General features: G+C 40.0%; 4 protein-coding genes, 1 long non-coding RNA gene and 1 other non-coding gene across 6 annotated transcripts; 3 read left to right on the top strand and 3 right to left on the bottom strand.

The window, feature by feature from the left end:
- Positions 1-763: 763 nt before the first annotated feature.
- aph-1 (gamma-secretase subunit Aph-1) lies at positions 764-1744 on the top strand. Its single transcript, XM_065225155.1, has 2 exons — positions 764-1052; positions 1123-1744. Exons 1-2 carry the CDS (start codon positions 831-833, stop codon positions 1618-1620), a joined length of 720 nt encoding a protein of 239 aa, XP_065081227.1. The 5' UTR covers positions 764-830; the 3' UTR covers positions 1621-1744.
- A 10344-nt stretch (positions 1745-12088) lies between these two features.
- On the bottom strand, positions 12089-12912 carry LOC135703829 (uncharacterized). The gene is made up of 3 exons (XR_010517760.1): positions 12677-12912; positions 12406-12481; positions 12089-12183 (listed from the first exon to the last, which is right to left on the bottom strand). It is a non-coding gene; the product is annotated as an uncharacterized LOC135703829 (long non-coding RNA).
- Positions 12543-12641, bottom strand: LOC135703925 (small nucleolar RNA snR60/Z15/Z230/Z193/J17). Its single transcript, XR_010517763.1, has one exon. It is a non-coding gene; the product is annotated as a small nucleolar RNA snR60/Z15/Z230/Z193/J17 (small nucleolar RNA).
- A 240-nt stretch (positions 12913-13152) lies between the features above and the next one.
- On the bottom strand, positions 13153-14163 carry LOC135703828 (tRNA N(3)-methylcytidine methyltransferase METTL6). The gene has a single exon (XM_065225154.1). The coding sequence runs from the start codon at positions 14030-14032 to the stop codon at positions 13154-13156; it is 879 nt and encodes a 292-aa protein (XP_065081226.1). The 5' UTR covers positions 14033-14163; the 3' UTR covers position 13153.
- Positions 14164-54216: 40053 nt separating this feature from the next.
- On the top strand, positions 54217-118104 carry LOC135703850 (uncharacterized). The gene is made up of 14 exons (XM_065225193.1): positions 54217-54444; positions 82167-82223; positions 82319-82479; positions 82551-82862; positions 90064-90216; positions 90302-90471; positions 90651-90834; positions 99878-101143; positions 101678-102052; positions 102454-102600; positions 114724-114877; positions 115547-115704; positions 116229-116352; positions 116708-118104. The coding sequence occupies exons 1-14, from the start codon at positions 54324-54326 to the stop codon at positions 118102-118104; spliced, it is 4779 nt and encodes a 1592-aa protein (XP_065081265.1). The 5' UTR covers positions 54217-54323.
- LOC135703882 (uncharacterized) lies at positions 116276-135797 on the top strand. The gene is made up of 8 exons (XM_065225244.1): positions 116276-116352; positions 118931-118996; positions 134354-134721; positions 134790-134874; positions 134936-135207; positions 135275-135386; positions 135444-135541; positions 135603-135797. Exons 1-8 carry the CDS (start codon positions 116337-116339, stop codon positions 135777-135779), a joined length of 1194 nt encoding a protein of 397 aa, XP_065081316.1. The 5' UTR covers positions 116276-116336; the 3' UTR covers positions 135780-135797.
- Positions 135798-144179: the final 8382 nt, after the last annotated feature.

Raw genomic sequence — 144179 nt, 5'->3', positions numbered from 1 at the left:
AAAACTGGGGGCCGAGCCGAAATAAATAATTGTTATTCCTTTTGTTGTTGAATGTGGATGTGTGCTTTCTGAAAACAACATTTTGTTTTAATTAAAATTATTTTGAAAATATATTAGACACAAATTCTTACGTTTCTCCAACTTCGGTACGATCGGTACCCAGCTCAAGATATCTGCGGGTAGGATCATGTAAGAAAACGTTGGTTGTGTACTTCGTGGAATTCATTTCTGGATTGAATTTGCGTATGACACACTAAAGGAAGTTATACCAACAATCACGTCGATTTATTTGATGCGTACTGTGCGCAATCTTAAATTCCTGTTAAAAATGATACTAGCAAAAATCAAAATACACATCCCGATAGACATTTCTCGCACATAAATATAATAGTAAACTTGAAAACCTAACCGACTTATCCGCGGGTGAAGTAATGGATAATGGAAATGCGGCTGGATCAAAAACTGGATCATAGTTGTTTCGTGTTCGCTTAGGATCTGGCCACCCTGCCTTTCATAATAAAAATCTAGTAGGAAAAAAGCTTGCAAAAGCTTTTAATGGTTATCTTTTTCACAAACAGGTGGCGCCAAGTGCAGCTCGAAAAAAAATTTCTTGCTCGACTTTTTTTTCTTGCTCGTTTAGCAGCAGTAACATTTTCTATTCGATCCGTAGATTTACATTTAACCGTGTATCAAACAATCTTTTCTGACAGATTAGTCATTCCGCAGTTCAGTTTTTGCAGTTGCAGTCAATCAAAACATTCTACTTTCTAATATAAAATACACCATAAAATTTAATAGTTTAGTTCCGTAATAACCCACAATAATCAACCATGACCGTAGTGGAATTCTTCGGTTGTTCATTCCTGGCCTTTGGGCCACCGTTGGCGATGTTCTCGCTGACCATCGCACACGACCCGATCCGGATCATCATACTGATAGCAGCTTCCTTCTTCTGGCTGGTCTCGCTACTGTTTTCCTCGACCATCTGGTTCACGGTTTACCCCCTGCGGGATAAGATCGTATTCGGACTGATATGCTCCGTGTTTATCCAGGTAGGTTGCCACCTCTTCCCCATCATTCTGGTGTAGTGAGTTGATGGTCGAATTACCGTTTCCATTGCAGGAAGCATTCCGCTATCTCATGTACAAGCTGCTGCGGAAGACCGAAAGAGGACTGCAGGAAGTGACCGAAATCGTGCGAATCTCCGACTACAAGCACATCCTGTCGTACGTCTGCGGGTTGGGTTTCGGCATGATCAGCGGAGCCTTTTCGCTGGTCAACATTCTGGCCGATTCGGTGGGACCGGCTACGGTTGGGTTGAAGGCAGGGACGAACATTTTCATTGTGATCAGTGCAGCCCAATCGCTCTGTATGATTCTGCTGCACACGTTTTGGAGTGTGATATTTTTCAATGCTTGTGATCTGAAGAATTACTATCACATCGGATATGTCGTCATCAGTCATCTGTTTGTGTCCTGCATTACACTGCTCAATGGCCAGGAGCTGTTCGCCGTGTCGCTGACGGCTTCCTACATCGTGATGCTGGTTACGAGTGTGCTGGCATTCCGAGTGGTTGGTGGAAATCTGGCTTCGTTTAAGAAGTTCATTACCTGCAAGTAACTTAGTTAGGTGAACTTAATTTATACATTAATACTACTAGCACTCATAATTTTAACAACACGCATATAAAACGTATTTCATATTCGACTAGGAATGAATAAACTTTGATAATATGATAAATCCTTTTTTACGAGTTCAGACAATTACATTCTGTGAACAGTTCAGGGATCAACAGTCTCCGGGTTGGAAAAATTTACTTTTTGTTTTGGGTGGAGGATGATCATAGGCAAACAGATATAACGCTCGCAAACTTTTCATCGAATAAGCAATTAACGGTAAATTAGAAGTTTTGTCGGTTGGTAGCATCGCGACAGTGTTTTTCAACGATACATATTCTATGTGTTATGTCTGTATCTTGTCAAAATCGAGATGCGATAAAAATTAGACGAGTGCGTCATCATTAGGGACGCGTCAAATATGGTGCTGGCACGGTAATGGCGAATGCTAGGGGCACGCAATAACCTTTAACTCCGACGCAGGCAACGGCTGTAATTAAATGTATTCCATTAACTATTTTTTAAGTCCATTAGTTACAGCTGAAATTTCATGATAAAAGTATAATACAATGTAATTGGTGGGCGTTGGCCAAATTTGGATTTTTCAGATATAATCCTAAATAGGCCCTAGATTATTTAATACTCTAGTAACCTCAAGTCCGTGCTCTGTCACAATGTTTCATTGTGATTAATCAACACTCAAAGGGGTAAAATATCAAATTTGGGGTGAATTTGAAAGAAAGGGAACTTGGAGTGTAGAGCGCACTGCCCACTGGACGATTCTGAAGCCTGACCAAGTGAGTGGGGTATGGGTTTATTTGATTGAACGTCATTTCCAATGTATATATTGATACATTCAAAGCATTGGCATTTGAGATAAGACAGAGATAGGATGCGGAGGGCCCGCTTAGGGGAAGCGTAACCCATGTTATGGTTTCCATTTATTAAATAGTTCAGATAGGCTGGAAATGACAGGTTCATAGTGAGAAAATGTACCATATGGGGCCCGTTCACTGATCAAAAATCAGATTCATATCGTCAGACCCTGCTCAAGAATAAGGGGATTGACGATGTCTTGTCAAGTTTTATTTTGAATTTGCGTTTTGCATTTAATACTCTAGTAAATCTCGCGTCCGTGCTCATTCACAACAGTGTTAGGTGTCAATACTCACTGGGTCATATGTCTTAGACCAGTTCCAGATTAGTTTGCTATTAATATCTTCTGCATCGCAGTTCGCGATAGATTACTAAATATGGGTTCTCTTTTCCGACCATAATAGTGTGAGGGAAGGGGGTGAGTTCTGGATCAACAATGGAGGGGGGCACATCGGCATTTGTGGACAGACCGTCCAGGGCCCGTTCCTCACGGATCGGGGGCTGCTCGCGCGGGCCAACACCATCTTCGTGTAGGTGGAAGTTTCCCCTATCCGATGATGGTGTTGGTTTGCGTGGGTGGCCTTCGCTTTGTGAGTGGGGGGCTTTGGAGCGGTTTGTTTACGAGTGCTGGTGGGCCCTTTTCTATTGTTGATCCAGAGTTAAACGTTGCGATATGAGAGCGAATAGAGGCAAATAAATAGGGAAGACAACACCATGACCCAAATAAGTAACCAATGCATGCGGCTCACACTTAACTTGTTCTATTTCTTTCTTTCTTCCTATCATGTACTAATATTAACTGCCTGAGGACAAATGGGAACACGACCAGAAGATCAATAGGAGAAAAAGAAAATTTGAACAAGAAAAGAAGAATTAAACTTGCACCGGCAAGAGGAAGCAGACAGAAAGGATCATGCCGGTTGGAGACAGCCAATGTATACTGGACGAAGCTTGTATCTAGGAAAAGTCGTATGTGCAGGAAACCGTAAGTAGGATAAGAATCGTAAAAGGTGTGTGCTTGCTTGATAAGATCCTAACTTTACTTTAAATACACGGTAGGAATCGAATATCCATTTATGATTAAGGTTTTGCCCATTTTTCAGTGGGAGTGGCAATACTCATTGATGAGTGATTTATCGTACCCATTTATTAGTAACTGTTAGTAGCTAATGATTAATTGATTTACCTATTTTAGAATTACCTATACTTCACATCAGAACCTCATTTCCTTCAATTACTACTCCGTCGCAGCACACACCTTATATGGATCGCTAACCTTTATTTAGTTTCAGCATTTTCGACATTATAATCAAAAGGTGAGTTTTTAAAGTATAATTACCATGCATATAGATAAGTTAATGTACCAGAACCTGGACGGACACGAGCCTACCCAGGGGAGGACCCGGATACGACCACCCATGTGTGTCTAGAGTATCGCACGAGCTGACGAGTGCAACGGGAAGGACAGTAGGTGTATAGACTAGGGGGTTGGTCCCTAGATAAGCCCTCTTAGCGGAAGGCACAGCCTATGCACTGAACAATTACAACAATTACAATTACAATTACAAAAGTATAATACAATGTAATTATTAAGTACAGATAGTTAATTCTAACTATCGTCAGTAGTACTTCAATACGCATTAATTACTTTAAGTACATTTGATTGCATTTTAACTTCAACGCACCGGTTCTTTGTATTGCGTGCCCCTCGGGCAAATGTCTCAATGGTGAAAAATAAATTCCCTGATGATGAAAATGTTTCTTAGTTTATTTGTTATGTTTGCATCAACAGACAGAAATAGTACCAATGATGTGTTGTAAAAATAAAGAAGCACATATTATACAGACTACTTATTATACTACAGTTACAAACGAAAATAACAAGGAAAGCATTGTCAAGTTACTAAAAATGTATAAATCTAAAAGCGAACATCGACGCTACTCGGTTGAACACTCGCTGCAAACCGTAAATGGCGCTCCCTAAGCTATAATTAGTTCTAAGAAGTGGAAGTGGAAGATTGTTGCGTAGTGATCGAGGTTGAACATTAATGTTCACTTGTTGCAGAATTGCTTCGCAGTCGATTCTTCCTTGCAGTGTATCGGCGACGGTTAAGGCTCTAAAAACATCACTTCAGATACGTAAGGGCTCGACTTTGATCAATTGACAGCGATTCTCGTAGCTTGGAAGACGAAGTGGGTATCTATAAGGCAGCTTACGGAGCGCGAAGCGAAGAAAACGTCGTTTCACAGATTCAATTCGCTCGACCCTATTATTGTAAGTCGGCCTCCAGACTGCAGTGCAGTATTCCAACGTAGATGGTACGAGAGAGCAATAGAGCGATTTCAAGCAGTACATGTATGTGAAGTTCTTAGTAATCTTGAAGACAAAGCCAAAAGTTCTGGACGCTTTGTCGACGACATACGATATATGGTGTGAGTATGTCAGCTTTGAGTCCAGAAAAACGGCTAAGTTTGTAGTTGAAAATAATCGGTTGTTTCTTGCGTGAGAAAGTTGGTGATCACTTAAGGTGATACTCTAAGGAAGCCTTAGCGTGAAACTTCAAAGGCACAAATGTCAGCTTCCACAAAACATACAAATTTGAAATTGCTACTCTCTGTTTGTAGTAGCACAGCATTTATTTATATATTCTTCGAAATAGCGGCTGTTCATAAACTGCGTAGTCGCAGACGCTTTTTGAGGGATTTTATTTTACAGCTTGATTTGCTAACAAATTTGTGTAAGAAAGATTCATTCAAAATCCGTGTGTTAATTGTGACTGACATGAAGAGTTGCAAACAGACGGAAACGTTAACTGTCCAATTGATGTTGACGGAATAAATAATATTTTGATTTTTTTTTGTCTCGAAATTGGGTTGTTTAACTTTAAAAAATATACCGATTTTTATACATTATCTGATAGAGCTTTGTTTTCTGAGCACAACGATATTTTTATCGATCCCGTAGACATTCATCTCGATGTTTAAATCATGATTTAATTTTTGATCGTTGACACTAAATCTATTCGTTGACAGCTCGCTCCCAAACGGCGCCGGTGGTGTAGTGGTAAGCGTGATTACCTCTCACCCTAGTAGGTCTGGGTTCAATCCCAAACGGCGCCGCCGGAATGTTCTGAGGCATAACATCTCTGATCACGCCTTCCTTCGGATGGGAAGTAAAGCCGTTGGTCCCCGGTTCATGAGTTGATGGGTCGATAGGTAGGGTCCAGGTGTGGGAGCTGCCTTCCTGGCGTCGGTAGCATTGGTGCTCAGCACGGAAAACAAGATCGACGGAAAAAAACAAACCAAAGGAAAAAAAAAAGCTCGCACCCATACAAAGTCCCACCAAGGGGCGCTAAGATGGTTACTTTTGCCAATGTAATCGTACTTAATTAAAATAGTTCCAGTGCACCAAAATTAATGAAATTTTGGATTTTGGTTTTATTTTTAATGCAGATCACGAATATGTGTTTACCTCAATACCCCTAAACAATCCAATTGTCATAGTCAGAGGTTTCGATTAGATTAGATTTCCGGGTTGGGAATTCCAGAAGGGAATTACCCAAATTAGAGTTTAATGTAGGGGGTCTCCAGTGGGTTCCTTTAACACTCCGAATACGATGCCTCCGAAAAACGTGTAACGGCAAGTTTGCAATGGCATAACTTAGGCTCTGAACCATTTGGAGGATTATTAACATTTGAAAACGGCGCAAAAGCCATTTGTAAACAAATGGTTTGTGGGCCCTTTACTCGCTACCCGAAGAACGCCCACGCAAACCAACAGCATCGTCAGGAAGGGGAAAATTTCCCCTACCCGATGTTGCTGTTGTGTCGCGTGGGTGTACTTCAAGTAGTGAGTAAAGGGCCCACAAACCATTTGTTTACAAATGGCTTTTGTGCCGTTTTCAAATGTTAGCACTGAATTTTAACTTTTGGTTAAAATTTGACACATGGAAATTTATCGATTAACTCTGCTATCTGAGCGTGGTTACTTCTGACAGACAAGAAGTTACCGGTCGATCGACAGCACGGGGATTTTCGAACATAAGAAATAACTTTCGAAATGTCATCTTTAACCACGAGTTAAATTTAACTCGGCAAATGGTTCACAGCCTTAGCCATTTCTTAATGAATTTCAAAAATTGTGGTACCTTTAGGCTCTGAACCATTTGGCGAATTATTTTAACTTTTGGTTAAAATTTGACAGATGGAAAGTTATCGATTAACCCTGCTATCCGAGCGTGGTTACTTCTGACAGACAAGAAGTTAAATTTTGACAACTGTGGCTCGAAAACCGGTCGATCGACAGCACGGGGATTTTCGAACATAGAAAATAACTTTAGAAATGTCATTTTTAACCACGAGTTAAATTTAACTAGGCAAGTGGTTCACAGCCTTAGAATTCCTAGGGTCTGCAGATTATTTTCATTGTAAAAATATTGCAAATAGAGTCGTCTACTTTTTCAAAAAGCAAAAAGAGTTGTTACACGTTTTTTTGAAAGGTGTGTTTGTAGGGTTTTGCAAGTGGCGCAAGATATGTAATTTAGATTAATGGGCACAAGTGTTCACAATTAGCCAGAATATAGTCATGGTTTCTATATATGGATCCTGGAGGCAACGGAACGGTCCTCGAAAAATCCGTAAAGTGGTCATTCCATGAACCTGATCCTAGTCTGCGGTTTTTTGAAAACATTAGAAACTGTGATGTAAAAAATATTTGAGTCGTGACATAAACATGTACATGGATGGCCATGGGACCGTCCTCCGGAACATCCGTAAAAGTGGATGTTATAATCATATTTTGTACTTGTTAGATACAAGAAGAGGTTGAAAGGCAAGTGTTTGACACATGAAACCTGTCAAATTTGCTTTCAGATAGTCACAATCAGCGATTTTACGACTCGCGAGCGCTCACTCTGAGTGTACGCTCACGAATCATAAGATCGCTGATTGTAACACTCTGGTAGCGAAATTGACAGATTTTATGAGTCAAACACTTGCCTATTAACCTCTTCTTGTATCTAACAAGTACAAATTATCATTATAACATCTAATGATTTCAGGAAATCATTTTTTATAGCAAGTGAGTGGAAGCAACCCTGGTTTCTTTTATCACATTGTTTAAAAAAGAACTGCAGAGCTCTAGGATCAGTTTCACAGTATGACAAATTTACGGATTGCAGATCTTTCGGAGGACAGCCCCATGGCCCTCCGGATTCATGTTTATGTCAAGACCCAAAATTCTATCTTAAATCGCGGTTTTTTTTTGCAGTTTCATGGATGATCCACTTTTACGCATGATCCGGATCTTCTGGTGGACGGTCCAATGGCCATTTAAGGTTCATGTTGATGTCTCGACCCTAAATTCTTTCATATATCACAGTTCGAAGTGTTTTCGGCAAAACTACGGAGCTCTAGAAACAGTATCAAGGATGGACCACTTTTACGGATCTTCCGGAGGACTGTCCCATGGTCATTCATTCTAATATCACAGTTCCACGGTTTTTTTCGTTCTTGGATCAATTTTATGGCTTGCTTGCTTGTAATCGGGCTAAGGCCTTGTTGTCTTCTTCTGTCCGAAGAAGTCGTCTCCACTCTACTCGATCCATGGCCACATTTCGCCAGCCTCGTAGTCTGCGAAGGATCCGCAGGTCGCCTTCTATTTGGTCGATCCACCTTGCCCGCTGCGCGCTTCTTCTACTTGTTCCTGTTGGGGCGGGGGAGGGGGGGGGGCACCCCTCACCAAAAGGAGGAGTTTGGTAAAGAGAGATGATAAAACTGATTAGTACCTTCCTAAAAGTTGTCTAGCTGCTTTCTACTTCTATGTGAAATTTTCACACTGCCGTACTCTAAACGGAACTATCAATTCTATACTTTCATCTGCTCATCTATCGTATAAAAAATACCACTGTCTGTTATTTGAAATTAGCATCTTTAACTATGTAAATCGTTGACTTCACGCAGAAGTAATACCACGTAATACTAAACAAATAGTCAAAGTACTTTTTATTGTTTTAACAGCCACTTTTTGGTCACTAAAGTCACTACTATTACATCGCCCTCCCCATGGACATGGAGGTTGACGGTACTGAAGCAAAGGGTTATGTTTAATTTCTTTATATTTGCAACGATGATGATTTCCTATAGTGACACATATCACCTTCTTAATGCTTCAGTATGCCTCAAACGATTAATTCTTGGATGTTAATAGAACTTCCTTGATGAAATCGGCTGCTTCATGCAGACTGAGCAATTCTGATTATAGTATCAGATTTGTTCTGTATACAGAGGAACTGGGAGGGCTTATTAGAAACTTCTCACCAATAAAGTAATGATCTTCTAATAAATTTTGCATATAATCTTATTAATATTTTATTTTATTTAAGCATATTATTTTTGTAACAGTCAATTAGCATTAGCATACGATACAAGATATTTAATATTACTTGCTCGTTTTTGCGTAAAATAATCAATATTTATTTTACTTGTAATTTAATTACCTTTGAAAGTTTTCCTCAATTTTTTTTTTGTGGTCTGAAAATTTTCCCAGTTTGGTCAGAAGTTTCGAAGCTAACGCATGTCCACAGGCTTAATAGAAAGATAGGTAGAAAAAGTGTATCATGAAGAATGGTTGCATGCAGGGTTGCTTCCACTCACTTGCTATAGATGAGTGATTTTCGGAGTTTTGAATTCGTTAGATGTTGTAATGAAGATTTGTGTTGTTGGATGCGGGAGGAGATTAAAGGGCGGGTGTTTGACGCATAGAGCCTGTCAATTTCGCTTTCAGAGTGCCGCAGTCGGCGGTTTTATGATTCGTGAGCGCTCGCGATTCGTAGAATCGTTGATTGTGACTGCCAGTGGATTAGGCGGGTTTTGTGTGTCGGACGCTTGCTTTTTGGCCTCTTCTTGTGTCTAACATGTGCAGTATTATTATAGCGTCTAATGGTCTGGTTGCGTGATATATATTTGTAAGAATATCTTTTTGAGATTTTAGTAGTCACGTTTTGTTTGTAGTATATTTTTTATTTCTTTCATGTAATTCTCGTAAATAATAGATAGTGCATCCATATATTCGTACTATGACGCGAAGCGCAGTGGATTTTGAGATGCTCGATGACCCTGTAGGGATCGATTTTGCTTACTGAGCAGAAAATCATGGATTTAACCCCAAGCTCTTCCACAGCACAATAAATCGCCACCATCATTTGTATATTTGATATTGAACATTAACCTCGGAAACTATTTGCATAACAAGCGAAAACGTAGTCCTGTATTGTCGCGAAGCGTTATGGTTCTGAGATGCTCGATGACCCTGGAGGGATCGTTTTGCTTACTGAGTAGAAAATCATGGGTTTAATCCCAAGCTCTCCGTCATGACTCTTAAAATTCATGATCACTAAACAAAATGAATATGTTCTTTCGATAGCCAGCTATCGAGAGATGAAATAAACAACAAATAAACAATACATACTTTTGGTTGCATCGCCAACTTGAGGTGAATCCTAACCGAATACCCTACTCAACCTTTCAACTCCGTAGCACTTATGAGGGTGTCGCTAAGTCGGTGGCCTCTCGTTAAGTAAGTACTACATCAACATTTCCTTCCCTATCCCTAGTTATGGTAAAGATGGGCGTGGCCGGGAATAGCGACAGTCATGCTTCTGTTACTGTTGTTTAGATTGGAACCAATGTTTACTCCCCAGCATTATTCCTGAAAGTAGTCTAACTGAGAATTTCAGAAGAGACGTGAGTGTCGCTAGTATCCAATCTACGAAGTATATCATAACAACGCTAACGCTAACTAAAGTCACTACTATTACATCGCATGCCCACTACCAGCCTTGAAAAGATCAGTCGATAGTTTCTGTGTATACGAAGAAATTGTATAAGGGACATGGATGTAATGTCGGCCTAAATGCCCCTAAATTCAGCAATCGACTAAATTTTCAATAGCAACCAAAAATATCCATTAGTACCGTCCAAATGACGCGTTCATCTAAATAAAATTCAGAGTTGTGTTGCTCCTCTCGTCATGACCAACGTGATCATCTCAGAGAGAAAGCAGTAGGGTGGTTGTTGCGTGCTGTACCATCATCAGCATTGTTGACGGCTACTCCCGCCTTGAGTTGTTACATTCAAAGTGTTTTTTTTTTTTTACCCAACAATAGTTGGGTAAAGAAGAACTGCATTATAACACACCATCGACTGGAAATGCTCTCGCAAACGTGGGGCTTTAGGTAGTGATGAAAACGTCGCTAGAACTATTCCACAGCCGCAGTCAGTTTATGAGCAACAAGAGGGACGCACATTTTTGCCTGTGGACTTGGAGACATACTTCAAGTCCCCGCGTACATCGTACGGGCTAGGCAAAAATGTGCGTCTATCTTGTAAACTGTCGCTTTAATGGCCCTTCGCTCATTTTCAACTTCTATTCAATTTTCATACTGCCGTACTCTAACGGAACTATCCACCTACCCTCTTCTAAAGATCATTCTCTGGCTAATAAATCATCACACTAAAGCTTCATGTTAGCATTTCCAACCAACTCTGAAAATCGTTAACTTCGCGTATGAAGTAACATAAAAAAAAAAACACTTTGAATGTAAATAAAATTGATAAATAGCAGATTTTTAGCGATGGGCCCAACAATCTTAGATCCATAGGCCAACATTAGAGCCATTTCTTCTACGTATTCCGGAATACTTGATGAGCATCGATGTTCAATAGTGGTAGCGGTGGTTGAAAAATTTCAACATCGTACAATGAATCTACAAACACCAAATCGACCAGCCTGTCATTGAAGTTTGTCATGGAGTTCCTTTGCACCAGACCACAAGCGTAGATGGACTCTGCAAGTACAAGTTCATGTTCACTGGCAGCATTCGACGGCAGGTAGGTATCGGTTAACGTCTTCGCCAAAGATCCAGACGATGCCGTTTTCTGATGTTCGATCCCTAATGGTCTGAACGGCCGAAGCATAAGCAGCGTATAATCATTTATCAGAATTTGGTCAGAGGTAGATACCGAAGATGTATATCGATTGATGTGAAAGCTTCAAACATACGGAAACTTGTTCAATTTAATTTCCGTTTACTACAGAGACCGCTGTACATTGCAGACTAGTTTTTACAGCAATTAACACACCAACACCGGACCTTCCGTAAGAATGCTGGTGGACTAACTATGATCACAGCGAAGTAACGAGTGATCTGACGTCAGTTCAGCATTGCTTATATCGGGACGCAACTATGTCTCAGTGAGAACGTCACAACTGGATAATTCTAGCTTGAGTTCGGTCGTTTTAGATGGTTTTAGTGCGCAGTCCTCTGACGTTCTGGTAGTAAACGGACAGGAAACGCTATGGCTCCGACGCTCCACAGTTGCTGGTCGAAATCGTAGAAGCTTCAACCAGCCATTTGACAGTCCGAACAAGAAACAAAGATAGTGGCGACAGTCCGAACAAGAAACAAAGATAGTGCAGATCGTAACCTCAAATAATAGCATCGACAATACCCCAATTTCCTCGGATTTTTCGGACTGTTAATAGAGAAGTTAAGATTGAAAGATTTCAATTATTCAATTGTACAAAAACTGGATCATCCGTTTCAGTCAAGTTTATTTCAAAAAGCATGATTTACTACGACCTATGAAACTGTTTTCCTAACATTGGTAGAACCGCGATCCTCATAGTTCCCTGAAATACAACGAGAAACAAGAACAGATTAATGTCGGATTCAACGTTGCTGGTGCAGAACGCATTTGAAATCGAGCATTCAGATAGGGGTGAAAGACCAGTTTCAATGCATTAGTAATGCTAGTTGTAGTTATCATTCAACTTATGTCAAATGAACTATGCGTCATCAGGGCAGATGTTTATTGAAAATTTAAAAAAAATACAGGGCGAACTTCACCTTACCTTTTCAAAGAGTCCTTAGTAGCCTCTACCCCGAGTCTAGTTCCAAGTAGGAAGATGGCACCAGCAAATGATCCAACTGAAAATAAGAACGAAATATTAATTATTCAGTTATTCTGGTTGATTTAGATATTGATAAGGCAACGTGTCAGATAGGGGTGAAAGACCAATTTCAAAGATAGTAAGTTAGTTATCATTCTATACAAGTCAAATGAACTATGCCTCATCATAGAAGACCGTTATTGGAGTTTAGTTGTTGTTAATCCATGTTTACCTTTCTGTTGTCTGCCAACCGGAGATGCTACACGATTCCGACTTCGTGTGGACAACTGAAATAGAAAATGGAGGCTGTTACAATGTGTTGCGGAAAACATTCAAATTGTAAAATGTTTCTTAATGTGTCAGAATCCTTTTGGTTTAATATTTGAAATGGGTGTAATCGATCATCGATTCTCAGAAACATTTTTTCATCATGAAAAATTAAATCGCATTTGAATCATTCAAGTTGATGCTTACCTGATTTTGTCTCCAATTCATGGATTTCAAAAAGATATCTGTAAAGAGAACAATCAGACGCATTAGATATGATAATAATACGAATAAACCATGTAGACAGCTTCCAAATTACTGTCAGCTGGCCGTTCTTATACCTTAATCACTAATTTATAATTTCGTTTCGAAAAGAACAATCATCATGTTAAAAAAGATCAAAATTAATAACAGATCTACTATCAATCAAAATTACCTCTCTTCATCCGCATGGCTTCCGGAACTTGCTCTGCACGAAGATTCTCGGTACGTCAATCTTCTCCTTCGGGTTGATCGTCCGCCGGTGAATATAACTGTTGACGACCACTTCGAATCCAGCGCTCCGAAACAGATCGCTGACTTCATCCTCCGCAAAGTAGTAACTTCTGGTACCGTCTTGTCTCATGTAGAAATTCTCCGCAATTTTATGCCCCGGTTTGAACCGCAACTGAGCCATATCGTACAAGCCGTAGTCCCGGAAGAGAAGCATCCCTCCGGGTTTCAGCAACCGGAAGATGTTTTTCACGACCAACTCGAACTTGTCCGGATGTATAGCCGAAAGAACGAATATTAGCGTCGCGATGTCCAGGCTAGCCTCTTGGATCGTTTCAAAAACCTCCGCGGTGGTGATATCGCATGGGAACGCTTTCATGTACTGTTCGTCGTACAGGTTATGTTGCTTCACTAATTCAACGGCACGTGGCGACAGATCGCAAGCGTAGATGAAATAACCTCGATGTCCGTCTTCTATTAATGGGAACACTAGATTTCCCACACCGCAGCCGATCTCGAGCATGGTTTTTACGTTGGCGCTCTGTTCACCGCCGGAAGTGTCACCTGCCAGCAATTCATCAAACTCACGCGTCGTCCAGTGGCGGTCCTTGAAAAACCGAGTTTCGTTCCGCTTATAGAACAGATCCCAATGTTTACGTGCTTCCAGCTCCAGTTTTCGGGCTTGGAAGTCCGTGACCATTCGTTTGTTCTGCTCCTCGAGGCGAATCTTTTCTTCATCAGTAAGGACTTTAGCACGGCGGGTGACCACGTCTCCCAAATTGAAGGAGCCATGTTTAGCCTGGGTTGGCGAATCGTCGTTGGCAGACATGCTGGTGTTCAGAATAACCACATTGCAATTACAGTTAACTGGTCACAAAGACCTAATGGCAATAATCAACTTTTCATCACTAAAATATATCTGTACGGCAACCACTAGATGCTCCAATTAAGTAAACTTTTCCCGAAGACTTCCGCAAATGAAATGAACGATTCGGACGCACTCTCCCTCGCTTGTTTGTTCGCCAAATAATAAGGTTGCAGCGGTACGCTTCGACAGCTTCGATGACAGCTTGCCGGAAACGTGGACGAGGGATGCGACAAATGTGAAATGTTAACCTAATGCACTGAAATAAAAACATACCGGAATATAGACAGGTTTCGCAATAGATGTCGCTACTGTGTTACATGACCTCATTCAGCTAACTGTTATCAATCGACCTGGTATTTTTCAATGCAATTAAATGATTAAATTGCATTTGTGCAACGAAGAATAGCCGATTGTAGTGGAATGACAAAATGCATGAGCTGAGAATGCAATAATTGAAGAACGCCTAAAGATCTAGCAACCAGTACAACCAACCGGTGGAAACTAACGATTTTAAATTGTCTCACTACTTAACTAGTCTATTGGTCCAAAGCAAATCGATTAACGTACCCCATTCCAGTTGAAATTCTAGTACTACACTGTTTGTTTTGATTCGCTATGAAAATTTGACCTATAAAACGAGGGGTTCGTGGATTTTCCTATGTTTCGAGGGGTGCATCGATTAGCCTGGGGCCAAAGAAAGTACCCGAGCTGAGCCGAAAAGTTGGGCACGTTTCTTCGGGATCTTCTGGTTTTAGAGTAACCTCCTCAAAAAAGTCAGCAAATAAATACTGACATTGCACAATGGTCCCAAAGCCGTATTTAAGAAGACAAAAATGTTTGCGCTAAAACCGTTGGTTTTAGGCATATGGCGTCTTCCAAAAAACTTCTTCATATTTTTTGGCCAATTTTTTCATGTTAGTAAAATTGGTGAATTGCAAATGTGAACTTTTTTATTATTTAAGATAGACCAATGCAATTAGTTTTCTATAAATATCTTTTTATGCGTTCATTTTTCGTAAAACAAACGATCTAGACACTTTTAGCACAAACGAAGTGACAGACGACTAACTGACGAAGAAATCCATTAAAATAATGTGGTTCACTGTAATAGAATTTTCTTGGAAGCTTGTGCCATCATCCACCAGATGGGTTAGTTTTTTTGTTTTGATTTGAACAAAGTTGATTTTGTGTACAATGATTATTTGACAGTGTGCAAAGAGTGTATCATTTTGTCATTTTTTATGCATTTCAGTTTTGAGTAGAGTGAAAGAGATAGAACCAAAACATTCTAATACATTTGGTGAAAATGCTAATACAATCCAGTAGTAGTGTTGCCATGTGGTACAATCCAGTAGTAGTGGTGTTGCCATGTGGTACACTGAAAAATTGAAATAGCAGGTTAGTCACCAAAGTTTTCGAGCCGCTCCGTCTGTCACTTCGTTTGTGCTTTTAGAATGATTGATATTTTTGCTGAAGCAACCAAGTTGCTATCTTTTTTATTGGAAAGTTAAAGGCGATTTTCTTTTAAAAAACTGACAATTTTTTAATTGTCAATATCTCTAAAAGGAGCAAACCGATTTTCAAGTTTTTAATTTCATTCGAAATATCATTATTTTGTTCATTTACGGTGGGAAAACTGCGAGAGTAATTTTTGTTTAAAGCATTTAATTTAATTTTTAGAAATTCGTATTTTTATGCAAAAAACTGCTATAACTCTTCAAATGAAGGAGATAGTATCTTAATTGCTTGCACTCGAATTATTCGCGAAAGAGAAAATCGATGAAGAGAATCGATCAACAATGATAGGCCCTTTTCTCATGTTGCGCAAGAGTTCATCATATTTATTATGGCGATTTATGTCAATCAACCATCTGACGACAACAGGAGAGAAATTCATGCGCAATTTGTATTAACGCATGGTGCATCGGACAGCAACACGAGTAAGAAGAGCAAAAAGAATCTTAAAGTAGAGTTACAAGAGTTAAAAGAATGCTAAAGCAAGTAACAGTCAATATAAGCACCAAGAGTAGGAAGCAACTTAAAGTAGAGTAACACGAGTAAGAAGAAAAGTTAAAAACAATAAACGTGTATTCAACAACGAAAGAATAAAAATAAAGTATATTCTACGCAATATCCAAAATATACATATTTTAATCAAAAACAATTCGAAGCAATGGTTACATCATATTAAAAAAACTGATTAGGTCGGTAAATTTCAAAAAAATAACTATTCGATTTTTTAACTGTATATGTTGCCGAAAAAGTTGTATTACTAAATACTGACACCCTGCACTTTTTGACATGTCACGTTCAATTTGATATAACTGGGCATTCGGTAACAAAAAAAAAAATACTGGGTTGGTTACCGAGTATTCAGCTGGTCAAAAATCCGGTAAATTTTTACTGACTGATCTGAATTAACTGTGTACTATTTTAGGTCCTAAGCTAATCGATGCACCGCTCGAAACTAAAGCCCTACAGTAAAAGTATGGACGACTGTCACCACAAAACTGAAAAAAAGCTGTTCCAATCGAGCAAAGCGGTGCATTTTGACGGTTCGATTGGAACAACTTTTGACAGACGTCGATACTTCATACTTTTACTGTAGGGCTTTACTCGAAACATAGGAAAATCCCAGAGGGGTGACACATCTAAATCTCAAGTTTAGATGCTCAACAAATCTCACACTAGCGAAACAATCTTCGAAAAATCTTCTTTCATTTGTCGCATCTACTTGCATCGCGCATCATCTTTTTGCAAGAAATCTTCAGAATCGTCATCAATCTTCTTTCTATCTACTCAGCGTGCGCGCAGCTAGCCACAGCAAAACACAATCTTTTCTGCATCGTAGATAGAGTCGTCCCCCTCGGGAAAATCCTCGGGAGAATCCACGAACCCCTCATTTTATCTGTCAAATTTTCATAGCGAATCAAAACAAACATAGTGTAGTACTAGAATTTCAACTAGAATGGGGTACGCTTATAGATGTACTTGGGACCAATAGGCTAGTCAAGTAGTGAGCCAATTTAAAATGGTTAGTTTCCACCAGTTGGCAATAGGCTGTCTTACAATTAACACTCATAATATTATATAGGATTTCCAGTGAAAATAAGATGTATGAGGGTATGAACAACAATCAATACGAAACTAACAATTTAAAATTGGCTCACTACTTGACTAGCCTATTGACCCCAAGCAAATCGATTAAAGCAACCCATTCTAGTCGAAATTCCAGTGCTACACTATATTTGTTTTGATTCGCTATGAAAGTTTGACAGATAAAATGAGGGGTTCGTGGATTTTCCTATGTTTCGAGGGGTGCATCGATTAGCTTGGGACCGAAGATAGTACCAGAGCTGAGCCATTTCCCCTATCTAGTTACAAACAGAGGCACAATCATACAAGTTTGGAGTTCATTCCTTTCGATTAGAATTGAAGTTAAATTTGGGACTTTAATCTTAATTTTAAATCTATCTACGTGATCTTAAAAGTTAGTTAGCCCGAGGTATCGAAAAAAAATACAGACAAATGCTCTATTTTTTTTTAATCAAACATTAGAATGTGGAAATTCGAAAACCATCCAGTGTCATCCATCTTAAAAATTATAACCTGATTTTTCTATGACTGCGATTCCTGATTTTTCGAAGTTTTAAAATCTTAATTTTGTTGTAATTCTCATCTCGAACAATTTTCCTCTGGAAAAACTATGTAGGGGAAATGGATATAATGTCGGTCTAAATGCCCCTAATTGAGGCCCATACACACTTAATCTAGCTCGGTAAAATCTCCAACAGCCGATTACCTCGGCATTTACTTTTGCTGATATCTCTGCAAAATATCTGTTTGCTAGCTGATATCTCAGCAAAATGTTATTTGTTAGCTGAGTCTCGGCAATTGTTTTACTGAGTCTCAGCAATATAAATTGCAGAACTACTCGGCTGTTGAAATCTCGGCGAAAAAATTTAAGTGTGTACATAAATTCAGCAATCGACTAAATTTTCAATAGCGACCAAAATATCCATTAGTACCATCCCAATGACGCATTCATCTACATTAAATTGATAAATAGCAGATTTTTAGCGATGGGCCCAATCTTAGATCCATTTCCCCTAGTCTTAGAATCTAGGTAAGTTTCCCAGAATCTTTAATTACGATTTTATTCTGAAGTCCAGGAGGCTGGTCCATGAGCTTCAAACTTTTGGTTATTTGATATTTTTGTATATTGAAAAAAAAAAAGAATTGAATGGATATTTTTCAGGCACTTTTATTTTCTGGAATTTTAATGAAACTTGAATGTTTGATTAGGTGAAACAAAGTATAATTATTAAAATTCTTAGTTTTTTTTAAATATTTATGAACTAGAATTTAGTCCCCCCTAGGCCCCCTTTAGTAAACTTTTCTAGCTATGCCAATGCAGTCTAAGCTAGGCATATAGAATATTCTTTATAGGGTTAATGTCCCTAATGCCGGCCTAAGGGTACGGCCAGGGTAGACGCGATTCGCGTCGCGACGCGACCAATTCAATAGAATCTTATCATTTATTTATATATCTCGCGTGAGTCGCATCGCGTCGCGTCGCGTGTCGCGTCTACCCTGGCAGCCACCTAAGTGTCCCCAACTTAGGGCCTATACATAAATTTCGAAGGAAAGCATTTTTTGCCAATTTTTCACTAACAACCAAAAAAATAAACTTGTATTGTCCAGATGACGCATTGTTCTAAATAAGAAAAAATTAAGAACAGCAGATTGTTATCGATGGACCCAATCTTTTAATCCACATAAGAGCCGTTTCCCCTAGTTCAAAAAATATCCTTTATTTTTTTTTAACTCTTTATTTGTTCCAAATTCAAAATAAATTACATTTCATTGTAACCTAGGTGCTCCAGTTACTACAGTAACTTACCAGCCTTAATTGTTATGATATATATCTAAGTGTTTTTACATTGTTCCTGCCTTGGCAATTCAGTATTTTAAACAGGTTTTTTCAAACCTGTATGTCAGTATAACAATTGAAATCTTAAAACTAAAAACTAAAACTAAATCTTATCTAAGGGAATTCTAAAGTCTCAACATTCGAAATTCTATGTACCTCAGTAGTACTGTACCAGGGAGGCAACTTCAAAATCATCTTCAGAACTTTGTTCTGAATCCTTTATTTGAAGTGCTTTTTTCCTGGTAGTGCAACAACTAGACCATATTGGCACAGCGTAAAGCATGGTCGGTCTAAAAACTTGTTTAAATATTAGAAGTTGATTCGTCAGGCAAAGTTTGGATTTCCTGTTTATAAGAGGATACAAACATTTTATATATTTGTTACATTCCCGCATAAACGCGAACCATCACATGACCTTACCGATAATGGTTATAAATTGTTTATAATCTCTGCTAAACTTCAACTGAAATGGTTATGGAACTTTACATGAACGTTTGTGTGATAAAGTTTTAACCTTATGTATTATAGTTTTTTGGAAGCGGACCTTACAAATAATGGGTTGTTAAGAACCATTACCATTCCAAATTCTTGTTTTCTCCATACATTTTCGGAAAGAGAACTATATTAGAACGTTTCTACTTATGGTTTGAGAACATTAATGGTTATGGTTATGGTAGTCAGTAAGGTCCATTAATGGTTTTGTATTATCGCTCAACTTTACGTGAAATATATCGTGAATTGGTAATCAGTAATTTACAGGCAACCAATTCGCGATATATTCCACATAAAGTTGATCGATGTTACAAAACCATTCATGGACCTTACTGGTTACCATAACCATTACCACTAATGTTCTCAAACCATAAGTTAAAAGGTTTTAGTATAGTTTTCTTTCCGAAAATGTATGGAGAAAACAAGAATTTTGAATGGTAATGGTTCTTAACAACCCATTATTTGTAAGGTCCATTTCCAAAAAAACTATAATACTTAAGGTTAAAACTTTATCATTAAACGTTCATGTAAAGTTCCATAACCATTTCAGTTGAAGTTTAGCAGGGATTATAAACAATTTATAACCATTATCGGTAAGGTCATGTGATGGTTCGCGTTTATGCGGGTTTGGCTTGAATGCCCTCAACATGCTTGGCATACACAGTTTTGGTCACGAACTGCTCATTTGCTAATAACTTTGCACACAGTTGAATAAACATAGTTCTGTTTGAAGCAGTAGATAGAATAATGTTTAAGCTTGTAATAGGTACGTAAGAAAAAAAATAGATTTTAATTCTAGTAATAATCTGTATTTGTTTTTGCGTTGTAAAAATCAAGTGAGAAATGCTCGCTGCACATCTCGGACTTTAAGAGTAAAAATTCATTGGTGTTGATTCAAATGTTAAGGTTTACCTACACTTTGCATATCTATAGTAAGCTATGATCCTAATCTATCAATTACTTTAAAGAAAATCAATTTCCAATAACAGAGTGAAAAGTTATTAACAAATTTGCAGTTGGTGTGTACAACTGTGTATGCCAAGCATATGTGATATTTAAAAGTTAATTTTTGGTCAAGTATTAATCCAAGATATTTCACTTGGTTTGACCAGGAAATTGGAACTCCGTTCATAGTGACTATCTAACTACTAATAGGTTTCAAAAAGGAAGGTCTAGGCTTATGTGGAAATATTATAAGTTGAGTTTTGGAAGCGTTGGGAGAAATCTTCCATTTTTGTAAATAAGAAGAGAAAATATCTAAACTTTTCTCTGCTGAAAGTCTCGTTAATAAAGAAAACTAAACTAAACTAAACTTTTCTGCAGTCTGCTCCAAATAACACGAAGATTTCTTCCTTTAGCGGAAATGCCTGTGTTATCAGCGACCAAAGAGTTGTGGCAACCCTGAGGCAAATCAGGAAGGTCCGAAGTGAAAATGTTATACAATATAGGCCCAAGAATGCTACCCTGAGGAACTCCTGCTCTAACAGGTAGTCGATTAGATTTGGAATTTTGATGATTTACCTGCAGAGTTCTGCCAGTTAAATAATTTTGAACTAATTTCATAATATAAAGTGAAAAATTAAACTTTTTCAATTCAGCAATCAAACCTTCATACCAAACACTGTCGAATGCTTTTTCTATGTCTGTCTAGAAGAGCAACTCCAGTTGAGTGGCCTTCAGATTTGTTTGAACGAATTAAATTGGTAACTCTTAAGAGTTGATGAGTAGTTGAATGCCCATGGCGAAATCCAAACTGCTCATCTGCAAAAATTGAGTTCGTATTGATGTGAAGCATCATTCTATTTAAAATTATCCTTTCAAAAAATTGACTTATTGAAGAAAGCAAACTTATTGGACGGTAGCTAGAAGCTTCAGCTGGATTTTTATCCGGCTTTAAAATTGGAACAACTTTTGCATTTTTCCATTTATCAGGAAAGTATGCCAAATGAGAACATCTGTGAAATAATTTTACCAAGAATGATAAGGTACTCTTTGGGAGTTTTTCGATGAGGATATAGAAAATTCCATCATCACCTGGAGCTTTCATATTATGAAACTTTTTAGTTATAGACCTTACTTCGTCCAAATCAGTCCCCCAGGAATCATCAAAAATATTTTCCCGAGAGAAAATATTCAGATAATCCCGAGCAACTTGGTTCTCAATAAGACTAGTAAGACCCAAACTGAAATTATGGGAACTCTCGAATTGCTTAGCAAGATTCTGAGGTTTTTCCAAATTTGTGATCAAAATTTTACCACCTTCTTTAAGTGCTGGAATAGGCTTTTGAGGTTTTTTTTTAAAATTTTTGTGAGTTTCCAAAAGGGTTTGGAACTTGGGTCTAATTTATAAACATTATTTTCAAAAGTTTTGTTCCTCAGGGCAGAGAATCGCTTTTTAATTTGTTTTTGCAAATCCCGCCAGATAACTTTCATGGCAGGATCGCATGTTCTTTGATATTGTCTCCTACGGACATTTTTTAAGACGGATCAAGAGCTGAAGATCGTCGTCTATTATAATTGAATCGAATTTAACATCGCATTTTGGTACTGAGGCAGCTCTTGCTTCAACTATAGAAGTAGCATAGAGGTAACTCTAAGACCAGAAGGTCCCGAAGAAACGAGCTCAACTTTTTGGCTCAGCTCTGGTACTATCTTCGGTCCCAAGCTAATCGATTCACCCCTCGAAACCTAGGAAAATCCACTAACCCTTCATTTTATCTGTCAAACTTTCATAGCGAATCAAAACAAACATATTGTAGTACTGGAATTAATACTAGAATGGGATTCGTTAATCGTTTGCTTGGGACCAATAGGCTTGTCAAGTAGTGAGCCAATTTCAAATCGATAGCTTCGTATTGATTGTTGGAAGTAGTCAGAGATTCAAGAGCATAATTAATTTCATCTTTGATTTGCAAAGGAATGTTTGGATCAAAGTTATATTCCATAAATGTTCGATATTGCTCCCAATCAGCTGTTGGGATTATAAATTATTTCTTGGGATATTTCAAAAGTTACTGGAAGGTGGCCAGAACCGAAGTCAGCATGGGTAACCAATTGGCTAGAAAGTTGACACAAATCAGTTAAGACCAAATCAATAGTTGAGGGATTTCTTGCTGAAGAAAAGCATGTTGGGCTGTTTGGATATTGAATAGTGTAATAACCTGCAGAACAATCATCAAACAGAATATTACCATTGGAATTGCTTTGAGCATAATTCCATGAACGATGTTTTGCATTAAAATCACCAATAATGGAGAATTTAGACCTATGATGGGTAAGTTTCTGAAGGTCACCCTTGAGAAAATTCTTTTGCTGGCCTAGGCAGCTATAAACGTAAGTTGTCCAAATTTTGTTTCAACAGAAACTCCCAAAGTTTCAAAAACTTTGGTTTCAAATGAAGAAAGAATTTTATGTTTGATTCGTCTATGAACAACGATGGCAACGCCACCACAGGGTCCATCAAGACGATCATTTCTATAAATGAAATAATTTGCGTCCCTTATGGTCAGGTTTATGGAACGTTTCAGTTATAATGGCAATATGCACGTTATGAACTCTCAAAAAGTTAAATAGCTCGTCTTCATTATCTTTAAGAGATCGAGCATTCAAATTTAAAATATTTAATGCTTTAAAATCCATTACTGAATTTTAAAGTCATGACAATATTGTTTGCAAATTTTACTCCAGTTTGAATAGCATCAAACATGGAGTTAGATTTAAGCATATCAGAAATCATGTCTGTTGCCGGAATGAAACCCCTCGCACTAACTTTCGATAGCAGTATATTATATCAGCTTCAAAGCTGTAAATCATAGGATTAGTTAGAAATTATAGTCATAAAGGGTGTCCACGATGAAATTGCCACACTATGAAATTGCTCTAACTTTTTAACCGTTGGGTAGAATTTAATGAAAATTTGGGTGGATTTAGCTCATAGTGCATTATTTACATCCTGCAAGTTTTAAAGTCCTGTGATCAAAACTCGCGGAAATGGAGTCAAAAGAACAGCTCGTGCGTGATAAAATCTTGCGCATTCATCACGAGAACAAGGATCTCTCGCATCGTTCTATCGCTAAAACGTTGGGAATCGCGAATTCCACGGTGTCGCGAGTGATTAAGCGGTTCGATGAACGGTTGACCACCGATCGGAAGCCCAGAAGTGAAGGAAAAAGTATTCCGTACAACACCAAAAATCACAACCGCGTAGTTGGGGCCTTCAACCGAAATCCGAACGCCTCCGTTAGGGATGTGGCTAAGAAGCTGCACCTAAGCCGAAGTTTTGTCCAGAAGGCCAAAACTAAGGTTGGGCTTCGAACGTTCAAGGTACAAAAGGCCCCTAATCGTGACGAGAAGCAGAACAAGTCCGCCAAAACCCGTGCCAGGAAGTTGTACCTCAACATGCTGACGAAAGTTGAATGCTGCATCATGGACGACGAAACATATGTGAAGGCCGACTTCAAACAGATCCCCGGCCAAGGATAAGTTCAGCGTTCCGGAGCATGTCCGCACTCAGAAGATGTTCAAATTTGCGAAGAAATTCCTGGTTTGGCAAGCCATCTGCACGTGCGGGAAGCGAAGTGCACCTTTCGTGACCCAGGACACGATGAACGGACAGGTGTACATAAAAGAGTGCCTCCAGAAGCGGCTGCTTCCTCTCCTGAAGGCCCACAACGTCCCAACAATCTTCTGGCCGGATTTGGCCTCATGCCACTACTCCAAGGACGTGCTGAAGTGGTATGCAGACAATAAGGTCAATTTCGTGCCGAAAATATTCAACCCTCCCAACACTCCGGAGCTCCGCCCCATCGAGAAGTACTGGGCGATTATGAAGCAGCACCTTCTTAAACGACCTAAGGTAGTGAAGACAGTCGAGGAACTGAAGAAAGTATGGGTTTACATGCAAAAAACGGTTGATTCACAGGTTGTGCAGAATCTTATGGCTGGGGTTAAGGCCAAGGTGCGGGCATTTGCGTATGGACTGTAAATAAAATACGAGTAAAATGGTAAAATGAAGTTTAATAGTTATTTCTCAATCCCTGAAAATTTGATGGCAATCGGATGAAAACTCGAATTTTGCGAATCAATTTTGTGTGTGGCAATTTCATCGTGGACACCCTTTACATTGCGGATAATTCAATCTTACAATTTAGTGCATTACTTCAATTTTAAGGTTAGTAACCTTCACAACATTAGCTTTGTCCACGAACAGTGTGTTTCAAATTCTAGAATAACAAATTATAGTTAGTTCACTACACTTTTATAGTTTAATACTAGGCAATCATATGCATTCTTACAATGTTCAGTACTCTTAGGTAGAAATCAATTAATTTAATAAATTTACAGTCACTCCACTATATATCAAGTCACGGTGGATGCTCATATAAGTTGTGGTGATGTGTCCGTTTGACAGATCGATCGTCCCTCAGCCTGGCTGATCATCGGTGACAGCGCATGACGTTTTTGTTGGACGCGTCGCCTCGAGCCATCGGGTTACCAGTATCACCATCCCTGTGGTAGATCGGTAGACTTGCGGCAACATCCTCCGCCGGGTGCATCTTGCCATCGACCAAGACTGCACGGATCTCTCCAACATCCAGCAAGGCAATCTTTGTTACCGGTCTCCGCATAATACCTCCTTTGGTCCGCACGATAGCTTGACGTACTCTTCCATCAGTTCCTCGAATAGCTTGCTCCACTCGTCCCCTGGTCCACTCGCTTCGTCTTCCATCATCGGTGATGAGGACCAAATCACCAATCCTGATCTCCCTCGCTACTTCTTCGAACCACTTCGGCTGCCGACGAATGACTGGCAGATATTCTTTCAGCCATCGTTTCCAGAAGATATCCAGTTGCTGTTGGATATTCACCCACGTTTTCTGTAGATTCTGCTGCTGATAGCGAATGTTCCGGCTTGGTTCCGTGACTCCGCTTGAACTCCCGAGCAAGAAATGGTTCGGAGTCAGGGCTTCGGATTCATCCGAGTCTAACGGCAAGTACGTCAAAGGCCTAGAATTCACTACGCTCTCAGCCTCCACAACCAAAGTCCCAAGTCCTTCCTCGTCAAGTTTCCCATCCCCGTAAGCTTCACCCATCGCGGCCTTCACTGACTGTACCATCCTTTCCCAGGCGCCGCCCATGTGTGGGGCACCTGGCGGTATGAAGATACATTTACACTTCGAGCTGGTGAATGTTGCGGATAGCCCCTGCTCGATTTGTTCCCGCAGAAGTCGTTCGGCGCCTTGAAAGTTGGTCCCATTATCGCTGTGTATCTCTACTGGTGCTCCTCGACGGCCGATGAACCTTCGTACGGCGGAAACGCATGACGAAGTAGTCAGGCTGTGCACGACTTCAAGATGGACTGCGCGCACGGTGAGACAAGTGAAAAGTGCGATCCACCTCTTCACGCTCGCTCTTCCTTGCTTCACCAACAACGGACCGAAATAGTCCAATCCGACGAAACTGAATGGACGGCTGCAGACTGCAAGACGAGCTGCTGGAAGTGGAGCCATCGGAGGAATGTACGGCCGAGCTCTGCGAAGTTTACAGTACCAACACTCAAGGCTGCATTTTCGCACTATGGTTCGCAGTTGAGGAATTTCAAAATGCTGACGGATCTCATTGACTACGGTTTCCGGGTTAACATGCTTATACTTCCGGTGGTACATATCTACCACGAGTGTAGTCACTTCACTCCTTCTGGGAAGAATCACAGGATGCCGGAGATTGTACGACGCATGTTTGGCTGCTCCAATGCGCCCACTCTGTCGCATAACTCCGTATTCATCCAGCGTAGGTACCAGTTGATACACCGAACTGCTTTTTGGAATCGGTTGCGCATCACCTTCCCCAGCAGACTTGTTCTTCGTGAGAATCGACATCTCGTCCGGAAACGTTTTCCACTGCACCTGCTTTATGATTACCACTTCCGCCGCCTGCAGCTCTTCCTGATGCAACTCGCCAGAAATGTTGCGTCGCTTTCTGTTGATGTTGTTAGTGAAACGCAGCAAATAAGCTACTGTGCGATGTAGCCTTTCCCATTTCGCGAACCTTTCGAATTGAATAACAGACTCATACGGAATGTGGAATAGAACAGAAGGTCGTATTTCCTCCGTCTCGACGGTAGATAACTCTGGAGGAGTCGGCCAGTGGTATTCCGGGTTCTTCAGAAACTCTGGTCCAGAAAACCAGTGGCTATCGGTACTAAAATAGGGTCCTTTACCCCACTTGGTCCCTTCATCGGCCGGGTTATACAACGATGGCACGTATCTCCACTCATCTACACTGGTAGTTTCCAGGATCTCTCCTACTCTGTGGGCTACGAACGGTCGGTAGTTGCGTGGATCTGACCTGATCCATGAAAGCGCCGTAGTATTGTCTGTCCAAAGATAGCGTTTCGTGATTGGAATGGTATGGTTTTCCTGAACAAATTTCAGCATCCGTGTGCCGAGTACGCACCCTTGTAGCTCAAGCCTGGGAATGGACATTGGCTTCAGAGGAGCCACCTTTGCCTTTGCTGCAAGCAAAGAACACTGTCCATTACCTGCGGAATCCATCACGCGTAGATAGACGACGCAACAATACGCCGCAGGACTTGCGTCGACAAAAACGTGCAGCTGTGCATGTTCATAGGTGGAGCTGGTCGCTGCCTCGAAGTAGCATCTCGGAATACGAACTGTTGATATAAACTGGATCATTTTCACCCAGTCCCGCCAGCGATTTAGCTCATCGTCCTTGATGTTTTCATCCCAGTTGATTCCGGTTCGCCAGAGTTCCTGTATGAGTACCTTTCCGTGAATTTTTTTTTTTTTTTTTTTGTAAAATTTTTATTGGTCTTAAAAGTATAAAATGAATTACTCGCATAATTGATTCATGCTTCATTATCTAACGCAAATTCTAGTCCTGTTACATCGATTCTATCATTAATTGAGTTAACATAGAAGATGTAAGTTGCAAATAACTTCATTATTCTAATTCTAGTGTTTAATCCAATGTTTTGTAGACAAGGTTGGATAAGGTCATCAAAGGTAAGTCGACGCCAGCTATTCAAAATAGCGGATAGTTTCCTCTGTAGTAGTGTCCATGCTTCCGCTACACGTCTACACTCGCTGAATTTATGTTTGAGGGTTTCAATTGCAGCACCACAATGAGTACAGTCTTCGCCATTCGATCGACGGATTTGGTAGTACAGCTTCCTGTGTTCCACTTTCCGGTTAATGATCATATACAAATCACTCCGCGTACTGCTTGGTATTTTACGAGAAGAGATGCAACGCCATGCTCGCCTCCAGTTAAGATTTTGGTTCTCACGCTCCACTTTTGGTACTTCTGTTTGGTCAACATAAAACCTGTGAATGAGATCGGAGGACGGATTTTGTTGGATGATTGGGGAGAGCTGCCTGTATTGCTGGCAAAGCAATCTGAGGTCAGGAAGATCTGCAGGAATAGTTTGACGGTCGACGATTTGGTTGTAGAGGTAGGATTTGTAGTATGGCAACGAATTGATCTCATGAAGATGGCGATTAATCATGAGAGTCTTACATTTTAGAGCTGGGATTTGCAGCTTCAATCCGCCGTCTGCATGATCACGTGCTAGCTGTTGGATTGGAACTCGTGCTGGGACTCTACTCCACAGAAACGTCCCCATAGTCGCTGTGATTTTTGCCGTATGCACACTGTATGGTGAGAGTGTAGACGATAAATACCAGATTTTCGATGTTATGAATGCGTTCAAGAGAGTCACTTTCTGGTATAATGTGAGTGAGCGTAAGGAGTGCAGCCAAATTTGTCGACTGAATTTTCCCACCATCTCATCCCAATTCAAGGTGATCATTAAACGGATGGAATTAGCGAATATTATTCCCAGGACTTTCACAGTGTTGACTGATTGTAGCCATGGTATTGATATTGGGTTCCCTTCAACACAGCCAACGTCGATTGATTGAGTCTTTTGCCAATTTAGCTTTGCACCAGCAGCCCATTCGTATCGTGTGAAGAGAGTTCTCATTGCTTCAATTTTCTGCACAGACGTACAGACCACGGTGACGTCATCGGCGTAGGCAACAACGAGATCCTCTCCGCATATTTGTTCCAGCCTACTCAACAGAGGATGTAGATATAGCACGAACAGTAACATGCTCAAGGGGCAACCTTGGCGAACGGAGCACTGGATGGGGAAAGACGGCGATAGATGTCCATTTACGAGCAGTCGTGACGATGATAGAGCTGAGATTTGGGAGAGCAAATTCACCAATTCCCGATTTATTCCGAGCGAGCACATGGTTCGATACAAAAACGATTGCCGTACACGATCGAAGGCATGATCTAGATCAAAGGAAATTAATTTCCCCTTCTGTTTACGTTGGATCATTCTTGCCACTCTATCTTTCAGGGAGAGAGTGGCTTGAAAGATGTTACGACCCGGGTTTGCACATTTCTGTCCATCACTGAGAATCCGGTGGACTCTCACTACGTTTTCGAGCCTTGCTTTCAGGATGCGGGAGAGCATTTTGTAGTCATAGTTGAGCAGAGATATTGGCCTGTACGATCTAGATGTATCATCGGTTCCTTTCTTTTTAACCAGAACGACCACGCCGTCAACAAATTCAGGGGGGAATCGGCCCGATATCGCTTCGTTTAGGATGAGATTCAACTCACGATGGATGACGTCGAAGGTCCGAGAGTAAAATTCTTTCGGGATGCCATCCGCTCCCGGTGATTTTCGGGATGCGCTAGTTCTGATCGCTGTGAAGATTTCAGTTGTGGTTATCTCGCTCATACAAGCCGCATTTATCTCGTCGTTTTCCGGAATAACTCTCTCACACTCGAATGTACTTTCGGCAACCTCGGGTTCCTCTTCGGCTGTGTACAGCTGTTGGAAATATTGGAGCAAGTGTTGCTCTATGTCATCAGACCGATTTAAAGTTTCCCCTCTCTCATTCTTCAGCTGAGTTATCGTCGTACGTTTCCTCCGTCTTTCACCAAGTTGGAAACTAGAGAGTGCCTCTCCTGCAATATAGGTTTCGTTGATGTGCATAAACATTTTGGTGAAATTTCGTTGCAGCGTCAGCATTTGTCCCTTGATTTGGTTGATAGTCGCCAACATTGTAGAATCCGTGTAGTACCTGTCGTATGCTTGTTGTAGTTTCCCGTAGAGTCGTTGATGTTCTCTGTGAAAATCATCATGAGCTATTTTGGATTTCCACCGATAGAATGATTTTATTTTAGGTTTCGCATATGACAACCACCATGCCATCCATGATGGGTAGACTCGGCGTTGACGAGTCCAGTACTGCCAGCGATACTGGAATTCTTCGATGTTTTCCATCGTTAGCAGATGCGGACGTAGGCACCAGAATCCACGACCGCGTTCTCTGCCAAGGTGGGGAAGGCAGATCCGTGCTGTGACTGCTTTATGATCCGAGAAAGAGCACACGTGAGTGCCGGCGGTACGTAGATGATCGCAGAGTCCAGCACTGACGTAGATGCGATCCAACCGGGAAGTCGAATTTGCTGTAATAAACGTGTGTCCAGGTACGCCGGGACACAATTTTTCCCACACATCCCGCAGCTGCAGCTGTTGCACTGTTGATTTTAGGGCCGTGCTACCATTAAAACTCGTGGCATCGCATTGACGCAGTACACAGTTAAAGTCTCCTGCAAGAATCACATTCGGAGTGTTGTGGCGGAGGTAATAAGCGACGGTATTATTGAGGAAACGTTCTCTCTCAGCCCTGTATTGTGTCCCGCTTGGTGCGTAGATGCTAGCAATTGTGGTGTTGTTGATGCGGAGAGTTACCAGTCGACCGTCCAGGCTCTTCTCTACATGGGAGAAGTGGATGTACTCTTTCAGAGCGATTGCTGTTCCTCGTTTTGCTTGATCGACATTACAGATAACGTTGTACCCAGGGAGCAAAAGTTGGTTATTCTCCACCTCTTGGAGAAAAACGATATCAATATCTAGAGTGCGGAGGAAAGTCCGGAGGGCGTCAAGTTTGGTCTCGTTGGAGATTGTGTTAATATTTATTGTAGCGATATTGTAGCTGACGTGCTCCATTGTTTACAAATGAGGGTTTTCATCTAACGTAACAACGTCACTGTCATGACGCAGTTTTTTGGCCAGAGGACGTTTGGATCTCCTACTGTTGTTTGATGAGGTAGACTCGTCGGTTTCGTTTCCATCGTTGCGTGAATTCTCTCCCGCTTTCGCTTGACTCGATTGTGTTGTCTCAGATCGTGGAGCTTGCTGTGGCTTTTTGAAGTATACCTTATCACAATTTGTCGGCTGGATGTTTGGAGGGGCTGGCATTTCAGCAATCGGTTGCTCAGTTCGTTTTAGTGGTATTGTTACACTGGGCATTATTTTTTTAGGCGGTTGTTCGCTTGGCGCTCTCGATCTGGTCCCAAAGGACGTTGAACTTCCCGGTTTTGATTGTACGGGGTTATTCAACTTTGCAGCAGCCGCTTGTTTGGCAACGTTTGCATATGACGGCTTTGTCTGATCAGCGGCCAGTTTCTGGATAAGAAGTTTTTTATTTTGGATACAGGAGATCCCGATATGGATGAGCTCATTGCAGTGACGGCATGTTTGTTGTTGGCCAGTGTATGAAACGGCTGTTGATTCTCCGTCGATGGTGACGTCAGAGGGGATATTCTTCTTCACCACCATGCGTGCAATACGGACACCCGTGCCAATGTTGTCAAACATATATTTCGAGTCCCACATCACTTCTCGAATTGACAGAACATCACCGTATTCTGATAGAAAATGTGTAATCTCTTGGTCTGTTACGTCCTCCGATAGATCGTACAGTTTCACGTCGACACCTCCGTCCTCCATCCACATCCGGAGATTGTAACTAATGTTGTCCACGACGATTTCGTGCTTGCCGTTATGTTCATCGACTACTCTCTGTGCCACGGCGAGATCACTAGCCTTCACGAAAGCGCAGCCGTGAGTTCTGCTGCACTGAATCCGCTTGACTTCTTCTCGTTTCATACCGAGTTGGGTACCAATGAAGAGATGAAGCTCTTCATACGTTGGTTTTTTAGGCACCTTCGCATAATCGATGCGAAAAGTGTTTTCGCGTCGATTCATGGCGAAGCCGGTACCGTGTTGACGAAAAAGAATAAACACGATAGGCCCGACGGTGCCTGTATAACTACTTCGACCGAGAGAAAGGAAAAAAAACTAGAAAAGTAATCTGTGTTCGACTTCCGCTGTCAAGCTCTAGCGAGAACGCGTCTGCTTTGCTCAGAAGTTGAGCGCTAACTGAATCAGGAAAGTCGCAAGTAGTCCTAGCGGGTCGAACAGCGTCATCACACAGCGCAACACTTGCCGTTTCGTAGGTCGAGTAGATGTCTCGATAAGCGTGCGTACCTCCTCGCTCATGTGCGTTGAGAAGCATAATTCGTCGGTTGCGGGCATCCACAGCATTCCGAGCACCCTCTCAGTGTGCTCCTTGTCAACCAGGTTGATGTTCTTGTTTCTATCGGTCCCTGGCTCTCCCAGAAACTCTAGCACTGCATCGCTGTTGGCATTCCAATTCCTCAGAACGAAGCCACCATTGCGATGAACTAAGCGCACTTCTGCAGCAATCTGCTTGGCTTCCTCTTCATCCCCGAAGCTGTCGAGATAGTCGTCGACGTAGTGGTTGTCTACTATCCGTTGAGCTGCACGGGGATACTGCTGCGAGTGCTCCTTGGCGTTTAAGTTCTTTACGAACTGCGCTGAAGCCGGTGAGCAGGTTGCTCCAAACGTAGCTACGTCCATAACGTAGACTACGGGAGGCAGTGTGGGATCGAAGCGAAATATAAACCGTAACGACTGCTTATCGCTTGCTGTCACCAAGATTTGATGGAACATCTCTTGGATGTCTGCGCTGACTGCAATGTGGAACTGCCGGAATCGGAATAGAACGGCAGGAAGAGCGGTCAATTGGTCGGGTCCCTTCAGTAGATGACTGTTCAACGACGATCCATCAACCTTTGCAGCAGCGTCCCAGATGATGCGCACCTTTTCTGGTTTCCTCGGGTTCGTGACTGCTCCCAACGGAAGATACCACACTCTTCTTGGATCTGCACTCTCCAGCTCTTCGTCTGTCGCTACGTGCGCGTAGCCCTTCGTCACGTAATCCCGAACTTGCTGTTGAACTTTCTGCTTCAAAATCGAATCTCGCTCCATACGACGTTCCAAACATTTCATGCGGCTCAGCGCCATAGGGTAGCTTTCCGGTAGCTCGACGTAATCCTTCCGCCACAGCAGTCCGGTTTCGTATCGGTCTCCAACTCGCCTGGTCGTTTGTTCCAGCAGCTCCTGTGCACGTTGATCCTCGACCGAAAGAATAGGATTGGTCGTTCCTACTTCTTCCACAGCAAAAAATTGCTTCACTGTTTCGTGGAGTTCTTCGTTTAGCGTGCAGTCGCACATGTGAAAACTGTATGCTCTCTGCTCCGCCTGCTGCTGCTGGCCGTAGATGCACCAACCAAGCCTGGTTTTAGCTGCAACTGGTCCGGATCCATCTCCTTCTCTAATCTTCAGTGGTAGGGCCAAACGCAGGTTGTCGAGCCCAATAAGAATCCTAGGAGTAGCGTCCTGGTAGCTCTTCAAAGGTAGATACTTCAAGTAATCAAAGCGCTTTGCTGTATCCTCCAGATGAAAGCTTTGAGTCGGTAGATTCAAACTCTCAACCGTTCGCGCACCAACTATTCTGTACTTCCGATCTTTACCTTCACCAGAGATCGAAATGGAAACACTCTGGGAAGATTTCTCTGTACGGGAAGTGTTTGCCGTCCATCTCAGGCAGAGAGGTTGTGGACTACCGGATATTCCCAACTGGTTCATCAATCCCCTTTCGACTAGCGTTAATGAGGACCCTTCATCTAGAAAGGCGAAAGTATTCACCTGACCGCTATTCCCATAAAGAGTCACGGGAACTATCCTGAAGAGAACGCTCGAACTCATTAGGCGATGAGTGTGATTATCAGCTACCTGCGTGACGCCATTCGATGATCTTGGCGTTGAATGTAAGAGAGAATGGTGCCTATACTGACAACCGTCGATGCCACAGCGTGTAATGACTCGGCATGATCGCCTGCCATGCCTAAACAGGCAGTTTTGGCAGACACCCAGTGAACGAATTTTCCTCCAACGATTCTCGATGCTGAGAGCTTTGAATTCCCCACAGTCTCTGATGCGATGTCCAGCCTTGCTGCAGTTAATGCATTCGATCTTGTCAACCCGGTTTTGTAAAGGTACTTCGGATGATCCTTCGCCGGTGGACGCGTGTTGGTTGATGAATCCTTTTTGCCTCACTTTGTCCTTTCCCTGCTCTCTTCCATGGTATTTTTTCCCGTCCGACTCGAATGAAAGTACACTTGTAGCATCTTCGACGACCTGCTGCATATAAGCACAGAACGTTCTCAGGTCTACGAGGCCGACACCTCGTCTGTACCCAGCCCACATCATCTTCTGGTCCGCTGGAAGTTTAGTTACCAGTTCCTGCAACAGTGTAGGATTAGACAGGTGACTGAGTTCGTTCGCTGCCTCGATGTGATCGCACAGTGACTGTATCGCGGTCCCATAATCGATTAACCCCTCTAGCCGATCCGACTTTGGGGCTGGAATCGATCGAACTTTCTGGAGAAGAGTGTTGATTAGGAGTTCCGGACGTCCGTAGCGCATTTGTAGTGCCTCGATGACCTGTGGGACAGTGGAAGGTATCACAAGTCGACTCCTTACACTCTCGAGTGCACTGCCCTTCAGACAACGTTGTAGCCGGATCATGTTTTCCCCATTCGTATAACCGCAAGCTTCAGTCGTGTAGTTGTAGCTGGAGATGAATATGGGCCATTCTGCTGGGTCCCCGGTGAAAGCAGGGAGATCTCTAGCTAAGGACTGTCGGGCTACAAGCTGCTGCGATGTTGGACCTAATTGCGAACTTGCGGAGGGAACTATAGGGGGATTTCTTGACGGGAAAGCTTGACTGTCGAACTGAGACCGATTCACATCAGGAAAGTGGTTGTTAATGTTCGAGCGTGAGTTTGTGTTTAGCAATGGCACAAACTGATAAAGTGGGTGGTTGTTTTGGTTGATTGTGGGAGGACTTATATCAAATAAACCGGGTTTGTTTTTATTTTGAGCGGGCCTGACGCTTACCTGTTTGTTCTGGGTTAGGATACATTTTAGGAATAGCACCCATATCACGGCATTCATCACCTGTCGTTCTTTCTGGTTGAGGTGCCCACAACGGGGGCACTTGCGGTACCGTGTTCGCTGGCTGATGACGAAAAACTTCTTCCATTCGCTGGACGCAGAGCTCCAACTTCGCTCGTAATTCAGCCACTTCATCGCGAGATTTCGCTTTCGCAGGTGTTTGCTTCTGGGCACTGGTATCGGAGTGTGGTAGTTGAACGCCGGAAACGAGTGGCGAGGCAGCTGGTGCTGGATTTCCTCCCACCGCGCCTTCTTCCGTACCGTCACGGGACTCTTCTAACCATTGCCGCACCCGTCGATTATGTGCATGACGACTAACCTGACTTCGGTTCTCTTCAGCTGCTCTAGCCTTATCGAGCAGCTTTTGTTGCTGCTCCAAAAACTTTATCTGCAACTTCAAATTTGCCTGCTGCTGTTCAATGTCCTGCTGCCGTTTCAGTCGTTCAAGATCGCGAGCGACAGTCGATCCACTTTTACTCGATTTACTGCTTTTTGCCGACACACTGGGAGCGGCTTCGCACTTGGTACACATCCATGCTCGTTCACTAACCGATGAATCGACGCCGGCACACGCAAAGTGCCACCAGGAATCACAAGCGTCACATTGAACGAAGTTACCCGGCAAATCAGACTTGTTGCACGCCACACAACTAACCTCATTTTCTCTCGGCGTTGGCGGAGGGTCCGGGGGGTTTGGCATCGTTAAAGATAAATTCTTTGAAGAATTGTTGCCGGAATGAAACCCCTCGCACTAACTTTCGATAGCAGTATATTATATCAGCTTCAAAGCTGTAAATCATAGGATTAGTTAGAAATTATAGTCATACATTGCGGATAATTCAATCTTACAATTTAGTGCATTACTTCAATTTTAAGGTTAGTAACCTTCACAACATTAGCTTTGTCCACGAACAGTGTGTTTCAAATTCTAGAATAACAAATTATAGTTAGTTCACTACACTTTTATAGTTTAATACTAGGCAATCATATGCATTCTTACAATGTTCAGTACTCTTAGGTAGAAATCAATTAATTTAATAAATTTACAGTCACTCCACTATATATCAAGTCACGGTGGATGCTCATATAAGTTGTGGTGATGTGTCCGTTTGACAGATCGATCGTCCCTCAGCCTGGTTGATCATCGGTGACAGCGCATGACGTTTTTGTTGGACGCGTCGCCTCGAGCCATCGGGTTACCAGTATCACCATCCCTGTGGTAGATCGGTAGACTTGCGGCAATTAATTTTTTTTTCCTTTGGTTTGTTTTTTCCGTCGATCTTGTTTTCCGTGCTGAGCACCAATGCTACCGACGTGCCAGGAAGGCAGCTCCTACACCTGGACCCTACCTATCGACCCATCAACTCATGAACCGGGGACCAACGGCTTTACTTCCCATCCGAAGGAAGGCGTGATCAGAGATGTTATGCCTCAGAACATCCCGGCGGCGCCGACTGGGATTGAACCCAGGCCTTCTGGGGTGAGAGGTAATCACGCTTACCACTACACCACCGGCGCCGTTGACATGTCAATTAATGATTTCTTTAAAAATTTCATTTTAGGGACAGTAATGCTTCCTAAGTCAAAATTGTCAAAATTTCCGTTAGAATTACATTCCCAAAATATCCTCACAATCTTGTCTGTTTGTTCACATTGATTTTGGAGTTGTCCAATGCCGAATGTGTTCTACGGTTGATGCACGTGGGCTTTATTTGTGCTCTTTTATGCACATCGCACAATTCGCAAAGCTTTTGTGTGCTCTATCTGGTCTCTCACTCACGAAAAAATAGTAAATTATAGGTAATCAATTGCCCTTTACACACGAGACAAGTGTATGGAACAACATTTATTGACGCACTTTCGTTCCACACCGAAGAAGAAAAATCTTGATTTTAGGTTACTAGGAACGTTCATTTTGGATCGATAACCAATATTGCTTATTCCATTATTGCTTGCTCATTGCCAATCATAATGATGTCCCATGGAAGCAAGCAGTACATAAACAGCATTTTTTTTTCAAAAGTTCTTAATTCAACTGCGCTTCACATTACATTCCATGAGTCATGATTATCGGACATTATTGTCCATTCAAAGAACATGGTGCCTTCTGCTACTGCCTTCCTCCGGAAAAGCAGGTAGGTAATCATCAAACGCTTACACACCTCGCATCGCAATAGCACTTAGGTACATTCATCGTCTTCTCTTAAGTAGTAGTAGTAGAAGGAAGTTTTCCAAAAGACCATTCTCCTCCTTCGAATGGTTAAAGAGTAGGTATAAGTTTCGAGTAGCGTTTCTTTCCATGAGCAGTTGCTCACTTTTGCCGCTTTCCATGGTACATAAGTAGGTATCCGTTGTTGTTTGTTCATTTCGAGCACCGCCCGCTTCCACAAGGAACGATCGCGTGTTGCGTGATGCACCGGCACTGACCACGTGCTCGCTCGCGTATACAATCCCGTGTTGCATCTCCCTCATTGAATGTTAGGCAGTCTGGTCCGAAACCTCCGGCATTCCCAGTAGAAAGAGACAGCACGCTAGAGAAACCCGTTCAGGCGGGCTCCTATCCAGCCCGGTGAGTTCAGTAGCAGTTTACACCTGACCACGTGCACTTGTGTTTTAAATTTACTCCTCTCCACTATCCAAGCAGACGCCCGCCGTAAGGACATTGAGGCTTCTGTGAGGTGCAAATGCAGGGAGCAATCAAGTTTGTTCAAAAATTCATTACAACGGTGTTATTTCTGAATCGAGCGTGTCACACGATGGCAAGGAGGGAAGGGTGTTTTATTCGGAAAACAGCACATATCTGTGTGTTCTATTGAACTTTTTTTTTCCAGTGAAGAAACTTTTCCAAAAGTGCAAATGGGCAGAGGGAAGTGATTTCCAATTGAGAACTAGTTTGTTAGTAAACCAGTGCGGATCTGGTCCATTTTTTTGGTGCAAGCGGCAATAGTAGCCGAACAGCCTGAAACAAGTGCAATGAAAGTGAAATCGTTGCTACTGTTTGAATTTGGCGCGAAAAATTCAAATCACGAGATTTCGCCGACGGTGCAGGCAGTAAAATACGGACGCCGTGGTGAAGGAAAAGTTACAATTATCAAGGTGGCAAGTGCAAGTTTGAGGGGTGTGTGTATGTGAAGTGAAGTGGTGCATGTTTCAATTGGCTGCAGCCCATCGTTTCGTGTAACCTTCTGACATCATTTAAGGTAAAATGTGTGCAGATCCTGAAATTGAATAAACCGGTGCTCAGTCAGTCTGCATATTTTCCCATAGTTAGAGGAATAGGAAGGTGGTAGCGAGGTGAACGTGGGGAAATTGCTTTTTTTTGAGAGGCTCACTTGCGATGAAGTTGACTTTTCGAAGTCAAGGCCGATAGGTATTGGGTTAATATGTTTGGAGGAGTTTTGATCGCAAGGTAGAGCGAGTCATCGAAACATACGTGCTTGAGCTTGAAGGGAACTGAGAATGGCAGTGAGCAAGTGTTAAAGTAAGACATGATTTTGGAGGTGTACTATTGTGAACATGAAGGGTAGTTCTTAGGGTTCAAGCATTTAAATTCCAACCATGCGTTTCCATAAATAAATCAAGTGGAAAATTCTCCAGCGAAACATTTGGCAACATAACTCGTTTTTATACAAATTGAAGAGTGTCAAGTATGATCCGTCAGGAAAAGGACTAATATCACTGTTTTGATCGGGCACCACTTGTTGCTATCTTATTTGATGATAATCGGAATTTAGTGATTTATATGATGTAGAAAGGGACAAACAATGTCAAACCATCTTGATAACGCGTTCTGATTTACATAGTACAATGTCGAACTTAAGGATTTTGCAAGCAAAAAGTGTAAAAAATGTAGTAGCCGTTACTAATTTTCATAAATGTTAACCTTCAGCAATAAATTCTCATCTTCAGATGTTAAGAATTGGAGTAAATTTATCCAATTGAGAACAGTTAAAACATATGCAGACCGATGGGGTAAAATATATGTAGGTGAGGCAGGAACATGGGAAACAAGTCTCGTAAATTGTTAACCACTAACTGTAACTTCAAGTTTCTGGTTTTCATATGAGGATCATTCATACATAACTAACAAGCTGACATATTACGACATTTGTGAGTTAAACGCTGTCCAGACTGGAGAGTTATAACATGTTATAACGGTTGTCAAATAATTGCAACACAGAAACCACCATCAAAATAGCGCTATAACATGTTATAACTCTTTAGTCCGAACGTACTAATCGTGCAGAATAATGCATGACTTTCGTAGAAATTATGGGATCTTTTATCTTGAGGCTTTTTTCAAATGTAATGCATGTGTTTCAAACATGCTATTCAACTCCTAAGACATCACTTTAAGCTACTGCACTACACAATAATTACCGTAAAAGCTTTTACTAGCCTTACGATTGAATGTCCATTTTACCCCAACGCTTGTCCATTTCCCACCCTCAAAAGAAAATTCAATAAGAAAGTGTGTCTGGATTCAATTTAAAAATGTAGAAAATTAAATTTCTAAATTTAAATCTGTATTTGGCATCAAAAAACTTAAGTTAAAATAGCATTATGTCTAACTAGATCCTCAGAAAACACTTATTTTCACCATAAATAACATCAATCTCCTTAGGGTGCCCATCTTACCCCCACCACCACTACGTCTTGCGGGAGTAATATTTCCAACCAGTGATGGATCGCTGTTTTGGGGCTACTTCATGATGAAAATCCAGATAAAAGATAGTAAAGATAGTTTAATGCTATTAATCCATTTATAAAAATGCAAAAGATCCGCACAGTAGAGTCCCACTCTGTGTTTTCACTGAAGGTGCAGTAAAAACACAGCTTGTAGCTCTGCGATGAGGAAGTTTTGAATGTTTATAGGGAGATAAATAGCGCTAAACTATCTATTTTAAGATGGGATTTAAAATTCAATTGGATTTAACGTAAGCATTCCATATTAAAAAAGTAAAAAGTTCCAAAAGAGCGATCCATCATATAACATATTAATGCAAATGTTAATAACAGAATCGATCTAATTGAACTAAAACCTTGACTAGAACTCATGTTGAATTTGAAAAGTAGTTATTTCTACAATTTGAATGTTATATATATTAGCTAAAACTATATAAAATACATTTTTCCAAAACAAAGCCTAGTCTAAATTATCTAAATTCCGAGATGTCAGCTAAAAAGATCTGCCCTCAGTTTGTTGCTTCGACTTACAACAGTTAATCATTAAATCATTAAAATATAAAAAAAATCACCATGAATTTCACAGAACTCTAAAGTACACTTCAATAAAAGACCGGAGCCAAGGGAGTTGATTAACTCTGCACACTGTGCCGAAATACAGCATGGCACACTATTCGGCACGTTAGGGCACTCGTTGACAAGTAGGACACAACCAATATTATGTAAAACGTCATCACTGTCGAGTGTTGACGTTTTTACAAACGTTGCCAAGGTTGACTAGTGTGTTTACTCCATTGGGCTTCACAATGGGATCGAAAAGTTCCAAGGAAAAATCTGTAAGTATTTTCTAAACCATGAATCTCGTCAGAACCAACAAATCTCATCCGATTTGTAGTGAAACTCCCAGTGGCTAGTGGTTTCGTCCATAACAGCTTCTATTCAGGCCTCACACCTACAGAGTTTTTTTCACATTAGACGTCACGGCAGTCAAGACGGCCGAAATAGGTTACCTCCACCGACGGTTGGACAAATGACTGGAAGATGTGGTCATCCAATACGCCGGTGCGGTATAGAATGCGAACTGTATGGACGAAAATCCTCTGATTCTGAACGACGACAAAATTGTGGCGATTTGTTTTACAAATTTGTTATGCAGAATAAACAATAAAGAAAAAAGCTGAGCATAGAGGCTGGGGGAGGTGTCGTGCAAGTTCAAATCCCAGTCTTGCCAAGGGTCTTCCGGGATGGCAATTTTCTAAATTTCCTCTGCATTGTGCCTCATATATTCTTGGGTAAAGGGTGTCCACGATGAAATTGCCACACACAAAATTGATTCGCATAATTCGAGTTTTTATCCGATTGCCATCAAATTTTCAGGGATTGAGAAATAACTATTAAACTTCATTTTACCATTTTACTCGTATTTTATTTACAGTCCATACGCAAATGCCCGCACCTTGGCCTTAACCCAGGCCATAAGATTCTGCACAACCTGTGAATCAACCGATTTTTGCATGTAAACCCATACTTTCTTCAGTTCCTCGACTGTCTTCACTACCTTAGGTCGTTTAAGAAGGTGCTGCTTCATAATCGCCCAGTACTTCTCGATGGGGCGGAGCTCCGGAGTGTTGGGAGGGTTGAACATTTTCGGCACGAAATTGACCTTATTGTCCGCATACCACTTCAGCACGTCCTTGGAGTAGTGGCATGAGGCCAAATCCGGCCAGAAGATTGTTGGGACGTTGTGGGCCTTCAGGAGAGGAAGCAGCCGCTTCTGGAGGCACTCTTTTATGTACACCTGTCCGTTCATCGTGTCCTGGGTCACGAAAGGTGCACTCCGCTTCCCGCACGTGCAGATGGCTTGCCAAACCAGGATTTTTTTTCGCAAATTTGGACATCTTCTGAGTGCGGACATGCTCCGGAACGCTGAACTTATCCTTGGCCGTGAAAAACAGGTTGCCGGGGATCTGTTTGAAGTCGGCCTTCACATATGTTTCGTCGTCCATGATGCAGCATTCAACTTTCGTCAGCATGTTGAGGTACAACTTCCTGGCACGGGTTTTGGCGGACTTGTTCTGCTTCTCGTCGCGATTAGGGGCCTTTTGTACCTTGAACGTTCGAAGCCCAGCCTTAGTTTTGGCCTTCTGGACAAAACTTCGGCTTAGGTGCAGCTTCTTAGCCACATCCCTAACGGAGGCGTTCGGATTTCGGTTGAAGGCCCCAACTACGCGGTTGTGATTTTTGGTGTTGTACGGAATACTTTTTCCTTCACTTCTGGGCTTCCGATCGGTGGTCAACCGTTCCTCGAACCGCTTAATCACTCGCGACACCGTGGAATTCGCGATTCCCAACGTTTTAGCGATGGAACGATGCGAGAGATCCTTGTTCTCGTGATGAATGCGCAAGATTTTATCACGCACGAGCTGTTCTTTCGACTCCATTTCCGCGAGTTTTGATCACAGGACTTTAAAACTTTCAGGATGTAAATAATGCACTATGAACTAAATCCACCCAAATTTTCATTAAATTCTACCCAACGGTTAAAAAGTTAGAGCAATTTCATAGTGTGGCAATTTCATCGTGGACACCCTTTATGGACTTCGATGGGAAATCCACAGGATTTTATAAGGATGTCCATAGTCTCCGTACTGCCTGTATAGCTGGGGAATGTCGATACGTAACTTAAAATATTCCATCAGTTCTGGACTTATGTACGGTTGCCTTAACGTAATAGTATAGGAATAATAGGAACAGGTCAATGCAATTACATTCCATTCTATGAGTCCGACATAAATAACATACCCATCATAATCGATCTGGTCATTTTGCAGATGCATCTCTGTAATCATCCTTGTGTTGAACTAGTTTGTATCACGAGGCCCCGATGCGATGGGTGGCCTACCGATCAGTTCTTGTAAGACCAGTAAGGCTTAGGTCAATCTCTAAAATTTGATTCGTGGTAGAGGGGGTTTCGATAGGGTCAACGGTTCTCGCATGACGACACTAAGCAACTTGCAACTTGTTCGGCAAGAGCCCATGGGCATGCTTGATGATCAACAACAACCGCAGGATCGTTCCTGCAGCAGAACTACAAATGTGAAGCTTATCTGGATCATAAACCATTTCCGAAGTATGACTGATCTGGAGTGGGGGGATTTCTAGACCAACAATTGAAATAGGCGGAACAACCAAACGTAAACAATGGCTTTAAACGCAAATTCCTCGATAATCAAAACACATCGAAGCAATCTAACACCACCATCTGATAGAGCAAACTTCCTTTATTCTTCGATACAATCGATTCATTCATATTGTTTTCAATAATCAAACGTCATGATAACCTGGGTTTTGTCAAAAAAGTAACGTTGTTTGTACCAAAGAATTGAATGGCATGGTTTGCGTTGGAGTGGTTTGATTCTCGAGGAATTTGCGTTTAAAGCCACGTTTGGTTGTTCCGCCTATTTCAAATGTTGGTCTAGATTTGATGGTTTTCATCGGTGGTACATTGGCCATTGGTTTTCAATGGTAGTACATTGCGGAAGGCACCACATCTACATAAGATCGTGAACTTGGTAGCCTGTGTGATTGGGTGGTGGCAAGAGACATCATAATCAGTGACACGATTGGCTTGGGTGATGTCTTCGAGGTTACGTACTTCTGAGCCGATCAGATGAACTGGTTCGAGAGTGTTGTTTGTGGGATTGAACTTTCGCCCGTTAGAGTTCTGGTTTTACTTTTGTTGGGAAGCTTTAAACAGGTAGTTGGAGGAAATTTTTCCACCATTAATCAGGTTAGACATTCGTTTCTGTTCACGTATCTTTTGGACGGGTCGAATTTGCTAGAACACCGTATAGTTTGGATGGCTTTCAGTTTCTCTTCCACTACCCGCTCTGCTCACGTTCAAATGAGAATGAAACTTAATGTTTGTCATAAACCATCAAAGAAATTAAAAAAGTAAACACAATCACAAAAGTCATTATAACTTCAGGGTTGCCAAACTTATGGGTTATTGACACCTTGATTGGTTCACTTCGGCCTACTTCGGCACGTTTTGACGCAGCACTTGGCACAGCTATCGGCACTGCAAAATCTCATGGCACAGAGTAGGGTGTGCAGAGTTGAATACCCCTTGACCGGAGCTTTTGATCAGGGTCCTAAGTTTTGCATCGCTACTACTTGTAATACTTGCATTGATAAATTTTCAGTTTTCAGATTTTATCGTTCTTAACTTCAAAATGAAATAGTATTAAAATTGCTAATAATGTGCTGCGTTCCTAAAGCAAGGGGAACCCAGTTTTTATCAATAAATTATAACGACCCCGATGATTGCCTTCAGATATGAATTAATTACAACGTGATTTTGTAATGGAAAACATTGGTTTGCTGGCCTTTTAGCTATTTGAGCACCATAATGAGAATTCATTTTCTAATGTTTTTATTCCGTTGAAAAGGTTCTGCGTCATTTGACCAAATAGGTGGAATGCCGATTGGCGGAGTTATCGTTATTTTCGAAAGAATTAAAAAAATTGCAATCACAAATTTATAAACTTCTCATCAAAAGTTTTCAATTTGTCAAAAATTACCAAATTGCGTTAAAAGTTTCGTAACTGGCTCCTAAAACAGAAAACTCCAACTGCTTATGATTACAAGAAGCAAAAATCTCCTAAAATGACCAAATTCTATTTTGTCTTCATACTTTTGAAACATCAATTCCCAGTTTTTTTTCAAAAAAATTAGCTTGTCAAAATGATAACAGTAGCCGGCGCCGGTGGTGTAGTGGTATACCAAGACAATACCATGTTGATAAATCACCAGAAATCAATGACATGATTAAAAAGAACATCTCATATTTGAAAGAATAGTTCAACTATTCCAAATACACGATTTTAAAAGTTGAACACGCAAAAATACGGACACGAAAATCCTGTTGGGGCTTAAAAATGTGTTTTATTTTTCATAGTTCAATGGTACTGCTATACATTAGTAGGTATTATGCTTATTGTAAGACCATTGTTTCAGTCTTCCTTCTTACCATAGGCCATTGCTCGAACTTTTATTCGTACACGGCCCATCATCTTTTGCACGAGCCCTGTTCCATCTTGTTTGGCTCCCAAATTCCATTTCTTGAAATCCTTCAAGTTAGTTGCAGTTCCACCCTTTTTTCAGTATGTGCTACACAATTGACCAGTATTCCTCAATGGGCCTTTGTTCCGGATTGGCTGGATTCATCTCCTGTGACGCCATTTTCGCTGTACCACTGTTTGGTGGAATTTGAGTAGTGGCAGCTTGCCAAGTCCGTCCAGAATAGGCAATCCACCTCATGCTGCTCCAGAAAAGGCAGTAGTCTCTTCCGTAGGCTGGTAAATTTGCTGGATCACGGTCCCAGAAGTAACGAAAGTTTCGTTTTTCAGTCCATAACTGCAGCTTGCTTCCCAGACAAGGAACTTCTAACTTCGACTTCTATTTGATTTTACATTCTTCCGGAATACTCTTCTGGTCCGAGGTATAAAATTCCTGCCCAGAAATTTGATCGAAAACTGCTAGGAGCGGATAGACCACGATTTCCGTTTCGAGAGTGCAGGATCTAATCGCGACGTGCTTGCTCCGGTGAAGCCATGATGTAAACGAATCAACTGCCAAACAAGGATGCCAAACGACAGACGCATTTTGCAAAATTGGATGGACAACTGCAGAGTACAATGACTTCCAACAATGTGGGTCCGAAAAATCCTTCGCAACTTTGGAAGTAAAGCCCAACAGTCGCGATGCTTTCGATATGATCGCTGAACGGTGTAAATTAAGTTGAACCCCTAGATCAGTCACACTGGTAACTCTGGTAAGAGTATCGCCGTCGATATGGATGCACCATGTGGTGAAACGTGATTATCTGACATTTTTGCACGCTAATAATCAATTTCCTTCTCTGGCACCAATCGAACAAAAATCCTCTTGCGTGCGCACCACAATGCACAGCTTTAAATCATAGAGTAAAGGGTGATACGGTCAAAATTTGGTCAAGGGAAAACGCGTGTAAATCGGTGAAATCGTTTATTTAAAAAATCAAATTAAATTTCTTTTTCAAGTTCAATTAGTATAAAATTCAGGAAAAATATTCAGTTAGGCTTCCGCTCTTCCAAATCCGAATTGCCGGGCCTTACGCTTGACCCCTGCCATCAGATTTTGTACAGCCACCTTGTCCACCTTCTTCGCCGCAGAAAGCCAGTTTGCCTTGAACTGCTGCTCGCCCTTAGCAGTTTTTTTGGTCTTCTTTAGGTTCCGCTTGACAATAGCCCAGTATTTCTCAATTGGGCGGAGCTCTGGCGTGTTGGGAGGGTTCTTGTCCTTGGGAACCACCTGCACGTTGTTGGCGGCGTACCACTCCATGGCCTTTTTACCGTAATGGCAAGATGCCAAATCCGGCCAAAACAGTACGAAACAACCGTGTTTCTTCAGGAAAGGCAGCAGACGTTTATTCAAACATTTCTTGGTTGACAGTCCCGGAAGCTATGAAAATGCTGCTTTTCAAGCCACAGGTACAGATGGCTTGCCAAACCAGATATTTCTTTGCGAACTTTGACAGTTTCATGTGCTTGAAAACATCTGCTACCTTTCCCCTTCCTTTTGCCGTATAAAACTCCTGTCCCGGAAGCTGCTTGTAGTCGGCTTTGACGTAGGTTTCGTCGTCCATTACCACGCAGTCAAACTTCGTCAGCATCGTCGTGTACAGCCTCCGGGATCGCGCTTTGGCCATCGTATTTTGTTTATCATCGCGATTTGGAGTCACTACCCTTCTTGTAAGTCGATAGTCCGGCTCGTTTTTTGGCTCGATGCACGGTTGTAGACGATACACCCAGCTTATTTGCAGCATCTCGGAGAGAGAGGTTAGGGTTTCGCTTGAAACTACCGGCAACTCTCTTTGTCGTCTCAGCGGCTTCCGGTTTTCGATTTCCCCCCGATCCAGACTTCCTGGCTGTCGACAAACGTTCCCCAAACACTTTAATTACATTTGTAACGGTTGATTTGGCAACTTTAAGCGATTTTGCCAACTTTGCGTGCGAGTAGCTCGGATTTTCGCGATGCGCGAGCAAAATTTTGATACGCTGCTCTTCTTGCTTGGACGGCATTTTGACAACTGAAGAGTAAATTCCAAAATCAAAATAGGAGCAACATTCTACACACACACACCTTCAAAATGAGGGGTGTTCAGGGTTTTTTAAATGCAAAATTGAAAGAAATACGTCAAGTTGATATTGACCAAATTTTGACCGTATCACCCTTTATAGACCAGTTTGAATCCTTCGCCCTGAACCAAAGCAGCATCGTTGAAGAACAGAATAAACAGCAACGGTCCGAGATTGCTACCTTGTGGACCTCCAGACTGAAAATGGCGAATATACACAACCCTCAATCTTTACTCGAAGTACACGCTCTGTGAGGTAGGATTCCAACCAAAAAACCAATTGAATAGAAACTCTAAAACGAGATAACTTGTGTAGCATAAAGAGCCTGAATTTATAAAGAGACGACATCTTATCCATTTGACAGGTCTTCTGCTCGATTGGAATGACTTTTCCTATGACATTGACAGACAATCGATTGTTCCAATTTTGACATGTCGCCTCTTTATAAATTTAGGCTCTTTAGTGTAGCAGTATGTTATGATTAATTTTATCGAACGTCGCCATCAGGTCGGTATAAATCAATGAGGTACAGAGAGAGGTGAAGCAGATCGTGAAATATGGTTGTATTAGTAAACCAAAAAATCAACCTAAACGCAATTAGTGGCGTCACTAATTGCTAGTATCGTACAGTGGTTTCACTCACACAATTTAATAGATTGCTTCACCTCGGTAATCCAGCTCATTGCGTATAAATTACATCCACTTTCGCTTTTTTCCTCCATCTTCGACGTAAAATTCAACAAAAAATGGTGGTAGCCGATCGTCTGAGCATGAATCCGTGTTGATCAGTGGATATGTAGCTGTTTGTGGCATCGAGAATAAATCTACCCACTATAATCTCAAACAATTTCGAGCCAGCTGAGAGACTCGTGATTTCCCGATAGTTAACAGCATTGATTGCTGAAGTGAGCGATTGAAGATATCACACAACGGTTGTACTAAAGCGGTAATACAACGACATATTATAACCATAGAGGTAACTCTAAGACCACTGGGTCCCGAAGAAAATCATTATTATTTTTGGCTCACTCAGTACCAGAACAACGGTCTCAAGCAGTCCCAAGCTATTTCACTCACCCCTGCATGTTCAGCATGAATCCACACACCCCTGATGTTATCTGTCAAACTTTCATAGCGAATCAAAACAAACATAGTGTAGTAATAGAATTTCAACTAGAATAGGGTACGTTAATCGTTTGCTTGGGACCAATAGGCTACTAAAGTGGTGAGCCAATTTAAAATCGTTAGTTTCGTATTGATTGTTGTTATAACTGCAGGCGAACCGTGGCTTCATCGATTTCTAAGTTTGAGGCGGGATTCGTCGCGAATACGGATGCAATATGTAGCTGACATGTAGTCGTTTCGTTCAGATAGAAATTCGTTGGGATCATTGCACTTTTCCGTTTGGAGTTAAAAAGCGCTAAAAACCACGGGGATTTCTTCTCAGACCCATTTGCACACGGAATACGTAAGATTTGAATTAGCTAGTCACTGCTTAGTGTTGCCGTCACGCAGAAAAATACAGGACAGATTAGAAAAAAAACCGGGGATACACTAGGGTGCTCTATTATAAAAAAGTGATGAATTTTTGACAGGTCGCTTCTGTTCAATTTATAATCCCAAAATATGAGGCGGTGCAAAAAATGGTAAAGATTGATGAAGGTTTAGAGGTCGCGCCAATGATTTGAATTTTGTATAGAGATTTCGGGGAATTAGTTTGGGAAATTATTGAATATCACTCACATTGCTCTAACTTTGGTTTAAGTTGTCCGAACGTAAAAAATAATATGTGGTTGTCATGACAATGAACAACAAGCTTGTTGTTATTGTGATGAAATTGGCGATATTTTCTTAAACATATGCATCTGTAAATTGTTGCGGTGCTTGTAAATTGTTTTAAGTTCGTTCGGTTTTGACGCCTAGAGCACAAATCTCGGATACTGTTGTGACATCTGATTTTTTTTTACAAATCTCAGGTAATCATAACATATCCTGACGCAGTAGGTCTATTTTTTTCATTCACGTTGTTTTCAAAGATCAAAATGTCATGATTACCTGAGAATTGTCAATGATGTAAAGATATACACGTCGTGCAAGGTGGAATAGTACAGGCATAGAGGTAACTCTAAGACCAGAAGGCCCCGAAGAAACGTGCTCAAATGTTTGGCTCAGCTCTAGTACACTCTTCGGTTCCATGTGCCAATCGATGCACCCCTCGAAACATAGGAAAATCCACGAACCCCTCATTTTATCTGTCAAACTTTCATAGCGAATTAAAAACAAACATAGTGTAGTACTAGAATTTCGACTAGAATGGGGTACGTTAATCGATTAGCTTGAAACCAATAGGCTAATCAAGTAGTGAGTAGTGGTAATATAAAATCGTTTGTTTCCACCGGTTGGTACAGGTGTCACGTCTGTTTGCTGCACCGTTGTAATCGAGGAGTCCCAGTTTCATTGTTGTATGGATTGTGGGAACTGATTTTAAACTTGTACTCTTGAAATTCCGATGTTATAGTGAGATAGTAATGCCGCGGACACACTTGGATGACAAACTATGAGCATGAGTATTATTTGTATAATAAATTATAAGCACATCCATGGCCACACTTGTATAGTTTGTGTATAGTTGTTGTATAGTTCTCATGATTATTACACAAATAATGCTCATGCTAATAGTAGGCCATACAAGTGTATCCGTGGCATAAGAATCAAAATGAAAGTTTCCACAGCGATTCACCTTAAATAACTTGGCTCCTGTTTGCATAAGGCTTATCTATATGTACGCCCGAAAATCCTACAGTGACACAGAACCGTACGTGGATGGCCTGACTAGTTTCATCACAACAGAGTCGTGATGAACTAGTCAGACACTGTATGTCACTGCTTCCTTCATATGAGAAATAGCAGCACGACACAACAAAAACAGATTATATCAGATTGAGGCACTCGCCACGTGGACGATATCACGACGGACGGCGAAAGCACGAAAGCATGATAAAAGGACGTTTTACTGAGCAGAGGCTCGCGCGCTTTTCGTGTTTGCTTTTTTATCGCCTTTAAAGGAACACTGATTGTGTTATAATAATTCCCACAATGGATGGCGAACGAGTGTGGAAAGTAATTTAAATTCACTGGTGGAAGCAGTCAGAACAGATTGTTTGAACGAATTCTTAATGTTGACCATGAACTGAATAATTCGGCCGGTTTGTGGAGCTAACATAAATACTGTGACTAGATACAAAAACAAATATTAATGGCCAGCAATCAGGCAGCTGCTAGTGTCTAAAGGGATAATATTTTAGTCTTGGTTGTTTAAAGTTGTGCTTGGTTGGTGTCCCCATTAGGGAACAAAAAAGTGTTACAAGAAAATACATGCTCTGATGATGTAGGTTTAGTAAGCGTTTATGGTCTATAGTGCTTCCATAGATGAATTCTAATTATTGTGAAGAAATCAATAGGTACTGGCTAGTCGTAGTTTCGACATAAAATGTTGTGATCGGTACACTACAAATAAAATTTAGTTTATACAGCGAAATCGATCGTTGGATTCACGAATGAATTCGTTGTTTTCTGCGACGAAATAGATGCGTACTTCATACGAAGCTAGATAAGGTTGTATTCCCAAATCATTCACTTCGAAATATTCCTGGATTTTACGAATGTTTAATAAAATAAATACTAACTATTAATCTGAAAAAAAAAACCATGGATTAATAAAGGGTGGCCACACCCTAGTCCACAGTTAAATTACATCACTTAGAAGTACTCGCCAAAAATAAGGCTATCAACCGATTGTCATGAAATTTTTAGGGAATGTAATACTATATAAAGGGCGAACACGAAATTATTGCGACACCGAAAATGTCATGCCAATTTTCTTATAATGTTTAGAATCAAACCAAAATTTTAGGGTAGTTTTATACATATATTTACTTCAAAAATCAAAAGAAAAGTTAATCGATGGAGCCTTGAGTGTAAAATTGAACGCATTTTCGCTTGATGCTCTCCATCAAAGTCTTTACAGTGTCATCCGGTACCAGTTTCTCAGTTATTTTTTCATTTTCTTAACATGTCCTTCTCGTCCTTGACTGTCTTCTTGCTCTTCCGAAGTTCCCGCTTCATTATTGCCCAGTACTGCTCCAGCGGGCGCAGCTCCGGACAGTTTGGCGGATTCATGTCCTTTGGAACAAAATGGACAGAATTGGCCTCACTCCAGGACACTTTTAGAATAGTGGCATGATGCCAAATCTGGCCAAAATAGCGGAGCTTCGTCGTGCTGCTGCAAGAACGGCAAAAGGCGCTTCTCGAGGCACTCAGATTTGTAGATCTCGTCATTTACTGTGCCCTTTGTCACGAAAGGCTCACTCCTCAGTCCGCAAGAGCAGATAACCTGTCAAATGAGATATTTGGAGGCGAACTTCGACATTTTCTTCTTCTTAAATTTGTCGTCCACATCGAACTTGCTCTTGCCGGTGAAAAACTGCAACCCCGGAATTTGCTTAAAATCGGCTTTTATATACGTTTCGTCGTCCATCACACAGCAGCCATATTTTGTCAACATCTTCTCGTAGAGCTTCCGTGCCCGAGTTTTAGCCGTCGATTGTTGCCGCTCATCGCGGTTTGGGAAGTTCTGTACCTTGTATGTATGTAGTCCAGCTCTCTTCTTTGCATTCTGGACGTAGCTCTGCGACATGCCGATCTTTTTAGCCAAATCACGGCTTGAGACGTTGGGATTTGCTTTAATCATCCGCTTCACCTTTCCCTCCGTCTTTTTGTTCTCCGGTCCCGGTTTTCTTCCAGCTCCTTTGCCGTGGTCCAACGTCAACCGCTCCTGGAACCGCTTCAACACTCTGGAGACGGTTGAATGGTGAATGTTCAACATTTTCCCCAACTGCCGGTGCGACAGGTCAGGAAATTCCAGGTGTTTGGAAAGAATTTGTTCTCTCAACTCGCGTTGGTTCACCTCCATTTTCGTTGAATCGAAAAACACGACTTCGAGTTTGACATCATGTACACAATACACATCAATGAGAAAGTGTGCAAAATTTGGTTGATTTTTACCCAATGGTAAAAAAGTTTTGCCCTGTTGAATGTGTCGCAATAATTTCGTGTTCGCCCTTTATAAGCTTGGTTTACGTATCTTTATTTCACTCTATTTCTTCACCAAATCCAACTGCCCGAACTTTCTTCTTAATTCCACCCATAAGGTTCTATACAACGGTTAACTCGGAATTTTTCTGTTTTCAACCATGATTGCAACATTTCTCGATTACTTTTTCAAAGGGACGTATCAGTTTTTGTAAGCAATGCATTTGATCGTCGATTAGGTGTAACTGGTAGCTCGCACACGCTTACTAACACCACTAGCAGGTAGGGGAAAATTTCCCCTATTTGATGCAAATGTATTGTTTACAAAAGCTGATACGTCCCTTTGAAAAAGTTATCGAGATTTCCTGCTCCGTAGTGACAACTTTTGGATGCTTACGGTGTTCGTGCTTTATTATAGCCTAGTATGTTTCGATTAGCCGCAACTCCGGTGTGTTTGTGGGATTGAGATCCTTCGGCACGAAATTGATTCCATTCGTCTTGTACCACTCTAAAACGTCCTTGGAGTAGTGAAAAGAGGCTAGATTCGACCAAACAATTGTAGGAGAGTTGTGTGATTTGAGTAGTTGTAGTTGTTATGAAAGGCTTATTCCGTTTTCCGCACGAACAAATTGCCAAATCATGAATTTCTTGGGGAGCTTCGACACTTGCTGTTTCCTGAGGGACTCTTAAACATCGAACTTGTCTAGTAAGCAGTCACTTACTTGTCAGTAAGCAGTCACTTACTGGTTTCCCGGAATTTTTCTGAAGTCCTTTTTTTACGTATGTTTCATCGTCCATGATACAGCAGTGTGGTTTTGTCAACATTTGGGTGTACAGTTTACGTGCCCGCGATCTAGCTGTCCTATTCTGTCTTTCATTGCGGTTTGGTGTTTGCTGAACCTTGAATTAACGTAGTCCTGCTCGTTTCTTGGCTTTCTGCACGAAAATTTTTGTCAGGTGCAGTTTTTTTTGCGACATCCCGAACGAAATAGTTGGGTTTGCGTTTGAAGGCAGCAACCACTTGCTTGTGATCATCAATGCAGTACGAAATATTTTTTCTTGCACTGACTTGCTTCCGATGGACAGTTAAACGTTCTCCAAAACGTTTTTTGACATGATAAATAGTAGATTGTTGGATTCCCAACATTTCTCCGATCGCTCGGTGTGAAAGATGTTGGTTGCTGAGGTGAGTGTGCAAAGTTCCTGTAGTTGTTCCTTTGACACAATGTCATTAAAATTAACACAAAAGGGCAAAATATTACACCTTTTTGAAAGTGATACAATTTAACTGTGGACACCCTTTAAATAGAAGTACGAAGTATCGGTAAACCCATAAAATAGCATGCATACATTGTTCGAAACTAACGCGAAAGTATATGAAAAGATCTTTGAACAATAATATCGTTTTTGTGCTATCATTTTAGTACAGACAAACATACGTAACACTTCATTGTGTACCTTCGTTCACGCATTTAACGGTTGATTTGAATATTATCAGTTCCACGAACTACTCGCCGCAGCGCTGGCATCGGATCACTTTGACGTTTCTATACATTCTAGAGAACTTTTATGCAATATTGTTTGGGAGTTAGCGTGCAAGCTTGTTTTCCGCGAGATGCCCGAGAGATGTCGTTACCCCAGCGGCGCCGGTGGTGTATTGGTGAGCGTGATTACCTCTCATCCCAGCAGGCCTTGGTTCAATCCCAGTTGGCGCCGCCGGGATTTTCTGAGGCATAACATCTCTGATCACGGAAGGAAAGCCGTTGGTCTCCGGTTCATGAGTTGATTTTTTTTTGTTAGGGGGAGTTGAACCACTGCGTCCATTATTTGAACTATTGTGGTGTTTTGTGGTGTGAGTTGATTAGTCGATAGGTAAGGTCCAGGTGTGGGAGCTGTCTTCCTGGCGTCGGTAGCATTGGTGCTCAGCACGGAAAACAAAGTCGACGGAAAACAAAATCAATCAAAAATGACCTCTTTTAACTGGTTCAACCATTTGTATTTTTGTTGACCTAACCATAACTTTATTAAGGGCAAGTTAAATCATGAGAAACAATGCAAATGTATGACACCGTATTGTTAATGTGAGTTAGCGTTACAATCATAGCACCATAGCGTTGTTTTAATGGACTATCATTATGTGTTTGAATTTTTTATGCCACCTTCACCTACTATATCGGTATTTCAAGGAGAAAGTCTCAAAACGATGTTCTCATTATTTTCTACCTTCCAGAAAATTTGTCCATCTTATTGATTGTGGCACCAATTGGATGGACACCACTTGACACCATCATACGTGTCGCTAATGATAAAAACTCCCAGATTGTGTACCATATATACATACGCCTCCCATTTGAAAATCCTTCGCCATAGAACCTTTCAGCTACCTATGTAGATAATAAATAACATTTCCATTTCGTTTCGTTTCCACAGAACTCAGTCGTCAATCTGCCGTAAACCATTGAGACACGCATCGAATCAGAATTCCCCAAAGGGAGTACCAAATCTTAGCGATAATTCAATTGTCACCCACGCGACGGAAACCATATTAGCGGAACCTATTGCGACAATCTGGCATCTGGATAGAATGATATACAGCGCGTGTCGAACCGCGACTAGTGACAACTGTCTGAGAATTGCGAGCAACAAAATCGAACACTAATGGTGGTGCCGAAGATAGCTCCTGCACCCATACAACCCGCCAAGATGGCTCCCCCTGGTCCTCCCAGGGACCGTAGGAGGAAAACTCACGGCTTGTACTTCCATTCATCACCACCAAAAGGTAAGTGACGGTTCGGTAGGCAATAAATAAAGTTGTGCATTGTGCCAACCTATCGGGTACCTACCAGGTTAAAGGGGAAATCGTTTTGTTACGATGGCGACGCATGGTGCTAGGTTATTTGACCTTCATAACGCGTTGGCTGTTTATGAACAATTTCTCTCGACGTGTCAATAACTTCATTGACGTGCAAGTACGCACTTTTCCCAGGCTATGTTTGATACACATGATCCTGGTGCGGTGGTATATTATATTATAAATGACGGGTGTATAATCCGCCACAAAGAATGCAACGACTTTCGGTTAAGAGTTTTACGTGGATGAAAGTTTTGCCGCTGATTGATTGTAACATTCAGTTTGAAGGGCATGGCGAAAAAATGAGCGATGTGCAATTGTTTCAGGGCATTTATACTGAAATGAATTATGGGAATTATTTCAGAATTTCATTGAATATGGAAAATATCCCAATGGGAGTTAATGTGTTTCAAATGAATACCTGGTATCAACCGTTCATTGTAAACTTTCAGCACGGAAAGAGAAGCATTTTAACTAATGAACACAACACACTTAGAAATAACTACATTTACACCAGACTTAAACCATATTGGACGTAAATCATGGAACGTAAACAAATATTTCATGTAAAATTAAGTGTTCTCAAACCAAAACATTAGCAGCTCGACGAAGAGAACGTTCGATTGAATTGATTTTCCCGTTTCTTTCAACTGATTATTATGCCAAAAAGGGTCGCTTACATGTGTCGGTCTCAGGGAACCACTATTTACATGACTTTTTCGTAGCGTGTAGCACACCTAGTGGTGGAAATAATGCTGTTTTCTGGAGTTAAGATAGCCACCATGCCGTGATGATGTGGATGCGCATGGAAAGCTCACGTGGTTCGCATCGTTTGCTGAGAAGATGAAAAAATCATTTGGCCAATTCCATGAAGTTCTTCACCGCGACTTTTCAACTTAATTTCTTATGTTCCGTGTTGTTATTACTTTAAATTGAGGTTCACCTGTCTAAAGGTTTGAAATTATCGGAGTAATATCAAAAAATATTTATTTAACAGAAAATTTCTACTAAAACTGAGTTGAAGTTGATAAAACGTTATTTTTAGGTCGCGTTGTTACGTCACGAAGTTGTTTACTTCTAGATTCTAGTAGCATTTATTAGTGAAGACTATATTCATATTGTTTGAAAAACAAAGGTTATCATATCTACTTTCATGAGCAGTCGTCTGATGCTAAGGTTTCTTCAATCCAATGAATTTGTTGGGCTCCAACGACTTGGATCCCATGATAAATCCTGATGAATGTGGCCGTCTTAGTGGAATACCTGTATAAAGAAAGTTATAAGGATTTGTAATTTCCATTTAATTCCACTACCTTATTTGTTTATCCTTGACAGATACGCGTATTTCGTCTACAAATAAGGTAGTGAAATTAAATGGAAATTATTAATCCTTCTCTCTTTCTATATACAGGTATTCCACTAAGACGCCCACATTCATTAGGATTCATATAAATTAATTTTCATCAGTTCGCAAACGTCAACAACTGAGTAAACGTTACCCAATTTTCTCCACCTCCTCCTTGTTTAGTCAGATTTTAGAAAATACATGAACCAGAACCCCGGTGAAGGAAGCTCGGATGTGCCAACATCGAACAGATTTGCTGTTCTTCCCATCGATGGGCATACCCAACCAGCTGTAACAGGAAAGCACTACAAAAAGAGGAAGAAGAATCGGGGCCAGTCCGATTGCACGATTTCTCGCAACGATGCCACTGCGACGAACGGCAGTGATGTAGTAAAGCTACCTCCGTCGGTAATAAAAAATGCCCATCTTAACGATCTCATCGCAGATCTGGCGTCGCTGGGCTTTAAAGCCGAATTCAAGTTGGGCAGAGTCGGCACCAAGGTGATGCTCCGTACGAAAGCGGAGTATGACTTGGTCGTCGCCCACCAGAGGACTTCCAAGGTGGAATTCTTCACGCACGACATTCCCGGTGAGAAACCATTCAAGGTCGTCATCAAGGGTCCGAACTTTGACCCGAAGTTGATCGAAGCGGAAAACAAGAACCGCTACAAGTTGGCCCCAACTGCCGTCTTCCGGATGACAAGGAGGGACGAGAACGTCAATAAGTTTCCGGATTTCCTTTTCCTGGTGCATTTCCAGAAGGGAACGGTTACACTCAATGCGTTGAAGACCATCCGCTCCATCAATTCCATCACTGTCCTATGGGAGCCATACCGTGGCGGCCGTCACGACATCACCCAGTGCGTCAGCGTTGCCTGAATTTCGGGCACGACACCTGAAACTGCTTCGTCAAGCCGCGCTGTGGCAAATGTGCCCAAAACCATGTCTCCTCCGAGTGTGTTGTCGACGAATCGGAAACGCCCAAATGCGCCAACTGTGACTGTGATGGCGCTCATCAAGGGTCCGACAAACAGTGCCCCAAACGCAAAGATTTCAAGCGGATCCGAAAGCAGGCGTCAACAAGAAATCAACCAGGACGAACGAAGGACAATACGCCGGCATTCAGAGTGGAGGATTTCCCACCTCTTCCTGCTACGCAACACGGTCAAGTAAATCCACGGGTGCAATCCGGCCCCCGACAAGAAACGTCTGGTGCTTCTGCTGGACAAGGCTCCCCATCCCCCTCTTTATTCTGGAGACAAGTATCAGCACAAAACGTCAATCCCGATCTCTTTTCTGCGGATGAGCTGATGAAGATTTTCGTCGACATATAGATAGAGCTGGAATAAGGGCCTAATAGCTTTTGTAAACAATGACTTCTCTCGATGATTTATAGAAATTCAAGGCGCGCCCACGCAAGCCAACATAACCAACGGGTAGGGGAAGTCTTCCCCTACCTGATGGTGATATTGATTTGTTTGAGCGAGCCTTGAGTTTCTAGAAATCATCGACAGAAGTCATTGTTTACAAAAGCTGTTACGCCCTAATTCCAGCTCTATCTAGACATGACCAGCGCTCTTCGTCAGTGCCACAGCAACAGATCTAAGTGCTCGGTAAGTTTATTATTCAGTATGGTGCGAGGTATGGTGTCTAAACCGATAACTATCGTCACATGGAACGCATGCTCTTTAAGAGCAAAAAGACTCGAGCTTGCTGACTGCCTCCGCAAGCATAATATCGACGTGAGCCTCCTAATAGAGACCCATCTTAAATCCGGTGACAGCTTTTGGTTGCCTGATCACCACATTATCCGGCTTGATCGTATCGACTTCGGGGGGGAAAGGAATCAAGTTCTGCACGCTGCCGTATATCCGCACTTCTATCATCGAAGCCCTTAGTGTGGAGGTGGAATCACCAACCGGAAACGTCCGGTTTATCGCCGTATACTGCCCTCGTTAGTGTGGTGCTAGCAACGGACTAAGGATGAAATTCAAGAACGACCTCACCGCTATCACCCGCACGAGGAGCTCCCGATTCATTGTTGGGGGGATCTGAATGCTCGTCATGAAGCATGGCGCAACTACCAACGGAACCAGAACGGTAACCTACTATTCGACCACTCGCAGCATGGGCTGTATACGGTGCAATTTCCGGATGAACCGACATTCATCTCTCCGGCGGGAAACCCTTCCACGCTGGACTTCTTTCTGACGAACTTCGGGCTATCCAAGCCGGTGGCAATCAACGATTTAAGCTCCGACCACCAACCGACCATCAACGAAAATCAGCCGCTTGACACCGTAGAGGACATCGACCGGACTCTGGAAGGCCTCCACCAGGCCATATCCGTGGCTGACGAGACGTGTGTTCGACAAGTTCCTGTGAGGGGTAAGTTTGTTGCCATTGATTCCCACACCCAGTTACTGATTCGCTTGAGAAATGTGCGTAGACGCCGCTTTCGTCCATTCTGGAAGGTAGCCAAGGTGCTGAAAATCATCCAAAACCGGTTCCACCTCTCAGAGTCGAAAATGATGACGATCGGCAATCATATTGCTGCATCGCATTTGCTTGGCTCAACTATTCAAAGTCCGCTTGAAAATCAGGTTGCACAATGTGTACAAAACTTGGATGCCTTCGTTTGTGTCGTCCCTCCGCCAGAAAATATTACAGTGGAGCTACCTTCATGCTTTGATAATCAATTTGTATATAGTAGGTTAGGTGTAGGTATATAGTAGTTGTAGATTAGTTGTAGTTGTAAATAGTAGTTTTAAGTAATTTAAATCCAATTTAAAAAAAAACCAATCCCACCAAGGTGGTCATACTTTAACAGGCCTGATAGGACTAGGAACAGTAAATAATAATTAAAATTTCCAAATAACTAAAGTTGAAAAAACGCATCTGTGTCACTTGAAAATTCATACATGTAAACCAAACAAATACAAGAAATAAAGATCATTAAAAGTAAAAAAAATGTAAACAGGGCATCAGCGTCTATCAGCCTGAGATTTCAGGAGCAACTGAAATTCGTGCTAGTTGGCTAGTACACTACACAGCAAAAAAATAATTTTGATATCACGTCAAAGTGGATGCACTACAATCATGTCGAAAATATGGTGTAATATTACTTGCTAAAAAGGACAAAATTATCATTAATACAATGCATGAACTGACATTACGCTGCTTTTACTGCATTTGTTTATTTATGTGGTCATAAAAATTACATGAAATTTTCGACATGATTGTAGTGCATCCACTTTGATGTGATAACAAAATTATTTTTTTGCTGTGTAGCGCTAGCAAATTTGCACAGATGTAAACACCCCATGAGCGTCGCGGAACCGTGACAAGTACGCGAACGATTCGTCAAACGGTGCAACGAATAGCGACATAACGAAGCCAAAACCGAAGGAAAGGATGGAGAAGATAGCAGCAACTGTGGTAGCGGAACGAAGAAGGGGCCCCAAGACAGTAGAAAGTGAAGAAAGCAGGTCAGATTAGCTTAAGAAAGTGAGTGGAGAATATAAGAGAATATATATCCCATATGTCAATTGGAACACACCATAACAGGAGCGTATAGCCATAACTGGTACATCTACCCTAGCGCCATAACTAATACACCTGGGCTGTCTATTTTAATCGTTTATTTTTTTAAACCCTACTGGCAGCTAAAAAAGGTTTTGGTCAGATGGAATCCATTCGTTATTTTCTGCAACGAAATAGGTTCGTACTTTATATGAAGCTAGTTTCGTTTATATTCTAAAAATTATTTACCACTTCGGAATTTGCTTGTATTTTACGAATGCGTCATAAAATAAATATGAATTTATCGTGTGTAAATTTTCATAGATTGAAAATAATTCGACAAATTCGAGAGCCCAAAAACAACATGAGCATTCATAGTACAAATAACGAACATTTCGATCGAAGGGGCACGAAAATTTCGCTAAATATTAAAATTTCCTTCCTGTGGCTATCGTTACATTTACGAATGCAGATTTCTTACAAAAATAAACCAATTGAAACGTAAAAAGACATAAAAATTTGCGTTGAAACCTATAAAAATAAAAAATCTACGCACTAACGCAATGTCTGGTCTAATTTGGTCTGAATAACACTGGACATTTATCATCACTCCCGCTTACATTACCTAACCAAAGATAGAATTTTATTCGGGAAATTGATAAAATTTGGCTTATCATCTACGGCCATGAGACCTGGACTATGCTCGTCGAGAACCAACGCGCCCTTTGTGTTTTCGAACGGAAGGAGTTGCGGACCATCTACGGTGGAGTGCAGATGGAATACGGATCGTGGAGGAGCTGCTGGGGCAATCATCATTCGTCCACAGTACAAATATGGGGCGACAATGGTGGGCTGGGCACGTCGTAAGAACGCCGGACGACGACCCAGCGAAAATAGTTCTCGATTGCAACCCAACTGGAACAAGAAGACGTTATCTTTTAGTAGAAGTGACTCTCTCTATTATTCTCAGTGGCCGTTTATATCAAATAGTGTAAATCACACCTGATGAGTATGAGAAAAGTTTGCGAAAAAATCGATAATTGATTTGAAGATTTGTCAAACGTTTGTTTAAGATCGTATTGATTACCATCGACGTCGACGTCAAAGCATCCCGAACTTCGTGATCTAGATTGAATCTGAGGATAATACCGGTTGGATCTTACTGTTGCATCAGTGGATTTTTAACTGTTTTCGGCGACCAAAATTTAAACTTTAATTTCATTGTAATGAGCTTCAATCTGATCACATTTTTACGACTGAGCAATTCTGTTATGCCTGATTTTTCTTTAAATGAAACACATGCACTACAAAATGTGGTTGCTTTAGAGTTGCCGGTAATAAATCAGCTGGGCTACACGCAGTTCAAATGGAAAGGTTACCGAAGAAAAAGAAGCTGCCGCCAATAGTCATACTCACCTGAGTAGTTTAGAGCATTGTAAAAGCGCTTTCATTCAGTTTTGAACAAATCTGTCGATAGGATTGGATAGCGAAGCAAGCAGCAGATAAATGTAAACAAGCAAACACGTCATATGTGTACGTGACGCTGGGAAAATGCTAATAGAAGTGCGGACGCTGGTTAGATCGATGAGAATACGTAATTCCCCCTACATAAACTAATTTAGATTTTTTGTAGTTTTGTGTGAAAATTCATAACAAGGCCTTCTCTTTTTACGTTCTTATCTTGAACTGCATCACTCTGAATGTACATTGCTTTCTGGTTTTTCCCCTTTTTCAATCGTGGTTCTCCTAACGTGCACAACAGATATGATTAATTCCAAAAACTCCACCTCCAATCACCCAATGAGTACAAAATTTGTATCGAATTCAATAATTTACACTGCCCATCAGGAGTGGGAAAAATACCCCGACAGTACTCTGTAACCCCGTTTAGTGACAGTAACGCAAGGAACGTCATGAAACGTGTGTGTACTTTAATCAACTATTGTCACGTTCTAACGGGGTCTGTTTAACGTATCGATGAGAAGTAATAAATTAGATATTGAAACGCCATCGCGTTCGTTCAGTGCCATATAGCGTGTCGCCATCATTTCCACCAAGGCGCCCTCGGCACATCTGCTGTTGACTTAAGCTTTTTCTGTGCGGGAGGTGCTCCGTTTGTCCTTTCGAATAATGGAGTATCTTAATTTAGGACAAACAACCCTCTCTAATTATGTCTAGTTATACATGAAGTACCGCGGACAGTAATGTGATGGACATTTTGAGGTTAGGAAAAGGCTAATAAACTTTTACAATTGAGTTCGTGTGTACAAACGGATGGAAACGCATGGTAGCCGGTTGGGTCGATCGGTTCAATTATACTACATTCTTGCTATAGAAAAAGCGGCTTACGGCGCAAAGACATACCACCAACGACATGGTGGGGTACAGCAGAGCTCGAGCACTGACTGGAGTGTCATGATTAACGTCATTCTGCTGTGGAATGGCCGCCTCTATATATGGTTGGAGGTTCATTGTATCTTGCATGCCAACAAGAAATTGCACCGCGTTTGACGAGGAAAACAACACTAATTTGCCACATTGGATCTACTTCTGCTGTTGTGATTTGCCACCGTTACAAAGGTGCGGTAGGCGTACAACTCTATTTTGACGCAGAACTTTTCATTTCATGCCATGAAGGTATATTCCGTCGTAATGGTGTCCTTGAAATAAATGACTGTGGCAGGATTCACAGCTGGAGCGATCCTTGATTACTGTCAGTATCATTAACAAATTATGAAACCATGAACTTCTGAATTGGTTATTCTCAAAATTAGCACCTAATGATCTGAATGGCTGTTTGATTTCAAATTACTGTCGATGGAATATAACTGGCATTAAAAAAAAATGAATTCGTCGCCTCTAGGAAGTTCTATTGACAAATGTAGTTGAAGTAATGAATTCAGAGCTTCATGATTTAAGTATTGATTCCTCAACCTCCGCTACTTAGCTAGCACAATTATTGTCCGAACTGTCTACCTCTGTAATGGCCGCGCTCGTGTCCTTATATATATGAAAAGATAATAATTACATACACATATGTCCGTTGATTGCGACCATGGACAGGCATGTTATTTGTAGATCATATATACTATACATATTACAATTACTTGGTCACCGGTTTTCCCATGGCCTATGGCTGTGTGCAGGTTTGCTTGGGTGCCTTCTGTCCCGATGAATTGATTTGACATGACACTGTTTATAGGTCACATAGGTAGATGTGATTTCATGTCTACCCGATACGATGTATTTTTTTTTTCAACCATATGATGAGTGAATGAACTGTTTCTGTTGTTAACCTCTAATCAGGTCACGAGAATAAGTTCAATTTGATGACGTACATCAAAAGGGAGTTGATTAATTGTTCAATTCGAATGAATAACATAGGAAAGTATGTCAACAACAATAGCCTCCATCATTAACTGTTTGCGTTGACATTTCGAGCTCATCGGAAAGATGTCATCGGAAAGATTATCATAACAGTTTTCGTATCGAAGAAATATGTCCGAATTGTGTCAATCTTTTTCATGATATTGCTATGTACCGTGGAGGTACCATATTTGACGCAGGTCCAAACGTGACGCACTTTTGTGCTATGCCCACACTCAGACAAGTATTTCACGAAATAGCTCCCAATAATCAACCACTAGTGTTTTATTAACACTCAACGTTTACATTCACCACGAAAACTGTTTGTGGATAGCCTTGTTTGGCCAATAGGGTTTTTGATCTAATTTCCGTCCTACTAAGCACATCCCTCACTTTACCTCTCTTTTTTTAAAGGGTTTGAACAAAACATGGAATGTTTTCATCAAAAACAACTTCTAAATTTCTTCAGCTTGGATTTGATAAAGAATCAAACATTGTTGAGATATTATTAAAAATGTAACACTGCTTCTTGATTGTAAATTCGTCCTAGGAGTTTCAATTCCGTCCTAACGCATTGAAACGTCATTACATTTTCTTCGTCGACGCTAGGAGTGCTTTTTTGTTTTGAGAACAAAATTCATACCATACAATGTAAATATTCATACAATGCGCTGTAATAGGCTTCATGTTGTGGTTTATGAACTAACGGATCGGAACAAGCGTATTATTGTTTTGTGTATGGTGAAATCATTGATATTTTTGATGATTTCTGATCGTTAGAACGGAAATGAGCGATTACGACGAAGTAGCGCCCTTCCCTATATGAGTGAAAGAAAAATTGTATCCCTTAAATGAGTCAACATTCGAAGCTAAGAACTTCTGCTTGGTCCCAGTTTTATCGGTTTTCGTGTTAATTGCAATTTTGTCATGGTTTGGCACGGTTATATCAGAAATGATGTTTGCGTCAAATTAGGTTCATAGTGTTCCTAATTATTTTCTGTTCAAAATATGATATCCGAAAGGAAGAAAAATCTTCAGAAAATCAATTAGCAACTGGATTAGCTGTATGGCAACCGTTGTTTATCATGTTCCAATTCCTAAAAGTTGTGTTATTTCTTTGGACAGCCAGGCAAACCTGTCCCTTTCACTGAACGGTCAAACTCAAACCAGGTGTGTGAGGGTCCAGATATCGGAGCTGCCTCCCTGGCATGATAGCACATTACTATATTTAAGAATCGATAGATAGAACTGAGTTGATAAAATAGTTCTTTCATTGATAAAGCAAAGCTTCTGACATATTCTCGAAAAACCAAAATGCAAGTTTAAAAGTGCTAAATTGGATGATAAATTTATGCCTATGACAGAGTCTAAGTCTATTCCGCAAAGGCCAAAATCATTAATTAAATAATATAACGAAATCTTCAACAATCCATCATTATTGGAAAACCTCGTTGAATAAACTACGACTCGTGCTGAAAAATCGTCTTTTTGCAACTTGTTGCATAAATAGCTTGCAAAATTGTTTTCTGCACAAAAGTTTATAAATAGTTGTTTGAACAAAAAGTTTAAAAATTTGATCAAAAGTTGTTGTTCTATGATTTTTGTCATTTTTTAAGTGTCCAACTTGAAAATTTCACAGAAGTTAGCATATTTTAATTCAAATAATGTTTAATAATACGTTCAGACTACAGAGTTATAACATGTTATAGCGCTATCTTGATGATGGTTTCTGTGTTGCAATTATTTGACAACCGTTATAACATGTTATAACTCTCCAGTCTGGACAGCGTTTAAGAAGGTAATTTTTTGTTATTGAAGTTTTAAACCTACACGCAAACGAGAAATGTATTACATTGAATGTTAGATGCATTTCCTTCGCAGCGAATATCGCAGCGAATGATATAAGTTGACCTTACAGGCGATGTTATGGTTTTTGTTTTATATTTTTTTATTTCCAGTTCTGTCTACGCTTTCGACTATGCCAGCAAACATTTTATTTATAACATCGTAGAACGACGCACATACTTGACATGATTATCTTCAATCCCCGTTCAGCAGAAAAAGCATTAGAGGAAATGAACGTGCTTTATGCCAATCTATATTCCGAAATATGGTGAGAGCAGTGGAGAGAGCACAGATCTGATAATCGCAACGTTCATGGTTCGAGTCCAGTCGGAAACTATTTTTCTATTTTTTTTTTGACATAATTAATTTCACTCACTTGTACACTCCACATTTTTCGGTCTCCATATTCTTGCATTGGATATCAAAATCGTAAGCATTTCTTACATCCTCCGGTTGGGTGTAGGAATGGGACATCTTGGCTGAATATATCAAAATATTTGTTGATATTTTCATTTCCCTGGAGTAGCCTCAAAAGCAAAAATATCCGTAGAACAAACGTTGTTTTGCACGAAAACCTCTATCTGTGACATGGTTTTTGAAAATACTTTGATTTTTTCGTTAATATTTTGAGATATTTACAAATAGAGGAGATCCACGCCGTAATTGTTTGTTATGGGCATTGATTCACATTATGGGAATTGATCACTAAAATTCGGCCATTTTAAATCTTCTAAAAATTTTAAAATGGCGCGATTGGAATTTTTCAAAAAAATGTAGCACGGAAACGACACTTCTGAACGCAGTGTGAGGCAAAGTCGCAGAGAAAAATAATGTTTTTCTGGGAGTGGCTGCATGCTCTGTTTTATCGACATAAAATGCAGCAAATGAAAACATTGGCTGTTATTCCGTCTCTTTCTCTCATACGCTTGCTGTTTGATTAATTTAGATTTTTTTGTTTCATTGATTTTAAGATTTGAACAAAGTTAAGTGATTATTTTTGCCCGCCTTAGCTGAATGACCTAAATGAAACCACTGTCTATGGTCGAACTAAATAATATTAAAGATTATAAGTTGTTTACTTATTGACACTCAAATACATGGAATGGGGGAAGATGCGATGAAGGCTGTTTTAATGATGCATGATGATGATGATGATGATGATGATGATGATGATTATGATGATGATGATTATGATGATGATGATGATGATGATGATGATGATGATGATGATGATGATGATGATGATGCATGATAGTGGTCTAAGTTCGATAGCAATGGACGCTCTTCCCTGTTTCTCTTGATCAAGCTTAATAACCTTTGATTGTCCTCAACTTGTCGCTGTATGAAGGACCATCTATACGCATCTACCGGACAGTAAAGAATCTCGTTCGACGAGCCCCCAAACAGGAAGATGCCCCAATGAATGCCCTTTATGCACGAAATGTTATAAGCAGGGAGTTTACATTCCCATTCTCCCCATCCAAATCTCTTCAATTGGATGCCCTAATGGTCACTCCCAATCTCAGCATTATTTTGTTTGTATATAGGGTATTTTCTTAACGAGCATTTCTCCATTGTCGTATCGTAAGTGCTCCATTTTGCAGCTCTTCTTTCACTTCTACTTTGTTGACTCCATGGTACCGGAAAAGATATAGATATATACATTATTACCAATGATGTGATATAACTACAACAAGATGGCCGTTAAGAATGGTTTAATGGATGTGAAATGAGGGAATATTTAAATTTAACACGATTTAAAGTATTCAATGCAAGATTAAATTTCTTGACTTAAAATTAACACATTTTTCAATATGTTATCTTGGCTCTTTGGAACTACATGCGGTGAAATATGAAATGCACCTTTTAAAGTGAATTGTACATAACAATGTCCAGTGTCATCACTTACTCACACATTAAATCTGCCTCGACCAACCTGGTAGAACGCGCCCTAACCCTCACTGAACCAAAGTGCTGCTTTAGATTAAAAAAAAACATATATGTACCTATCAGGTTTGATTGCACTTGAGGCGGCTGGCAATGATGGAATTGAGCTAAAAAAAAATGAAGAAGGACCGATGCTGTTAAATTCTTCTTCTGGCAAACCGCAAAACTCCTACAGTGACGAGTTGTCAAATCCGAAACCATCAGTGAAATACTGAGGTACTGTCGATGGCGAACATCAACATAATTCAGATCCTCCGGCTCCGTTACCGTTAAACTTTTATCCAGGGTAGTTTTCGAAATTTACGCTGCTGTACTTGTACTGCTCATAGTTAAAATCTTATCAGAGATTCCGCAGTATACAGTGATTCCAAGGTTGCAAATAATTAGATGCCATGATCATATTTTGAATTGGTAGGATACAAGAAAAGGTTGCAAAGAATGTGTTTGACATATTAAACCTGTTTATTTCACTTCATGAGAGTCAAAATCAGCGATTTTTCACACAATAACTCACTCACTCACTCACTCACTCACTCACTCAGCGATCAGCAAATCGCTCATTGTGAATCATAGAAAGCAAAATTTACAGGTTTTATGTTTCAAACGCATACTGTGTAACCTCTTCTTGTAAGTTATAAGTAAAACATGTCATCATACCATCTTTTGGTTTTATTATTCCGAAATACATTATTTTAGCTGAAATGAGTATTTGCAACCTTGTGATTACTTTCTTTGGAACTGTACAAGAGATGTTCAAATATTCTAATAGTTCAACTAGCCGACGCCGATGGTGTAGTGGTAAGTGTGACTGATTTCTCAGCGCAATGGGTCTGGGTTCAATCCCAGCCGAGGTCGGTGGGATTTTACTGAGACATACAAATCTCTGGTCATGTCTTCCTTCCGAAGGGTCCCGGCCCATGTGTGTTTGAATGGGTGCGATATCCTACACAGCAAAAAAAAATAATTTTGATAATCATATAAAAGTGGATGCACTTCAATCGTGTCCAAAAATATGGTTTAATATTACTTGCCAAAAAGGACAACTATCATTAATACAGTGCATGAACTATGACATTACACTGCTTTTACTGCATTTGTTTATTTTCGTGATCATAAAAATTACATGAGATTTTCGACATGATTGAAGTGCATCGTCTTGGATGTAATGTTAAAATTTTTTTTTGCTGTGTACGCAGGTGTGGAAGCTGCCTTCCTGCACATTCGATTGCCGTCAATGCCGTCAAAATATATTTGGGAGTAATGACATATCGATACAAAATGACCGTAAAAACGACAAGTAGTTCCAGCTCTAAAAAGATAAATTCTTCCTTCTTGCTCATTTAACAGATCTGACAACTTTTAATAGTGTCAAGGTATATGGGAATCAAGTTTTATTAAAACATATTGATTTTAAATTTCCTTGTCTGCTCGATCTATGCGAGAGAAACCTCAATAAAATTAACAAAGTAAACGAATCTTTGCAATCAAGAATCATTACCATAGACATGACAATTATACTTATCAGAAGCTAGTAATCATCTGTGAAGAAATGAAAATGGATGGAGCTGATCATGCTATCAACAATCAATACGAAACTAAAGATTTTAAATTGGCTCACTACTTGACTAGCCTATTGGTCCCAAGCAAACGATTAACGTACCCTATTCTAGTCGAAATTCTAGTACTACACAATGTTTGTTTTGATTAGCTATGAAAGTTTGACAGATAAACTGAGGGGTTAGTGGATTTTCCTATGTTTCGAGGTGTTACTCGATTAGCTTGGGACCGAAGAGAGTACCAGAGCTGAGCCAAAAAGTTGAGCACGTTTCTTCGGGACCTTCTAGTCTTAGAGTTACCTCTATGATTCTATCCAGTACACAAATGAAAAATCCATAGCGTCAACGTAAACAACAACTCAAAGCCAGCGAAAAATGAAAATGATCGAGCTCTCCATATTTGACAACATTTTATAACAGATGGAACAGCGTAAAGAAACAATCGTTTATTTTTTTTACAGGAAACGGACTGACAGTTATTCCCATGTATCAATTGATGAAGGTCGTGCTAAACTTCGGGCTTAAGTGTTATTCTGATATTGATGTAGTGGAGCATGTATCAGAAATAAAATTATTTAAACACAGATGAAAGAGCTATTACCTGACCTAAGCTCTTTAACTCCTTTATTTAGACACTTTGAATTGTATCCTTGAAAACTGTCGAAACTACGATTTTTGTGTTGTCGCTTCCTGTTACAGTGACATCGTTTGAAAGCAGCTTCAGCTATTTAAAAATTATAAAAAGTTATATAGGGGAAATGGCTAAATGCCCCTAATTTGGGCCCATTCATAAATTCAGCAATCGACTAAATTTTCATTAGCGACCAAAAATATCCATTAGTACCGTCCCAATGACGCGTTCATCTAGATAAAATTGATAAATAGCAGATTTTTAGCGATGGGCCCAATCTTAGATCCATAGGCCAACATTAGGGCCATTTCCCCTACGTTCCCAAATGAGGTACTACGTTCTGACCAGAGACGATGTTTTATAAGAGACGCACGGAGAGAATATAAGTAAATCTAGTTGCACGGCCAACTAAGTTAATTTGTTTGCAAATTTTGGCAACCCGTAATTTTGTGTTTACTTCGAGTGACTTTTAATTTGAGCGACTGTCGTCTGCTTCAGCGTCCCAATTAAACGAAGCGGTAGTAATTATTTGAATTTTTTTTTATTGAAATGCACGGTATACTTCTGTAACAATACACCGTATGAAACGTTACAAAATTATAGTTTCTTCTGGTTTCCCAAAGACAGCGTCGTTAGAGAAAAATGGTTTCAATTCTGTTGGCTTCATTCCGATCGAAACGTGACGGAAAGGCCTTGATTATGTAGCGTAAGGAATCTACCATATTGATAATTGAATTATCGTTTAGATAAAAGTAATTTTAAAGCTGATTTATTATATTTCAGCTACATTTACAGAAATTGTAGCGAATTTGTACGAGGAAACAGATAATGAAATTTATGATGATTTAAAAGATTATAATAGGCCTGATTTGATTGAATACTTTTACTTGTCATACACTCATAAAATTCGACACATTTTTATTAGCTAATTTCCATGTAAAATTCCACATGATTTTCATGTGTCCCCAAAATAACAAAGAATAATAACAAAAAATTTCATGCAAAATACTTTGTCAATAACAAAATTTGATATTTGGATACTAAAAAAATACCTGGGTGATATTGTTATGGTATTGCATTATCATAATTTGGTATTGAAATGGTATTGTGGGAACATTTTTTTGGTACCTATTATTTTTGTTATTTTACCTCTTATGCCAGACTCATCCATACCAATTTTAGGTATCGAGATATTCGTTCCTGCTCGGGTATTTACATTGCTCGATTGGAACCACATTTGACGGTACGATTGGAACTTTTGGCTTCAGTCTTCGCACGTCTCTTATTTAACATCGTCTCTGGTTCTGGCGTGGCTATTCTTGCAACAGAAAAGGAATCGCTTCAGAACTTGATCTGAATCAGTTTTCTGTAGCTAAGGCTCGTAAGGCAAAGTTTTGAATTTATTTTAAGTGATGTTAGGGATATTCAACTGGATTGATGATTGGATAATTTTGTAACAGTCTTCAAGAAAAAACGCTGATTACAGGTTTATTGCACCAACCAAGGATCAAAACCAGGGGTTGGGATCATCATCAGGGCTCGATATTAATCAGTTTGTGTGGTTTGTGTGATTACCGTACTGATGGATGTCAGTTTAGAGAGGGGTATAATGATCCCAACCTCTGGATCGAAACGTTAGCGATGATAATATTGTAATCAGCGCTTTTTCTTGAAGACTGAAAAGCCGAAGCAGAATTATCCATGATAAGACGTTCTTGCTTAGTACACCGAAAAATATGAATAAGTGTTACTTAACTGATAAAAACGAATTGTATTGCTGTATGTATGCGACATATCATAAACTTGTATGTGTAATGATGTAAATTCATTGATGTACCTATAGATCAAATATTTTAAATGTGAAATACAAACAATGCAAATAGGGGAAATGGATGTAATGTCGGCCTAAATGCCCATAATTTGGGCCCATACATAAATTCAGCACTCGACTAAATTTTCAATAGCTACCAAAAATATCCATTAGTACCGCCCCAATGACGCGTTCATCTAGATAAAATTGATAAATAGCAGATTTTTAGCGATGGTCCCAATCTTAGATCCATAGGCCAACACTAGAGCCATTTCCCCTACCTAAGCCAAAAAAAAATCGTTTTAAAGAGGGGCGTAATTTTCATGGTTTGCCAGGGGCGCTGTTAACCTTAACTACGTCCATGCGTTTATCCACCCATTCCAAAGAAACTCCTTTCGCCACGAGTTCCGTTACCAAGTAAAAGTAAAAATATTAGTAACAGTAATAGTAACATTAACAGTAACAGTAACATTAACAGTAACAGTAACAAACAGAGTAATCGTAAGACTCGTCCGGTCATTGTGATCAAACCAAAAGAGTCCAAACAAGCTTGCGAAGATACTCGTAAGTTTTTGAAAACTCAGTTGGATCCAAAAACACACAAAATCAGTAATTTTAGGAATGGTAAAGATGGCTCTATTATTGTTGAGTGTGCAACAGGAGCTAATCTTAATGATGTAAAAACTGGTATTGAAAGCAATCTGGGTGAACAATATAGTGCTGTTGTTCCCACTTCGGTGCCAAGATTGAAAATAGTGGGCATGAGCGATCAGTTTTCCTCCGATGTCTTCATTGACTACTTAAAAAGTCAAAATGAAGACATCGCTATAAATGATGTTAAAGTAGTGAACATGTTTGAAAATCCACGCTTCACTTATAACAAGTTTAGTGTTGTAATTGAAGTCGATGTCGATACTTATAAATGTTTGTTATGTGCGAAAAAAGTAAATGTAGGGTTTGATCGGTGCTCGATAGTTCCCGCGATTAATGTGTTGAGATGCTTCAAATGTGGAGAATTTGGGCACAAGAGCATGGATTGCAAAAATTGTGATAGATGCTCTAGGTGCAGCCAACAACACAAAACGTCGGAGTGTACGTCAACTGTATTGAAATGTATTAATTGTTTGAAAACGAATAAAGAACGAAAAATGAACTTGGACGTCAACCATGCCGCATTTAGCTCGGAATGTTTGCTTTATAAAAGACTTTTTGATCAGAAGAAAAGCAGCTTGCGTTTCAATAAATAGCAGCCAAGTTCCAGGAATGTGAATCAATTCGATTTTTTATACTTGAATATTGCGGGGTTGTCAACAAACTACGTAGCATTACGTCAGATTGTTGAGGAAAAACGTCCTCTTTTAGTTTTATTATCTGAAACTCATATTGTAGAAACTGAAGCTTTTGATCAGTATAGTATTCCGGGATATATTGTTGCTGCTTGTTTATCACATTCTAGACACACTGGCGGTGTTGCTATTTATGTCAAAGAATCAGTTCAATTCAACCTTCGTACCAACGAAGTTATTGATGGCAACTGGTTCTTGGGCATTACAGTTGTACGTGGCATGAAGATGGGTAATTATGGTGTTTTGTATCATTCTCCCAGTTCTAGTGACCAGCGTTTTGTTGAAGTTTTAGAGAACTGGTTTGAGACATTCCTTGATTCTAGTAAATTAAATATATTGGCTGGTGATTTTAATATTAATTGGCGTGATAACCATAATTCGAATCATTTGAAGCGTTTAGCTGAGTTTTTTAATTTAAAGCAAACGGTAAATGAGTATACGCGTATTTCCAGGCACAGTAGAACTTTAATTGACCACGTTTATTCCAATTTTGATTCCATTTGTTCAGTTACGGATACTGATTTGAAAATAACCGATCATGAGACTTTAGTGATTAATGTCTTAGACCATGTTAACGATAACGATAATTTTGTAAAATTGAAGTGCTGGAGGAAATATTCGAAGCAAGCTGTTTCAAATCTTGTTGAGAGAAGCCTGGATTTTCCATTTGCGGCCGGTAACTTAGATGAATCTACAGCTGTTCTTAATAACGCTTTGAAAACGTGTACCAATCAACTAGTTGAGCAAAAGTTTGTTTCTTTGAAAAACTCGAACAGCTGGTACAATTTGGATCTTTTGCGTCTTAAACGGAAAAGGGACAAATTGTACAAAAAGTTTTGTAGATCTAATAATGACAATCATTGGACTAGGTACACAATCGCGCGTAATAAGTATTCACAATCGATAAAGAAAACTCGTTGTGAATATGTTCAAAGGAAGATTGATCAGCATCAAAACAACAGCAAAGAGTTATGGAAAATTTTGAAATCTTTATTAAAACCTAGTAATTGCAAACCGCGGTCCATAACTTTTAATGGCACATTAGAACAGTCAGAACAAGTAATTGCAGCTAAGTTTAATGATTATTTCGTAGATAGCGTTTCATTGATTAATCAATCTATTGAATTGGTCGATGAACCTGACGAAATAAAACAGCCAGTTAATAGTAGTTGTAGATTTGAAGTTTTTCACCCAATCACATTAGATGAACTTAGATTTATTTGTTTTTCATTAGGAAAATCGGCTGGAGTAGATAATGTTAATGCTAGAGTTATTCAAGATTGCTTTCATGTCATTGGCCACATCTTGCTGGACCTTATTAATGAATCATTACAAACTGGACATGTGCCACAAATTTGGAAGGAATCCTTAGTGGTCCTTATTCAAAAAGTTGCTGGAACGATTAAAGCCGAAGAGTTTCGTCCCATCAACATGTTGCACACATTAGAGAAAATTTTAGAACTTGTTGTTAAAGGTCAGCTGTTGGAGTATTTAAATAGTAATAGTTTGTTGATACCAGAACAATCGGGATATCGGGAAGGTCATTCTTGTGAAACCGCGTTGAATTTGGTATTAGCGAAGTGGAAAAATAACTTGGAGTGTAAAGATACGATTGTTGCTGTTTTTTTGGATCTTAAACGCGCTTTTGAAACAATTTCTAGGCCCTTATTGTTAAGATCAATCAAGCGCTTTGGAATTACGAGTACTGCATATAAATGGTTTGAAAGCTATTTGTCTGACAGAACTCAACGGACTGTTTTTAATGATTCTGTTTCCAGTCCCGTGGGGAATAACCTTGGAGTGCCCCAGGGAAGTGTATTAGGGCCCCTGTTATTTATTATGTATATTAATGACTTGCGACGTGTTTTACGATTTTGCGACATTAATCTTTTTGCAGATGATACTGTGTTATTCATTGCAGCTAAGGATTTAGATGATGCCATTTTACACTTGAATGAAGATTTGCGTTCTCTAAGTAGATGGTTGAAGTATAAGCAGTTAAAATTGAATACAAGTAAAACTAAATTTATGGTAATTTCGCGGAATCGAGTAAATGAGAACGTCTCTGTTGTAATTGATGATGAGACTATTGATCGCGTTCGGGAGATTAAATATCTTGGCGTGATTATTGATGACACACTTAAGTTCAACTCTCACATTGACAATGTCATCAAGAAAATTGCCAAGAAGTGTGGAATTCTATGTCGACTGAAAAACGATTTAACTATTGCCAGTAAAATACAGCTATACAAATCAATCATCTCTCCTCATCTTGACTTTTGCCCTTCCATTTTATTTCTGGCCAATGCAACACAAATATCGAGATTACAGCGCTTGCAGAATAAAATAATGCGTTTGATTTTGAGATGTAATAGATTCACTTCCTCAACTTTGATGTTAGACGCCTTACAATGGTTGTCGGTGAAGCAAAGAATTGTATATTTGACTATGGTGTTCATTTTTAAAGTAGTTAACGGTTTGCTGCCTCGATATTTGTGTGATCGAATTGAAAGAGGAAGTGACTTTCATAGATATAATACTAGAAACGCGGTTGAAATAAGAACACCACATTTCTTGACTTGTGCTTCACAAAATTCATTATATTATAAAGGAATAAATGTTTTCAATTCGATGCCTAGACATATCAAACGTTTAGCAACACTTACAGAATTTAAAAGACACTGCATTTCACACGTTAAAACTGTCTTTTGAACAGTTATCCAGTGATTTTTTTTTTATGAATTGACAAATTATGTATCTTGACGAAGTTATCTCTAACGGATTATTTTATATGGATAGCTGTCATAACGACTTTTTAATAATTATTGTAGCACTGCAAAAACTATTTCTGTTCGCCACGAGGGTGATGATGGATTTTTAATATTTGATTTTATAGTAGATTAATTAAAAAAAAAAGTAGTCTACAAAGGTTTGAGCCTCGCGCGCGTATTACGGATATAGAGGACTGAATTTAACATTTGATAAAAAAAAAAAAATGCAATTTTGAAGCTTATTTGAAAGATACCTTGAGTTAGTAGTAAGTTTTCTGGCAAATGTTAGGGGTTCGTGAGCATTCCTGACATTGCTGAAAATTATGATAGCATCAGATTGCGGGGTTACTAGTGTAATAGGATGCTTTGTTGATTGTTCATTAACTCTTGATTGCTTGTAATACTTATGAATATTTTAGGTGGACAAAAAGGCGAACTAAGAGGTGGACGCCTGAGCTTTTCCACATTTATATCGCTGTGAAGCAACTGTAAACTTTAGAGGGAATCTATATCTGTAACTGAAACCAGTTCGATTTTCTTTGCCAACCTGGTTAAAATGTCATATTCAATTATCTTAAAGATAAATCGTCCAGCTCAAACCTTTGGAGGGGTAAGAGGTGGGACCATCATCATCATTTTTTTTTAATTTAGACGGCCCTTCTGGTGAAGTAGTGATGATCTGTTCCTGGTATTCTCCTTCCTTCAGCGGTGAAGATATTCTGCTGTTGTTTTTTTTCCTATGATTTTTTTTCATAACAAAACACACAGAAAAAAATGTACCCGACTTGAAATGACAGATCACAGATTCAACTCGGCATTATAGAACAGCTTACAAGAAGCAATAAAAGGGGTCTGATTTCTAAGCCTCAAGTATTTGCATTATTTGTGATAATATGGACAGAAAAATTGGTAGACGATACTCGATTAGTATAATACTTGGTGGTATTTATCATGCTGACAAATTGCATGTAAATCAGTTAATCAATATAATTAAGGCTTGATTGAGGTTGATATATAGTTTATTATTAATGCTTGTGATCACTTGAGTAGGGCGACAGGATTTATTAGTAATCAACAGAAGCACATTTTAGTCCTTGTAACTTTTTAAACCTTGTTAATAGTGATATGTCCTCGGGTTGAATAGGTCCCGAAAGACGAAATACGCGTATCTGTCAAGGATAAGCAAAAAAGGTAGTGGAATTAAGTGGAAATCACTAATCCTTCTCTCAATCTCTTTTTACTTCAGAGAAGTTCTGAGGACTACTGTAGTAAAAGGAAAGTTCAGTTCTATGCTGATGGTGATTTTTGCTAATGAAACACACTTATTTACAATAGGTCCAATGCTCAAAAATTTATGAAATTTTGGATTCCGGTTCCATTTGTAATGCAGATTACGAATATGCAATTATCTCAATACCTCTAAAGAACGCAATTGCAATCCTTGAAAGGAGCGCATAGATTGGAGTAACTGGTTCAAATTCTGTCAAATCCGGAGAACTTTGAGATTAGAGCGTAATTGCTTGTGTAAACAAACACGACAATCGCCGATTTCTCGCAAATCGGGAAATATGAACATGTGGTTGCTATGACAATAGTAAAAAAATGCTTTTGTTGTTTTACTGTCATACTGGTGACAGGCACATATTTAACCATCAATTTACTTTAAAAAAAATCAAACTATTCCTATTCTCAGCTTTTTTTTAAACAAACTAACATCCTGACCATACAGTACAAATTGAGTGCTCTTTGCTATACTTAGACAATTTGTAATGATGCTTGACATATCCATAGATTGTTCGTTACATTGTTTCAACTGCAATATAATTCCTCACCCAAAGTGCAATGTGTTTGATAGTAATTTCCGGTGGAAACAGTAGAAAGTTTCAAATTCAATTCAAGCCGCATAAGATCCGAGAATACACAACACTTTGAACCTGTGCATGTGAACTACGCCTTAGAGTACGGGTGAAAGTACTCGAACACTTTTCTTTTCACTTCATCATCACACCCGCCGCTCTACCAACCAGTCTCAGTTAGTAAAGTGTACGCTTCCACGTACATAGGGGTAAATTATATCTTTCGGGGCAGGTCAATTTCCCATCCATCAAATGCTCACTACCACATAGCGCCTAATAGGTGAGAAACTATCGAACATATAGATTCATACACTTGGGTGAATCCTGTATCAATGATGGCTCCTCCGTGTTGTTACATTCAGTCACACTATGGCCTTTGGAAGTAATTGACGTATTCAGTTAGCCCTCGAATCTAGGAACCCTCAGTAGCATTAGAACCATTTCATTCATACCTTCGTCGGTGAAAGTTATCCCTGAAACTTGACATGGTGTAAATTCCATCGCTTTCAACTTGCCGTTGGGTATACATTTTGCAACAAGTTCATTAGAAGGACCGAGGACGGATACATGTTCGTTTTTGCCGACGGAACTCAACCCACGAAGGATCATAAAAAAATCATAAATCGCCTCAAGGTTTGCCGGCAAGTGCGCGGTGGTGGTAATTAGGACCGGTGTTGTGAACGGAAGTTATCGGCTTATGATCGATACATATCGGGAGACAGCAATAAAGCGGAATTTAGTCCATTTGATGGCATCGACTGTATTGTTCGGTGTCTAACCTATATATTTGCCACTTCGCCATCAGTAAGTGTGTCGAATGTGAATTATTAACGACTTCGATAGTGCTACATCAGTGGTTACCCCGGAGGGCCTGTGTAATATTGCGTGTCCTTCCACGGTAGTGATAGTAACAGCGACGTCCTGTGCAGAGTACTGCTATTGAAGATTGAAAGAAGTTTTAGTGGTGGTGTTAGGCAAAGTGCGCCAATAGATATATTATTTTAGTGCAATCAGCAAAATAATCAAGGTATGGTCGTACTATTGGTGGACGTTTCATAAAATAACTAGTGCTTCATTATAAATAAAATATAGAAAATGTTCTAATAGTAATTTAGAAACGTACAAGGATGACTGATAGTTATGTCAGTAAAAACATCTGACCTAAAATATCTCTACTGGGATACTTCGATGTTACGGACATGACACTTTGCACTTACTTACCGTGCCAGCAGCATATTTGACGCGTCCCTAATGATGACGAACTCGTCTAATTTTTATCGATTTTGACAAGATATTTTTTAAAACTTTGTTGCACCATCATCCTAAGAGCACAGGAGCTAATATATGCAGAAGTAACATTTCAAAAATAATGATTGAAGATAGTCGAAAATTATTGAGTGTACCGATTTAGGAACCGCTTCGAATATGGCGCCTCTACGGTAGTCCATTTCACAAATCAACATTATATGTCCCTTCTATCCAATTCCAGGGTTGGTATGCTAATTTTTCGCACATATTGTTCTTTTGTAGATAACTGTGAATATAACAAAATACCAAGATTGATCAACTGACTGAAAAGTTATTAAAAAAAAGTGCACTTTATGTATAAAAAGAGCATGCCAACCTTGTCCAATGGATAAGTCAAATCTACTTATTTTCGTTTTGTGATATATTTTCATATGGAAGCAGCCCTGGAATAAAGGTTAAAATCCATATTTTGCACGCTAAACTCGCGAGTTCAAATCTGATTCTCGCGTTAAAGCGACAAAAAATAAAATAAAAATAAGAATATCATATGCTTTGCATATAGTATTCCTCGGAGATGAACTATACACTTAGAAAAAATCATGTATGCGAGCGTCAATTTTGACATAACATTGAGTCATAATAGACGCAAAATTCAGCTCAATCCATCGTACATTTCGTTTAATAATGAACTTTTCAGTCTCGGAGCACTTAATATTGCATAAAATATTTGTTTACACACTTTATCCAACTCGGTAAAATCTCCAATAACCAATTACCTCGGCATTTAATTTTCCTGATATCCCTGCAAAATATCTGTTTGTTAGCTGATATCTCAGCTAAACGTTATTTGTTAGCTGAGTCTCGTCAATTGTTTTACTGAATCTCAGCAAAATAAATTACAGAATCACTCGGCTGTTGGAATCTCGGCAGAAAAAAAAAAAATATGTGTGTACATCTCATCCTTTATGTGAAAGATGGATTCCGGCGCGTGTTCAATTAGTTATTTCTAAGTGTGAACCCAAGGCTAAAAAATCTCCTAAATAAAGTTTTGAAAAATATATAGGGGAAATGGCTCTAATGTTGGCCTATGGATCTAAGATTGGGCCCATTGCTAAAAATATGCTATTTATCAATTTTATCTAGATGAACGCGTCATTGGGACGGTACTAATGGATATTTTTGGTCGCTATTGAAAATTTAGTCGATTGCTGAATTTATGTATGGGCCCAAACTAGGGGCATTTACGCCGACATCCATTTCCCCTATAGTAATAAAGTGCTTTCCAGTTTTTGACAACACGGGTAATTTTTGCCATCTTTGCATTCTATTAAATGTATCGAACGCTTTATTCAATTTGTGGTATTATACATTCTTTGGGGAGTACAGAAGTCCTGGTTATTTAATTAAAAATTGTACAGAAAGCACTAAAACTCGATTCAAAGTAAATCTGGACGTACGGTTTAATACACCACCGCGCCCCTTGTGGTTGGAACAAAAAAACGTTTGATAGGCATTTGTTGACAAAGAAATTGGTGAAAAGTTTTTCTCGATTGATCGACGCATCCCGAAATTACGGATCACGGAACTTGAGAAAAGAAAATTAATTGTGCACAAACATCTAGAGAATTGGTAGTAGTCTTCGTAGTCTGCCTCAAAAATAGCAAAAGTGTTAAAATTCCCAAAGTCAACGGTGAGTCTTGTAATCAAACGTTACAAGGATACTCTGAGTGTGAATAGAGCACAGCGCATCTATCATAAAAGTGGCACTAGGGACAAAGAGCTGAGGAGAAAGGTGTTGAGGTACGTGAAAAGCAACCCAGGTGACTCCATACGTGATTTGGCGAAGAAATACGATTCCAACTTTTCCACCGTGCTTAACATCCTTTCAAGAGAAGGATATAAGTCTTTTTGTGCCAGTAAACATCCGAATCGCTACCTGAAACAAAATTTAGTGGCCAAAAAGCGAGCACGATTACTATACGAACGAGTTTTGATGAAATTTGATGGCTGTATTTTAATGGATGACGAAACATATGTCAAAATGGATTGCAAACAAATCCCCGGACGTAAATTTTACCTGGCAACTGGCCGTGGGGATGTCCCTTCCAGGTATAAATTTGATTTTGCTGATAAGTTTGCTCGAAAACTAATGATTTGGCAAGGAATCTGCAGTTGTGGCCTTAAAACCAAGGTTTTGATCATATCTCACACAATGACGTCGAAGGTTTACATTAAAGAGTGTCTGAAAAAGCGTATTTTACCCTTTATTCGGCAACACAAGACCAACGTTATGTTTTGGCTGGATCTAGCCAGCTGCCACTACTCTAAGGAGGTACTTGAATGGTATGCTGCAAACAATGTTAATTTCGTCGCCAAAGAGATTAATCCTCCGAATTGCCCTGAGTTCAGACCGATCGAAAAAAATTGGGCAATTGTCAAGCGAAAACTTCGAGGAGGCGGTAAATAAGTGAAAAATGCACAACAAATGCGTTTAAAGTGGAATAAGTTCGCCGGTACAGTATCGCCAGCGACTGTGCAAATCATGATGGCATCGATCACAGGTAAAGTGCGACAGTTCGTTCGAAACGGTGAAATGTACACTTAAAAATATTATTAAACAATGATAGATTAAAAATAAATCAATTAATGATTACGCCCTACTTATACATTGAGTAGGTTAAAATTTTCCTTCTAAATTATACTAAGTTTCAATAACTGTGTGGAATTCGTTCAGCGTATAATTGGAAAGCTGTCAATCGCGTTTGTTTAAATTATGAAATCCATGGAAATGGCATTTTAATTGCACGAACTCCGTTCCTGTAGAAAGATCTAAAGGAATCAGCTACGAAAGAGAATAAACTCCAACTGTCTGGAAGACTGCTGAAGCTCAAGAATGAATCCGAAACGGAACTGTGACCGATCAACGGTGAGCTGACTGCATGGGACAGTTTTCCGGAGTCCCTTGTGAGGCCTCAGTTTGCCGGTGCAAGGCAGCATGATCTAATTGTTTCCTTTGTCAACAGATACCAACTGATGATCCTGCTTTCGTTCGTCTACAGCAGAACCGTCGAAAACTATATGAAGAAAAAAGTTAAATTTTACGGCATGCAAGCAGCTGATCGGATCTTCCATCCGGAGCCGGTGTTCCGGGGCTTTCTTGTGTCAAGCCTCACCTGCCAGGATTCCTACTACGTGTCCTCGCGGTACGTCCGGAACCGGATTACGACTTTGGTGCTCCTTCTATGTGGAACCTGCAAACCGATGAGCAATAAGAAGCGCCGACGTGTCACGCAAGTCAATCGTGTCGCTGCCAAGAAGGACAATAACCTGCTCAATTCGAATGCCACGATTATGGGTGCCATAGGGCCAGAAATGGGAACGGATTCCGGTGCCGATGGTGAGTCCGAGGCAGATGACGATGAAATGTTCGATGCAGATGTGGAAGACAATCTAGCGGACTCGGGCACCATGCACGGAGCTAATTCGAGTCAAATCTTTCTAATTGAAATAAAATACTCACCAGTATCCCTATTTTTAGTTATTATTTACAAAAGGAAAAAATGAAGCATGCAATAAAATGAATGACAGCAGCATCAAAGCCCAAACCCGAATTAGTAATGACTATACATAGATAGAATACGTGCGCTTTATTCACTGCTATGTATAAAGCAATTTTATACTAAGTTCGTATTCTCATCCTTTAAACCCAGCAATGCGTCGGGCAGGAGAGTTGCGATTTAGCTTACATTTTAATCTATTTAGATTTGAAAATCTTTTGAGTGTAATAACTTATTATATATCGCTTGAAAGCTGAATAACTACTCTTTTGTTTGACGATCAACCGTGTATGTTGTTTAATTCTTGAGTTATGATCACTTGAATGCGTCCAAATTTACTTTGAATCGGGCTTTAGCACCAATCTAAGAAACGTAAAAGTTGATTAGGTCGTGTCGCCAAAAAACAGGAAGGCAGTGTCACCCAACAGTTTGCATTGCTGTTTTATTTTTTATCTATGCACTGAACTGAACATATAATAATAAAATATTGCAGCGTTGCATTTGCCATTATATCATCCAATTTATTTCCCATGAATTCTCCATTTATGTTTACTACTAAAGTATTATCAGTGAAGATTCCTTTCTCGGCTCGCTTCGTAATCGATTGAATAATGTATGAAACAAGTCACACTAACCGCCCAGCTGAACGGAAGCTACGTTCAAATCGATTTTACCCGTCGGTCAGTTGCTTGCACGATATTTACCAAGTAAACAATTTGATGCAAGCCCCGATGCACCGTAATACATCACTAGCGAACGTTACCATTCCATAATATAGAGCAGTTTAAATCAACAGAAAAGCCTCCTTCTAATGGAACTTGCTATGTTTTTCTTTGCTTCTCCTTTGTAGTATTACAAATGAACAATCAGAACCTACAACGAGACAATGATAGCAGAAATAAAGATGGTAAGTTCATTGCCTAGAGAACGGCTGAATGTTTGATGAAGTTAATTGTAATCACTTTAAATTTTGCAATTTGTACATCGCGCTGCTTTTGACAGGTCTGAACATAAAACCATCCAACATCAGGATATGGCTGCATCAAAAGCAGCTAGCCAAGCTGGCCAAGGTGATCTGGGCTGGACAGGGAATGCGACTTCGAACGGAAACATCACATCATCCAAAGATGAAGCGATTCCTGGAATGTGTGCCACATGTTATGGTACTGGTCTGCTCTTGTGTTAGTCAATTTGCTTTGCGCGCTTATGTTTTGTATCGATTGAAATAATCTAGGGAGTCATCAAGGACATCCACCAAGCCGTCGTGGACAACGACCTTGATACGTTGAAGGAGAAGACGGCCTCGCCGACGCCACGGATCGTTTTGACCAGCAAGGATGCTAACGGGTTGACACCGCTGCACAAAGCGGCTGGATTGGCTCACACCCAGATCGTCGAGTACATTCTTTCGATTTGGCCAAGCCTAGCATCGAACGAGGATCACACGGGAAAGACTCCACTGCACTGGGCGGCCAGTGCCAAGAACAATGCGAGGAGTTTCAATCTTCTTGTGCAAGCCGGTGCCGACGAGACTGCGCTGGATCACGTATGCTTTTTGGATTGGGGATGATTTGCTGGAATGAGTTGCAAAAGTAATGTTGTCTGGGACTTTCATTGAAAGAGTGAGGTTTGCTAATGATTGACCAAATTTGAGACTTTCAAACTATAAATTTCAGGATATCTATATTAAATTCTTTGACGTTGAGTTTAGAGCAAATTGTGTGTGAAAAATTTAAAATCTGAGGTTTTCATATGTTAGAGAAAGTCTAAAGTTATGTAGTTCATAAACTACTTAATATTTATTTTGAATATTTAGGCAATGTTCAAAACAGATTAAATTTTAACTAAGCTATATGCAGCATAACAAAATTCTCTATCAAATTTTAAATTATTTTTAAATAATTCTCCAAATCCAAGTCATTTAAAAAAAGATTTAGATAAAGTAGTTACTCAAAGTATTACCGAATCCAAAATGTCTTCTCTATGCTCAATATCTTGAACAAGGAAGCCTAACAAAGCCTACCCCACGCCAAGGCATTTTGGCTTGAGTTCGCTCTTGCTCTCGCTGAGTTTTTGTTGGCCTCTTGTTATGGAACCCTCACTCACAGGGTAAGAGCAAGACAATTCTCTATGGATTTTAGAGTTGCTACATTCTTGGTAGTTGCTGAAGCTTCGGTAATACTGGATCTTAACGAGGTTCCAAGACTCCACAGACAACCAGAATGCACGTATATTCAACGCTGTTTTCGTGATATACAAACTTATATACAAACAAACAATTCGTATATAATGCAAATAAATGACTTATACGTACAAAAGTGGAGGCCATATACGTGCATATTTTAATTTATTTTAAACGGGTTGATTTATCATCATATACGATTTAATCTGTAATAACAAATTCATCTTGAAAAGTCTTACGATGTAATCCGATTTAATTTGTGATATGGTACGACGGAAAAATGAGTCATCGCATAAAGGTCGGAAATTTGCATTCTATACGATTTAACTTAAACATAATGTGAGGTGTGCCATTCTTATATACGATTTTGACTTAAACTTTAGCAATTTACGATACTGTCTGTACATTGTTTTACGACTTCTGGTTGTCTCAGTTTTTTTAAAGGATTTAGAGTTTTTTTTTGAGTTCCAAACACTTAAAGAGTTCAGAATGTTCAGACAGTTCTGGGTATTTGTAACGAGAGGCACGCAATAACGTTTAATTCAGACGAGGGAAGAACTGTAATAAAATTATTTCCATTAATTACTGCATTAACTACTAAAATAACACCCTGTTGACCGTTAACTACTTTTTAAAAACTATTAATTACAGTCTTTATGTCTTAATTTTAACTACATTTTCGGTACTATTAATTACACGTTGAGTACTTTCAATTACGTTAAGTACGGGAAAATAATTTTCATTGCATCTTTAAAATGCATTAATTACCTTAAGTACTTTGACTATATGTTTTTAGTATTACTTCTACGTGAAGTCAACGATTTACATAGTTGAAGATGCTAATTTCAAATAACAGACTGTAGTGGTAATTTTTATACGATAGATGGAGTAGATGAAAGCATAGAGTTGATAGTTCCGTTAGAGTACGTTATACAATCTTCACACTGCCGTACTCTAACGGTACTATCAACTCTATGCTTTCATCTACTCCATCTATCGTATAAAAATTACCACTACAGTCTGTTATTTGAAATTAGCATCTTCAACTATACCTTAAGTACTTTTGCTTGCATTTTAACTCTGAAGCACCGGTTCAGGGTATTGCGTGCCCATATTTTTCAATTTTCCCGGAGCTACGACAATACAAATTCTTGGAACGCTTGGAGTTTTGAGCGTTAGGAGAGCTTTTATAAGATTTAAAGCTTCTGAATTTAGAGCGTACTAGATTATAAATGAAAGTTCTCGAAGAACCAAAGTCCCCAGGAATTCTGATGGTTATGGGTCATTAGGCCGAATGTGTCACTAGGCCGAATGTGTCACTAGGCCGAATGTGTCACTATGCCGAATGGATCGTTAGGCCGAAATATTAGAGATGTTTGATTTTCATCGTTCACCATCTGTATTATTCTGAGCAATGAGTAGAATGAGCAGTTAAAATAGATCAACCAAGATACCAATTTTTTTTGCTATAATATGCCTCGAAAGAACCGCTCATGTTTTAAAATTAAGAGCTGTTGCACGGCAAATGACGAATCAAGATCAACTTTCTCCGATTTGCATATAACATTGCAAAAGCGTTTGTTATGGTTAATAATTCACATTTCGCTAAAATTCAGTCATTTTTTTTTATCTTGTAGCTTATTTTTCAAAATGGCGTCTTTGACATTTCTCAATAAATTGTAGCACGAAAACGTCACTTCTGATCGAAATGACATCTGAGAGAAAAATAAAGTCTCTACCGGGGAAAATATGCACGGTAATTTTTGTTAGTATTTTGAGTAGAAATTAAAAAAAAAAAAACAATTTTAATTCTCAAATATCTTAAAATGATTTTCTTTAATTTTTATTTTTTAAACAAACTTTTGAAAAATCCAAACTTTTGGCATGGATTCTTGTTTGTTGAAAAAAAATCGTACAACATGGTTAGTGCCGCTATTTCAATTTAGTAACTTACACTTTACGTTTTCAACGATTTCTCGTTAATGATACAACCGAAAAATAGTATCGACTTGATCTGAATCACATTATCCGTTTCAAGCCATAGGTTATTTGTTTTCCTTGATTTATTTTCCGTCGATCTTGTTTTCCGTGCTGAGCACCAATGCTACCGACGCCAGGGAGGCAGCTCCCACACCTGGACCCTACCTATCGACCGATTGGGATTGAACCCAAGCCTGCTGGGGTGAGAGGTAATCACGTTTACAACTATACCACCAGCGCCGCTGCCATAGGTAATTGAGTATTTAACACTTTTCTTTTATTGTTTGCTCAACAATCCTTAAAAAAATTACCGTGTTTATTTTTCCCAGAAAGACTTTATTTACTCTACAACTTTTTCTCAGACGTTATCTCAATTAGAAGTGATGTTTTCGTGCTACAATTTATTAAAAATGTCAAAGACGCCATTTCGAAAAAAGTATGTGAATGATTGCCCATATCAAACAAAAATGCAAAATTTCATGCAAATCGGAGAAAGTCAATTTAAAAATTCATTCATTTTTGCTATTTGGCCTGGAACTGCTTAGAAGGAAAAATCTGCTATGCAATATTTTAAACTAGGCATATCTTTTTGGACCTCGATAGAACTGCTTATGTTTTCAAAATGGAGGCATCTTTTATGAAAAATCATAGGCTAAAAATTCCTCAGCTGAAAATGTTCCTACATTTGAAGTTTCGTAAAACCTTTCAAGTCAACCTTAAATCAATTTCTACGCCGATAACCATCTCCAAATTTTTCTAAGCCCTAGAACCTTGCAAAGCTGTCCAAGTTGGCGGTCTTAAAATGTTGATAAAATTCGGGATCCTATTTTTTCCATTGAATAAGATCTTAATTTTTTCAAAGGTACAGACAAAAGAAAGTCCCGAAATGTTAAATTTTTCTAAGCATTTTAAATATTTTCTAAAAGTTTTCCTTAGTTCAAGATTATGTAATGTCTTCAATGTCTGATTAGGGTAACAGGGATCTTGAGAATTTGTTCAAGTCGAAAAATTAAGAAAATTGTTCCAACGATTTCTTTAAGTTCAATATATTACTTTTCAAAATTCGGCATATTCAACCATTAGGCCTAATGGTGTTTGGTCTAATGACCCTAATGGCGTTACCCTATATCATTCTAAGGGTTACTGATATTCTAGAACTTCATGGAACTCTTTTAATTCTTGCCTTCTTAGAACATGTAGTCAACAATTCATGTACTCATATAGAACCAGATTTTTTTTTGAATTCCCAAGAGTTCTGGGTTGCTTGATACCGAGTAATTCCTGAAAATCTGAGAGTTGCTACATGTTTTTAACGTTCTTAGAGTACCGGGATTTCTCGAACTTTTCATGAGTTCCGAAATCCATGGAGTTCTGAGTAATCTTGCAGATTTTCGTGTTCTGTGTTCCATGACAACAGTTCCTGTTGTCATGGAAGTTTTGAAAGTTTTCAATGAATTGGATTTTTTAAAGCCTTGGTTATTCAGAGGATTGCCAGAGCTCAAATATTTTTTAGTTTATTTCGATAAAAAAGAGCTCAAATATATTATATTAACAAAAAAGAGGTAGCGTGAAAAGGGTCATGATGGGGCGAAACAAGTTGATATAGGTCGAAGTTTTGAGAAAAACCACCATCGTGAAAACTCAATCACCTGGCAAATTTCCATAGCTGATGGATCAACCTATATCCACAGCTAAATAATGTGCGGTAAAGAACATGGTGGAAAGACAGTAAAAGCACATACAAACAGACGTAACACTTCATTGTGTATCTTCATTCATGCATTTAACGGTTGATTTGAATATTATCAGTTCCGCGAACTACTCGCCGCAGCGCTGGCATCGGATCACTTTGACGTTTCTATACATTCTATAGAACTTTTATGCAATATTGTTTGCGAGCTAGCGAGCAAGCTTGTTTTCCGCGAGAAGCCCGAGAGATGTCGTTACTGAGGTCATATGTTTTGAGATACTATGTTTTCAAGAAAAACTTTTTCAAAGAGTTACGTCTGTTTGTCTGTGGTAAAAGTACTACCAGGACCCCATAGTGTACCAATATTTTGATTAACGTTGTGGTCAAACCCAAATGAGGATCGTGGAGCCGTTATCGTAATCCGGTATCCCAAACGATAGTCATCAACCACCGTTAGACACTAGTCCTTGTACGTCACTAGCCTTGAGCGTCGCGGAATTGTGACAAGTACACGAACGACTCTGTAAACATAAATAAGATAAGTCGAAAGCGAAGGAAAGGAAGGAGAAGATAGCAGCAAGTGTGGTAGCGGGACGAAGTAGTGGGTCCAACGAAGGCAGTAGAAAGTAAAGAAAGCAGGTCAGATTAGCTTAATAATGCAGGTGGAGTATAAATGTACACTGAAGCAAAGAGTTGTTTAAATGGCAATCCGAGCATTCTCCTGATCTGCGTAGTAAGGGATAAGCGTGCCTACTAGCATTGGGCGACCGATTTAATCAATCATTTTGAATCGATCTTTTGGAGCCGGCGCCGGTGGTGTAGTGGTAAGCGTGACTGCTTTCTAACACCCCGATGGGTCTGGGTTCAATCCCAGCCGAGGTCGGTGGGATTTTTCTAAGGCGTAAAAATCTCTGGTCACTTCTTCCTTCGGAAAGGAATTAAAACCGTTGGTCCCGGCCCATGTGTGTTGAATTGAATGGGTGCGATATCCTACGCAGGTGTGAAAGCTGCCTTCCTGCACATTCGATTGCCGTCAATGGATGGCAATCGATGTCCGTCGGTGATTGGCACTACACGGATAGAAATCTCCTTATACCTTTTGGCAAATTTCTATTGCTTATTATTCATAAAATGTATAAGTCAACTAATAAGCAGACGCCTTGCAAAAAGTTAATGAATATCATGTGTCAAATGAAATGTATAAGCGGTCACACATACCGGTTATGCATTCTTATAGGACCTATGTGGTTTGTCTTATGGAATGTATAAGGCTGATGTTTTGGCAAAAATGTATAAGTGAAACACATGGATAAAATAATTGATTTTCGTTTCGTGTAGATTGCGGAACAGAGGCCGACGTTAAATAAAGGAAAGAAGAATCGATCTTTTTTCAAATATAACGAATCATAGGAAAGTTGGTGAAGATTAACGCCAAGTTCATAGTAGTAATTATGTTTGCTGGAGTTTCAGAAGTTAATAAATGTTAATAAATAAAATTATATTTTTTTTTCAATTCTCAATGATCGGGAAGGTCAATAGTTATTGCAGTCATACAATTTTTTAAAATCTGAATATCATGAAATTACTGACCATCTATGAGTTGCTTGATGTTTTGAATGATCTTGGAGTACCGCAATTTGTTTGAGCTCTATATGCTACTGGAGTTCTATTAGCTGCTCGAGTTCTGAGAATGTAGTCCCGCCATAGTTGATACAGTCATCGAAAGTATCCAATGTATTTGCATTTCTCGTAGGTCTCATAAGTTCTGTTGGTTGCTGAAAATTCAACCAAAATGTAAGGGGATTGGCATCTGCAGAATGTGGTACCCGGAACGTTTTTTTATAATTGCCATTATGGTCGTAAGCAATTTTGACACCAATGAAAGCCATTGTTAAGAAATACTTCTTTTTTTAATTTAGAAGCGTATAAAAGTCTTTACATTGTCGGCGTGTCAAAAATTATCACGGCGGTGTGCCGACTCACATTGGTGTAGCTAGACAATTTATCTGGAGGGGGCCTAGATAATTCTGGAGGGGGGCTAGATAATTCTGGAGGGGGGCCTAGATAATTCTGGAAGGGGCCTGGCCCCCTGGCACCCTCATTAGCTACGCCAATGCTGACTCAAAATCATCGGCGGCGGCGGCTTGAGAAAAGTGTCGGCGGTGGCGGCGTTGCACGGCGGCACACAGGTCTATCCATAATTTTGCATTTTTAATGAGCTTTTTTTAATATATCCAAAATCGGCAAGGACATTTTGAGATATGCAGGTTTCTATATTTTTTTTTGATTTTAACTTGTTTTCTTTCTATCAGACGTCATTTCGATCAGAAGTGCCGCTTCCGTGGTACAATTTTTTGGAACAATTTCAAAGAGGTAATTTTGAAAATATTACAAGATCCAAAATGGCCGAATTTTAGCAAAAATTTGAATCCTTGCCCATAACATACAATTGTGCAAAGTTTCATTCAAATCGGAGACGGTTGAGTTTTTCCGATTAGTCATTTGGCGTGCAACTGCTCATATATTGCGGCTCTTAAGAAAATTTTCCATCTAGTGGCTACCGTAGAGTTCTACCGCAGCTTTCAAAATGTTAAGGCCAGTATAAGAAAGAACTGAATGCTGAAAAAAATATGGAGCGATGCAAAAAATGTATTATATTTGCTGGCGATTCATTGAGTTGTGTTCATTTAATGGCTTATTACACTTATTTTTGCTCGCATATTTTTTGCGCAGTTAGGCTGTAATTAAACCTCTCTAGTAAAAGTATAGACGACTGTCACAATTCTAACTGTCGAAATCCGTTCGATTTGCAATTCATTCCAGCAGTCACATTTCCAAACGTCATAAATACAAACTTTCCCCATTCATTCCACATTGCATACAATAAACATACAGAAGGATAAGGCTGCCGAGTACTACAAGAACAGACCGAACGAGATCGACCGTTCGCTGTTGACGGTGATCCCGGAGGCACCGCGAATATCGCAGCAGGGTTTTCCGGCATTCTTCGACTGGACCATGTTCACACTCGACGAGGATACCGACGATGTAATGTTCTATTTTCACGAAACTGATTAGTTTGAGAACTCTATTTTAACACTGAACCAACCCCTATACCCGTAACCCATTTCAGAGCAACGGTTCGCAAACGAGAATGAAACCCTTTTTATCGCAAAATAACTTACTAGATAACGATGTAAATAATTACAATAGTGTTTCCAAGTCTAAATCTGTGCACAATCTCACTAACGGGACGCTAACTGTTCTCCCGAACGACGAGAGCGAAAGCGAGACCAAGAACAAGTAATTATCGAGACTAATTTGCTGTCCTGTGTTTCCGTCCGTCCACTTTTCTTTCCATGTGTTTTCTAAGCTTTCCTATTGTTTCTTCAATGTACCCTATGCAATTCAAATCGCACCTTTGCCAGAGCCAATAATAATACAAGCATCCATTTGTTTCCACACCTTTAACCTACCTGTAGGGAAGAATCAACGGTGGGGGAAGAGGAACCGGAATCAAATCAGCCGGAATCGACAGGTGCCGATGCCGGTGAGTCAGAAATCAACGGCAGAAATGGCGGTTCTGACCCGGATGGCAACGGCAACGAGGAGATGGGCGATCTGCTAGATATGGAGGAAAGTAGAACCCCCGAAGACACGAATCAGGTAGTCACGCATGGCGATTGAAATGAACTTTTACTCTTCCTTTCCGGTGCCAATGCGAGAGAGCGTTTTCTTCTGTAGTGTACATTTTCCATTTTCCCATCGGTTTTCGTTTTTACTTCTTCCTTCTGATTTACGTATCCTCACCAAAAGCGAACACGTATATAACACACATACATACACATACTTGTACAACTAATAGAGACTATCTAGAGTGCAAACACATCCAGAACGACCGGTGGTAGATTGTAATTAAACCAAGTCCTATGCCATATTTGTATGTAACATTCTGTAGTTCTCAATATAGAAAAAAAATAGTCAAAGCATATTTATGAAAACAATCAGATAAGACGGTCTCCTTGTTTAGAGCGCCGTAAGCGCGTATTGATATCTGAAAGCGGATCTCTGTGTAATTGCATATAATTATCGGAATTATTACAAGCTATCAACTCGCGGCTGCACTGCTTGTTTGTTTTCATTTGATTGCATTATTGTTTTGTTTGGGGGAGACAATATGGGTGCATCGCATGGTCTGCTATTTGGTTAAGGGGGGCCAAGGCCTATAGGCAGTGCTGTAAGCGGTCACCGTAGTCGACGCATTTTCTGTGATAATCGGCTGCCTTTGCTTCCGAAACTTGGAAAACAAGCTATCAAAGTCGCCGAAGACCGGCACGTGTTTATGTATTTTAGTTTTTCTCATAATAAGAGCTGCTAAGCTAAGCAACGATGGCTTAGTAAAAATATTTATGATCAGAAATGGTTTATTTACACAAAATTGAGGAATTAGAATGAAATCACAATGTGTATGGATACAAACAGACTTTCGCGCACGACAAAAAAAAATGAGAGAAATAAAAGTAGAAGGGGCACGAACGGAAGCTTGACGTAGGACCGCTAGTGGACGGAATCATTGTGAAGAGCATTTAGTTCTTTTAATTGATCAATCATCTATTATCTTAACTCTTTCTGTTTTTGAATTGTAGGCGTACCAAATTTGTAGTAATTATTTTAAAAGAGAAAGTTGATGAAGAGAATCAATCAAAATCACTTACACCCCTGCTTCCAAGTTTGGTTACAAGATTACAACTCTGGAGAGCATTTTGTGTGGTCGTTGGGGGCCTGTGGTTCTGAATATGGACAAACAGGCACAGATAAATTCTATACCAACTCTTTACTGTTATAAGCTTGATGGCCCTGAAAAGGGCCGTTTTATTGTAGAAGACATCCATGGCCACTTACGTTTTTTTTTAGCATCACGGACTTCATTTTCCATGAACACCTTCAGCACACCTCGTAGTTCAGACCGGAGATACGTTTGACACCACCACGGCGAGCCAGACGACGGATGGCGGTTATCTCGAAGAACTTTTCGATGACGCTTGACGCCTCTTTAACGAAGACCTTTTCCTCCTTTGACACGACCAGCTTGTTGGATGTAGAAGAGTGGACTAGCCACCATTTTCATACGGCTGCTATTGCTGTTCACCACGCCGTCCGAAGCGAAAATGAGCTAATGTCTTTAAACTTTTTTTTAAAATGATCTTTATTTCTTGTGTTTGTGTGGTTTACATTTATGAATTTTTCAAGTGACACAGATGCGTCTTTTCAACTTTAGTACATTTGAGATTTTAATTATTATTTACAGTTCCTAGTCCTATCAAGTCTATTTTAAAGTATGACCACCTTGGTGGGATTGGTTTGATTATGAGCTAATGCCATACAGCAGCGCTCTTTTATATCGTTTCAGGTTAAAACAGAATGATGTGCAACCAAGTGGTACTCGATTATGAGGACTGGGTTTGGGAAGAACGTTTCTTTCATGAAAACAGTGATAAATTATATTTTTTTATTTGTACATTGGACAATGCTTGACATTACCACTTTTTCAATAGCTTCACGTTAAAAAGCCGGAAGCAGTGATATAGATGTGTAGAAAGATTTCTGATCGATTGCTGTTAAAATTATTGAACTTGGTTCAGGAGCAGCTGAGTTATTAATGTGCAAAATCTTTCATAATTTTGTTTCATGTTCCATTTCAGGTTTTCACAAAGTGTACCCCCAGTATAGAAATGAAAGACGTAGTCCTACGTCAAAAGTAAACAGTGTCAACCCCTGGCCTGGAGCTTATGGGTGCACATAATGCCAAACTTGACCATTTTCTTATAAAAAAAAATCAGATTGACCGCCCACGGTGGCTGCTCTGTTATTACCAGATCAGCTTCAATTACACAGAGAACCAACAGATGATGTTTGGGACTAACATTCATCCTCAATGTGTAAGAACTGGAGATCTAATATTTAGCAATACCAGCGCCGGCCGTGTCCGAATGCAGGTCAACTAGGGAATGGGAAGGAATGTGTTGACGTGGTTACTCGCTGTGAAGGAAACCGAGAAATCCTCTGCGCTTCCACGAGAAATCACTGGGATGTTGGATGTGGGGAAAGGTTGCACGCACGCACACGCAGGGATCGTTTTTTGGTAGAGCGATTATAATACACAAACACACACACACACGCGCGCGCACTCATCCAATTTCTATTTTTAGATCAGGACTCACACTGTGGTAAGTGATGCGATCGGTGTTAAAGAAGAATTTGTTTTCATTAAAATCTAGTGGGTATAGAATAAGGCAAAGTGAAAAATTGCAAGGAAGGGACGGGCCTGGGATTGAACTCCCGACCTTCTGCTCAGTAAGCAGAAACGGTAACCACTGAGCTACCGAGCCTCGTCTAAACTTGACCATTTTCTTATATGATAAGAAAACATATTGTAAATTACTCAACTTAATTCTTGACAAGTTTAATTTTCTTTTTCTTTTGTGAGTGATAACATTTCAAAAATACCTCTGTACTACATAGTTTGTAACTAAGAAGAAGATGAGACAACTATTTTCTTTTTTCTGTGGCGTGTTCTTCTTCTCTCGCGGAAACGACCGTGCAAAAACTATTTCATTATGGGTGACGCAGTCGACTTTCAAAATACAAGAAAATAGATTCCTTGTTGTAAAAAAAATCATCAAATGAATACCTCCAGTATGCAAGGTGTTTTTGAGGTTATGCTGCCCCCTCGTTAGAGTTGACGTTTAACGCTTTGTGTTATCAAAACAATCACAGCAAACATTTTTTAATTACATATTCGATCAATAATTGATTGATTATTTTTTGTTCGCTGTGCTGTCATTTTTTCACCAATGAGATTGCAGACAATGTTTGAAACGATGGGTGATGATCCTCTGGAGAAGTTAATGCTTACTTGTCATGATATTACAAATTGTTACTTTTCGGTTCGTTAATTGATTATTCGAATAAAAATCAAACATAACTAGATGAATATGAAACGAATTCCAAGCGTCGACAGACGAGTGGTCCAGATATAAGACCCGTAATCTCAACCAGACTTGGGAAAACACCCACCGGCACTGCGAGCCGTGCAAGAATATTGCTCCCCGTTCAAAGCTAACACGCACTCGGTTTCGGTACCTCTTGTCGGCTCGCCACCGATACGAACAAGAAACCTGAACGCGGAGCCGTTTTATTCGGCTTGGTGCCGTGCTATGGTTATTCGGTGCGCTCCGTGCGGCTCCGTGCCAGGGTCCGGTGCCAGACAGAATGCAGTGCTTCTTCTTCTTTTTTTCCACTATCGCAGTCTGCTAATTTTTTTTCGTTCCTTTTCTGATTGACCCTGAAAACCCCACAAACAACTGTCATTATGTGCGTGAAGCATGGCGGGCTGTTCCGTACTCTGTCGCTCAAATGACAAATCTCAAAGGAGCTGTTCACTAACTACGTATACAGTTTGTTTGGAATTCTTGACCCCCCCCATTTTTAAAATTTGTATGGCCCGTGGACAATTGCCAACCCCCCCCCCCCCCCTCACCATTGTCTACGTAGTTTATGAACAGCACCTAAGGAACTATCACTCTGTGAAAAGCCAATGCCGTCAAAGCGAATTAATGCAACAGCGATTTTCACCATGTAGCATTAATGCGGCAAATATTATTGCCTTAAAACCATAGTTTTTTTTTCCCGCAAAGGTCAATTAAAAGTTAATTTTGCTGTTCTTTTTTTCACTGGCGAATACAATTTGCTTCACTATAACTTTATTTAGAAAACTTTCTCTAGTTTACGCAGCGCGGCACAATATGTACCAAACATAATCGTAGACGAGAATTGGCGTTGACGGCGATTCTGTAGCTCTTTACTCCTATGATTTTTTTTCTTTATTAAAGTGATTTTTCGCCTTAGGCGAGTTCATCTCTAATTACTCCTATGAGAAAATCCATAAGCAAACGTCAGACTGTGCGTGAAACATGGCGGACTTTGTACTATCCTTTGACTCCACCGAAAATTCCCATCAGAAAATTGTCTGTCCATTTGCCGGAAGAGAAAATTTTTCGACGGTGCCAACGAAAATGGCCAACACATCCGTATCCGAACGGACCCTGTTCCTGTCGAGAGAAATGACAGACGCAATTAAGAACGCGTTTTAAGTTTGCTTCACACCATGGATTCTTATGTAAAGGGAAAACCTGCTTGCCCATTTTTCTAAACTATTTCAGAACAAATTTCTTGAGTTCATCGAGTATAATGAAACTATGAGCTACTTGCTACCACTTCCATTGAAAAACTCAGTTTTGACAAAAACGCAAATGGGACCGAGTATAGCGCAACACCAACAACGAACGATACGAAATCATGAGTGGTTCGTTGGCTCCGTGCCGCACGGTGGCGAGCCGAAGCCCGTAGCACCGCGTTCGGGTTTCTCTTTTGGTTCGGTGGCGTGCCAACATGTTGCACCGACACCAGGTGCTTTATCGAAGAAACCCAGTGCTGTGCATACATTAGTAGTTTGCCACCGAGCCGCACCAAGCGGTGTTTTTACCAAGTCTGATCTCAACGTCCATGGTTCGGTTCCAGTCTGCTCCATGTTATTATTTTTTTTGTCGACATTATTTTTCATAAGGCACACAGCTAAAAAAAAGTAGTGTAAATTTCCGTTACTATGATGCACATAAATGGAGCGTCATATATCATACAAGTTTAGGTTATAGATCGTGTAAATTTATGAGACATATCATGGAATATTCCATATATTGTATGCAACTGTCCACTTTTGTTTGCAACATTTCTTGCAAGCTGCTAGTTTACGTGAAAAGGAAATTTACATGTATGAATGTTTGCATGCATGGATGTTTACATCGCCAGTAAAATTCAGAATTTTTTGGTGTGCAAATCTATGAAATTCATACCGATTTCTTGTGGCTAAAATTCATAAGTGGTTCTTATGGAATTCTTACGTTCTTCTGCCTCGGTGTAAGGGCCGTCCATAAATAATGAGATAATTTGAAAGGGACCTCAAGAAAGATAATCTGAAAGGGCTAATTACAAATTACGTCCCCATGGTACATAAAAAAAAACACGAGTGCTGACCGGTTGGTGTTTTTTCCATAAGGCCAACGAAAAAAAAAAAAAAAATTCAGATCAATTGTAATGTCAGATAAATACAATGTGCTTAAAACACTTTTTGACACTATTTTGAATAACATAATAGTCTACTTTTCCTTAATAAAATAGTAGTATCTAAAAGTACTACTTTTCAACAGTCTTGAGTGCAAACAATGTTGAACAAGTTGCGTAGTTCGATTTTTTCAGCACTCGTCGTAATTATCCAACTCGTACAAATTAAATATTTTTACAGGGTGAAAGGTCATTCCTGTCAATAAAGTATATAGTCATAAAAATCGAGGGGGACGACTCTATCTACGATGCAAAAAAGATTGTGTTTTGCTGTGGCTAGCTGCGCGCACGCTGAGTAGATAGAAAGAAGATTGATGACGATTTTGAAGATTTCCTGCAAAAAGATGATGCGCGATGCAAGTAGATGCGAGAAATGAAAGAAGATTTTTCGAAGATTGATTCGCTAGTGTGAGATTTAGATGTGTCGCCCCCGTCGATAAAAATGAGAAGATGATGTGAAATTTAATTTTTAGTGTATTTCCTGTTTCGTGTATCTATAACATTTGTCCTAACTTTGTCCAATTCAAATCTTTCTTCCTTTCCTTTAATTACGAGCCGCAACCGTTTTTGAAAATCGTTACGATATCTTGAGGCATTTCATCCCATATTTTCACCAAACGTAAGTTAAAAAGTTTCCACGGTTAGTCTCTTGGTATTCCCTATTTCGCCTAATATGTAGCCCCATGCAAAGCAATGGAGAGGATTCAAATCGGGTGAGGAGGCAGGTCACTCTTTCGACGAAATGAAATCCGAGAAATTGGCCTCACACCAAGCCTGTGTAACTTTTTCCTGATGGGACGGTGCAGAGTCTTGTTGGAAGCAGTATGGTGCATTCTTATAATGTTTTTGGACGAAGGGAAGCAAGTGGTTCTTCGAAACATTATCGATGTAATATTTACTGTTGATTTTAACACCAGGTTCAATGAACAGCAATGGAACTTTCAATGTTTTGGAGAAACATCCCTTAACCATCACCTTGGAAACCTTTGAACAGCCAGTTTGTTACGAGGAATATCAGCAACATATGCAGCATATATCCGATCATTTTGCTGGTTGTGGTGATCCTGTAGCAGGAACATTTTCTCATCTGAAAACAGAATTTCGTAATCACCGTTTGAGCGGTTTCCAACATCTTTTGATTCTAGCTATCTTTTGCTTTCCGGTCAAACCATGCACCCGCTGTTTTTTGTAAGCATTCAATCCGAGATCATCTTTCAAAATACTCCTGATCGTTGACTGCGACATTCCGAGTTCTTTGGCCATCTTACGCCCAGACTTACAAGGATTCCGCCGATTTCCCTCTCTCACTCGTTTGATAACTTCCGGAGTCCTGACACTGCGTTTTCTGCCTGGTCTGGGAGGGATTTTCCACGAGCCAGTTTTCATGTACCGTTTAATGGTGCGAAAAATGAATCTTTCGTTTATTTCGAGTGGTTTCAGCGTCTTCAAAATAGAACACGGTTTATGATGCTTCAAAAACAGGCTTATCACGAGTTCCCTTTTCGCGTCCATGATTATCACCTAAGAGGAAGAGGTGACAATTGGCTTCTTCCTCTTTTATTTCTATTCTATCTCTATCTTTATCTATCTCTATCTCTATCTTACGCACATGAAATCAGCCAATCAGGAGCTGGTTCACGGTTGACAGAAAAGTGGTTCATTTTCGCCCCCGTATTGTCACCTCTTCTCTTAGATTATCACGAGTATCAAATGAATGAAAATTCAAAACCGTGTTGACATTTGAACACACTCTAAAAGAAAAATATGTAGACATGTATGTGATTAACCCATTTGATACCACAATTGCTTAAAAAACAGTGACAGGAATTACCTTTCACCCTGCAAATCTCTCATAAGCATTCTTATGTATTTTTAACTATTTTTATTCTTCGATAATTTCCATCGTAGTGACCGGTTGCTAGTGTTGTTTGTTGTTTTTAACCCCGTATTTTTTTTTTAGTTTTCGTCACTTATTAAATTAAAATAAATTAACTCTATAGCAACCGTGGTCAATCATGATCATGCTCATGCTCTTATTAAATTAAATTAATTCTTGTTTTAATATTTTTTAATTGCAATGAAACCACGATAATTGGTATATTTGTTATACGTCCAAATTCGTGTGTTATTTGAATTACTGATGGTTATGAGTAGAGAGGGTCTATCATAAGAGTGGAGTGGACTGGCTGGTTTTCAGCCAAACGAACTGTCAAAGCCAGAGCCAATCGAGGAATGGCTATCTTGATGTTTGATTTGAATCTGCTCCTCACTAATACTAGACCCTTTCTAGTTTTAAGCAGACTTAACAGTGCACTATCATGAATTTGGACTCCTTTACAGAGTTGTTACAGGTTCCCCAAGAAAATTAGGAACCGTTGATTGTCGTGGCAGAACCAAGAATTTAACCAAGAGTGGTACCAACCGATGGAAACTAACGATTTTAAATTGGCTCACTACTTGACTAGCCTATTGGTCCCAAGCAAATCGATTAACGTAGCCCATTCTAGCCAAAATTCTAGCACTACACTATGTTTGTTTTGATTCGCTATGAAAGTTTACCAGATAAAATGAAAGGTTCGTGGATTTTTCAATGTTTCGAGGGGTGCATCGATTAGCGGTCGAAAAGAACCTAATCTTATAACGCAACGATCGATAAAACCAAAGGAACAACGAGTGGAAGGGTTACATGATTGTTAACCTGACTTCTTCCTGTAACATGTGGAACGGATCATACTAAATGCGCATCATAGTGTGACATATTTAATAGCGCAGGTGTAATACGAAAATGATGCAATTCGTTTCTAAATTTTAGAAATAATCAGCGGATATTTTTTCCACCGTTGACGATTCTTCTTCACTTTAATTTATAGGTGAATATTTTTTGCAGTGATCTTCTCTTATTCGAAGACCATATCTTGATGCATACAAAAACAATAAATAACTCAAATTTATCTAACAACGTTGGTAACAACCTAATGTAAAATATATGTTAGGTATTCTATTTCCAGGAATCTTAGGTATATGTAAGAACTAACTGAGTATAACGTGTGAAATGTAAAGTTTAGAGTGGGATGCCCTTAGGCAAGCTTCATTGGATAAACTATGACTCGCGCTGAAAAAAATCTTCTTTTTGCAACTTGTTGCATAAATAGCTGCTTTGCAATTTCGTATCATAATACCTGTTTTTCATTATCCGGTAGACTAACATAGCGGCCAACTTTCCTAACTAAACTAATAGAGCGAAAAAGTTACTTTTTCTGGCGATAAAGCTTGGGTACGCATGGGTAAAAGAGAGTTGACTGTACTTTGAATTGTTATTATTATTTGCAATTTCACCCACCACCACTATCTCAAATTAGATCCTCATCTTTCTATATAGAAGTGACTAACCTTTCTAGCTAGACCGTATCTGTTGTAGTATACCTATCCTAATCACAGATTTCTTTTCAGCGATCTTGCAAATAGCCATTACCATTGCTACATTCAGAATCACAGGGAACAAAATGTGTCCAATTTGTTTGCATTTCAGGCTGAATCAGAAGCGGCAGCGGAAGACATTGAGTCTGCTGTAGCTCAAGCGGATGCCGATGAGATATCAAAGAAAACGGAAATCGATACAGGGAAAGAGGATGTGAGTGGTGAAGACAGTGAGCAGCAAACGCAGACTGAAGATCAAAAGAATAATGAGGAAAACAAGGAACCGATTGAGGCTGAAATGGATGTTTATCAAACGGAAAACATTGATGAGGTAAATAAGGATGTGGAAGCGGAAAACGATGATGGAATGAACGAAGAAAAAGATGATTTAAATAAGGAAAATGGGCCTGGTAGTGCTAAAAGCGTGGCAGAGGAGAAACCGAAGGAGGTTTCTTCGAATGAAAATAACATTGAAAATGCAGTGGCAATTGAAAAGCAAGATGAAAGCAAACAGGTTCAGGGAAATGGTGAACTTACCAATGATAGTTTGGAGAGTAATCCTTCGAAAGCGAATGATGACTCTGAAGAGATTGAACAAGATAGCTTGAACAAACCTGATGAAGATGGTGGTAATATTGTAAATGGTTTACCCGAAGCAGATACTGATAACCCAGTTGATGACGTTGGCAATGATAGATTGTCAGCAAAGTCTCGACAATCGTCAGCAAAGTCTCGACAATCATCAGCAAAGTCTCATATTTCAAATGACAACAATTCTCGTATATCTACTACAACTCGTGAGACGTCTGCTAAGTCAGTCACTACTGATGAAAATGGAAACGCCCAAGACGTACTCTCAGCAAAAAGCAGACAATCTTCGGCAAAATCCGAAAGGATTATTGAAGCTACAGCGAATGAAATCTTTTCATCAAGACCAGTTAGTGGTGTAAATGGTGATGAAAATGAAGCATCTAAACTTTCCGCAAAATCAACCAAGTCTCGTAGGGGATCGGTAAAACCAATTTCCGCAACTAGTAGTATGACCAAATCAGCTGGATCTAAGCACGATGGGAATAACAACAATGAATTGCAAGAACAATCTATTGAAAATGGCGATGAACCTGCCACCATAGGTTCTAGTCCTTCAACGACAACTAGCCGCAATGAACAATCAAGCTCGTCTCGTGGTCAATCGGGTTCTACTGTCCGCAACGTTTCAGCCGCTTCGGTTGTAGAGCGTCGTAGTTCGGCCAAATCTGCCACCTCACAGAAGAGCCGCACAGCCACCGAAGATGAAGAGGACGGCGACAAGAGTGACTCGAACGATGATTCAAATCAGGCCGATGTAGAAATCGTTCATTACAAGAAAAGTGATGAGGTATAAAGTCTATAATCTTTGGCTTCAGTTCCACCCAACTTGAATGAGCGATAAACCGTTATTTTTTTACTATGGAATGAATTTGACTACCTATCAATCTACTTATAGCGTGTCCTATCAGCAATTAATGTTGTCCATTGTTTTTTGACTAGCAAAGCATACATACATATTCTAGCATCATTAGAAGCATTCACCGTTGAATTATTGATATCTACAACTCTCTCTCTCTTAGAAGTAACTAAACCACTTTTTGTGTACATGAACCTGTAGACAACAAGACACGAAATTTTTGGACGTCAAGAATGTCAAAGAAAATAGTAGACGTAGCAAGAGAGGAGCATAAAAGCATTCGTGTTTGTATCTGTGTTTGTTCAATGTTCAAATATAATATGAAGCATTTTTGTCTGTCTTATCAATTGCTGCATCTCTGCCTGAAAATTAGCTTTTATTGAGAACTTGTGTCTAATTATCTTGTTTTCTTTTCTCTTATTTGCCACTCTTGCTTTTAAATACCAACTAATCGTTATTATTTAGGCTGGACACGATGGCAACGGTCAATCCGGTGAACCAACCACCGCGGAAGTGAACGGCAAAAGTGATGAAAATGAGGCTCAAAATGACACCAACGACGAGGAACCGATCATCGAACCTGCAGCTGAAACTAAATCCATTGCGCAAGCAGGGGCTTTCACAGAGCCGCCAAACGACCCAGGAGAAAATGAATCGAATGCAGAAAATACCACCGAAGCTTCCACCAACAGTGATGATGATGATGATGATGATGATGAACAGCATGAAACTGTTGAATCTCCCAGTCCTGCATTGGAGATCAAGGGAACCGTCGAGGGTGAACCGGATGGAGGCCAACTGCACAGTGCACGACCATCCGAGATCATAGACACGTTGAATGTAATATTTCCAACAGTTGACCCCTTTACCATATCATTAACCTACTACCCACAGCCATATCTGTAAAATGAGTTTGAATGGTTTTGGTGTCAGTTCAGTTCGGTCACTGTCGCAGGAAGTATTAATGTATATAAAATGCACCTTCCACTTTTCTGTTACTTCTGGAACAAAAAACCCCCTGTTCGGATAGTTCCAAATTCTATCGCTAGCAATTTATGATTCATATGGAAATCCAACCGCTGAAACCATCAAAGTCAATTTTGAAATTTCGCATTTTTTTCCTTTTTTCAATATGTCTCTACCTTATTGTCAACATACATATTTTTCACCAACACTTACAACATATTCAATAAATTTCAACCGGAAGAACATGAGAGCGAAAGATGATTTCTGTCTTACAGGGGCAGTCAGTACAGGAAACGATAGACAACGGTGACATGGAACATCTGGCGGTGATAGTGCTGAATGGCGAAGGTGACAAGCTGCTAGGGCGACATTCGGAACAAGCGGAAATCCAAGCCTTTCTAGACAACGTGCCTTCCTACATGGTAAGTTGGGTGTCCCTATGAGATACTAGGATGTATCTTAATGCAATTACAATGGGTGAATAATCAATGAGGTGAAAAAGGTCAAACAGAACAAAACTAGAATTGCTCCAGTTTCAAGTGCTTCTAAATAGAATCTATTATTCAAAGTGTAACTAGAAACTCGATTAGTTAGGTTATAGCAAACATACTACATTAACAATATAGTTCACTTTTCGATTTCCCATAAACCCTGGCGACAGAAACTTACTGTTCTACACGTCACCTAACGCCAGAAAAGGCAACCAACCCTTCATTTGATAACAGTCGAGGGGTGAGTGAGCTGCAATTGTTACACATGATAAATCGAATTCTTTTACATTAATTACAATCAATGAAAAATCGTCTGCATGTCGATTAAGCGAAGATGAGAAGACGAAACTTATTGTTTAAACAAGTTTTGTTTCAAACCTCTCTTAAAGCTTTAAAGCATCCTTCATAATGTTTATAAAATACATTACACTGAAAAAAGCCCACCCGTCTTATCGATTTAATTTTAACACTTAATTTTTCAAATTCACTATCATATTTATTTAAAGTGTATTTCACCTGGATTCAATGTGTTATACACGTTGATGTCTAGTGTTCCAAACTTTGAAATGTTGAAAATATTTCACTATCAGTTCAAGTGTATTGCGCATTAAATGACACTACTGTTCAAAAAAGATGGATTTAAAGTGTTTTGCATTTCAATACAATGTAAACATCGAAAACAAGAGTTGTGACTTTATCCTTATCAACCAGCCCCCTATACGAGAACAACTTTGGTCCAGTGAGATCGAACGAAGACAACGGTAGCAGTACACACCAACAGTTTTCAGGATCGAATCCCAAATATGATGCATTAAAAAAGGCATGTGTATAAGCTCCTGCCCTCTGGCAGCTTTTATTAAATACTAGCTGAGTGTGCCCGGCCTTGCTCGGGATTCAATATTAGCTTAAGTTTAAACGCCAATTAAAAAGCATGCTATATTGTACGTAGCCCCCCTCCTCTTATCTAAGGGGATACCCCCTATGACCTCCACATGCCAAATTTGGTTCCATTTGCTTGATTAGTTCTCGAGTTATGCTGAAATTTCTGTTTCATTTGTATGGGAGCCCCCCTTTACAGAGGGGGAGGGTCTCGAACCATCATAACCTTTCCCTGCCCCGAAAATCCCCCCATACAAATTTTCACGCCGATCGGTTCAGTAGTTTCCGAGTCTATAAGGGTCAGACAGACAGACAGAAATTCATTTTTAATATAGATTTATCGAATCATGTTCAGAGTCGATAAAGTAGAATATTGTATATGATATCACCATGTGAGGCACATAGATACCAATTGCGTCTAAATTCGAATCAATAGTATTCCAGCATGGATCATAGCAAAAGATTCACACATGAAATGGATGTGTTTCACAATAAGTGCCAAAATAAGAGTGAGGCACATGATGGTGACGTGTGGAATTTTTTAAGTGTAGTTACCTTTTCTGATGCAAAAAAGTGCTTGATGACTGAAAATCGTGTCTTCGGAAAAACATAAGAGTGAACTATATTGCTAATGTAGTACACTGATAGGCAAAATAAAGTGCCCACCCCATCATTTTTGAAATTTCTCTCATTTATTTGGTTCAAATTCAAATAAACACACCGTAGTCTGTTTCGATGTCTTACCTTTATTATTCTTTTAAAGTTACACCTATGGAATACTGAAAATATAAAGTTTTACTTGAAGTAAAAGAAAATCAATTTGGATTGAAAAAGAAAACAGTGACAAAAAAAAGTGCCCACTTCAAAAATCGGTATGTTTTCGATAAGTTTCCATCGGAAAACCCCTCGATTGTTTTTGTTTTGAAAGTTTGACATGTATTGAAGCAAACGGGTGGAACTGGTGCATTTGTACACGTGATCGCATTTGAATCAGTTGAAAAAAATGGAGGACGTAGTGATTTCGAAAGCAATTCCCGTGTGTATCCGAAAATTGGTTGTTCGTGATGTGCAAAACGGTGAATCGCACCGGTCTGTCGCTAGGAAGTACAATATCAGCAAAACAGCGGTCGGGAAAATTCTGCAGAAAATGAAATCGTTCGGATCAGTGGTGGATCGCCCTGGCAGAGGCAGGATGCGCAAAACGGATGCGAGAACGGACACCAAGATCATGCGTGAAGTGAAGAAGAACCCGAAGGTAACTGTCCGCGAGATCCAGGAGGCTCTTCAGCTAACAGTTTCCAGTCGAACTGTTCGTCGCCGTCTCGTAGCACAGGGGTTGAACAGCAAAGTTGCTCGGAAGCGCCCATTTATCAGCAAGGCAAACAAAGTCAAACGGCTTAAGTTTGCTAAGGAGCATGCTGATAAGCCCCTAGAGTTCTGGAAAACGGTTCTCTGGACGGACGAATCAAAATTCGAACTGTTCAACCGGAAGCGACGGGTTCGTGTGTGGTGTAGATCGGGTGAGGAGCTTCAGGAGCGCCACATACAAGGCACGGTGAAGCATGGAGGAGGAAATGTGATGGTCTGGGGGTGCTTTTCGTGGGGTGGAGTGGGAAGCCTGGTGAAAATCGACGGGATAATGACGGCAGATTCCTACATCGACATCCTGCGGGAAAATCTGGAAGTTTCGCTGATCCAGACGGGCCTTGAGGAGAAATTCGTATTCCAGCAGGACAACGATCCGAAGCATACTGCCAAGAAGACTAAGTCTTTCTTCCGGTCATGTCGAATTAAACCACTGGAATGGCCTCCACAAAGCCCGGACCTCAACCCCATCGAGAATTTGTGGGCGATTCTCGATGCCAGGGTTGACAAAACTGGTGTTACCAATAAAAATAACTATTTTGAAGCCCTGGAGCGCGCCTGGGAAGAACTAGATCCACAGCACCTGAAGAATCTAGTGGAGAGCATGCCGAAGCGCCTGCAGCTGGTCCTGAAGGCCAAAGGAGGACACATTAACTATTAGGCTGGTATTCTTTTACTTTATTTTATGTTTTCTGGAGTTAAAATGCAGTGGGCACTTTTTTTTGTCACTGTTCTTTTTTACACCCATTTTGATTTTTTTTTCTTCGAGTCAGTCTCTTCTTTTTATCTGGTATTCTATAAGTGAAACTTAAAAAGAATATAAAGAATAAGATATAAAAAATACTACAGTGTATTTACTTTAATTTGAACCAAATAAATGAGAGAAATTCAAAAAATGATGGGGTGGGCACTTTATTTTGCCTATCAGTGTATATTTGGTTATACGTTATACGTAACATCCATTTTTTTGGCTCAAATTTAAGCTGGGTTTAGACTAGGCAAGTCAAATGATCAACTCAGGTGAATTCAATTGGCTTGAAAAGTTGAGCCTGGTTCAACTTTTTTCAATTCAAGTGAGCTGATCAAGTCAGTTGAATGGCATGGTTTACACGTTCAATTCGCGTTCAAGTCAGTTGAATTCAACTGACTTTATCAATTTACTTGCCCTGTCTAAACCCAGCTTTATTCTCGTTATCATGCGTATTGACAAAAAGAGCTCTGCAATTAACATGCAGGGGACGATGTGGTAAGACGGACACCTTAAGCTTGAAGTAAAATTTAACCAAAACTGTATAAAATTTACGCGATAAATTGAGTGATTATTGATGTTTAGAGTACTTTCTCTAATTACATTGATTTCAGAAAATTTCCGTTTCATTTGATGATGTTTTATCACGAATCAAAAACAGACTAAATAATGAAAAACAAATCATGCGGGATAAGGTTGACCACCCCTAGGGCCACATGAAATATACCATGATCCTGGCCATATAGAAGGTTACTGTCTTCGGCAAAATTGCATAGTAGGCCAAGGCAGATGGCGAACAGTTGTAGAGAATTTTCTTACTACATATACGACTTTAATGTGCAAGTCAATTTCCTGTATAAAATATATCTTGAGATCTTTACTATTTAGAATGTTTCCGTCTTGGGGAAAGTTGTTCAGAGGATCAATGTCTTCAAATTTGTAGGCTACTTAGTTGAGAATTCTCTCACTACGTGACATTAGTCTACGTATAGATGTCCTGACTTCGTAGATGGTGAGGATTTAAAAATATAGCTTATAGACACAGGAAGTTCACATGTACACTAGCGCTGCGTAGTGAGGGAATTCCTAATTTACTTGTGCACCATCACTATTCGGAATGCCTTGATCATCTTACTTATAATGCCGGTAACAGAAGCTTCTTAGAAGTCCTGAACCTAGTTTTATTAATTGACTACTTTTACTGATGTTCTGGATTTTCTGATGGATCCCCCGGGGCCTCCATATCACGAATTCATACTAATGACAGATCTACAAATGTTTTCGTAAAAGTCTGATATAGGGGAAATGGATGTAATGTCGGCTTAAATGCCCCTAATTTAGGCACATACATAAATTCAGCAATCAACTAAATTTTCAATAGCGACCAAAACATAATTTAGATAATTTAGATAAAATTGATAAATAGCAGATTTTTAGCGATGGGCCCAATTTTAGATCCATAGGCCTACATTAGAGCCATTTCCCCTATTTCAGAAATGATTTACGCATTCAGTTTCAACCAACCAAAAGGTGGCCGTCTTACCCCAACTTATGTCAAACTGTAACATCTTCTGTAATACCACAGACAAACAGACGTAACTCTTCATTGTGTATATTCGTTCACGCATTTAACAATTGATTTGAATATTATCAGTTCCGCGAACTACTCGCCGCAGCGCATCGAATCACTTTGACGTTCTATAGAACTTTTATGCAATATTGTTTGCGAGTTAGCGAGCAAGCTTGTTTTCCGCGAGAAGTCCGAGAGATGTCGTTACTGAGGTCCTATGTTTTGAGATACTATGTTTTCAAGAAAAACTTTTTCAAAGAGTTACGACTGTTTGTCTGTGGTAATACCTCATAAATTCATAAAAAATAAGTACATCAAACAAACATGTATTTTCCTCATAGTAATGCTACTTTTACATGATAAATTGTATGAAAGCAATAAAATCCATAAACAAACATTAACAAATACAGGCCGCTGTCATGCGCACTTATTGTTGTTTATTTCGACGTTTCACTTGTTATCAAGCTAGGATGTGTTTTACAACACAAGCTATACTATGGTAAAGAACTCTGCATCATTATTTTTTTTCAAGAGTTGGTTGTTTCCATAATCTAAAGGGTGGCCATCTTACCCCGTCGTCCCCTATTACTTGTGGTCCAAAAGGGCGACAATGCTTACATTCCGCTCCATCTGGAAGAAGCTACAGTCACAGACAACCAGACATAACACATTGAATATTTCTCACTGTAAAACATCGTCACTACTACATTACCGCCATCTGATGAGCACACTGTGGTGGGCAGTACGCTGAACAGATGGCGGGAGTGTGTAAACGTCAAACGCAAGGGAATTTACTATGCGCGCCACAGGTGGTGGTACTACCAACTACGATACGTTTAAATTGGCCGTTAAATGCGTGTTCGATGAACAACTTGCGAGTGTTATGTCTGTTTGTCTGTGCTACAGTTCTTTATTAACCATTGTGTGTCATACTTAATGATACTCCAAGTAACCAAAGTTGGTAAACGGGTCAGCAAAAGCTTATTCAACCGTTTGTTTTGATATTGATCAGTTTTTTACTTGATAACCATTTTTAAGCTTATTTCGAACTTCTCAAAATATTAGCTCATTCGAGATATTGTAATGAAATAATGATAAAGTCACGAACGAGTTTTAATTTTTGCTCTGGAAATAAGGCGCCTATTAGCACAGAGAACAGACGTCCAAGTTCAGTCAGAAACTTGTGTAAAGTTAAGTGGAAACGTCGCCGTTACGTAGCGCTAGCATCACCTGATTTCCTCTATAAATTTTGCACTTTCGACCAATTTGGCGCTAGTATCGATAAACTTTCTGTTGAAAATTGCCACTTGGCGCTACCAGCACTTGGTGTCTAGTGTAAGTTGTGCAACGCCAGCGCCATAAGGTTTTCAAAGAGGGTTTTAAGTGGGGAAGTCGCCATTAGTGGTGCTTAAGTCGAATAGGAATCTTTACACTAGTTTTTAGAGAAATTTTGTTCGAGCCTCAACGTCTGTTCTCTGTGCTATTAGTGAGTGGTGTTGAGACGATGTAAATAAAGGCAAGAAAATAGGAAGATTTGTGGTTAGCGTGCGTAGATCACATGTAGAAAACACAGGTTCTAATCCATGAAATGCTATTTTATATTTTATATTTTTGGATAGAATAATGATGCACTGCATAGATATAAGAATTATGATTTATTTGAGTCACTGATCCTTTCACATTTACGTACATAAATTACACAAAATCAAGACTTGTGCGGATTATGTCATGTGGATCCGCAGAAGTTTCTAAGAAGTTCCACTGGGAACTTGTTCGGAACTTTTTTGTGGCCATGTTTGCAGCTTTGCAAGTTCCTATGAAGTGCTTAGGGGTGCTTCTTTGAACTTTTTATGAACTTCAAGTTGCTAAGAGTACGTATCGGTGCTTCTAGGAGCCTGAAGTTCCTCGTGTGTTTTCTTTAGCTTCATATTATGAAAGTGGATTTTATAGATACTTGAACTTTTAAGTGGATTTAATCGTGGAATGCGGAACTTTTGGATGTTTGGGATTTTACTCAGAGCTGTGGAGTTGAAGTTGGAGTGGAGGAGTCGAAGTCAAAGTTGGAGGGAATGTAACGTACTGAGGAGTCGGAGTTGGAGACGGAGAAATTATGCTGGCGTCAACTCCAACTATTATAGGGTAACTGATGATGGTTGGACCTATTTAGGCCAGTTTCCCACGACGTCAAAATTCATGTCGTATTTTTTATGAATTCAACATACAGGGAACATGGATGTAATGTCCGCCTAAATGTAATGTCGGCCTATTTCACTTCCATATTTCTTGCCACTCACTATGGCTTCCCTTAATTTTTACGTGAAGTGTCGTTTTCGGAATATTGTACCTTTTTTGTGCCTGATACGCGGTAAGTGATTTATTTCTCACTAAAAGAACAGTCTCGTGAAGATTTTCGGCCGTATAACTATTTTCTTTAGCTATTTTTTTTTAAATCGAAGAAACTGAACACTCGGCCAACACGAAATAGAATTTCAAATAAGCTGCGCATGAAGAATGTAAACAAACCAAAGCGCATCTAACGGCCGTCTTAGAAAACACGTAGGTCCAACCATCATCATGCGTACACATTTAGAAAAATTGATGTTAATTAAGGTGCTCTGAGACTGACATATACGAGCGTCAATTTTGACATAAAATTGAGTCATAATAGACGTGAAATTCAGCTCACTCGAACGTACTTTCGAACTTTTCAGTCTCGGAGCACTTAATTTTACATGACACACACTTAGAAATAACTAATTTTACATGTGACGGAATCCATCTTTCACATAAAAGATGAGACGTAAGCAAACATGTCATGTAATAATAACTGCTCTGAGACAGAAAAGTTCATTAGTACGTTCGATTGAGCTGAATTTCCCGTCTGTTTTGACTCAATGTTATGTCAAAATTGACGCTCGTTTATGTCAGTCTCAGTGTACCTAAATTTACATGGTTTTTTTTCTAAGTGTGCATGTTTGTTTACGTCTCATACTTTATGTCAAAGATGGATTCCGTCACGTGTAAGATTAAGTATTCATAAGTGTGTAGGTCCAACCACACACTTAGAAAAATTCATGTAAATTTAGGTGCTCTGAGAGTGACATATACGAGCGTCATTTTTGACATAAATTTGAGTCATAACAGACGCGAAATATAGCTCAATCAAACGTACTTTGCGTCGAACAACGAACTTTTCAGTCTCGGAGCACTTAAAATTACATAACATGTTTGTTTACGTCTCATCTTTTATGTCAAAGATGGATTCCGTTACGTGTAAAATTAGTTATTTCTAAGAGTGCATGGTCATATTTATCTATTCGAATTTCGTCAATTATTCAAACATTTTAGTGAAACCAATGGATAAATGGCGTACTAACGTGTTGTTTACATCTTAAAACAGTATTGTACTGCATGAAAAAATGTAAAAAATATTACTTTTTTGTATGTTTGAAAGCAAGCCAGCACACTTAGAAATAACTAATTTTACACGAGACGTAATGCATATTGGACGTAAATCATAGAACGTAAACAAACATTTCATGTAAAATTAAGTGTTCTCAAACCGAAACATCAGCTAGTCGACGAAGAGAACGTTTGATTGAATTGATTTTCACGTTTCTTTCAACTGATTTTTATGTCAAAAGGCCCGCTTACATGTGTCGGTCTCAGGGAACAGAAATTTACATGAATTTTTAGTAGTGTGGGCTAGATGAGCTAATACGTGGAAAATGAACTGTTTTGAAAAACATTGAAACTCAGATAACAGTCGAACTTCAGTCAGAAATTTGAATAAACTTTTATAAAGATAAGTAGTTACAGAGGTGTTTACGTAGCACTAGCATCTCCTGGTTTCCTCTATAAGTTTGCCACTAATGATCAATTTGGTGCAAGTGTCGATAATTTTTCTAAAAAATTCCACTAGGCGCTAACGGCACTTAGTGTCTAGGCCGCCGGCATCACAAAAAGGATTTGAAACATGGGCACTCGGCGTTGGCGGCACTTCTAAGCGACATGTTGTCGATTTTAAGTAAATTTTATCGTAGCTGGGTATTTTTGTTTGTTTCTATTTTAGAATTATTTTGACATTTTTAAGGTAATGATTGACATTTCTAAGACATGTTTAAGGTGATTTTTTCATATTCTGTGTGATGCCATTTTTGGTATTTTTATGGCCGTTCTGGTGGTTTTAAGCCATTTGTGTCATTTTGGTGGTTATGAGCCATATTTGCGTTTTAATTCTATTTAAAATTCATTCGAACTCTCATCTTTTTGGTGTTCTTGTGAATATTCCACTAACATCTCAATTTATAGCTTTCATTAGGACGGCTACCAAGCCTTGAGGATTTTCACTGTTAACCCTTCTGTACCTCTAAAATAAAGCAAAGTTCATTGCGAAAACGCTTCACAACGGGTATTAAATAAAATTCGAATTATGTCAACCGCAAAAGACTTCAGCATGTAAAAATGCAAGAGAATTTTTTTTTTGATGAATAATCAGGATTGCAAAAATTTCCTGAGATCAAATTAATTCCAAGATACAGATAAATCACAGACAAACAGACATAACACTCGCAAGTTGTTCATGGAACAAGCATTTAACGGTCAATTTAAAAGTATCGTAGTTGGTAGTACCACCACCTGTGGCGCGCATAGTCAATTCCCTTGCGTTTGACGTTTACACACTACCGCCATCTGTTCAGCGTACTACCCACCACAGTGTACTCAACAGATGCCGGTTATGTTTTAGCGACGATGTTTTATACCCTGTTCACATTACAGCCTATATCACGTAATATATGCATTCTTGCAATGAGCACTCATACATAGGATTTCCAGTGAAAACTAGATGTATGAGTGCTCATTACAAGACAGCGTATATCACGTGATGTGAACGGGGTATTACGGTGAGAAATATTCAATGTCTGTTTGTCTGTGGACAAACGGTTAGATGTTTAGATTTTTCTTCTTAACTTGAACCTTGGGTTATTTGTTGGGTTGGTTTCAATTCTGCACGTTGTAGTTTATTTTTATACACTAATAAAATTCCACACATTTTTATTGACGAATTTCCATGTAAAATTCCATATGATTTTCATGTGACCACACATAAACAGAATCCACCCAAAAGCACACATGAAATTTATGAGTCAAATGAATAGTATGTGTGGTTACACACGGCTTTTATGTGTACACATATTAAGCATGTGTCCGACACATAGACATCATTTATTGATCACATTGCAAAAATTCATAATAACAATCTTTGAAATTTTATCAGTGTACCTAATCTGTACATGATAATTGTTTATCTTGGGGATGAGTACTTAAGAGAGTTAGATTTCAATTGGTATTTACTGGCAATGACACTGATGAAGACTGTATATCGAGTTGAAATACGTATCTCAAACTGAATATTGCATTAGGTCCTAAGAAACATTTATCGATTCTATTCGTTGACTTTCTCTTTCGTTAATAAATTGAGCACGTAACCGTTTCTTGTTGTGTTTATCGTATTAGATGCTATAGATAAAAGCTTCTTTTATCGATCCGTGTGCTGAAAATACCTGGGCTTTATATGGCCGTGGGGATACAAAGAGAAAGTCGACGAAGAGAATCTGTCAATGTTACTTAGGACCTAATTGAGGGGGATGACTCTATCTACGATGCAAAAAAGATTATGTTTTGCTGTGGCTAGCTGCGCGCACGCTGAGTAGATCGAAAGAAGATTGATGACGATTCTGAAGATCTGCAAAAAGATGATGAACGATGCAAGTAGATGCGACAAATGAAAGAAGATTTTTCGAAGATTGATTCGCTAGTGTGAGATTTGTTGAGCATCTAAACTTGAGATTTAGATGTGTCGCCCCCTCGGACCTAATGCAATGTTCAACTTGATCTGTCATGTATACTAAGTGGATTTATATGGAAAATAATCGAGCAAAATGTTACACTCTATTCTGTTTTCAATTTTCGAGTCCGACCTCCCTCTTGCATGGTTTTTACAGCATTTTTAATACCACCATAGATTTAATTGATTTTTATTTGTGGTATTTAGAAACAACTTGCATTAAATTTGGTTGCAATTTGAGATCACACGATCAAACATAGAGGCGTAAAAAATCGCATATACACAGAATTGAGTGTATTCCACTAACAGTGGAAACCATAACTTAACTGTCATTTTGAATTTTATTGCTATTTTGCCGTTTATCAGCCATTTTGGAATATGCCCTTTTTAATAATTTCATGCCTATTTTGTCGATACTCAGTCATTTTGGCGTAGCTGAACCATCCCTCTCCAACGGGGAAGTTTGCTCAAGAGAGATGATCAAACTGATTTGAACCTTCATAAAAGATGTCCTTGCTCGCTTTCTACTCTCTATATACAACAATTTTCACATTGCCATACTCTAACGGAACTATCAACTCTCGATAGAGCTGGAATTAGGGCGTAACAGATTTTGTAAACAATGACTTCTCTTGATGATTTCTCGAAAGTCATGACTCTCCCTGGCAAACCGATATCACTATCGAGTAGGGGAAGACTTCTCCTACCCGATGGCTATGTTGGTTTGTGTAGGCGTACCTTGAGTTCATAGAAATCAACGAGAGAAGTCATTGTTTACAAAAGCTGTTACGCCCTAATTCCAGCTCTATCTAGAACTCTATACTTTCATCATCTCACCTATCGTATAAAAATACCACTTTAGTCTGTTATTTAAAATTAGCATCTTCAACTATGTGAATCGATGACTTCACGCAGAAGTAATACAAAACAAATAGTTAAAGGTATTTTGTAGTTCTTAAGTCTAGGTTTTTGTATCCTGATGAATGTGGGCGTCTTATGGTGGTAAGCTCCAACCCGTATTATAATCGGATTAAATCCCGATCAAGAATGTCCGGCTGGTTTGATGTCGACATCAGAGTTAATCAACGTAACTCTGAGCAAACATTTTTCAGATCATACAAACAGGAAGGGTATTAAAAGTTAATCCGAGTTGGAGCTCACCGCCATTAGTGGAATACCTGTATAAAGGGAGAGAGAATAATTAGTAATTTCCATTTAATTCCACTAACTTATTTGCTTATCCTTGACAGATACGCGTATTTCGTCTACAATGTGCAGACTTCTTCAGTGTCAAGTATTAGTACAAGACACTGAAGAAGTCTGTACATTATAGACAAAATACGCGTATCTGTCAAAGATAAGCAAGTAAGGTAGTAGAATTAAATTGAAATTAATAATCCTTCTCTCTCTCTTTATATTGGTTTTTGTAGCCTTTTTGGTTTTTCTAATGTGATTTTGCCGTTTTCAAAGGGGGTTTCGTTACTGTTGTATCAAATTCCGAATGAATTTTATAAAAATAAAAATAAAAGTGGTACAAGTAGACGCATAAGCAAATTCTTTATCGAAGATATCACGCTGCTTATCTAGAGCTTGGGGCAGTGTTAGGAAAACGCATTATTTTCTAAACATTCCTATCCCTTTTAGAACAAAATCCGTCGCGTCCACGTTGCAGCCCGAGAGGGTAGCCTGCGTGATCTCCAATCGGCGCTGGATCGCCGAAAGTTTGCCACGGCTAAGGATTCCATTTCACCCCACGGTGCAACGCCTCTGCATGTGGCCACCATCTTCGGGCATTCAGGTAAAAGTTCAATCTAATCACTTTGTTTGTCGTTCTTGCTTTTTTTTGTAAGGTCTGTAAGTCATCAGTTTCCTGGAAATATTAATTTGTTTACTCTCAATCACGACGACGATGATGGAATGGAAAAATCACCTTCCCTTGACGTATGGGAAATTATGTTTACCCCGTCAGATGTGTACGGTAATTTTATAATAGAGGCAGAGCAAAGAACAGCTATTATTATACTTGAAAATGTGCCACGGCTGTGGACCATGGTATGATGGCGTTTTACTGTATATGGTAGCACACGCCTACGCCGGGTGTCTATATCTGTCAGTGTAAAGTTATCAAGGACGTCCGTCCGTCCGTCGATGGCCATTACTGTTTAATGAACACACACAGGGCTTCCTGGCATGTGGGACAAACCAGACGAGTTATGAGTAATACTTTTGTGTGCCATCATAACCTTTTTTTCCTTGGAAACCCACACTATCTTGGTGGATTACATGCACAGGACTCAAATGCTATCTGCCCTAGTTATACCGTTTTAATATCTCTCAGCGTGTGATAGAAGAAGGTTGTTAGAGATGAGCCTGGCGCAGTTGGGAGTAGAGGATATTAATAGTACTTAGATTACCGCAATCTCGCAAAAATAAGCGATAATTAAAAGTTAATTGAAAATAATTTCAGGTATCGTTCGGTACTTGGCGGGCCGTTTTCCAGAAACTACCAGTGCCACAGATCATAATGGTCGCACCCCACTGCACTACGCCGCAACTTTGAAGGACAACGGACATTTCTATAAGCTCCTGGCCCATCTGGGAGCGAACCCAAAGGCTGAGGATAATGTAAGTACCCCCATATGGACACGACTTTTGCACGATACATTATTAAAAATCACTTTGTACGATGTGTGCCAGCAATTCAGCGCTGTGTGTAGGTGGGAGAAGGTTTGCGTTGAGTTGCCCTAGTGGGAAGTTTTGAATCAGTATTGAAGCATTGCTTTGCAATTTACCTTCTACTTTTCATATTGTCTTTTGAACATTGAGCTAGTTTAAGGTATTATTATAGTGCAAAGTTTGAAAACGCTTCTGAAAAAATCCTGGGCACGCTTTTTTAGTGGGTTCATCACAAAGCCGAGCAAATTTGCCCTGTTCCCTAGGTTGTATATTGAAGTATTATTTATTCATGAGTGTGCTGCAACAGTTATTGATTTGCGGCCTTTGCGATGTCACTGTATTGCGGGCATTGGTTTATTCATGTAACATACGTGAAGAGTGATTGCAAATGCAACCAAGGACGAAGAGTAGAGCGTGACGTGCACTGTTATATGCTTTTTTCGTTACATGAAACGACATTCCCATCCGAACAGTCAAACCATCCGGCCGAGTTCTATCTGGATCACGAGCAAACCAAGGATCTGCTTTCTCATCGTCAACTGCTGCAGGACTACGGAGCAGAGGAAGATCTGGCTGACTCTATGCTCAACGATCAAGGTAGGTACGACTACGGTCTCAGTCTTAACTACAAAGCGCGTGCGAATCCTGAATTGCTAGATGTTGTCCATTCGTTACAACCATTTTTTTTTTGTCACGCGGATCCGGCTAGAATTGTTTTTCTCCATTTGGCACTCGCATAAATCCGAACCGAGGGATTTTTTGCTTTTTGAAAAGTGTTCCTTTCTAGAGAAAATTCAGATGGATGAAACTACAACTTGGCTTCCACCGACACTAAACTAAAGCGTTCAGATTGTTTTCAACGACTTTTACTCATCATTTGTCATGTTTATTCTCATTCCCCGCTTTACGCTCATACATTGTCGGGTACGTGGATTGTAACACCGGGATGTAGTGCCCGACGATCAGCACAGTGCTCGTCGCGAGTTGGATGACGTTGATACGTTAACTACACTGGAGCGATGTTTCAAAATCATCCACGAACCGGTTGATGAACTGATGAAATCCGTTTCGCTTCCGGTGAATAGTGTCCCCGGTAGTGCATCGTCATTGAGGATTCTCATCACCTCGTACTTGGCAAGATTTATGAAGCGAAGTGTATTCGACAAAATAAAGAAGCGCCAAACCAAACTGGATCACAACCTGTTTGATGTGATTTGGCCCGCAATGAAGAAGGCCACCAAGGAGAAGAAAATCGACGAAGATCTTAACGTTGGAATCGTGATCCCGGACTACGATGTGTTTGTCGTCTTTCAAGAGTTCCTAGTACCGCTTATCAAGGACATGCATTGCATGGAACTGCAACAAGACTTCGTTCCGCATCCCCAGATGCAGTTCTTTCCACGATACGTTGTTGAGGACACTGGCAATCAGCACGGGGAAAGCAACGGAAACGTACTTCGTGAGAATCCCAGTGAAGTGCACTTGAATCTGGATACTTCCGGAAAATTTATTACCGGAGTAGTTATCGAGTGCACCCGAAATCTAGACGAATACGATTTTCCGTTAAACCACAGCATAGCTCAGCTGGAAAAAGTAGAGCGAATACTTACGTCTAAGATTCTTTCGATGGCATTTGCCAAAGCTATCGAGGATGAGGAGCTTGGAACTTACTACACAATGAATGAAATCCTGGAGAATCCCTCCGAAATTCGAACTATCCTCGCCTCTTCCGGGCTATTGATACCCATGTTAGATTACACGGACCCATACCAAACGGCTGAATCGACCGCTCTCAATGGAAAATATTGGCCTTACGGTCGTGGAGTCTACGTAAACCAAAGGCAAGATCTGGTAGCTTGGATCAACGCCCAAGAACACTTACGAATACTGTGCTGCACGAGCTCGAAGAATCCAGCCGACATTGGCAGTGCATACTCCAAGATAGGGCGTGCCATGAATTTCCTTGAAGGCAAGATCCAGTTCAAGCACAGCTACTTCCTCGGTTATCTCGTCTCCCGACCGTCTTTCCTTGGAACCGGTCTCAAAATAACCCTATTCCTTGAACTGCCTCATCTGCGCAAAGAACGTGAAAACCTGCGGCATCTGTGCGTAGTCCGAGGACTTCACTTACTCACCTCCGACGAAAACTCCACGGTCCGCATGAGCAATATGCGCTCCCTTTCGCAAACCGAATGGCAAATCTTCCAGGACTATACCGGTGCCATTACGAACATTGTCGCTCTGGAGAAGGAACTCTCGATGTCCAACTCGTTGCACATTGCGGCCACGCTGTTGAAGATATTTCGTAAGAAAAAGAATAGTTTGGTGGAAGCGGCGCCAACTCACTAGGCGACACCTACGCCGCAGAACACCGCACTCCGTTCATTGTTCGTCTTCATCACCACTCTTAGAGACGTAGCTTCAGCAACTAACAAACTCTCTTATTCGATGTTAAGGATTAACCGATAGTGTGTAACCAATTATGTGCTACAAAAGTTCCTGAAATTTCCATATATTCTAACTATTCGTAACAATTTAACGCTAATCAAGTACCACTTAGAGAAAACATTAGAGCTGAGCCAAGACCGTAGCCGTATGCGAGGGAAAGAGTACAAAGTGTTGGAAAGATTTTGACTGGACTTGGAGCGGGTTAGTAGTGCTTTAATTTTAACTCACCATACATTTTATCCTCTCGGTGTTTCCAGTGTGATATTTTTCTTATTCTTATCCAATATAAATATGCCTGAACAATCAAACAACCTCTGTGCTTGATGTATCATTTGACAGAACCGCATCAATGTTTGAGATTGAGAAGTACGCTCTCGTGATGACCGTGTTGACGACACTTGTTACTAATTTTCTAACCTATACATACAACATCAACATACGAAAAACGATTATAAATTTTTCCACCTGTGAAATCTTTCCAACAGCTTGTATGTTCATCAGTAGCTTTTATAGTAGGAACTGTTAGCGTTCACATTTACTTTAGTTTATAGTGATTGTCAGTTTTCTGTTCTATATATTATCTTGAGTTGCATTGTCTTTCGACTGCGCTACATCTGTTGCATGCATTATTCAATGGTAAAGATTACTCGTTTATTCGATATGGATCGGTTGAACTTATAAAGCTAACGTGATCTTCTGTGTCATTTGCTGTAATATTTTTTTCCAGAGCTGAACGATCCACAAGTAGAGATTCCCTTATTTCGCACGGAGGAAGGTCGATATCTGGCGACATGTAAGTATGTGCAGTACAATTTCAATAAACATTATGGTGGTGGTACAATATGGTTACCTGGGACCAGCCTGGGAGATTGATTGAAGATTAATTATGCAAACCATCCTCGGGTTCGTTGCCCAGCCGTTGAAGTCTTTTTCGAAAATCAAGCGGACGCATGGTACATGACATACAACAAGCTAATCTCACTTAATACTGGATAACGTCACGACGATACAAATACCTATTTAACTGCACGGTCAATCAGAACGACTCAGCGACTGATTCCAATTGATTCATAGCATTTTCTTTCCATACGAAATTTACTCATATTTGGGAAGGGCAGTAAAGCCGTTGTTCTCCGGTCCATTAGTTGATGGGTTGATAGGTAGGGTCCAGGTGTGAGAGCTGCCCCCTGGCGTCGGTAGCATTGGTACTCAGTACGGAAAAGATCGACGGAAACAAATAGAAAAAAAAGATGGTGTCTTCCAGTATTGTGGCTTTCAAGAAAAATATACACTGTAAAAAAATATTTAATTTATAAAAAAAAAAATCAAAATTATCAAACAAAATTGTAATAACTCAAATTACATAGGGGAATTTACGTATTCTCGGCAACCTAAGCAGCGACCTTCTTTCTATAGCCTTTTTCTCTATGGAACGCACACATATGCAGTATTGGTTTGTTTACAATCTTTTGCTGCCAGCTGCTCTAAAAATTTCAGTCGAAAGAATTGTCAAAAACTGTTTTGAAACGCTTTTACAAAGCTCCAATCTTCTCTAGTGAGAGCGAGTATTGTCGGCAACCAGTTTTTCTTCGGCAACCGTTCCATTTGAACTGCATGTAAATCTGCTGTTCTATTATCGGCAACTCGAAATCTGCTACCATTTGTAGTGCGTGTGTTTCATTTCAAGAAAAACTTGCTTTTTCTCAGTGGTAAAAATATAGTCAAATTGAAGCTGAAAGCATAAAGAATCGTTTGCATGCATTCAGCGAAGTGTTTTCGTAAGAAAATCCAGTGAAAATAGTGTTTCAATTTGGGTTGCCGAAAATAGTCTGGCATGCCGAAGCCGTCATTTACCCTATTAAAAAAAAAATGTATTTATATTTTAGTTTAGATAAAATTCTACCTACTGACAATGTGTATTTGCTGGACAATTAATAAAAAAAATTTTATGAATTATTGAAAAAAGTAGTATTATCCAAAATGCTACCTACAGTTATCGAATATCTTTTAAATATTGTTGAATTTACAACAAAAAAAGCATACTCTGCTGTGATGTATACATTCATTCACGTAAACCTGTATTTCATTTTACGCAAACGAACAGCTTGTAAGCAATGTTGTTTTCAAAGATGGACAATTGTATACAATATTTGCAACATTTCATGAAATTTCTCAGAGTTTCACATGAATTATAATGTAAATTTATATGTTATGTGACACTTCATTTATGTGCATCATATTGAACAGAAACATGCACCACTTTTTCAGCCTCCGAAAATTTGAACTTGTTTGGTAAGAAACTGACTCTGCAAAACCATTTGAAGTTTGTATGGGAATTACTATGAGAAAGCACCATATTTACCTACACACAAAAATTTATATCTTTGTTTGTATGACATTTTTTCAGTCACAACTTAGCTGAAGACCGCTTTTCTATTAAATTTATGGAACCAAAATTATTCATAAAATTCTAGGCTCACTGTGCAATGATCTATGCAATGACTTTAAAACAGCTCGGAAAGCACATGCCGTGGACCTCCGTTAATCTGAACGACACTTCGTTCATATTAACGGGGTTCATTTTTAATTTAAACTTCTATTTAGTAATTCTATGATCATTAGAAAAGCGAGTTTCTGGTAAACTTATTTGTTGTTTTGTTTTGATTCTGCTTTTCGTTTAAGATCGTTCCATTTCACTTTACTCCATTCCATGTGCTTAATGACGTTTGAACAACTTTTAGTTTGCACGGCGTGCAGATTAGCGAGGTTCAAACTTAAAGGTGTTCAGATTAAACACGGTCAGATTACCGGGGGTCCACGGTATATCATTTTTTTGACGTAGAACTACGTCTTTGTCGACTATACTGGGGTGCAATCAAAAAATATGTGTGGTGAAATAGTGTTAGGTTTTGAACACTTGTAACTTTTTCATTTATAAATGAAATTTGCAGCAAAAAAAAAAAAAAAAAATTAAATCCAAATACGTCAATCGGTAGGATATGAAATAAACGTTTTTCCCAAACCCAATCGTCATAATCGAGTACCACTTGGTTGCACATCTTTCTGCTTGAACCTGAAAAGATATAAAACAGCGCTGCTGTCGTGCCTCTGCTCATTACCGCTTCGGAAGGTGTGGTACCATAGAGGTAACTCTAAGACCAGAAGGTCCCGAAGAAACGTGCTCAACTTTTTGGCTCAGCTCTGGTACTATCTTCGGTCCCAAGCTAATCTATGCACCCCTTGAAACACATGAAAATCCACGAACCCCCCATTTTATCTGTCAAACTTTCATAGCTTCTCAAAACAAACATAGGGTAGTACCCAACTAACAATTTTAGCTGCAGACTAGCGTATACAGCCGAAAATTGCCTTATGCAGCTAATTTTTGTCTGTATAAGCTGATCTGCAACTAAAATTGTTTGTTGGGTAATAGAATTTCGACTAGAATGGGGTACGCTTATAGATGTACTTGGCAGTGATGGAATTCTCACCAAAATATCATTTTCGCTTGCGATACGTTTTCTCTTGGGAACTTTCCCTCACTAGTTTCACACTCCAATATTTCCTGAGCGAACTTTCTGGGATGAGAGAATGAGATATCGCGAACTTTTTTAACTCGAATCACCAACGTGAGGATACGAAAAATATCAGATCATTTTCTCTCTCTATCTCTTTACACCACATTCGTTCTTGAAAATTGCAGTGCACATTTCACAAGGGAAAGATTATAGACAGAAAGCTATCCCGAGTAAATCAATACAATCTCTAAAGACTGATAAGTCTGGTACCTGGCTGTCTACTGGCGCCTGTTGTTTAAAGTAGCCGTTATCAGGATGATGTGAACAGTTTTGTGCAACTGATTGATTGGTGCATTGGTTTCTGGCAAAAAAATGAATGAAGCAGTACAAGCGTCAACGTTAACGAGGAACGGGGAGGGTAGTGTAAGATTTTGTGACTAGCAATTTTTATATTAAAACCGGGGGTTGCGGAAGGAGGAGCGCCTAATGTATCCTCATTTTCACGAAATACAGTTAATGCATGGCTCCTCTCATCACTAGTGTTCGTATTATCGTTCCTGTAAGCTCTTATGCAATAATTATATGCAGGGGGATGGTTGGGAATATAGGTGGTGGTGAACTTTTTCACTGTGCTATTACCAGTGCTGTAAATTCTCAAAATCATTTGAACATTTTTGATGAAAATGAGAAAAGTAGCTATTCGCTATCAAAGGGGACCTCCTCCGAATGGGTGATATCAGTTGCTTAGTCATTTGACGAAGGCATGGATCATTCTCATTTGAGAAACGCTATATATCATTCGATTGAGTGTAACCTACACACAAACGGAGCTCTGGTCGACATTCCGGCGAAAAAGCTAAGCCAACCCGACACCAACCTGACTTCTATCAAACCCCAACCCGATGTTGACCCGACATAAACCCAAAATTGACCTGACATTAACACGACATTGGGTCGACATCGACCTTAAATTAGCCTTACATTGATCCGACATCGGGTCGACTTGTCTGTTCGGGACCATTTTCCTGGATTTCTTCCATACTCCACTGTCGTATATCAAATGCTACTGAGTGACTCAATTGACAGTGACAATGAGCTTCGAATGAGAAAGGGGCTCTTCAAATTATGGTCATGTGAGAATTCGTTTACACAGAATTGATTGAATGGTTGTAGTGGTTCATCTTCAATCGAATGATATGAAAATTTACAGCACTGAGTAAGACTAATCAACAGAATGCTTGCTAGCTAACACTAAACATTTCTAAGCGCCAATCTCAGTGGTCTAACTGTACTTCGCACTAATAGCATAGTTCTTCTTGTCGAAGAGTACAGCCACAAATGATGATTTGGTCAGCAAAGATTAGACTATTGGTGAATAGTTACAAGTATCTACTATTAGCTGGTTGCATTGAGAACTAAAACTATAAATAAATCCGGAAAACTTTGAGATTAGGGCGTAATTTCTTTTGTAAACACACACTTAATTCGCCGATTTCTCGTGAATTAAAGTTCAATCTAAAAAACTAACAACACAGACAGGAAGAGGAATGATTCATTTGGTATAGTATAGTTTGCTAGATTGTGCTTTGATTCGTGAGAAATCGCTGAATGAGGTGTTTGTTTACAAAAGCAATTACGCCCAAATCTCAATGTTATCTGGAAATGGTATTTAATGTGAAGGATGCGAAAAATATCGGAGAACGAGAAGTAAACAAACAGACACTCTCGCGTGATCATCGCCTACCTTTACTCGCTGGAAACAAAAAAGAACAAAGCTGAGGGGATATTTGGTTGGTTCGAATCACGAGTACGTGTGAAATGATGTGAGATGGAGAGACGAAAGATCTTTCGCGATACGAAATGAAAATTTCTCCCGCTCTACGCTTTCATGAACTTTTTATCATCTCTCGTTCGCGAACTTTTTGTGAGAAGTTCTTTTGGGATTTATCTCTGCAATGAGCTGTGATAGAACTTTTTTTGAAAATGATTTTTCCAACACTGGTACTTGGGATAGGCTAGTCAAGTAGTGAGCCAATTCAAAATCGTTATTTTTCACCGGTTGGGACACTGGGCCCTGCAGTAAGCAGAAGCAAGTCAGCGGTTAAAGGTGAATCACAGCACCTTGACAACCAGCAATGGGGTGGAAGGAGACTAGAGTCCCGTTCAACTAAGGGGCTGTTCATTAACCCTCGGGCAGGGTCCAACAAGAATCAAAGAGGAATAAGAGTCAAACAAGGTAGATAATGTACAGGTATATTGAGCACTGAAAAGTGTTGTAGCTTTAGGTAGCAGTAACACTTCCTTCAGCAAAAAGCAAATAGATCCGGACGGCAAGAGTGCACGATGCGGACGCAATGGTATATCCTTATTCCCGGCATAAAGTATACACCTCACACACCTGTTTACATGTCGATGCCCAACTTCACGGGGAAGGTCTCCTGGATGATACGATTCACATTCCCGTACATTCCCAGCACCAACGTTAGATCATTGTCTGGCACCCCCAGTGGTAAATCGTTTTGAACATAGCCCCCCCCCCCCCAGCGACATCCTTACCTCCATCCACCGTCTTTCTCTCAGTATAATGGGACCTATATTTATCGAGGTATGCATTAGAGCATAATGCATACTTGCTCCTGATTTGAATTTGATGAAAACTGCTTTCTTTTCCAAAATCCTGTACGTTATACGGCTGAAAGTCTCGATAATAAAGAAACTAAACTAAACTGTACGTTGCATCCATCTCAACGTGATTCACATCTAGTGCTTTCACGAAATTGTAAATCTTTTTTTTTTCCTCTGTTCGGGACCTAACACTTCTGCGACCAGTAAATTGATCTATTGTAGTATATCCCGTGTCCTTAGATTAGTGCATGTCGTATTACTCCATCACTATTGAGAAATGATGAAGTATTCGATTTTTTTACAGTTTCCACTCTTGCATTTATCGCAAGGATCCGACTCTAATTGAAAGGTCCCGCTATTTATACCCTTCGGAGTGTTGAAACACCCTTCAAAGGCGCGCCCCTTTGTCAGTCAAAATTGGATTCCTTAGCAACAAAATTAAGGTACGACACCGATAATGACCATGCATCAGAACCCTAGTCTAGAACCCTAAGATTAGGAATCACATAGATGAAGACAACTAACTCATTTTTTTTGCCTTGTTTCAAGATCATCCTCGGTAGACAAAGCCGAGTCTTGTCACTATCAACACGGCATAAAAAGTAACAAGGACTAAGATGTGTTCCTTGGATTACTGAAAAATCCTGTTCCCCTAGTTTGAAGTAGTCAGGACTAGGAATCGGTGGTAGATCTTACATCCCGTAACGTACCACGAAAAGGTGATCTACCCACGTTACGGGGTGTAAATCTTGCCCATGGTGCACTTCGATTTGGATAGAAAAAACAGAAGCTTTCAACGGCGCTGAACTATGGCAGCATCTTAGCATACGAATATTTTACAATAATTAAGCTTCCATCAATTTGTTGTCTATCGTGTTTTTTAAGTTGAGTTAGCAAAATGGTGTTAGGAGCAAAGTTTTAGATATTTTTTAACGAGAATTTTCGCCCACGAAATCAACATTACAATTTAAATTACATTTTTTAAGATTCTTGTATGGAGAAATAAATGAAAATCTATATTTTGTAAATAACTTTTCTAATAGTAATTTCTCATAATCAACATGTTGTACAAAGTTATTTACATTATAAAGATACGCCGTTTTATCTTTGGAAGTAAGTCTCTAGCTTCAATGTTACATGGTAACGGCGCCGGTGGTGTAGTGGTAAGCGTGATTACCTCTCACCCCAGTAGGCCTGGGTTCAATCCCAGTCGGCGCCGCCGGGATGTTCTGAGGCATAACATCTCTGATCACGCCTTCCTTCGGATGGGAAGTAAAGCCGTTGGTCCCCGGTTCATGAGTTGATGGGTCGATAGGTAGGGTCCAGGTGTGGGAGCTGCCTTCCTGGCACGTCGGTAGCATTGGTGCTCAGCACGGAAAACAAGATCGACGGAAAAAACAAACCAAAGGAAAAAAAATGTTACATGGTAAATATACCAGGTTATATGTGTGTGTATGTGTGTACCCACTAACCGGCAGTGTTATTATGGAAGAACTCTCTCTACAATGTCGCATATATTGTAGACAGTTTTAGTCAGGATGTTGGAAGGTGATAGCTCTATTGCAGATCCAGCAACTCATTTCAGAATGTCTGGAGAGTCACGCCCATTCCGAGGTTACTTTCACTTACAATAAGCCCCGCATGTATGTATTACCTCTATCAATTTGGATATTAGTATTACACACTAACTTCCAGTTTCAAATTTTTTTTTTTTTTTTATAATAATTTATTTGTACAGGCTCAATCGAATAAACTTTACAGAGCCGAGTTATCATTTTCATTATACATGATTATGATTAATGTTTTAAATCTAGAGTTAAAGGAATTGAACCGATTACTCGCGGTCGTCTCGAGGTTAGTGGAGATTTACAATTTTTTGGATGGGTAAAGGGAGAAGGAGGTTTGAAATATGATTTATTATACAAATATTTAATTAATCCTAAAACGTGAACTTATTTCTATTCATCTTGAAGACAAACATTAAAAAAAAACCTACACGCACAATACAAAAACTAAACACAAGGTTAATCAAACTTACAATCTAAGGTTAGTATTCTTAAAGTAAACATATATGAGTTTCATAAACTCCAGATCACGTCTAGCCAAAATATCCCGAACTGGAACATTAGGTTGTCTACCTCGAGCCCGAAGGGAATCGCACAGCTCAGATCTGACTCCACGATGCTCAGCACAAGACCAAAGGATGTGATCGGCGTCTTGGTAACCTTGTCCACATTCACAGAGATTGCTGTCTCCCAGCCCAACACGAAACAAGTGAGCGTTTAACGAATAGTGATTGGACATGAGGCGAGACATCAGACGAATGAAGTCTCGACCCACATCCAACCCCTTGAACCAAGGACTCTTCGACACCTTAGGGATGATCGAGAATAGCCATCGTCCCAAACTTCCTTCACTCCATTTATTTTGCCAGCTTGTGAGCGACTGTTGACGATAAATGAAGAAAAATTCATTGTAGGCGATTTGTCGATCGTAAATATCGCCTTGCATAGCGCCCACCTTAGCAAGTGAGTCAGCCATCTCATTGCCCGGAATCGAGCAATGAGATGGGACCCATGCAAAAGTGATGACAAAAGATCTTAAAGATAAAGCACTTAAAAGCTCTCGTATTTTCATGAGAAAATACGAGGAGTGCTTTACCGGCCTCATAGAGCGAATAGCCTCGACAGAACTGAGACTATCCGTAAAAATAAAATAGTGATCTGGTGCAAGTGAGGCGATCGTTTCTAGCGTATAATATATTGCCGCCAGTTCAGCAACATATACGGAACAAGGAGCTTGAAGCATTCGAGAGGCGCTATGAAATTCGTTAAAAATACCAAAACCAGCGGACGACTCTATTAGTGATCCATCTGTGAAGAACGATCTTGCGGAATCAACTTGGCCAAACTTTGCAGCGTAAATTGACGGAACAATCATGGAACGATGATGTTCTGGGATTCCACGAATCTCCCGCGTCATAGATAAATCAAAACTAACTGAATTGCCGAAGTCGGAGAAGCATACACGATGGGGATTATGCTGTGAAGGGCTGACATCCTGAGTTATGTACACGTAGTACAATGACATAAAACGAGTTTGAGGGTTTAGCTCAAGAAGCTTCTCAAAGTTTTCGATTACCAGTGGGTTCATAACTTCACAACGGGTGAGGAGCCTAAGGGACAATTCCGAAAACCGATCCGATAGTGGCAACATGCCCGCCAACACTTCAAAACTCATCGTATGAGTCGAGTGCATGCATCCTAACGCGATACGAAGACAACGATACTGGATACGTTCCAGTTTGATGATGTGAGTTTTAGCCGCCGACTGGAAGCAAAAACTACCGTACTCCAAAACCGATAAAATCGTTGTCCGGTACAACGTTAGAAGATCTTGCGGATGAGCTCCCCACCACGTTCCGGTAAGTGTTCGGAGAAAATTGATCCTTTGTTGGCATTTTCGTCTCAGATACTCAATGTGGGATCTCCAGGTGCATTTGGAATCGAACCAGACCCCAAGATATTTGAAAGACATGGAATGAGTGATCGGCTTACCCAAAAGTTGAAGCTTCGGTTGTGCTGGGCTATGCTTCCTAGAAAAAACGACCAACTCAGTTTTCTCCGTGGAGAATTCGATACCTAGCTGGATAGCCCAAGTAGACAAATTGTCTAAGGTATCCTGTAAGGGTCCTTGCAGGTTGACCCCTTTGGGCCCTGTCATAGACACTACGCCATCATCTGCAAGTTGTCTCAACGTGCAGTTGTCACTTAAACAATTGTCAATTTCTCTGACATAGAAATTGTACAAAAGGGGGCTTAAACATGAGCCCTGGGGGAGACCCATGTAACTAAATCGAGAAGCTGTAGAGTTTCCATGAGAAAAGCTCATATGTTTCTCTGACAGCAAATTGTACAAAAAGTTATTAATTAATGGGGAAAGGCCACAAGCGTGGAGTTTGTCTGAAAGGACTTCAACCGATACTGAATCAAAAGCCCCCTTAATATCCAAGAACACAGAAGCCATTTGCTCTTTTTTAGCAAAAGCCAACTGGATTTCTGTGGAAAGCAACGCGAGACAGTCGTTCGTTCCCTTACCCCTACGGAAACCAAATTGAGTATCTGAGAGTAGGTGGTTCGTCTCAACCCATTTGTCGAGGTGAAAAAGGATCATTTTCTCCAACAATTTTCGAATGCACGATAACATCGCGATGGGACGATACGAGTTGTGATCTGACGCGGGTTTTCCAGGCTTTTTAATGGCTATAACTCTCATTCGCCTCCAATCATCTGGAACAATATTGAACTCCAGGAACTGACAAAACAAGTTCAACATGCGCCTCTTAGCGACGTCTGGGAGGTTCTTCAACAAGTCGAACTTGATCCTATCAGCCCCCGGAGCCGAATTGCGACACGAAAGGAGCGCGAGTGAGAGCTCCAGCATTGAAAAAGGCTGGCTGATCTCGTCTACCGAATTCGTCGTTTCGCGAGGAATCATCTGTGCCGGCACGGAATCAGGACATACTTTTCGCGCGAACTTGAGAATCCACCGATCCGAGTACTCCTCGCTCTCGTTGTTCGAAGACCGGTTACGCATCCTTCGCGCCGTGTTCCAAAGCGTATTCATCGACGTTTCGCGCGATAAACCGTCCACGAATTGCCGCCAGTATCCGCGTTTCTTGGCTTTGATGAGGCTCTTGAGTTCGTGTTCAAGAGTCGAGTACGCTTCGAAATACTCGGGTGTTCCGCGTTTCCGGAAAAGCTTAAACGCGTCGGACTTTTTACGATAAGCCTCAGTGCATTGCTGGTCCCACCAAGGGGAAGGAGGTTTCCTACGGAAAGACGTTCCTGGAACCGGCCGAGTTTGAGCTTGAAGCGCGCTGTCCAAGATCAGATTGGAGAGGAAGTTATATTCCTCCAACGGTGGAAGCCCTTCTACCGACGTTAGGGCATCTTCTATCACATTCTTGATCTTTGTCCAATCGATATTACGGGTAAGATCGTACGCGACGGTAACGGGTTCCGACGGATTGAACCCACTGGCAACTGAAACTTTGATCGGCAAGTGATCACTACCGTGGGGATCTTGGATCACATTCCACGTGCAATCCAACGATAATGAGTTAGAGCAAAGTGTGAGGTCTAATCTACTTCCATTCGAGGATGGGCCAGCCAAACGTGTTACTTCTCCATTGTTAAGAATTGTCATATTGAAGTTATCACAGAGGTCATATATCAAAGTAGAACGGTTGTCATCATACAGTTCCCCCCAGCCTGTACCGTGGGAATTAAAATCTCCCATAATCAACCGTGGAGTAGGAAGAACTGAACAGATATCTGAAAGTTGTTTTTGACTAATCGAAACTCGGGGAGGAATATACACAGAAGCAATACAAAGGCTCTTGCCTTTAACAAAAGCCTGACATGCGACAACTTCAATACCTGGAAATTGTGGAAGATTCACTCTATAGAAGGAATGGCACTTTTTGATCCCCAAAAGTACTCCTCCTCCACGCGAATCCTCACGATCCAGTCGAATAATGTTAAAATCATGAAAAGGAAGATCGATATCTGAAGAGAGCCAAGTTTCACACAGAGCAAATGCATCACAATCATTATTGTGAACCAAAAACTTAAACGATTCTATCTTAGGAATAAGACTTCGACAATTCCACTGTAGAACAGTGATCAAATCCCCGACCTCGTTTGGAAAATTATCCATCGAAGGAGATGATTGCTGCAAGGAGGGGCCACTTCAATGTCAACTGCTTCAAGAGGGTTTTCACAGTAGGAAGCATTGCCAGAACAATGCTTTTCAGAGGATCAGAAATATCGAGCTAATTGAGGATACTGTCCACAATGTTATCAAATGAGAACAACCCAGATGAAGAAGGGGCTTGTGTTCTGAAAATTGGGGCATCGTGGGTTTTGGATGTCCCCGGGAGAGGTGGAAAATCCTGGGTATAATCAGTTCTGCGGAATCCAGGAGGAGTAGAAGTCTCCTTTTTCCACCACTCCTTGATTTGGGCAAGCTGATTTGGGGTTCTTGATCTGCAACTTTCCGCGAACGGATGCGTTTTCGTTTCCGGGCAGAACCTTCCGGAAAACTGAAAGAAACTCCCTCCTCAGCCAAGTCAGAGCCAGACTCGTCATCTGACAAAAGAGCGAAGGGATTTGTTTCGTTGGTCGATGGCTTGGCTGTCTTAAGCATTTCTGCAAAAGACCGCCTGGAACGTTCTTTAAGAGAGCGCTCTAGTTTTTCCCCGCGTTGTTTATACACCGGACACGACGAGAGACCATGAGGAGGAGATCCTTTGCAGTACACGCATTTTGGTGCCGTGACTGTGCAGGCGCCATCCTCGTGCTTCTCCCCGCATTTGGAACAGCGTGCCTTGCTGCCACAGTGAGAGGCCGTATGTCCCAACTGTTTGCAGTTTTGGCAGATCATGACCCGAGGAACAAACAAGCGCACAGGTAGCCGAAGTTTTCCCAACTCGATGTACTGAGGAAGGGCTGAACCAGAAAAGGTCACGCGAAACGAGTCTGTGGGGGTAAAACTCTTTTTACCCTCGCTTACAGATACTGAGCCCAGTTTTTGGACATCCAGTATCTTCACCGGGGGGAGCAAGGGGTTCTTGAAACGGCCAACCGCCTGCTTCTCCAAGATCTCGGGGGTCAGACTCGCTTCGGTGACCACACCTTCGATCTCCACATCACGAGCTGGTATGTAAACCCTGTACTCAATCGTAAAGAGCTGGGAGGCAGCAATCTCGTTAGCCTGCTTCAGGTTAGAAACGACAACACGAAGTTTATTATGCCTAACCTTCGTGATTTCGGTCACGGCCGAGTATCGCTTCGTCAGATCAGTGGAAATTTGCATCAAGTTCAAAGGTTTGTTTTTGGGCTGAAAGTAGACAACCCATGGCCCAGTCGAGTCATCTGGATAGGCTCGCGATCGGGGGCTTTTCTGAGACGAACCATGAATGACAGGACGTTTTCGTCTTTTCTTGCCATCGAGTGGCAAACTGGTGTCATCTTCCGACAAAATGTCCATATCGTCTTCTGACTAGACGTCCATTTTGCCGTACTAGTGGGAGCGGTAAACGCTCTACCACTGAAACGATGCTTAAAACCACACAGACACAATAAACAGAAAAAAATTACAAACACAGAAACACAAAATTAAATTTAACTGATGGGCGAGAGAAAGAAACAGGAAAAAAAACTTATCTGCGATACTACTACCACCGAGTGATTACACAGCAGCAGCGGAGCGACGCGCAGCGTGGGTGACCTTCGATGCGCGTGTGCGGGCGATCTTTGTAGTGGTGTGCTTGTATGAGGCTCGGCACTCAGCTGGACACACGATGATGGATGACCGGTATAAATGCGGAGGCAGATGCTGACACTCGATGACGATGATCTGTGTGCAGGTATGCGTGATCACGCACCGATGAAGCGCAAATTGGTTTGCGAATATCCAATTGCAAGTGAACAATTTTCTTTCCGATGACGCCGAAAACCACTTTCTTCTCAGAAAAACTCACTTTCAGATAATTGTTTAGCCGGTAACTATGCCAGTAATCACTAAGCGAGAAAAAACTGATAATTTAAACCAACCGAATACCGAGAAAACTTCCGAAATACCGGAGCGCGAAACAAGTCGACTGTACTTCTCGCTAGGTCGCAGTGGGATCAAACCAGTTTCAAAATGTTCTTTTGAATTCTGGCACGTATTTAGTTTGTTTGTTTTTTAATTGTAAAATGTATTTGGACTGGTATCACCATGTTAATTTCATCCTGCAAATCCATGGGTTCCGTAGTTTTGTTTTGACGTTGGATAGCGTCTTTCGGCAACATACGGGGGTACAAAATTGAAAACAGTCAGTTTGGATGCGTTACGAAAAATTAAAAGATTTTGAACGATAATAACTCAACCGTCTCTCGATAGATTTACGAGATAATGGCATAAATCGATTGGAAATATTTCTAGTAATTTGCTGAATGTCATCAGGGCCACCAAACTTTCGCAAAAGAGTTATTAAGGAATATTCCTAAAATATAATATACACAATTAAGTACAACACACAACAGACGTTATCCAACGCCAACCCTGCGGTCGTATCTAGTATACAACCCTTCCAACTTTTTCTCTACACTTTGTATCTCATTTCGTGATTCACGTTTTCCGTAATACTTCCTTCAACGAACAATAATTGTCTTGCATTACCATGGTCATCTGGGAGGTGGTTCGCGTCTAGTGCTTTCCCCAGGAACCTTTCACGACCACCAGCTACCACCCGTCCAGTCTTGGGCGTATCCTTTCATATTGCTCACAATCTCCTACACCGACAGCGGAAAACTTGATGATTCACGGCAACGTCGGCCACCGAATCACCACCAAAACTTGCAACGGACACATTATCAGCACGTTCCCGGACTAATTCCCAACCGCACCGGGTTCAAACTCGCCCACGGTGACGAATCTCTCAATAGATCAGAACTACACGTCGAAAATGTGGCATCCGAACTCGGTGAACCAGACTCCCGGGAGGCAATTTTCGACACCGAACTGAAGCTGCGTCGTAGATTTTTTAGGTTAGATTCAAGGTCAACCGAGGCACTCAAGACAAACACAGGCAAAACACGATGTATCACTAAATGATAACTTTATGAACACTTGAAACTAAATTTCAGCACACAAATTAACAAATTTAAAGCAAAACATATTTAATTCGTTGACGAAAAACACGTCAGCTTTCAAGCGTGGCCTACTGCGATATCATGGTAAAAAATAGCACTTTTTCTAAGATCAAATTTAAATTTAGTAAGTTTGGTTTACCCGTCTTCGAGTTGTTGGTCTTAAAAAAAAACTATTTTGGGATGTCTTGAACATCCTACGAAATAATGAAAATAGAGACTCACTTACAAAATGAAAATGGTGTCTCTGTTTAATATAAATAACTTTCTATGGCATGCTGATGACGGGAAATTGCTACCAGAAAAGCTATTGACAAAACATTGATTTGCATTGATTTCTCCATACAAATATCATACGGATCTTAAAAAATGTAATGCTTATTTGAAATACCGCGTAGTTCACATTTAGGGCATTTTTTGGATCATCTTAGGGAACAGGCATAAATGACGTAGCATTTGAGGGGGGAAAGGGGTCTCAGAAATTTCGGCCGGGGATGTACTAGATATAGCAAAATACGCTACGATGGGGGAGGGGGTCTAACACCTGTCCTACAAATATTAGATAAGTTGAATGAGAAAAACCATTTTAAATTTGTGTCCGAAATAATAATTTCTAGAGAAACCACTTAGGACCTTGGTTTGCTGTTTTCCAGTATTTGTATCAAATGGACATACGCGGTTTCTCAAATAAATGATTTTAATAATAATGCAGCTATAGGCAGAATCAAACAACACTATTGAATAGTACCTACTCAAATTTTATGCTACCTGTCAGTCATATTGAATACCAAAATCCATTTTAAATGCCTATATCACTTCTAACTATGCATTTTTTATGGTAGTCACTAGTGATCCACTTCTACACAACCAGTATTCAGCATGAGAATATCAAACATATCGAAAGCACATTTTTATCTATTAAAAATCCTGTACTCAGTTAATAAGCTGTGCACTTGATTTTTGAAGCACTTTAATAGCCAACGGGGTTAGGTTTTAATATGTTAAAGTAGTACAGTCAAGCAGTTCAATATCAGGTATATTTTTTACGGTAAAAATGGCCTTTTAAAATTTACTAAACATAAATCCATGGAAATTTATCTAAATAGGAATGAGAAAAGACCCCTCCTATACTCACCATGGTGGAAAATTAAAAGATTTGAACACCAGCAATGAACTCCTAAACTTATGAAAATATTCATTTTGTTTTTCTCTCCGATCTGTGACACAGACCTAACTGGTCCACATTGAACATCTATTTTCTAAAAATCTTCATCCATGCAAATTAAGCCGACATCTTTTCCTTCTCAGCTCTCGGAGATCCCCTGATCAAGGGCCTCACCGAAGTAGCTAACAAACGCCCTGCAGACCCGATCACCTATTTGGCCACCTATCTGTACAACTTTGCCAACCAGAACCGATCGAAGAACAGTGCCAGCAGCCAAACGATATCCGAATCGACAAAAAACGACTCCAACAACAATAGCATCGAGGGTATCGTCAAGGAGGACTCCGATAAGGAACTGGAAGGATCGGCTAAAACGGTAGAGATCGGACAAGTGGTTGCTCTGGCAAACAACGTTATGGCCGAACAGTCAACGACAAACGTGGAACGGGCGGAAGAACAAGCGCCACCCTCGCCGGATTCCGGAGAAAGCTCACCACCGGTGGATAATCGGGTAAGCTGACGCATTGATGCTTGGAAATGAAATTTAATGGTACTATTTACATTCGGTGATGATTCTAGGACGAGCATGGTCAAAGTATGTTGCATTTTGCATGTGCCCGGTCGCATGGAAAAAATGCGATCATTCAATTAATTGAAGAATCTGGTAAGAATTCAAATGAACCTGGCTAAATTCACGCGAATAATGCCAATCAATTTATCGTCAGGTACAAGCATCACTTATCGTGACGAGCTGTATCGTACGGCTAGGGATGTTTCACTGCAAGCTACCCAACAGGATAATGCCCGGGAAATCGATCGCTACGTTATGGGATTGGCCGCCCGTGGTGATTTGGAAACGTTAAGCAATATGCTTCTGGATGGGTATGACCATGTGGTAGATGTGACCGGCACCGATGGTACGACAATCGTACAGGTTGCATCAACCAGGGGCCACATGGAGGTTGTTCGATTTTTGGAAGGCATTAGACAGTTTGAGGTAAGTTGGAATAGGAATGTACCGTATCGTCAGCTAATCTTATTTATCATTATTTTGCTTCGAACAGGAAAATCGCGAAAAATTGTTGACTGCCGTTCGGGAAAAGGATCTGCAGAAGGTGAAGGAAATAACCCAACAACCAGATGGGGCAAAGCTTGCACGGACTAAAAACTACTACGGTACGCATTAGTACTAAACGTCGCATAATGATCATATCTAACTAACATACTTTACAGGACGATGTTCGCTACACGTGGCAGTGTTGATGGAAAATGAAGAAATTGTTGAATATTTGGCAACAAACTTCAGACTGACTCTCAAAGTCGGTGACAATGTAACTATTACTATTTGTTATTCAACGTATGGACACTAGAATTTAATTTATTTTGTTCTAGCTCGAACGAACACCTCTTCACTATGCCATGGGAGTAAGCAATGTTGAAGCAATTAGTCGTATTCTAATCAGGAATGGAGCTAAACGAATCATGAAGGATCTGAAAGGTCGGCAGCCGACATACTATTTTATGAATAAGGTCGACGTTTTGCGTTTGCAAGAAGAGGAGAAGGAATGAGTGCCTTTAATGGAGAAATTGTTGTTTTAGGACGGGAATGGTTGGTTCTCGACAATTGTTGATATTAGCAGTGTTAGTACAAATTGGTTGTTGGTAAGATTGTATCACAGATAATACTTAAAGATGTATGTTGATTTTGTTTAAATAAATAGTTTTGTACAATATTTAAAACATGTCTTTGCTATTGAATGTTGTACAGTTTCCATTTGTGTTGGACTTGAGAAATTCAAATTCTTTTATATAGTGCTACCCGAGCCCGAGCTACCCCAGAAATCAAATTGAAATCAAAATTTGCTGTTATTATGAAACATATTTTGAATAGTCCAATTGATCTAATTTTGGTTGACTTAACGGTTAGCACAGCAAAAATAAGAGCATATTTCTACACTATTGAATCAAACGAAAAACTAATCCTGCTTTCAATGAAATCAATTTGAGTACTGATTTTGCGTTCATAATATTTAACAGAATACGGGCCTGGCGTCAATGGTTTGTATCCATGCTTCTCACGCTGAAAGTCTTGAGTTCAAATCTCACCCCGGACAAGTCACGAATGACCTAAAATGTGTTAAACAAAACAAATGAACAATAATCGTTAGTTCAACGACAGATAAACTCAGATTAAATTTTCAACAAGACGTTAATAGTAGAACTTAAAATTAAGTTGCTTTCATTGAAAAACCTGTTGACTACATAATGAAAGCACATTATGATATCAGACTTATGTCGCGACAACTGAAATCAAATTGAATTGTCATATCTATTTGCTTTCATTTTGTAAATCCACTTTGATCGGGTAACCAGTACACCAATAACACAAGTACGGCAGAGGAAAAAGTTGTGTTTTTTTTTACTTTCTCCGGACACCCGTCCGATGAGTTTTGCTACTCTTTTCCGAAAGGAACCAGCACACAACACAAACATGGCCAACCGCCAACTATGCGTGATTGACTTCAGTGTCATGCCAGCAAAACCCAAACCGTCCCGAGTGGACGATTTCATCGCGAAAGATGTTCAGCTTGATTGGAGCAAAGTGCGAGGATTACAGCTCAACAACATCACATCGTACGTATTCATCAAGATGGATACAATAGAATCTGCAGAACAATTCGCTGAAGAGCACAACCTCAAGCACACGATGGAGTACAAAGACATCACCTACCGTATTCCGTTCTTCATTGCCGATGGAGCAACGGATGTTAAGCTGCATGATTTGCCGTTTGATATGCCAAACCATATTATCACGGAACAGATGACGCAGTTTGGTGAGGTGTTGTCGATAAAAGATGACCACTGGAGGAACCTTTTCCCTTTGGTTTGTTTTTTCCGTCGATCTTGTTTTCCGTGCTGAGCACCAATGCTACCGACGTGCCAGGAAGGCAGCTCCCACACCTGGACCCTACACCTATCGATCCATCAACTCATAAACCGGGGACCAACGGCTTTACTTCCCATCCGAAGGAAGGCGTGATCAGAGATGTTATGCCTCAGAACATCCCGGCGGCGCCGACTTGGATTGAACCCAGGCCTGCTGAGGTGAGAGGTAATCACGCTTACCACTACACCACCGGCGCCGTTAGAGGAACCTTTTCAACAAGGTTCCTAATGGAGTGAGAATAGTTCGAATGCGCATTTCTAAACCCATTCCGTCGTATGTGACAATATCCGCAGATATCTCACATATGACCCTCGTCACACACAAAAACCAGATTTCCACTTGCCGTCACTGCAACCGAAGGGTGCACTACACCATGAAGTGCTCCGAATATGCAACATCATTGCGTGAGGGAAAAAAAACTGAATTCACCGGAGGCACCAATTGAAACTGGACATCCAACAACTGCAATAAGTATTTCGAGGGACATATCGCCAAGTGAACGTTTCGATCGAGGACGAAATTCCAATGCCAGTCCTCACTCCAGCCAACACCGAAACTGATGCTGAGACGTGCTCCGCTGCTGCTACTGCTGTTGTTGATAATTTCGTTGCTGCTGTTACTGCTCACTCCGCTACTGCCTCCCCAACGGGACAGCGGTCATCTCAACTCGTCCAAGAAGTGATTGATGTGAGTGAGAAAATTCTCAAGTAACCTAACCGGGACCAGCGAGAGATCTCCAATGAAAATCAACGCACCCGTAACCATAATTCGGAATCTGCATTCAAACGACCGGGATCAGCCAAGACTACCGAAAGCAAGAGGCCTTCCAGGTCTAAAAATCGTCATTAAAATGGATCTAAAAAGCTACAACATTTGTACCATCAATATAAACAATATTACAAACCCCACGAAACTCGCTGCTTTGCGAACATTTATACGATCAGCTGACCTTGACGTAATATTCCTGCAGGAGGTGGAAAATATGCTGTTGGAGTTACCTGGATTTGACATGATTTTCAATGTGGATGAGCGACGAAGGGGAACTGGAATTGCAGTCAAGCAGCTGCTCCAATACCAAAATGTGCATCGTAGTCTAGATTCCCGTTTGATCTCTCTCCACATAGGGCAGGTCACCTTTGTGAATGTTTATGCTCCATCTGGTTCACAAAACAGAAGTAACCGTGAAAGCTTCTTTAATTCCATCGTGCCATTTTACTTGCAACGGGCATCTAATTATATAATATTTGGAGGTGACTTCAATTGCGTGGTGAACGAAAGGGATGCAATCGGCTCCGGTAACCAGAGTCCAACGTTGAAACGATTGATGACTTCAATGAAACTCACCGATACGTGGACACATCTGAATGGAACTCGAGTAGAATATTCATTACTGCGACACGATTCTGCGTCACGATTGGACAGGATTCTGGTAGGCGCAACCATGCGGGGATGGCTAAGGAATGCTTACTTGTGCACTACTGCTTTCACCGATCACAAGGCTTACATCGTACGGATAGTTTTACCGGACCTTGGCACATCAGCTGGTAGAGGTGTGTGGAGTCTTTTTACGAAAGTTCTGGACGAACCTGAAGCACTCCCCGAACTTGAACGAAAATGGATATACTGGGTCCGAAACAGAAGGCATTATGCAACATGGATGGATTGGTGGATCACTTTTTGTAAGCCGAAACTGATTTCCTTTCTTAAATGGAAAACATCGCTGCTCTTCAACGATTTTCGTGGAACCATGGAAATTTATCAAACTCAGCTTTCGCACGTGGTTAATCGACTTCCTGGAAATCCACACGAACGTTCTAATATCAATCGCATCAAGGGACAAATTCTTCAACTACAGCGGAATTTCTCAACAAAGCTCCGAAGGAACAATTCATCTTATATAGGTGGTGAGCAGACAAGCCTGTTTCATCTAAACGAGCGGTCAACACGCAAAGCACGAACAAGCATCAACTTGCTCGAACTTCGAGATGGCAACGTTACCAAGGATATAAATGAAATTCATGCTGAAGTCTCCCGTTTCTTCAATCAACTGTATGCTGCTGGTGAAACCTCTAATACTGCGAGGTTTTTGCCGACCAAGAGTATCCCAAATGATATCGAGGAAAACATATCGATCATGAGAAATGCTGAGGAGGAGGAGGTCTTCGCTGTAATTAAATCGAGCTGCTCAAAAAAATCCCCAGGCATTGACGGATTACCCAAGGAATTTTACCTGAAATGCTGGAGGATAATTTCGAGGGAATTCACACTTGTAATAAACGACGCCTTGTCAGGTAACGCTCCCAAAAACTTTCTTGAAGGTATATTAGTTCTTGTACGGAAAAGGGGTAACAAAAAAGATATGTCCGCCTTTCGTCCCATTTCTTTGTTAAATTTTGACTTCAAAACCGTCTCGCGTATCCTGAAGCAGCGCATGGAAAAACTTGTTCCACTGGTGCTATCCGCTGATCAGAAGTGTTCGAATGGCTCCAAAACTATCTTCGAAGCAACGACAAAAATCTGGGATAGGATATTAGAATTGAAGCACCGGCATCAGAACGCGCTGCTAGTTTCGTTTGATCTGGACCACGCGTTTGATCGCGTTGATCATTCATTTCTTCAGCAAACAATGTTAAGAATGAATTTCAATCCGGCACTAGTAGAACTCATCAAAAAGTTCATGGAGAATTCTTTTTCGAGGATATTAGTGAAAGGTCATCTAACTCCCGAAATCCACATCCAGCGTTCGGTCCGTCAAGGAGATCCCTTGTCAATGTTACTTTTTGTACTGTATATGCAACCTCTATTGGACGTATTAAGGCGAGCTTTTCCTGGTGTGATAATTAATGCTTACGCAGATGACATATCGATGTTCCTGGAAAACGAAGGAATGTTAGTGCAAGTCTCTGAGCTGTTCACAAACTTTGGTGAAGAAGCAGGAGCAATTCTCAACCGAAGCAAAACTGTGGGTTTAATGATAGGCAACATCAACTTAACTGAAGCTACCGAGTGGCTCTCAATTGAGAACCACGTCAAGATCCTAGGTATCTTTTATTGCGAGAATACCCGAACTGCCAGAGATCTCAACTGGAATTCGATCTTATCGGGTATGAAACAGCGGATTTGGGAACAAAGTCCCAGAAACTTGCCACTTACTCTAAGAGTGACACTACTAAACACGTATGTGTGCTCAAAAATGTGGTACGTGGCCTCTATCGTGTACTTGCCAAAAAACTACGAAGCTCGCATTATAACTGAGCTGAGAAAGTTCCTGTGGATGGGGCACCCTCAACAGTTCAAGATCTCCTTTCAAAATCTTACGCTTCCCAAAAACCGTGGTGGTTTAAACCTACACTCTCCAGCGTTGAAATCAAAAGCTCTTCTACTGAATCGATTGGTAAAGTCATTGGATCAACTTACACTGCTAGCCGATTTTCTGGAAGGATCTGGTAATCCACCGAACGTCCCAAGTATCCCTGCAGAATTTCAGCACGCTAGGTTGTCATTGCAGGAAATGTCATATCTCTCCTCCAATCTTTTGGAGAACCTGACGGCGAGTGGTTTGTACCAACATTACCTTTCGCTGCTTCCGGATCCACCGACCTTCACCGACTCGCAGATAAACTGGAAAGCGGTCTTTAAAAACATTCACTCCAGCCTGCTTCCAGCTGAGCAACGGTCAGCGTGGTATCTCATGATACATGAGAGGATTCCCCACAACCAGCTTCTTCATCGCCAAAATCCAACAATCGACCTATTATGTGCCTTATGTCCAGGAGAAATTGACACTATCGTTCATCGCATTTTCAAGTGCACAAGGAGTCGTAATGTCTGGTTCTATCAGAAATCTTTATTAGCTCATCTAGACCCTAGGCTTCGTCGCATGGAACCAGAAAAGGTTATGTATCCAGTCTTCTCAACATTTACAAGAGCAACAAAACAATCTTTGATTAAACAGTTAGGCAAAGTGTTCCTTTATTTAGTTAATACAAATTTTGCAGATGTAAGCGTCGAAAACTTTAGAATTTTTATAGAATGTATGTAACTTTATTAATATAACTGACAATAAAACATGAAGATATTATAAAAAAATAAAGTTCGCAATATTACACAAGATAAGACAAATTTTCGTTTTTTAACCTGCATATAACAATTGAAATCTTAAAACTAAAAACTAAAACTAAATCTTATCTAAGTATAAAGGGAATTAATCGTTGCAATTGAGGATTGCAACGAATTTTGCCTGAAAAACTGCTTGGGTTGGTCAATGATGGCATGAATTTTTTTCACGGATGCCAGTAAAACGCTGTCCAGACTGGAGAGTTATAACATGTTATAATGATTGTCAAAAAATTGCAACACAGAAACCACCATCAGGATAGCACTACCCAACTAACCATTTTCGCAATGTAAACGCTTTACTCATTTCATTTATACAGCCTCAAGCTGTATTCAAATGTTATACGATATGAAGAAACCTTTATTCAACCTCTATACAAGCAAATCTGGCAAACTTAGTCAGCTACTTATGGCTGTTGGGACGGTTGGGACAAGCTCTTATTGCATATCCATTAACGCTTCTATACAGCTGTTATCCTGCTGTTAAGTTGTGTGTGGACTTGAACGGCGCTTATTCAACCTTTTCCCGGTTATCCAATAATCACTACACAGCTTTGTCTTGAAGCCGGGTTAAATATTATCTACGCTATTTTTTAATGAAGGAATTTATTGAGATTATATTTTGCTGTAAACCAAATTAATCCAAATTAGTTACAAGCAACACCACCAAATTATTTACCCTGCACCGGAAATCTCGAATCAAGCTCGAGACGACCGCATTGGCAATCCTTGATACTAACAACTGTGCTAAAGGGTGATACGGTCAAAATTTGGTCAATATCAACTTGACGTATTTCTTTCAATTTTGCATTTAAAAAACCTGAACACCCCTCATTTTGAAGGTGTGTGTGTGTAGAATGTTGCTCCTATTTTGATTTTGGAATTCACTCTTCAGTTGTCAAAATGCCGTCCAAGCAAGAAGAGCAGCGTATCAAAATTTTGCTCGCGCATCGCGAAAATCCGAGCTGTAGTTCAAGGCAAACTGGCTTTCTGCGGCGAAGAAGGTGGACAAGGTGGCTGTACAAAATCTGATGGCAGGGGTCAAGCGTAAGGCCCGGCAATTCGGATTTGGAAAAGCGGAAGCCTAACTGAATATTTTTCCTGAATTTTATACTAGGGTAAATGTTGGCTTCGGCACCCATTGACTGTTTTCGGCAACCTAAATTTAAACGTTAATTTCACAATGTTTTCCCATCAACGCACTTTCCTAAATGTGTCCAAACGATTGTTTAGCCTTTCAGCTTCAATCTGATTATATTTGAACGATCGAGCAATCCAGTAATGCTACATTTTTCTTCAAATAAAGCATACGCACTACAAAATGGGGTTGATTTCGAGTTGCCGATAATAGAACAGCTGGTTAACACGCAGTTCTAATGGGAAGGTTGCCGAAGAAAAAGAGGCTGCCGACAATAGTCACACTCACCTGAGAAGTTTGGAGCGTTGTAAAAACGCTTTCAAAACGTTTTGAAAAATTCTGTCGATTGGAATGGATAGAGAAGCAAGCAGCAGATGAATGTAAACAAACAGACACATCATATATGTGCGTGACGCTGAGAAAATGCTAGTAGAAGTGCAGACGCTGCTTAGATTGACGAGAATACGTAAATTCCCCTAATTGAACTTGAAAAAGAAATTTAATTAGATTTTTTAAATAAACGATTTCACCGATTTACACGCGTTTTCCCTTGACCAAATTTTGACCGTATCACCCTTTACGCCAACACTTTACTGATGTAAAAAAATCAAAATGCCCTTCTACAACAAGATCGCTGATTAGGGGCTTTATAATAGTGCACATGACTCACTTTTCTCGACTAGTTTCTTCACCTTTGTAATGGAGCAGAGTAAAAGTTGTAAAACTGCACACGTCTAAAAATAAACTTAGCTGACTATAAAAATGCGTCCAAAGTAACGCTAACACAGTTGATTAGCTGAGAACAGGTTGTTTAGTTGTTGAAAAAACACTTTTGATGTTTATGTTATTCAGCAAAAGTGGTTGGCTGTGTAGAAGCCATCAAATGAGTAATATATTCACTTTATTAGCTGTGTTTTGCAGCTACAAGTTGAAAGTTGATTAGGATGTGTATAAAAGTGACATTAGCGTTTATTGGCTGTTGTTATTCAGTGAGATTGGTAAATTGAATAATGGTTGTGAAAAGGTTGAGTAAACGCTCTACAAAACAATTTTGCTAGCTTCTGCTTGTAGCTGTATCTGCAGCTTTTTTCAGCTACTTTACAGCACAACGCTGCAAAAGTTGGCTTACAAAGCAGAAAATGTTAGTTGGGTATAACATGTTATAACTCTGTAGTCTGAACGTACTATAAGATCATTTATTTTTCATGGTTGCCAAAACAACTTTTAGTGCCTCCGCTTATCTGTGGAATCAATAGTATCTATAGTCTGAACGTACTATAAAGCGCTGACCAGACTGAGCAGTTATAACACATTATAACGGTTGTCAAATAATTAATCATTTTGTTCGACCATTTTCCACAGAGATGGCGCTGTTCCGCTGGTAGGAAGTGATAAAAATCTCCATATAGAAATTGAGAGAAGTGGGAATAATTCGCTTTCGGTGCATATTCAGGTCCAAAAAAGTGAGCGACAACCTAAATAACTAAGTCAGGAGCTTTGTCGTTCAGTTTTTTCCCGGAAATTAATGCTAAACAAGCTACAATTAAATAAAAATGATTTTTCCCCATACAATTTTACCTGCTTTACTACCAGTCTCCAGAGAGCCAAAAAATTCAAATTTGAGAGAGAAATCCTCTCTCACGAGCTCAATCTCTCAACATGCCATGTATTTTGTTAACACTCGATTTGTGATTTCCCTTTCACAGATTACAAAATAGAGTACCTGACGCTACAAAACATGTCTGGTACCTCTATATATGCATTTGCT

This window comes from Ochlerotatus camptorhynchus, unplaced genomic scaffold (assembly GCF_037179485.1).
Source record: "Ochlerotatus camptorhynchus isolate MF236.1 unplaced genomic scaffold, CSIRO-AGI_Acam_v1.1 ptg000222l, whole genome shotgun sequence".
Taxonomy (NCBI): domain Eukaryota; kingdom Metazoa; phylum Arthropoda; class Insecta; order Diptera; family Culicidae; genus Ochlerotatus; species Ochlerotatus camptorhynchus.
The sequence above is the reverse complement of the archived record's forward strand: the minus strand, read 5'-3'. Positions and strand labels throughout refer to the sequence as shown.

What these genes read in the sequence shown, in the direction of transcription:
- LOC135703828 (XM_065225154.1), bottom strand. Translation starts at nt 14,032, where the DNA reads ATGTCTGCCAACGACGATTCGCCAACCCAGGCTAAACATGGCTCCTTC.
- LOC135703882 (XM_065225244.1), top strand. An exon ending in AGGTCGATATCTGGCGACAT is followed by an intron (nt 118,997 to 134,353) that starts GTAAGTATGTGC and finishes TTTCCTTCTCAG; the next exon opens with CTCTCGGAGATCCCCTGATC. An exon ending in TCAATTAATTGAAGAATCTG is followed by an intron (nt 134,875 to 134,935) that starts GTAAGAATTCAA and finishes ATTTATCGTCAG; the next exon opens with GTACAAGCATCACTTATCGT.
- aph-1 (XM_065225155.1), top strand. Translation starts at nt 831, where the DNA reads ATGACCGTAGTGGAATTCTTCGGTTGTTCATTCCTGGCCTTTGGGCCA. An exon ending in TATGCTCCGTGTTTATCCAG is followed by an intron (nt 1,053 to 1,122) that starts GTAGGTTGCCAC and finishes TTTCCATTGCAG; the next exon opens with GAAGCATTCCGCTATCTCAT.
- LOC135703850 (XM_065225193.1), top strand. Translation starts at nt 54,324, where the DNA reads ATGGTGGTGCCGAAGATAGCTCCTGCACCCATACAACCCGCCAAGATG. An exon ending in TCGACGAGGATACCGACGAT is followed by an intron (nt 90,217 to 90,301) that starts GTAATGTTCTAT and finishes AACCCATTTCAG; the next exon opens with AGCAACGGTTCGCAAACGAG. An exon ending in CTCTATGCTCAACGATCAAG is followed by an intron (nt 116,353 to 116,707) that starts GTAGGTACGACT and finishes ACCGGGATGTAG; the next exon opens with TGCCCGACGATCAGCACAGT.